The 144,179-nt window shown below is 39.6% G+C and overlaps 4 protein-coding genes and 1 pseudogene across 8 annotated transcripts in view; 2 read left to right on the forward strand and 3 right to left on the reverse strand.

The window, feature by feature from the left end:
* The first annotated feature begins 413 nt into the window (after positions 1-413).
* Positions 414-24,121, forward strand: LOC148351451 (gap junction beta-4 protein-like). The gene is made up of 4 exons (XM_088354326.1): positions 414-766; positions 18,796-19,010; positions 20,835-21,136; positions 23,197-24,121. The coding sequence occupies exons 2-4, from the start codon at positions 18,840-18,842 to the stop codon at positions 23,537-23,539; spliced, it is 816 nt and encodes a 271-aa protein (XP_088210452.1). The 5' UTR covers positions 414-766; positions 18,796-18,839; the 3' UTR covers positions 23,540-24,121.
* A 1,346-nt stretch (positions 24,122-25,467) lies between these two features.
* LOC148351452 (U2 spliceosomal RNA) lies at positions 25,468-25,613 on the reverse strand (annotated as a pseudogene).
* A 4,048-nt stretch (positions 25,614-29,661) lies between these two features.
* LOC148351453 (uncharacterized) lies at positions 29,662-70,960 on the reverse strand. Of its 3 annotated transcripts, none has more exons than XR_015852840.1 (6): positions 70,760-70,960; positions 63,509-67,397; positions 55,242-55,371; positions 52,714-53,544; positions 51,321-51,905; positions 29,662-29,765 (listed from the first exon to the last, which is right to left on the reverse strand). XR_015852840.1 is itself a non-coding variant. In XM_088354100.1 (6 exons), the coding sequence occupies exons 2-6, from the start codon at positions 66,849-66,851 to the stop codon at positions 51,380-51,382; spliced, it is 4,755 nt and encodes a 1,584-aa protein (XP_088210226.1). In that variant the 5' UTR covers positions 66,852-67,397; positions 70,760-70,960; the 3' UTR covers positions 45,558-51,379. The 3 variants fall into 3 exon arrangements, 2 of the variants coding, with proteins under 2 accessions (XP_088210226.1, XP_088210225.1); XM_088354100.1 differs by lacking the exon at positions 29,662-29,765 and having other exon boundaries at positions 45,558-51,470; positions 51,546-51,905; XM_088354099.1 differs by lacking the exon at positions 29,662-29,765 and having other exon boundaries at positions 45,558-51,905.
* Positions 70,961-84,249: 13,289 nt separating this feature from the next.
* On the forward strand, positions 84,250-120,232 carry rin3 (Ras and Rab interactor 3). 2 transcript variants are annotated; one of them, XM_088354483.1, is made up of 14 exons: positions 84,250-84,417; positions 93,909-94,335; positions 97,021-97,132; positions 100,674-100,746; positions 101,822-101,913; positions 104,302-105,196; positions 106,592-106,766; positions 109,148-109,319; positions 109,402-109,523; positions 109,605-109,791; positions 111,838-111,969; positions 112,055-112,221; positions 116,488-116,602; positions 117,666-120,232. In XM_088354483.1, exons 1-14 carry the CDS (start codon positions 84,383-84,385, stop codon positions 117,926-117,928), a joined length of 2,967 nt encoding a protein of 988 aa, XP_088210609.1. In that variant the 5' UTR covers positions 84,250-84,382; the 3' UTR covers positions 117,929-120,232. The 2 variants fall into 2 exon arrangements, with proteins under 2 accessions (XP_088210609.1, XP_088210610.1); XM_088354484.1 differs by lacking the exons at positions 84,250-84,417; positions 97,021-97,132 and having other exon boundaries at positions 94,160-94,335.
* A 4,979-nt stretch (positions 120,233-125,211) lies between these two features.
* Positions 125,212-144,179, reverse strand: part of tedc1 (tubulin epsilon and delta complex 1) — a 20,948-nt gene continuing 1,980 nt past the window's right edge. For both annotated transcript variants that reach the window (XM_088354353.1, XM_088354352.1), the window contains exons 2-8: positions 141,805-141,886; positions 138,762-138,967; positions 137,897-138,034; positions 132,273-132,338; positions 131,938-132,024; positions 127,654-127,791; positions 125,212-125,968 (exon numbers count right to left, since the gene is read on the reverse strand). In XM_088354353.1, coding sequence (XP_088210479.1) covers positions 125,633-125,968; positions 127,654-127,791; positions 131,938-132,024; positions 132,273-132,338; positions 137,897-138,034; positions 138,762-138,967; positions 141,805-141,814 — 981 coding nt within the window. In that variant the 5' untranslated portion in view covers positions 141,815-141,886 and the 3' untranslated portion in view covers positions 125,212-125,632. The remainder of the gene's footprint in view (positions 125,969-127,653; positions 127,792-131,937; positions 132,025-132,272; positions 132,339-137,896; positions 138,035-138,761; positions 138,968-141,804; positions 141,887-144,179) is intronic.

Consider the following 144,179-nt stretch of genomic DNA (forward strand, 5'->3'; position numbering starts at 1 on the left):
GCACTCAGCTTAAATAGGAGGGAAGTCAATCAGGCAACGAACCGCAGCTGGCGCCAAACGGGCGGGGCCAAGTGAGGGCAATGGGCAATCGTGACATTCTTTGTGAAAGGGTGGGTAAAAGTCAAAACAAAATGGGTGCTTTTTGCCCACTTTCAGCCGCTGTAGTCTGTAGTCTTCCTTGGAATCATTTTTGATTGCACTACACATTACAGCGACACCTAGCGGACAAATGTAAAACACTGTCCCTTTAAGAACAGCGGAATGTTTTTAACAGCGCCCAATTTTGCCCAACCTCACCCTAGCTTCAGCAGCCCCCAACTCAATTGAATTTGAGACCTCTGCATATTCGATTCTAATGGGTGTGGCCCTATGTACCAGGCACACACTACATTTCCCAAAAACACACACCCCGGCACACGCGCTTTATACATCCAACTCGTGTAGGTGAAGCACAACTCTGCCTGTTTTTTCCTCCCTCCTTTGTTCTTTTATCACATACTTTCAATCTCTTTGACAAGACGGGGCGTGTGTAAATGTGCGTTTGTGGGCGCATGTAGGTGTAATGACGTTGAATCGGCTGAATCTGGTTTGGCAAGATTTCTGGAAAGAGGGAGCGGGAGCAGACGATCCCAGAAAGGCGGAAAAGAGTAACATAATGACAAGCAGATGTTTTACAGCCTAACTTGTACTGTTTTGAAGAGGTACTAAAGTTTTCTCGTTCGCTTGGAATTTACCTTCTTCATCCTAAGGAAGGTTTCAGCAGCAGGTACGTGTCAATTTGTTTTGTTTTGTATCTTCTCTAAACAGAAAGATGAGTGTATGTGTGTGTGTTTGTGGTCTTCTGGATTCAAACATTACATAGATCACTATTTTTCAAACTTTTGGGAGCCAAGGCACACTTTTTTCATTAAAATGATCTCAAGGCAGACCAGGGGCGTTACCAAGAGGGGGGCAGTGGTGGGAAGCGCCCATCCACAGATACGCTCTGCCCACTTAAAGAAAAGTGGATATAGGGAAAATGAAACAAAAGAAGAAAAAGGAAAAGGGTAAATTAAGAACTAAAGAAGAAACAAAGAATAAAAAAGCTTGAAAAAATAGAAACAAAAGACAAGAAAAAAAGAGAAAAAAAGAAAAGGAAAAAAGCAGAACAAAAGAAGAAAGAAAAGAAAAAATACATTTTTTGTGGTTCCCTTCCATCAGTATATCATCAATAATAATGTAATATGCACAAAATGAATGAAATAATTAAATCTATTATTCTACAAACTATTTATAGCATTTAATTATTTTCACTCCCCAGTCAACTTTTAACTTGTTTGTACTTGGGACCTTGTTATACCAAGCAACTTTAAGGTCAAGAGACTGGAATCCCTGCGTGAAACAACAAAACGTCAATTTGAAATTTGTATCGAATTTTCAATGCAGCATCAAATAAACTACATAATATCACAAAAAACAAAACAGTATTTTTTTAAAAAGCTCATTGTAAAACACATCATTTGAAAAAAAAATATATTTACATATCTGGGGAAAAAGCGAACAAACACAAAACAATTTTAACCTTTTATTTATTTAAAGTCAAGCAATCAGAATCAATGGAAAAAATGCATATTGACCAATCACAAGGGAGGATAAAGCGTATAGAAGGGAGCCGGGTGTCTATTCTTTTAAATAATGAAACCTTATGTAAACTGCTGCTGGATGTGCTGTTGTATATGTTTAATGTGCATCAAAGTTGTGCAAAGATTTTTTGGGGGGTAATAATAGTTTTTACTCACCACTCAAGCCCCCGCAAATTCAACCCAAGCCCCTCCAATGATTACAGGAAAGAATAAGCCTAAAGATAATGGAAAATATTAGATTAAAAAAATGTCAAACAAAACAAAAATGTAAACAACAGTGTCAGAAATACCCCACTGCCTTGAAATGGTTCAGTCCATTTAATTCAACAAAGAAAACAAAAAAGGGAAAAGGAGCAAAAAAAACACAAAATTTTTTGGACCATACCATGGCCAACTCAAATGCCCAAACACCCAAACAAGTTAAGCACCTCGGCACCCAAGTTGGTCATGCTTTCGTCCCTCCATATGAAACTGGACGCAAGATAGCGGCCATGTCACTCGGATCAGAGTGACGCAACACACTCTTCTGTTCAACAGCAGGGCCCGACAGCTTTCACTGGTTTACCCCTGCCGTATCATACAGGTGCCCTGCCCATCGTTTAGAGCTCGTCTAAACATCCCACTATTCTTTTACAACACCTCTCCACTCATTCCGATCACCAACAAATAAAGCATTTACTATTTTAAAAAGTTATGAATTGATACAGATTTTTCTGATACTGAATTCTGATCTTTTAGTTATAAAACAACTTGTGGTAGAACACAGAGGTAAATCGTTTATTTCATTTATTCTTTATTAAATATTACTTATTTAAATTGAACCAAGCAGACAACTACCAAAACTAGGAACCTAAAATGGCCCCTGCCCGGCACTAGTTTCATGTTGCTGTTTAGTAGCTTAAATTATCATATTGCTTGAATTGAGACTTTTGTGGTTACTGCGGCTCAGGAGGTTAAACAGGTTATTATTCATTTTGGTGTAGAATTTTGCTTTCGCTTTGATTTTTGTTTTGTGTTTTTACAAACATAACAAAAAAAAAACATAACAAATATATAAAATGAACAAAAAGTATAATTCTTAGGATTTTTCACTACTATCTTTTTATATATATAAAATAAGAAAACAATTTAAAAATAACTACAAAATAACTTTTTTACATTATTTGATGTATTAAAGTTATTTTTCTGTGAAAACCTCAAAATTTATTCAAAACAAAGGCCTCAGTAGAAGGCCTCTAGATCAGGTTGGACTTCCTTATTTGAAGGCTTCTCCCCCTGTTCTTCTTACAAATTCAAAATCTATTGATATCTTCTCTCCTTATTTTGAGTGTCTACCATAGAAATTGGCATTTATATTTCAAATAAAATAATGTATTTAATATATTTCCCTGTAATACCTCACAAGCATATGATTAGTATATTTAAATGAATGAAAAATAGTAATCTGCTGCCACCTACTGATATAGATGAATGTTACAGTTACTCGGCTAATAACTGGAAGAAAACAAAAATACTGACCAATGGCACTCTTTTTTGCAAAGATCAAATTGGTCAATTTCTCGCAGCACACTAGACCAGTGTTTTTCAACTAGTTTGCCGGGGCACACTAGTGTGCCATGGGACCTTGTCTAGTGTGCCGCTGGAATTTTCCCAATTTCATCTTTCCCAAAAAATCAGGCCATTGTTCAGTATTTTTGCACTCTTCAGACGAGGAACTGTAATAGTCCTCCATATCAGTAGGTAGCAGTAGATTTTTATATACTATTTACGTACCGTATTTTCCGCACTATAAGGCGCACCAAAAAGCCTTTATTTTTTTTAAAAGCTGACCATGCGCCTTATAATACAGTGCGCCTTATTTATGGATCAATTTTAAAATTGCAAAGATTTCCAACTAATTTGCAGCCGCCGACTAGATTTTCCCCCGAACGCCAAGTAGTACGCGGTGTATGCTGGGATTTATTTACCGGCGTTTCATTGGCTAACCAATGTGTCAATCATCATTTGAATCGATCACTATTGGCTAAAGTTATTTGGAGGTCAAGGGGCGGATCCTTTTTATCATTTACAGGCTGGCATTGGCTTAAACGGCAACACAAAGCCTGCAATTGGCCGAAAAAGATGTGTCAATCATCAGTTGAATCAATCACTATTGGCTAAAGTTATTCGGAGGTCAAGGGGCAGATCCTTTTTATCATTTACAGGCTGGCATTGGCTTAAACGGCGAAACAAAGCCTGCAATTGGCCGAAAAAGATGAATGTGTATAGCACGTGGCTGACGGCATAGAGAAAGCATTTTTTTCTATTCTGTATTTGAAAATATTTTATTTTCCTGGATTTACTGCGAGCGTAAAAGAAAATAGATACTAAGGAATGGTTGGCATTTCTTGAATCCCAAGACTTTAACCTTCCGAATGATGGAACAATGCATTTGAGTGACATCGTACGGACACCGCATCCGCACATGTTCTCGACACGTATTTGCGTCTTTGCAAGCTTTCGGAATGTTAAGGGGGTAATAAGTTGGACTGAACTATCTGACTGTTTTGTCGACGTTCCCATTGTAGCGCCTTATAATCCGGTGCGTCTTATGTATGTCAAAAATAGGACCAAAAACTATTTTTTCGGGGTGCGCCCTATAACCCGGTGCGCCTTATAGTGCGGAAAATAAGGTACTAATTATCTGCTCTTGAGGTAGTACAGTGTACAGTACATTTAATAACGTATTTTTTTTTTTTTGAAGTGGTTTAAGATTGCACTGTAAAAAATAAAAACATAAATAAAGCACATCATTCTTTTTTTATATTAAGAATTACTTTCTTCTTTTTATATACTAATTATCTGCTTATTAGGTAGTCCAGTGAAATATTTGACATAACTTAATTTTCAAACATTTTCGACAGACGGTGTGCCTCGGAACTTTTTTTTTAAATAAAAGTGTACCTTGCTTCAAAAAAGGTTGAACAACACTGGACTAGACCAGTGTGACCCGGCACACTGGTTGAAAACACTGACATAGACCTTTAGTAAAGACTTGAAAGGTATAGTCAAGCAAAAAATATGACTTGTTCTAAATTCACACTTTGTCTATTTGGCGATATATTTGTGGTTCATATAGGTTTCATTGTTGTGTATTTTTAGTTTTGTGAATTAAATGAATCATGTTGCTGTTCTTTGATATTCCTTGATGACTCTGCAATGACTACTGTATTAACAGTTTACGCGAGAACGGCAACAAGTTTTTCTGGCTGTTTCCTTGGGTTTGCAGAGGGGTGTGTCTTTGTACATGTCGATCAAGAATCAGTCAAAATCAGGAACAGTGTTCGGCGTTTTACTAAAAAAGAAATTTATTGTAGTTACTAGTTACTTAATTCAAAACGTAATTCAGTTACGCCCAGATTCATGGTTCATCCCTTAATGGCCTGTATTGTCAAGGCACCAATGAGGACGCAAATCTGGACAGCTTTCTCCACTACTAACGGTTCCCAGCCTGTTTTGGGGTTGTGGCAAAGTTAGCACCAGTCCTTTCCTTACTGTTGTTAACCCCTGACATTAAAAAGTAGCACGTTGCTCTAAAAGTAGCTATCTACTGTTCATGTTTGCCCCATTGATTTCACGTTGGTTTGTAGTTCCTGTATTAGCCACGCCTGTCACAGACCAGAAACTGGACCCAATAGAGCTCGTTTACTCAGTTTTATTAATAAAGAGGGAGAGTAGGGCTTGCTTCTACGATCCGATGGTTGACGGACAAGGGTAGCTGGTGGCTGGAAACTTCCGTTTCGAGCCAGGATGATCGTGGATTTGCAGGAATACCGGTTGTTAACCGGGATGGGAGAGCAAGGGTGGTATCGAGTTCGGAAACAAGGTCGGCAACAGGTGTCAGGCCTTTAGCAGGGCAAAACGGGTACGATGTTGGGATGGCAGAACAGGTCAGAATCGGGTCCAAAAACAGGTCGGCAACGGGGATCAGGCAGAGGAAAACAGGGCAGGAAAAATATCTGAAAGTGTGAGCTTGCCAAGCTGGGAGCATGGGGTCGCAACGATCTGACGGTGTTCTCTTGAAAGGCAGGGGTTTAAAAAGAGTCTCTTAGCCAATAAGCTTTCAGGGCTGTTGGCGCCAATTGGGCAGTCACGGGTGCCTTGAATCAGCAATCATGACAATGCCCCCCTCCTACACTCTGCTTACCATTTTCCATTGGCGACACACAATCAAATATGTGCAAATAGACTGATTCCCTGGTTTCAGTATTTTATTTTATAGTTGTAGGTTCAGCTTAGATGCGAGTATATACGGTAGGTAAAATATCTACATGAGGAAAAATTCAGCTTCCTCATACTTTGTCTTGAGATGGTGCCTCCATAACTTTATGTTGTTGTTTTTTGTAGGTAAACATAAACATCTTAAGGCATTAGCATTACCTGATTGAGGGATATACTATATCTTGTTTTACTCTTCGTTTATTGTTGTGCCCTACTCATAGGTACAGCAACCTTGGGTGTCCTGAAAGGCGATATGATATACAATGTATTATTATTATTATTATTATTATTACTATTATTATGATCATCCCCGCGACCCTAATGAGGATAAGCGGTACGGCTAATGAGATGAGATGAGATTATGATCATTATTATTAATGTAAGTGGAGTAAAGGTACTTAACATTTTCAGGACATTATCATTAATGATCTGCTTTTATAAAGTAGCGTAGTACTGGTTCCAGAGAGTTACTTCGTAACGCGTTAGTTCTAATACTGGTCACTAACTAGCAGTGTTTCCCAACATTTTTGAGCCAAGGCGCACTCTTTTTTCATGAAAAAAATCTCGAGGCACATTGTTCAGCAACTAAAGAGTTAAATGATTTATTCATTGCACCAGTTTCATGTCCTTTTTGTTTGTTTGTTTGTTTTTTGAAAAGGAGAGTGCCACAAAGCATAATGAAGGTTACAAACTCTGGAGACTCAAAGTACCAAAACGGACCGTTTTACTTTTCAATATTTTTGCCTAGTCTTTTTGAGGTTCTGGGTACCTGGATAAGTAAGATGCCGGACAATTATGCCAGCTCGCGCTAGATCAGGGGTGTCAAACAGGCGGCCCGCGGGCCTAATCAGGCCCGCTAAGAGATTGATCCGACCCGCGAGACAACGCTGAGGGAAGCGCAAGAAAAAACGAGCTGCAGGTTGAAATATGTCCACTTGATGTTGCTAAAGCCAGGTGCCCCTCACTAACGCTGTACTTGTATTTCTTTCTCTCTCTCTTTCTCACTCTCTCTCTCTTCCTTCCTTTCTTCTCTCACTCTCTCTCTCTCTTTCACTCCCTCTGTCTCTCTTTTTCTCTTTCTTTGTTCCTCTTTGTCTATTTCTCTTTGTGTCTTTTTACCATATTTTGCTCTCTCTCTCTCTCTCGTTCTCCCTCTTTCTCCCTTTTTCTCTTTCTTTGTCCCACCCTCTCTCTTTTTCTTGACCTCTCTTTCTCCTATTTCTTTCTCTCTCTTTTTTTTTCTTTGTAATCTAATAGTCCGGCCCCCGTGAGAATGTTTGTTCTATCGTGTGGCCCCCGAGTTAAAATGAGTTTGACACCCCTGCTCTAGATTAAGCTCGTGTTATGTAAAATAAAAGCTGATTTCTCGACTTATGAGTGTTTTTAAAAATACATGTTTATATAATAGTTGTATTGTGTGTGTTTTTGCTTATATAAATCAATATTTTCTAATGAACAATGTTTTTTTAAGCACAAATAATACACACTGTCCTTTTTTAGCCTAAAATATCAAGATACTTTAATTGACACGTGACAAGTTTTACTTATCATTTGTGGTGACCGTGACCTTGGAGGTAAAACCAGGTTATTCTGGTCGATAATTTTGGTCATTCTGGATAGGAAATTGTTTTATGTGCAACCCCTTCTCAAGGTTTCTTCATTTTCCTTATGCTGAGGTTTTTTAGTTTGTCTTGCCCTCGTGTAGGTTTCAAATTAGGAGATGGTGTAATGGTACCCTTTGAGACTTTTTGCCACTAAGGGCATCTCAAATAAACATGACTTGACTTGCCCTGCTGTAAAATAGGATTTTACTATATATTTTCACAACATTCCTATCTTGTTTCTCCAGAAAAAAACATAAACAATATTTAAAATGAGCAGAAATAATCTTGGAATGGAACCAATTTTTAACTATGTTCTAACTTTTTCAGTTTTTTTTCCCAACTTTAGAAAATAATATTCAAAATTAGTAGACAAATTCTCTGCCAGATTTTTTACTTTATGGGATTAATTGTAATTTGTTTGCAGTTATATATTAAACAGTTTCATTATATAAAATAAGTCATTGAGGATCCCTTGACTACCTCATGACCAGATAATTAGTAAACAGTAATTCAGGAATACGAGCTACAACTTTTATGCTATATTTCAAACACTGCAGCTTTAACTACAGTGTATTTTTCTTTACGACCCGATAATTAGTAAACAGTAATCCCGTAATACAAGCTGCTACTGTTTTTGCTATATTTCAAACACTGCAGCTTTAACTACAGTACAGTATATTACTCTTTATGACCAGACAAGCAGCAAACAGTAATTCAGGTATACAGGCTGCTACTTTTTTGCTATATTTTAAACATTGCAGCTTTAACTACAGTGTATTACTCTTTATGACCAGATACTGTAAGTAGTAAACAGTTATTCAGGAATAGAAGCTCCTACTTTTTTGCTATAGAGTATTTCAAACACTGCAGCTTTAACTACAATGTATTTTTCTTAATGACCAGTTAAGTGGTAAACTGTAATTCAGGAATCCAGGCTGTTACTTTTTTGCTATATTTCAAACACTGCAGCTTTAACTACAGTGTATTATTCTTTATTTTTCTTAGCGGACATTTTGCTGAACAACTGTAGACTAATATAATGAATGAGTACAGTAGTACGCAGAGGTACAATTAAATTGTATGATCAATCACAACTTTCGTTTTTGTTAGTCTTTTTGAAGGAGTAGCAAAGATGTTTGCTGTTTGATCATTTTGGCACTCGGTTGCCAAATTTTTGATGTGTGCGCGGGACAGGAAAACGGCAAAGTCCCATTTTTCACGACAAGAAAAGGCTCTAACTAAAATCACCGTGGTGACTTCCAAACACATTTATGACACCTATCTCGAGGGGAAACATGATTCATTTAATACACAACGGGAAGAATATTGACTATGTACTCATGATATTTCAACTTTTTCAACTACAAATCAAGTTCTTAATTTATACATAGGAATTGAACTGCAGTGGAAGTTATCTCTCAAAAATGCTTCTGTTCTCTTTCTGTATCATTGTGGTTATTTAAGTATTATAAGTCGCTAGAGTTTCCTTTATTTTGGAGGAATGATGATAACTACCAACGACAACAGTGCAAAAAACACATCTGTGTTTCAATCTGGCACTATTCCGCCCCAGTGCTGTCGTCTAAATACAGTATACAGTATATAGCTAATTTACGTGACGTAGCTCTCATATGGGTTTTCTTTTGGCGTAGTAGTAAATATGTGCTCGTTTTGGTAATTGCTCCGGTAGTCTTCAGCTCGTATAGTCATCCAAAAACACGTGACGTAAACAACTTGCAGTACAGCTGAAAACGGCCTAAGGTGTGCAGGGGCACCGTGCCGTTGGCGTTCTTCAGCCAAAAGCTTCAAGTCATGTTTATTTGTATAGCCCTTAATCACAAAGAGTCTCAAAGGACTGCACAGACCACAGATGATTGCAAACCACAGACTATTACTACACCATCCCCTGATCTAAAACCTACATGAGGGCAAGGAAAAACTCAAAAGAGAAGGGACCGCACATGAGGTAATCCTTCAATGCCAAATTCCCCACGGACCGGGCTTAAGCTTAAAGTCTTAAAGGCTTAAAGTCTGGAAAAAAGACAAAAATGAGGAAAAAAGTAACAAAAGTAAAATTACAAAAACAAATGGAAAAAGAGAGATAAAAGAACAAAAAAGAATATACTTTACAGTGGAACCTCGGTTCTCGACCATAATCCGTTCCATTTCTTTGTACGAAAACCGATTTGTACGATCACTGAAGCCGTTTTTTCCCATTAAAAGTAATGTAAAATTGTTTTAATCCGTTCCAACACCCTGAATGTTTATCTTGAATATTTAACATAAAGCTAACCCAGGCTAATTGTACGTTCGCGTTAGCGTAATCTTCCGTACGAAAGATTACGCTAACATGAACGTGTAAAAATGAAAAAATCAGGTCGTTTACACGTCATTTAGCACCCGGGTCTCCACAACAAGTGGTGAGCGGTTAAAGGATAAAGAAAAGAATTATGAATAGGATTTCTTACCGGTCGGCAGAAGCCATGCTGTATTCCTGAAAGAAGGGAAACTCGCACACCTTCTTCATATTTTGCTATTGTTTCTTTCTTAAATGCAATAGTTGTACGCACTACTCCTCTTTTTTCACCTGTAGCAACTTTGCTGCTTGCACCAACCTTCTTCCGAGGCATAATTAGGGGTTAAAACACTTCATTCACCGCTTTTGAAAAACGAAAACAGAAAAGGAGTGTACGTTGCCGTGACAACAGTTCTTTACGAGGGGTGGGGGCAATCTACACTCGTACGCCGCTCAGCGTCGCCCCTAGCGTATCGGCGTTTGAACCCCGATTTTTTGAACGAAAAGCGAAGCAAGAATTTCTCGAAATTTTTGGTCGAGAACCGATTTGTTCGAACTGAAAGGCGTTTGAAAACCGAGGTTCCACTGTAATTCTTTATACCAACACATTTAAACTGAAAACACAGAAAATATAATTAAAATATTCATAAGTTAAAAAAAAACAACCATAGAATACAAAATCAAGTATTAAAAGTCAAAAACACAGATTCCCTTCAAAAATACATAATCATAAGATTAAAAAGGTGTCTCGGAGGGGAACCAGCTCGTAATTGGTGGGAAACCAGCTCCCTTTGTTCCCTTCCAAGAGCCGGCTCATAGACTCGTTTCGTTTGTGAATGTCACGAGGCGGTTGCGACCCAGCCCTCATTTGCCTTTTGTTTTGGCATATTAGTAAATGCTATATTCGTGATTGCTATATAACTATATGGTAGTCACTATTTTGAAGGGTGACACGATCTGAAAATACGTGATACAAACAAGGAGAGCTGAAAACCATTTTATTCAAAGAACCGTTAGTAAAGGCAACGGCGGAAAAAAATAATTAGTTAGATCACCCCTGACTGAAAAATAACGCTGTTATGTAATGTTGTTATTTATAACGGTGTCAAACCCAACACTGATTACGGAACACCAACGTGCCCCGGCAGATTGGTTGAAAAACACTGCTATGGAAAACCCTTCGTTGTTTAGTCAAAGTGGAGTAGATTCGACTGGACCGTTTCCCATCCAAATGCAAACATCCCTTTTCAGAGCTTTATTTGTCCTTCGCCAAATGAGTCATTTATTCAGTGGTGAGCCATGACTAATATAGAAGAAAATGTGGGTCTTTGAGAGCTTTTCAACTGCTAATTACCGTTTATTTCCATCTGAAATTGCATTTTTACAGTTATAGAAAGTTTGAAATTGCGTGACAATGTCCTTTTTGGCCAGGAGCTGCCAGATGCTCAGCTCATTGTAGATAGGTGTGTTGTCATGGTGGCAACCATGACTGATCCTGCCACACCCGTGACCTGTTGTTGCACGCCGATTTAAGCAAACACAGAACGAAGTTTTTGTAAACATTTGAAATTGATTGCATCAAACTTGGAAAATGGCATTTTCACAAGTTGGGATTTGAATTGGGTTCCTTGCGCAACTGTGAGTCATTTTAAATGCCTCTCTTTTTTTGTTGTGGTGATTAGACACTGAGATCAGTTTAAAGTTTAGTAGACACTCAAAATTAGGAAAGGAGACATCATTTGAGTTTGAACTTGCTGGGAGAACAGAGAGAGAAGCTGAAACCTCAGATAAAAGATTTCAACCAATTCTAAATCAATAGTTCAGATTTTGGCAAAAATACAAATGAATAGTTTAGATCAGGGGTCTCCAATGTCGAGCCCGCTTAGGGTGTGCTGTAAGACCAACTCAGTAGTCCACAGGCTCTGGAAATATATAATGGGTCATTGTGATTTTCTAGGAAATTTATTTTTAACATTATGTTTAGTCGTTGATTGAGCCTATTCGAAACCTAAGATAATTACTACCTGGTAATAACATAGTACTACCATGGTCACAAGATAATAACTTTAGATTTGTATATAAAACCGGTTGGCCTTCGTGCTAATCAGTAGAAAAATAGTAGCGTTCAACTTCAAAAAGGTTGGTGACCCCTAGTTTAGATGATGAGTGACAAACAAACAACCCTATATAAATGGTGTTAGTAAATAGTCCAACTGGAAGGCCTTTGGTAGGCGCTACATGTCCCTTTAAACAAGGACCAACAGGCGAAGTGACAGTTTTCTCCCTATGGCCATCACCACCCTAAGCAAGTGTGCAAGACTGGGAAATTAATATCTATGTTGGCGGATGTAAAGTATGTCACAAAAGTGAGTAAACCCCTCACAGTTCTACAGAGATGTCATTATAATGCTTAATAGAAAAACACTGAAGACACATCGCTTTGACACGATGAAAAGAAGGTTGTGTAATGTACAGGCTTAAAATGTCAATCATTAAGTCAGACCGAGCAGGGCTTCTCCCTCGCCGTTTTTTTTCTCCCCTCCTTGGAGGATCTCCACAGCATGCACTTACTCTGACCCAAGTCATTGTTTAGATGACTGCTTTTTACTTTTACTTGTTCAAATAACTATTTTAATGAACATGCTTACCAAACTATAAGGTTAACTCCAATTCACTAAATCCAAAGAACTTTTCACTTCACCGATTCCTCTTTCCGCCTCCACTTGGCTTACGTCAGACGTCATTTCCACTTCTCGCCAATAACTAACAGGCTTTACAAAATGACTTGACTTGACAAACTTTCTTTTTGCTTTTTGGCCTAATATTTCACTATTTGCAGGCTGTAATCTGCAGAATATGATTTTATTTTTGGTGCTATTTCGTTCTGTTTCATTTTGCTACAGTTTAGCGAAATGCTCACTTTGGCACCAAACAGTTCATTTTGGCACTGCACTTCGAAGTGCACACTTGATTTGAGGGACTTGGCCCCAAGAAAACCCAAGCTGCGTACCTCATCCGAGACGCACATTACGAACAGCCGAAGTACGCTTCGGGTTTACCTCGCCAGCAAAGTAAAACTTTGGGTTTACTTTGGGCTCGGTTTATCAAATCAAGTCAATCCGTCGGTTTTTGGTCGGGTTCAAATTTATAAATCTATAACTCTGGTCGAATCAGGCTGGATTTTTTTTTAGGCCCAATCTTACCTCTAGTGTAAAGCCTCTATATCACACAGGGATGTGATTTTTCCGCTAATTCGCGGAATTCCGCTTTTTTTATCTCCAAAAATAAAATTTTAAGATTTCCGATTTTTTAATTGGTAAAAAAACCGATTTCGTCTCTGCAGCATTCCATTTTAGTGTTTCCGTAACTGAAATGAAACGTACTTGTGATTGGTTGAAGTCTCCGTGTTGACCAATAAACGCGCTTGTTATAAAGGCGTAGGAGTATGCCATTGTTCATTTCTCACACGTTTTTGCCGAGTGTTTAAAGAAAGATGTCCGAGATCGAACGCAAAGATGCTCCGCGAGGTAAAGAAATTGATAAGATCGTAAAAAACAAGTTTCAATCGGACTGGTTGGAGAAGGAATTATCTACAAATGTTGGAAAGAAGACTGTGACGAATTTGTTCAGTGACTTTATTCGGAAGATCGATCGTGCCGGGAAAGCGCTTTGCATTTGATGCCATGATACCATTGTCTATGGTGGGAGAGGTTTCAAAGTTCTTGAAAGTCACGCAAAGAGCAAAAAACACGTGAAAGAACTCCAGTCAAGAACAACAAATTATTCCATCGCTGGTAGTTTCGGTGCCCAAACGAAAACTCCAAAACTTTAAGGCCTCCATCCCTTATTGACACCACAAACGGAAACGGTAATAGAGAGACGTGATCCACCCCAAAAACCTGTACCAGTTGCTGATAGAGTCGTGAATTTTGAGGTAGGTGGTAAACTTTTCAAATTTATTTGACAGTTTTCCCCTTTTTTTCGAAAATATTATAACGTAATAAAAATGGCCATAAATATTTAACAATTACAATAATAGATTTTCATGTGTACATTACACTAACACTTTACTGTAGGGCCTATACTTATTGTACTTTCATTTATAGATAACATCTTCTGCTATAACAAAGACATTTGTGGTATGTTCTAATATGAGTTACTTTTCATTTGGTCATGATACAATTATTTCTTCATGAAATTTGAACTCTTCAACATGATTTATGTGTTAACTTAGTAATCACATGAGTTAGATATGATGATATTCTCAGTGATAGTTTTTAAAAGCAAAGGCAGTCCAATGTTTTTTAATGTGACTGATTTTGAGTTGACTTAAACTGTCATTTTATATGGGATAGTTCAAAATACATTGAAAATTGATGCTGTTGTTTTGTCTATTTCTTTGTCATCTGAGTGCATTGAAAGTACTTAAAAAAACGTAAAACCCATGAGCTCCGGGGGGCTTCGCCCCACTTGTCCCGCCACCAGGGCACTGCCCTGGACCTAGCTGGGTGCCCGCGGCCCCCAGACCCCCGCCTAATTTTCAGATAATTTCACTTTGGTCAAATCACATCCCTGATCACAGTAAATTGATTTTCCCCCTTAAAAGACTCAAAATATAGCCATATATAACTAAGCCCCTGGCAACAAGACACTGCTTGTCATGTTCCCTCCAAAATACCTTACTCTTACTTGGACTCAGGTGTGTTTAATTTGAAGTACACTCTGTCATACTGGTCACTGAAACTCCCAAAGAAGCGGAGTGAACGTGCACAGTGTCACAACCAAATTCTATCCAAGAAAGATATGGGCAGAGGTGCCCTCGGCATTGCTTCAGAGATTGAAGAGGTGGGGGGGTCAGCCTTAAAGTACTCACACCATACACTTCAGGAATTTTCACTTTAGGGTTTACACACTTCTGTTGCAGAGCGGTTTAGTTATTGACGGCTATATTTGAGTTTTTTTTTTACTGTTAAGATACATTTACTTAGCTATAATAGCTTTACACAGACTTCTTTTCATTGTGCCAAAGCGATGTTTCTTCAGTGTTGATATACTAAACACCACAATTAAACCTCTCCAGAGATGTTAGATGTGTATCCACTTTTGTGACATCCTGTATTGGAAAATGGGTTTGCTACTAAATGTGATTGCACTACATTTTATTGAACTACTGTTACATGCTTTATTTTTCATTACACGATTATTATGAAAAAAAATTGCACTTATAACTTAGGCCAGTCCCCAAGCACTACCTATTTATTTCTTATTCTTTTATCTAATTTTTCTGTTTCCATTATTTATTATGTGTCTATCTTGGAGCGGCATGTTTGATGTGATTGCAAGCAATGTTTACTATGTTGTCATCACTAACAATAAAAAATATTCTATTCTATTTTCAAATTCTAACTTTTAAAATTTAATACATTTCGTTCTTGTCATTCACCACAATCAGCAAAGTAACGTGCTTGTCCTCTCCTCGCTAAAGTGTGCCTGATTACTGTGTCTCATGTGCTTACATTTTGTGCTTGGCTTGGCAAAAGCATGGCCTTACACTACATGTGCATGGATACAATTGCAGGAAAAGAAAGTTGAGTCATCCCAGCAAAATGAACCAATAAACATAAGGCTTAATGAGAACAGTAGCCGGAGTTGAAAATGAAAGGACAAACCCAACACTTTCTATCTGAATTGTTGCACTCAGATTAAGTGGATAAGAGAACTTGTTTACATGGTTTTACATAGCCGGAATACTGGCAATTGTTCGATTTTGAGATGCAATTTGGTCAAAAGCAAATTGGTAATGTAAATGCGAAAACTTCGTAAAAAAACAAACTTTTAAATATTGCAAAAAGTTAAAATGCTCTAGTAAGGTGATTTTTGAGACATGTGGAACTGAAGTGTAATGGAAACACATTTTTCCAATTCCATTCAGGATATTACCCTATCAATTATGAAAATGTAGCTTCCTTTTTCAATAACATTACACTGCAATTGTGTACTTTAAATGCCATTTGTTTTAAGCACCATATAGACCAATGAAAAAATGCAACAGCTATTTTACTTTACTGCGGCTAATGCTTGCATTTTTAAAAAATAAATACTCTTAATATCTCAAATTTTTTATTTTGTTTACATCACATGAAGCTAGCCTAGAGGGAGCTGACACAATTGTCCGCCAACTAGCTGCTATGGGTACTCCCAAAAAAACCTTGTTAAATGCTGGGCAAAAGAATGAGAAGAGAAATGGTGCGGTTTGGTCGCTTTAAGGTTTTCCTAGTTTGTATTCTCCCTAGTGCTTTGCAGCAGACGTTTTCAGTTGCACTAGACCATTCTGTCAAATTCACGGGCCACGGGCCACATCAGGTCGGCTTATAAATCTTAATAATTTTCTAAATATCTAATATAATGGCCCTGCAGATATCTCTCAAACTACAGGTCTTATCATGCAGCGTTTCAGCTGCCTTGCCGCTGCAAGACTTCCTGAAAATGTTCCCGCATCAATCAAGTTAGCTACTGTCAAACAACACGCCGGCCAGTTGAAAAACAAGACCGACCAGAGCATTACTAGTGAGTCTTTGACTGTCAGGCAAGGGAGATGTAACACCAGTGGAACAACTTCTATTTATCACCATGTAACGGAAGGCTAAACGGAGAACAGCAGGGTGTCGTTTCAGTTGCTGTGATTTATGCGCATGCTAAATCCTCAAATGGCCAAGAGACAAGTTGGTTGCGAAAATTTAGCCTTTCGAAACCAATGAAAAGCTGAATATTTGTTAACTAACATTGCCTGTAAAGCTAATTAAGGAATATAATGTAAAACGGCACTGCGAGACAAAGCATCAGGATAAGCTGAAAAACCTGACCACAGAGCAGAAGATACAGAAAGTTGAAGAGCTAAATAAAAATAAAAAAAGATCCATTAGATGTTTTTCACCAAACAATATACCAAAGTGAGAAGCACAAATTTTAATTCGATTTTTTTTTTCACTTTTTAAAATTGTATAGTTTTTACAGGGGGCTTTTTATGGAGAGGAACGTTTTTTAAGTTACTTAATGTTTAAGTTTCTTTATTCTTAATTCAAATGTATGTTCAAAAAAATGTCAAGTTTTAGTGTTTTCAATAAATATTTATCCTGTTTGGCCCATGACCAAATGTGTGATTTGAGTTTTGGCCCTCTGTACAATTGTGATTGACAGCCCTGCACTGCATAATACAGTAACATCTAATGGTCAAATACTTTAAGACCTGGAAAGATGGGGTTTAACATTGCCATACCTATAAATCATTTTAGTTTACTTTTTATGACGCCGACAGTCAAAATCTCTAGTCAGGTCTGGATATGTTGGGAAGTAATATATACCTTATATACCTTGTCTACATACTAAAGAGCAATGCAAATTAGAGAGAGTTTTGCATTGGTAACATCTGTTTTTTAACTTGCATAAAAAATTCTAAAGAAATATTGTGCATTATTTCGCGTTTCCTGGTAGTAAGGATTTTTTTTGGGGGGGGTGAATAGTAAACTGAAATGCATGAACTATCATCTAAATATGCATTTAAAAAAACATTTGTAGGTCAAGAAATGTATATTACATAACATGAGATTCACAAAGAAGGAGCCGATATGATTGTCCATCGTCTTGCTGCTATGGATACTCCCCAAACCAAAACCCTAAAAGCTGGGCAAAACAATGAAGAAAATGGTGCGGTTTGGCCACATGATTCACCTTAGTTTGTATTTTTCCTTGTGCTTTTCAGCACTCAGTTTTAGTTGTACTACAGCAGGGTTGCGAAACCTTTTTGATCTTAAGAGCTATAAAAGCTGAAAATATTTTAATTTGATGTTTGGGAAAGAGCACCACCGTATATTTTAAGACAAAATTCAATAAAACACCAAACCTGTTCTACAGACAAAAGCTAATGCTTCAGCGCAATTTATTTCACAGTGTGATGTTTGAAGGTTTCATAAAATTGATGAAATAATAATAATGCCAGAGCCTGTGTCCCATATGAATATACCACTCAAAATTTGTCTCCCTCCCACAGTTACTTAAGAGTGTAGAGGCTCATTTTGACTGTCGTTTTTGTCCTAAATAAAAGTTTCAAAATAAGGTGCAAGCAAAGTTCCTTTGTAAAAATATGACAAAATACTGCAAACGAGGATACCAATGAATTTACCTTCAGTGTAGACGGCGCTGGGTGAGTATAAAGTGTGCGTGTGCCCTGTGTATTCCTCCGCTGAAATTCCTCTTGGTGCTTTGCTAGAGCTTTTGGGTAGATAAGAATTGGGGGGGTTAAAATTTGTCTTGTGGCTTTTCATCATAAAGGGCCTCAAAAATTAACGTATACTGTTTAATGAGCTTTAATATAAAGGATTATTTAGCTCTTCACAGCCACAAAGGGGTCTTTTTGTGTAACACCTTGACTGTAAACCGTAAATATTGTGTCCTATAAACACTGGGCTGAACCGTTAAGCATGAGCATGTAACTATAAAATAAATAACTACGTACACATTACAAGTTCTATTTGATCTCCACCCATATGTCCTCATGAAATGAGCCATGTATGGAATAGGTTCCCGACCCCTGGCTTAGTTTGCTTCCCTATATGAATCGGTACTGGTTTCTACGGTAACATATAGCAAGGGAAGCCTCCTGATTTGACTCAGATGCATCACCTTCATCATTTGGTTGCTGTGTTTTTCAGTGCAAGGCGTCATCATTAGCAACGTTTAAAAAAAACACTCACCTGTGTGCCTGCAGAATTCCTAAAACGTACGTTACCAAGGTTACGTAAGCCGGTGGCTCCCAAAAGGTATCTTTTTCTAAGCTGGCTGTCTTTGAAAATCATTTGTATTTTGGTTGCCCCAAAACCAGGGTTTTGGAAATACCCACACTCCCTTCGTCAGAAAGGGCATACGCAAGTCTATACATGCTGTTTGTTTGAGTTTCACACTGAGTGAGATGTGATGTATTTGGCGATGACACTCCTTTGTCTGCTTTCTTCGACAGGAGTACACTTGTTTTGGTGTTCTCGACAAGTTCAGGCCACAGGGATGAACTGGTCAGGACTAGAAAGCCTGTTGAGCGGAGTCAACAAGTACTCCACCGCGTTCGGAAGAATTTGGCTGTCCATGGTGTTTGTCTTCCGTGTGCTTGTGTTTGTGGTGGCAGCGCAAAGAGTTTGGGGCGATGAGAGCAAAGACTTTGTGTGCAATACACGGCAGGTAAGAAAAAGAAGAAATTTGTATTTTTGTATTTCATTCTTTATTTATTTATTGTTTTACAAACCTGTTGCAACAAAAATCACATTAAAAATGAACAAATCACTAGGAAAAGAATGTAAATGTAAACGGTCTGCATTTATATAGCGCTTTACAAGTCAATGACGACCTCCCAAAGCGCTTTACAATGTGCTTCACATTTTTCCCGTTTACACACTAAGTGATAGCAAACATGGGTGACAGCTTGAAGACAAAGGCTTTAAGAGACCCAGCCCCAAAATAACACAACACTTCTTCCATCAATCATGTCAGCATGCCAAACAGCAAAATTACTGTACCTGCAAAGTGTACCAAAGAGTTTGGAAAGTTAAAGTGTATGCATTCTGAGGTTTTGATGGTTAAAAAGGAGCATGAATTGTCAAGTTTAAGAAACACAATTCCACCTAGGGCTGCAACTAATGAGATCATCTATTTGGTGATTCACGTGATTGATGATCTACTAAGTACGTTACATTTATGCAAATAAGAGTGCACACAATTTCGTTGTGATGCTGGGAGTTTTAGTACCAATGTTGTCCAGCAGAGGGCGCCCAGGCCGTTTTTTATAAAAAGTTATCTTACAATTTTTAAAATCTTTTTTATTGAACATTGCATCATTACAAACAAAATTGTCATAAAAGTTTAAACTTGTTAGACTGCTTCATCAAAGTCAACAATTTTCAAGAAAACCGAAAGTGCTGCAGAAGTACAGAGAAATAAAATTCTGAAATTTAGTAAATAAAATCAATAAAAATTACATTTTTAATGCTGCACAAGGGGCAGATTCTAAAGCATATTATATATATTTTTATATTGGGAATGTTGTATTCTAAAATCTGTGTTTTCATACCTCTCTATTGCCTCTTGCTTTGTTTTAATGGCAAGGAAAATTATCTTCCTCTTTTTTCTCCTTTTACACCTTTTTGCATTTTGTATGGGGTCCATTGTGAAAAATAGCGCTTCGTAGAAGTACCATACAGTAAACTGTTTACAAAGCGGGAAGGGGACAGAAGGAGCTTGCCAGGATTGCGGGGTGGAACTCTCGAAGCGGCGAATGGCAGTTGTATTTTTGACTTCGTATCCTGAAAAGCCTTTGTAACTCGATGCAATATATTCCCGTTCAGATACTTTGTAACCTGAAAGCTTTGTATATAGACACATTTGTAAGTAGAGGTACCACAAATAAAATACTTGTAAAATACAAAACAATTTTAACTTTTTGCACACTGAATAGATTTAAAGTCTAAAAATATCAAAATGTAAATCAAGAATATTTACTCTTTGTGCTATAAATAAATAATAAAATCTCCAAAAATGAACTATTTTCAATTCTATTTAATCACTTTAGACACAGATCCTCTGAAAAACATACAAAAATAAATCATTAAAATGAGTAAAACAAAAAGCGAAAGCTGTCAATATTCAAAGATTGAATGCATACTGCTTCGGAGCAATCAATATCATTAAAATGTGTCCAAATTTGGCTCATTTTTCTGCTTTTTATACATACAATTATATCTTTTTTGTCTTCCGTGTTGCACTCCATTATGACCCAACACTTAAGTGTGACGTAGCCAAGCTGCACATGCATTGTTGAGGCAGAATGACAGAATTCAAAAAAATCTTTTGATCAACCCTGGATTTCCTTCTTTGAAATATTGGCCTTGAAAGTGCTTAAAATGTGCTTGAATTTCGTAAATAAGTGTTTGAGCCCTAAACAAAGTGATTTTGATACTTATAATTGCAATAGTTAAATGTATGTTGTGACCCTTCCCACTTGGTTTTCAGCCGGGCTGCACCAACGTCTGCTACGACCATATCTTCCCCATCTCCCACATCCGGCTATGGGCTCTGCAGCTCATCTTTGTCACCTGCCCGTCTCTCATGGTGATGGCTCACGTCAAGTTCCGGGAAGACAAGGACAAGAAATATGTGGAGTTGCACCAAGGCTCCCACCTGTACGCCAACCCTGGCAAGAAAAGAGGCGGCCTTTGGTGGACGTATCTGCTGAGTTTGGTCTTCAAAGCTGGATTCGACATCTCATTCCTCTACATTCTATATCGGATTTACCATGGATATGACCTGCCAAAGTAATTGATGCAATATTTTGATGATATTTTGATCAAATATGAGTTTGACATACAGTAGTCTCAACCCTTTGGAAATACTCAAATTTCTGCATTCAATCGCCATCATAGGTGATCTGATTTTCATCAGAATCCCACAGATGAAAAGACAGTGTCGGCTATAACTAAAACCAACCAAAAATTTGTTGGTATTTAAATTGTAATGAGAATAGCATGCAAATAATGACAGAAGGGGAAAAATAAGTAACAGAGCCCTCTGTTTAAGTCAGGGCCAGATCCAACCCATCGGGGGATTTAACTCGGCCTGCCACAAAATTTTGAGTTCATCAAAAAGAGTCATTCCAATCCAAAGGTATGATTTTTTTAAATGAATGCAAACCAAATCCTCTCTCCGGCTGCTAGAGGGCAGTGTTGAGTTTTTAAAACACGGGGAGTTGGTTTTGTTGGAAAACTGATTTTACTCAACTGTTAAAAAAACAGTTAACACATTCAATGCCATACATGAAAATCTTTTCCCCCCGTTATTTGTGACTAAATGTGTATTTAGAAAAGATCATTTGTCATCTGTGATTGCAATTTGTCGGGTAGGTTACTGATGTAGCCTCAATTATAAAGAATAATACTGAAAAACAAAGCTAAAAATGCAGAATTGGCAATCTTTTACTGACCGGGCCAACCTGAGAGCAGGAAGGCTGGATCTGGTCCCAGAGCCAAACTAAGTCTGACATGCCTGGTCTAAGAAGACTTAAAAGAGTTACAATTTGAACTGAACAATTTATTGTATTTTTTTAGACTACTAACCACTACTTTTTTTGAACATTTTAAACACTGCGGCTTACAATACACTCCCTCTTATTATTCCATCCATCCATCCATTATCTGAACCGTTTATCCTTAGTAGGGTCGCGGGGGTGCTGGAGCCTATCCCAGCTATCTGGGCAGTGGGCAGGGGACACCCTGAACTGCTTGCCAGCTAATCACAGGCACAAGGAGACAGACAACTCACTTGCTCATTCATACCTAGGGACAATTTGGACCGGCCAATTAACTTGACATGCATGTTTTTGGAATATGGGAGTAGCCCAGAGTGCCCAAAGGAAACCCACGCGAGCACGGGAAGAACATGCAAACTCCACACAGGAAGGTTCGATCTCGTGACCTCAGAACTGTGTCACAAACGCTGCCCACCGGCTTATTATTATTTTTATTTATTTTGCGAGGCGTATGGTGGCAGAATTTTTTTTTTATAAATAGTAACAGCAATACTTGGTCTCCTCTCGATCATTTTGCCATGTTTGCAAGGGATGGGAGTTTTTAAGATCAATCGCTTGGCTCTGCATGTGTATGTTGCTGTTGTGATATTAAGGGCTTCTGAATTTTAGTACAGCAGATTCAGTTTTGTTTCAAGAAGGTTTTTATCAAACTCTTGAGTATGCCCATTTAAGTTATATTTACTGCTGCGCTAGTTGGACACAAATAAATGTCATGCCTGTAGTACAATGTGTTACCTTTCTGTACTGGACATCTCCCTGCTGATTTTTGTAAGAACCAAGTTGAGTTTGATGGTAATTTCCTGCAGAAATGTGAGGATTTCCAAATGGTTGGGATACTTTTCTATACCACGGTATAGGGGCTGTATTCCATAAAGGACCCGTGATAGTTACAAACTGCAAAGTAATTACCTTTATTTATTGAATACTCTGTTACACATTGAAACAAAATAAGATACTCCCTTTGCAGGCTCAAAGATTTGTTAAGCAAATAAAAGTTACCAGTACTATCTATTTCATGTGGGGGAGCAAATCCCCTCACTAAAAAAACAGCCTGGATACATATACATATGTGTATATATATATATATATATATATATATATATATATATATATATATATATATATATATATATATATATATATATATTCATTCATTTATTATCTGCACCGCTTATCCTCAGTAGGGTCGCGGGGATATATATATATAATATGTAGATATATACAGCAATGAATTACTGTAAAAGAAACATCTGTCATTCGTATGTAATTCTATTTTTTATCACATCTCAGGTTGTCCAAGTGTTCTCTGGATCCTTGCCCAAACACAGTGGACTGCTTCATCAGTCGTCCGACGGAGAAAAAGATCTTCATGTTGTTCATGGTCATCTCCAGCACACTGTGCATCTTCATGTGCCTTTGCGAGATGGTCTACCTAATCGGCAAGCGCTTGGTCAAAAGGTTCAAGGTCCGGCACGAGAACGAGAGGATCATGTTCGCCGACCAGCACGAACTCACCAACATGGCCCCGCCCAGGTCGCAGTACAGGAGAACCGATCCGACGCTAAATGACAGCCAGCTGAGTTTGAACAAAAGAGCCAAGAGCAAGGATATCGGGGCAACCACGACGCTTTAGATCTGGACCATGTTATCAAATAACTGATATGAGTTGACTGAAAATCTACTTCCTGGATCTTAGGGAAGAAGAGCAATATAAATGCTTTGTTTGGATATTGCATTTATTTGTCTTCTTATAGAAGCTCCTGCAAATGACATTTAACCGAATATAGTAATCTGTGCTAACGTATGCACTATCTCGCTGAAAATGTTCATTTTGGCTGAAGCCAGAGACATGCTGTTGCCATTACAGGTGTTTGCCAGGCTGAGACGTCAAAGATATGTTCTTCTCATGATCGAAAATATGGTCTTATTTAATTGTAATGTAAAGTACAGTGTAAATAAATGCGTTTCCTAAAACTTTTGATCTGTCTCTGTTTAGGTCATCGTTGTCTTCGTATAAAAATAAGCCACTGCACTGTATACGAGTTTCGTTTTTGTTCATATTTTAACTGTAATTTTCATAAAATGTATACAGATATATTCTTACCCCATTGCCAGAAAGGTTTGCTCATTTTAGGTATGTTTTAGTAATAATTTAAAGTTATTCTATTTTGTTTTTAAAAGTAAAATAATTCAAAGAAATAAATATGTACTTATATGGTGTCACGATTCTTTCACTTGCCTGCTAATTGCACTCACCTGCACTCACTCTTTCAGCCACAGCTGCCACTCGTTTCCGAATTACCCCTCTCCCTATTCAAGCACTTCATTCTTGGCCAGTCCGTCAGTGAACCTCAGCACATGCAAGGCAAGCACTTTTGACTCTGGCTCCTGTTTTGATCCCGACCTGTTTCTTGTATGGACCCCCGATCCAGGCTCAGTTGTCCTGTCCCGTCTACCCGTATCCTGCCTGATTCTGTCCCCTGTTTCCTGGATCGATCCACACTGTGTTCTCCATCCTCGGCTACCCGTAACCTGCCTGATTCCGTCCCCTGTTTCCTGTATCGATCCATGCTCTGTTCTCCTGTCTTGGCTACCAGTGTCGTGCCTGATTCAGTCCCCCTGTTCCGAGTCCCCGATCCATGCTCCGTTCTCCTGTCCCAGCTACCCGTAATCTGCCTGATTCTGTCCCCTGTTTCCTGTATCTATCCCCGACCATGCTTCGTTCCCCTATACCGGCCACCCGACTTGTTCCCATCTCCGACCACGCTCCCTTCCCCTGTCCTGGCTGCCCGACTTGCTTCCAACCCCCGACCACGCTTGGTTCACGAGGGGTTCCCACTCCTCCTGCCCAGCAAGCATCAGATTGCTGTCTTTTTGTCTCGCTCTGAATTCCCTGATCCCTTAAATGAGCATTGTGTGAAACGTTACGCATTTGGGTCCACTCCTGGTTCTGGTCATGACATATGGAGCAAAAGTGTCTTATCTGCATTTGGTAGATAGATTTGCTCTGTTTGAATATTTCTGTTTTTCGGGTTTTTGAAGCAAATATTACTTAAAATAAGCAAAATCATATATCTTCTACGAACACAGGACTGTTTCTGAAAACACATAACCAGTAACTAGGATTGTGATAACTAACATGCTGTTTTTGTGGTTGACAAAATTTATTTTAACCTTCTAATAAGTACAACTTGGTAAGAATTCAGTCATAACGGCATTATAATAACATGTTAATATTCAGCAAAGTTGTTATTTTAGAAATACATACCAAAACAGCAGATTTGCACTAATAAGGGAACTTTTTGTCTTTCTCCTCTCTCCCTAACTATACGTGCTGTTCTGGGTGGAGCTGGGGTGCTGAGTATTGATGTGTCGTTCAAGAACGAAACGGCTCTAGGAGACGGGGGTTTTTTAAGGGTTATTGATCTATCTTCGTTATTCATTATCCATTATCCGTTATCGGTCAGTTCATTATACGCTACAAAGCCTAGGAGACGGGACACTTACTCTCAACCAAAAGGCTAAGCTAAGGTCCTAGCCCTAAAGCCTTGTTGCGATCATTGCGAATGCGCCGTTCCCGGAGGTACTGCAATACCGGGCCGATGCGTGGAGTGGACAGAGCAAGCTCTTATTCCATCTCCGGAATGCAAAAATCAAAAGGCCAAGCTAATGCCAATTATTCTCGGCCAAAAGGCCAAGCTAAGGACTTGGCATCAAAGCCAAAGGCCAAGCTAATGGCCAAGCTAAGGACCTAGCATCAAAGCCAATAATACACAATCCTAGAACCACAGACGACTCTTTCTTTCTCTCCGCTCTTTCCCCCCTTTATTTCCCCCTCCCTTTTCCCTCCTCGGAGGCGCTTACGACCGGTCTTTATGAGTGGCGTCATTTCTGTGTCCTTCACTTTGTACAAAGAATTTGAAAAAGAGCTGGAATTCCCATCACTTGTGCTAAGGTAAAAGTTCACTGTACAGACTCTGCCCGGATTACGAACGAGATCGGTTCTGAACGATCGTTCGTAAATTGTATTTGTTCGTACGTTGCTTCAGTGCTATATTTTGTATGTTTAAGGTTTATATAAGTATTTTCAAGACTTGTATAAGTAACCTGTATTGTTTTATACAGAAAAATAAATGTTTCATGAAATAATATGCTTTATAAAGATAAATAAAGTGAAGTTTAACTTACTTGTGGAAGATGGGCTTTAAGAGATAGGCAACTTCCTCCTCCGTGGTAAAAAGTAGGCGAAAAAAAGCGATCCAACCATTTTTTCAACCGTATCAAGCTTTTTTATTCCTTTTTTATTTCAAATGAAGCGTCTCGCCTCTTCTTTACACTTTACACCAACCATATTGAATGGATGCACGAGATATTAAACAATTAAATTGTCAAAGTTCTTAGCGCGCTGGGGATATAGGATGTTTACACACGAACTAGGAAGAGGAAGCGGATTTCTTCTTTGGGGTGTATGCTGGATGAGCTCTCACAGTGCCACCACTGGAAAGAAGAAGCACTACATCAATGTCCTCTACTCGGTAAAAATGACACACAATACATAATCTAATTTACAGCAATGTCCGGATATTTTTTGACATCCAGAAAAAACTGTTCGTATCTACCGTTTTTCGTAACTCGAATGTTCGCAAGTAGGGGAGCGTCTGTAGTGAGATAATAACGGCTATTAAAATATGTTTGTTATGATTACAGATGTGATGCACTTAACTGCCTCGGACTCTGATTGGCTCCCTGTCCCTATTTAAACCCACTCCTTTCTGTCACCTGTTGTCAGTCCGTTTGCGAACCTCAATTTGCTCTAGGCAAGCTTTTTTCAACTCTGACTCACACCTGCTTTTGCTCCCGTCTTTTCCCCGGCTTCGAGCCGTTTTTTTTATCCTGACCACGTCTACTCTCCTCTCCGGGCTTTTGACTCATTTCCGATCCTGACCACGTTTTTTGCTCTGTCCCGGCAACTGACCCGTTTTTATCCGTTCCCGAAACCGCCATCGCTCGCCACGGAAGTCCCACTTCCGCGTTCAGAGTGACCTGCTTCCCGCGCCCAGCGATCACCGGATCGTGGGTGCAACGCTTTCCTTTCTTCCAATAAAACTGAGAGAAACGTAACGCAAGTGGTTCCTGTCTCTGTTCTGGTCCTGACAATATTAGTATAATACATTTCAAAAGTAATCATTTGGTTCAGAATGTTTCTTTTCTTTTTTGGTATTACATCATTTAAAGAAATAAAAAATAAAATCTGGAGACCGTTTGGGAGCTGAAATTGCCTTCGAGAGAGACCAGTCAAAAGAGCCAGTTCTCAAAAAGAACCGGAATTCCCATCACTGGTGCTAAGGGGAGGGGAGGATGATTGTTCTTTATTTTAAGGTGTGACCTTGAATCACAGCTTCGCAGGAGGAGGGGACGTCATGCCATTGTGTCACTTTGCTCACAATTCTCGCTGCTTCATAAGCGCCAACAAACACCAATATACTGCACGTTACTTTAAAAAAGTCATCCATTATAGTTACCCACTACCTCTTCCAAAAAGTAACTGAGTCAGTAACTGAATTACTCTAGAGTCAAAGTGACAAGATAACTATTTCCGTTTAAAAAGAAGTTGTTGTACCTCGAAGAATGTGAATATTTCTGAGCAAATACGAAACACCGCGTTTACTTTTAGAGATGGGAATTCCGACTCCTTTTAGAGACCCCAATTTTTCGTCTCGCTCCCAAGGTTGTTTATGTTGCTTTAATCCCTGCATTGCCAATTATTGTGTGACATTATGCATGGAATGACTTAAGAGGGAGGGGACTAAAAAATAAAATAATGAATAAAACCAAAAGGAAAAATACATTAACAAAAGGAAAAAGAGGGATAAAATAAAAAAGAATAAACTTAGATTTTATATAACATTAAAACTGAAAAAGGAATATAATTATTTATAAATCTATGAATTTATACATTTTTGGGCAATTTCTTTTTTGTCTCATTAACACTTTTTACAATATGACGTTCCGATGTAAAAAAATTGCTGCAGTATATAAGAATGAATAAAAACTAGACAAATCCCGTGACAATTTTGACAGCTGAGGCAGAGCTTGGGATTAAGTCATTAGCATCTACTCAATAGCATGTAGCTGTTAGCCTTTTTTTTCTCTTTTTACTTTATTTTTTATTCTCTATTTCACTTTTCACTTTCTCCATCTTCTTTACTTCTGTCTCTCGATCTCTCTTTCTTTTTTCTCTCGTCGACAATCTCTTTTTTCTTTTCTTGCACTTCATGACTCTCTCTCTCTCTATCTCTTTTTCCCTAACTCTGCATCTCTCCTTTTTGCTCTTTCTTTCTTTCTTTCTTTCTTTCTTTTTCTTTCTTTCTTTCTATCTTTCTTTCTTTCTTTCTGTCTGTCTGTCTGTCTGTCTGTCTGTCTGTCTGTCTTTCTAACTCTCTCGTTTCACTCGTTCTTTCTCTATGTCTCTGTCTCTCTTTTTAATTCTTTCTTTTATTCTCTCTTTTTGCACACACTTTTGTCTTTTCCTCACTTTTCTTCTATATCTCTCTTCTATGTATTTCTCTCACTTTTCTTATTCTCTCTTTCTTTCTTTCTTTCTTTCTTTCATATTTTCAGTCTGTTTTTCTTTCTGTTTTTCTCTCTCTTTCTCTCTCTCTCTCATTTTTTCACTCTCTTTGTCTCTTTATGTCTTTCTATCCTTCAATGTTTATTTTTCTCTCTTTCTCTCTCTCTCTCTCTCCCCCTCGCTCTCTCTCTCACTCATTTTTTTCACCTTCTTTGCCTCTTTCTGTCTTTATATTTTTGTATGTGTCTCTTTCTCCCTTCCTCTACTCTCTCTTTATTTTCATCTTTATCTTTGCATCTATTTTTCTCTTTTTCTTAATCTTGATCTCCCTCTGTCTCTCTGTCTTTTTCTCCTTTTTCTCTTTCTTAATCCCTGTATCTTTATCTTTTATCTTTATCCCTCTCTTTCTCTTTAGCTGCCCTTCTCTCTTTCTGTATGCCTCTCTCTCTCACACTCTCTCCCTCAAACTCTCTTGTTCTCTTTTTTCTCTTTCACTCTTTGATCTACTTGTCCGGTCCCCGTGAGACTTTTTTTCTACCATGTGGCCCCCAAGCTAAAACGAGTTTGACGCCCCTGTATGTAGTAGCAGTCCTAATTATGTAACCTGCCTTGGTACTAGCAGTCTGTGCTGCCATTTCATCCACGGGGGTGGGAGATCTGGGGGGGTTACGCACAATTTACACACAAGTTGGCAAAGCTCGCTTTAATGGCCGATGAGATCAGCCCACATTGCTGCTTTCTCTGAGCTGCAGCCCAGTTTTAAAATAGCTTCTGTTCCTCTCGGGTCTTTAACGTCATATTTGGATTGCTGTTATGCAATCAAATCCTAATGATACTTGGTCATTGTGTTGCAGTTTCACACTCCCAACATATTTTGGAAGCACTTCAGGGTTCTATTTTCTGTTGACTCATTCTTACTATTGGGTGCATTTCAGCATAGTGACCTTCACTTAAAAATGTCAAATATTTAATGTTTTCAACATTTCATCTGAAAGAGGGACTTTTAAACTATCAGAGAAATGTATTGGTCCAGTTCAGGATTTACTGTAATTTTCTTACCGATGACTTCACACATGACACAGGGCCAAATGTCCATTTCTTTCTCTGTGTGTTCTGTCCTTTTTCCCTGAGATCTACCACTTTCTTTTTTCTTTCCTTCCCTTTCTCGACCTCTCTCTCTCTCTCTCTCTCTCTCTTTATTAGGATACGCTTGTCGTCTCTCAGGGTCAGCATCACGGCGTGCCCTGTAGTGCTTCTTCTTTCCAGCTGCAGACAACGGTTCCGTTCCCTGACAAAAGCATGCATACCATTTCAAAATATATTTTTGGAAGTATACAGCAAATTAATACAAGACACTTTGATATGAAATACGTGTTAAAACCGAACATTTAAATCTCACATTTAACCAGTCGCTTTATGTTACAGTGCAGTAACGGTGGGGCAGTTTTAGGGTTGACATTTTATGCTTAAATTAGCCATTACAACTAATGTGATGACAAAGAAGCTAGTACACCATGATTACTGTGAAATATTTCAAAACATTTATTAACTGTATTATCAAAATAACCCCAAAAACGAATTGGTTCCCACTATAAATAAGGATAACAGGGTGGACGTATTAAATGTAAATGTAAATGGTCTGCATTTATATAGCACTTTTCAAGTCAATGAAGACCTCCCAAAGCGCTTTATAATGTGCTTACACTTACCCACTCACACATACTCACATACCGATAGCAGCGTGAACCATGCAAGGCAACTACCTGTTTATCAGGGGCATTGGGGATTCAGTATCTTGCCCAAGGACACTTGGACATATAAGACGGAGAAGCCGGAAATCTTGTTTATGTCCAATCCTTACTCGTGGCAACACAGTCTCTACTTTCCTGCTTTCTTCATCAACACTTGCTGTCCTAATGTCGTGCAGCCCCTTTTAAGTTTTTCCTTGCCATCATGAAGGTTCTACATCAGGGGATGCTTTAATAGTAGTCCGTACAGCCCTTTGAGACGTCTTGTGATTAAGAGTAATCTCGTTTTGCAATATCAGAAAATGATCAAACAATGTCAAAACGTGTGAGGTGAATACTATGCTTGAAGTCAATCATACAGAATATTATCTGACTGATACTTCTGGAATGTGTGGTTGGGGACAGGGGCGTTAGCTTCATTTGCGCATCAAATCTTGCCGTTACAACTCCACCACAGGGGGTCCGTCCCTCCCGAGAGACCGGAACCCAGAGCTGGTGCATGTCTTACCTGACAGGAGGAGCTGGATCAGGGCCCTGGCCGGTCCTGGCCAGGCCCCAGCTCAACGGGCAGCCTTGCTAGGTCAGCAGCCAAGTGTTTTGCTTCTCCTTATCAGTAAAACATAATTAAACCTCGAAAAGAGGTTGATTAAAGAGTGGTACATAGTCTTTTTTCCTTGAATGTTTTCTCTCGCCAAATTTTGATACATCAGAGAATCAGGTGACTAAAATGACAGCCATGAGATGTTTTGATAGAACTTATTAGAGTATCGGGGGGGACAGATCACACTGGGACACAAGATATTTTAAACATGAAAAAATATACTAATAACAGAAGTTGACATTAAGTGAGGAAAAGTATCATTAAGACAATACAGAAATTATGACAAAATATGAATTTATTCGATTTTTCTCACTTTGTAACAGAAGTCAATCAAACATGACTGAGGACATAGCATTTTAGTGTACTTGTACTACAATCAAAGTAATCGATTTGAATTTTTTTGCATGCAGTGTGTTGTATGGTAGAGGGTAGTTAAGAATACAAGAAAATCTTTTGAAAATAAGTGTAAGCCCATTTTTTACACAAAATGTACCATTTTATGTCACTGGGACTCAAATGGCACCGTATAACAGGAATGAGCCATACTGTAAGAGTGACAATTATATGCTGTATTTCCAGTGTGAGTTTGATAAACAAGTCACATGTTGCCAACGAATTATTCTGTTTTTGTGTTTACTATTTGACCAACTTTTAGTGGCAGAGTGGGCAAAGTTTTTAATTCCTGCCAGTAATGTGTAGAAAAAAATTGCAGAAGGAGCCTGTCATAGAGACAAAAGTAAAATGTTTTATGAATAAAATATTAATGGAAAAAAACCTGCTTGATGTTTTCCTTTTTATATTTGTGTCACGATACTGTCAGTGGCCCTATAATTACCCTCACTTGTGTTCACTCCTTCAGCCCCAGCTGCCACTCGTGTCCGAATTATCCCTCTCCCTTTTTAAGTGTTTCCTCTCCAGTCACTCTTGGTCAGTCCATCAGAGTACTGCAGCTCATGCAAGGCAAGCACTTTTGATACCGGTTTGATCCCTACCTGTTCCTGCATCCCGCGACCTGCCTGCCCACCTCGTCTTCCCGCCTGATTCCTTCCCCTGATTCCTGCTATTGGTCCCCTGCCCTTGGCTTCCCGATCGTCTCCAGTTCCCTGACTTGCTTCCGAACCCCGACTACGCTTCGTTCTCCTCTCCCTGCTACCCGACTTGTTTCGATCCACGGCCACGCTCCGTTCTCCTGTCCCGGCTACCTGAATTGCTCCGATCCACGATCACGCTCTGCTCTCCGTCCCCGGGTGTCCGCCTCCCTTAATAAAGTGTTGTGTGAAACGATACGCATGTGGGTCCACTGTTTGTTCCGGCCCTGACAATTTGTTTTGATCAGACAAGTCTCTTCAAATTGCTTTTGAAACAATCACGTTTATAGCAAAATAATATATTAGCTCCCTCTTTTTAGCACTACATTTTATATTTGCTTTTGTAGTATGACTGTAGTATTTTTGTAGTTGCACTGTGGATGTATTTAGTAGTATTTTTGTAATAGTATTTTTGTAGTATTTCTGTAGTAGCATCTTTGTAGATGTTTGGCAGGATCTCCTTAGTACATCTGATAAACTCCTTTTTTAGTATTTCTGGTGTACTTTTGTTTTATAGTACTGTATTAATATTTTTGTAGCATTTCTGTAGTGTTTTTTTCTTTTCAGAATGAAAGCATAATGATTTGTTAGATCTCTGCTTTAAAAAGTAAATGTAATATTTAGTTGTGTAGTAATTTGTATTGTTTTATAGTATTGCTGTTTTAATATTCTGTGGTATTTATACTAGGTCCTTGTTATAATAACTAAATTTGAGATTTACTTTTGTAGTGATTTTGAATATTTTTTAGTAAAGTTTTTGTTGTCTGTTAGTACTATTTTTTTTCTTTTCAGAATGAAAGCAAAATAATATATACTAGGTCCCTGTTTTAAGCATTAAGTTTCATATCTAGTTTTGTATTACTTTTGTAGTATTCCTGTTGTAATATTTATGTAATCTATTGGTACTATTCCCTTGTTTTCTGAATGAAAGCAAAATAATATACTGTATATTGTGTCCCTGTTTTAAGCACTATATTTGATAATTTGATATTTAGTTTTGTAGTAAGTTTGTAGTAATTTCTTAGTGGTATTTTAGGAGTAAACACCCAAAAGGAAACTGGGGAAGAAGATGGCACCCAAAAACTTTACTAATTTACAATTACACACACACACACACATATATATATATATATATATATATATATATATATATATATATATATATATATATATATATATATATTCAAAAGAATGCTGATTATGTGAACTCTTTCACAAATGTTCAATATGCACAATGCCTGAGAAGCAACGTCATCAAGTTGGTAATCCAGCTCCTGCCAAACACGCTGAAGCATATCTTGGGTAACAGATTACTATATTTTACTTTTGATATACAAATGCTCTGCTCAATGGTTAGCAGAGGTTATATACTGTATACCGGAGCCATTTTCCCCTAGTAGTGGGAGGTGGCTAGAGTCATTTCTGACTCTTTCTGGGACATTGATACAGAGGAGGGGATTCCCAGCCCTCTCGCTCAACCAAACTGATGTGTTGGGAGTCATTACGTGACCAAACCCCCCAATTCCAACCCCTAATGCAGAGCGCCAAGCAGGGAGGTACCAATGTTGTAAGTCTTAAGTATTACTCGGTCGAGGCTTGAACCACAACCTCCCAGTCTCGGGGCGGCTGCCCTTACCCCCAAGGCCATCGAACTGGAATTTGTTAGCACAGGTAAATACCTATATTTATTCTCCTAATAAATTATTAATATTCAAAGGATACGACACTTTTTGAAACACCAGTTCTCTTTGTTCAGCGGACCGTATGCAGCCCCACGCGCTGTAGTTTTCCCACCCCTGCTCTAGTAGTTGCTAAATATTCACGGTCAGCGGTGATAATGATAATTCTTTAAATACTGCGGCAGTATTCATCAAAAAAGATGAGATGTAACCTTGAATCGTGCGCATGTAGGATTCTGCAGGGATTCAGAAATTCACATTCAAAGCAACTAGCATAGAAAACATTCGCATCAACAATAAAAAAAAAGCTTGCAAGCACCCACCACCCACATACACCCACAGCTACAAAACAATATGAAGGAAAGCAGTGGCTACAGCAAAACGGGAGAAAGGCAGTGAGCAATACTGAAGGCGTTTTATTTTTTCACTCGTTACATAAATGAATGATAATGATTACAAGCATGAATTGCAAAATAGTGAGATGCTGCGGTGGGATTTTATTCGCCGTAGCTTCAGATCAAGAAAAAGGAACATTTGGTGGGCTGTGTTGAGATGCAATTGCATAATAGAGCTGTGGCATTGAAGCACGTAACTATGATCTTCTTCTTTCTATTGTGTCCTGGATTCTGAGTCATGAGACTCTGTCTCATACACTGAAACCCACTACCTTACCTCTATAATCTTTGAATCATTTTTTCAGGACAAAAGTCAGGTCGTGTCAGGTTTTTTTGTATATCTCTCAATCACAAGAAGTCCCAAATGGCTGTACAGACCACAGACTATTATTACACCATCTTCTGATCTAAAACCTGCATGAGGGCAAGAAAAAACTCAAAACCTCAGCATCAGTAAAATTACCTTGAGAGGGGCTCTGCACATTAGGTAATCCCCCTTCCAGGATGACCCGGCTGCAAAAGATGTGGCAATAACAAATAATACCCAGATATTGCCAACGTGAAATATAGGTCATTGATAAGCTATAGAATAGAAGTGTGTTTTAAGCCTAGATTTGAACAGTTCCACCGAGGTTGCAGATCCAATCTCAGGGGGCAGGGCATTCCACAGCACCGGGGGCCAAAGGGACAGCGCTCTCGGACCTGCGGATTTCTTCTTGGCGCTTGGATCGCCCATAGATCAACATTTTCTGAGCGAAGGTTCCGAGCAGGAACATAGGGGGAAATTAAATCTGAAATTTATGAGGGGGCAAGGCCATGCAGGATATTGTATAATACCAACAAAACCTTAAAATCCCATCTTACGCTATCAGGGAGCCAATGCATGTTAGCTAAAATCAGCGTTAATGTGATCAAACGTTTGTGTCTCAGTAAAAGTCTAGCTGCAGCATTTTGTACCAGCTGCTTGATTTTGGACTTCAGGAGACCAGAGAGTAATGCGTTATAGTAATCGAGACAGGAGGTAACAAACTCAATTCCTGTTCTGAGACTGTCATGATTACCGATTCAGAGCACCCGCTACTGCTTAATTGGCGCCAAAAGCCTGGACAGCTGATTGGCTGACGCTTTCATTTTAAACCCCCGGCTTCCAAGAGGAAGCCGTCAGATCGTTTTGTGAACTGTTGCCACCAGCTCAGTGAGCCTTTTCGTCCGACTCTGTTCCTGCCCTGCTTTTCTCTGCCTGATATTCGTTGCCAACCTGTTTCCGGACCTGACTTCGCCACATTCTGCCTGCCTGTTACCTGGCCTGTTTTGCCCCGTTACCTGCCTGCCTCCTTGTTGCCGACCTCGTTTCCAAACTTCACACCGCCTTTGCTCTCCAGCCCCGGCCAGCGACTTGTAATTCCCGCCAGTCTTCGATCCCCCTCGCTAGACACGGAAGTGTCACCTCCGCATCTCCTGCTCCCCTTGGTCCGTCGATCCTCGGATCGTGGAAGCAAGCCCTTCTCTCCCTCTTATCAATAAAACAGAGTAAACGAACGCTACTGGGTCCTGTCTCCGTTCCTGGGTCATGACAGAGACAGCATCTTGCACTTCATTTGAATACTGATGATGTGACCTAGATTTTTTTGAAATAACGCTGCCCAGTATGTAATACTCCAAATTATTAGTATGCATGAACCAATTACTGAATATCCATCCAAATCTCTTGGTTAGGCAGGGTTAAATTAAGTTAGTGTGCCTCATCTCTCCACACCTAGTTATGATAACCTCAATCCTTTATAAGGACTGGTTGGACAACAAATGGTGTCTGGTCATTATAAATATTACCTTCACACTGATTTTCAGTTCCATCCTGGTTTTTGAGGTTTGGTTTTTGTTTCTAGTGTGCACATTTCTTTGTTTTTTGACCACTTGTCTTTTTGTTACATTATGCCACTTTTGTTGTTAAATACATCAGTCCTTTTTGAGCACACCTGCCTCTGATCATGCATTGCGTTTGGCTCCACCGGTCAAATTGTAACAGAACGACCTGACCCAATTCTTAACAGAATGACCCGACCAAGAAAGGACCTAGCAGAAAGCTACCATGTCTTGTGTCCTTGTCCTGGCGGTGAGAAAATCCCTCAGCGGCTTCGTACCCCCTGCACCGGTTACGAGTAGAGCTCCTGGCCGCTTTTGCTCCAGTGCCGTGGCTGCAAGAATAGCTGCTGGACGCTTTGGTCCCCCTGCAAGGAAAGCAGCCAGCCGCGCTGACTGCCTTGCCTCGGTTGCAAAGAGATCCCCCATCCGCTACAACAGGGGTCGGGAACCTATGGCTCGCGAGCCATATATGGCTCTTTCTATGAGTATTTGTGGCTCAGAGACAAATTTGATAGCGTGCAACATTTCTCCATCTAGTTCAAAACTTGAAGTATCCATCCTATTCAGGTACACGCAAAGCCAAACCAAAACTAATTAACAAGTGATTACTTCGCAGTATATATAGGGCATGTTTTTCACTACAATTTACAGTCAAGATGTCACACAAAAAAAGGGGAAAAAAAAACTCGTTTTGGCTGTAAAACGCTAAAGAATCCTTTATATAAAAGTTCACTATATAATCTGTGTTCAGTGTTCAGATACCTTATGATGAATCCACAGAACTGTAAAAACGCCAAAACACCGGAAGAGAACTTAGTCATTTGATTGGGTGAGTGGGAGGGATGGGTGGAGCTATGCAAAAATTGCAAGCACTCCCTCCCATCTCTCGCCCTACGCCGTCTGCGCCAAAAGTGAGCTCATCAGGCTCCCTATTTGCAGAATGTTGTGACGTTTTTACGCAATAACTGCTTGCATCTGGTTTTGAAACCAATATGTATGAAAAAAAGGGTCAAAAGGAGTTTAACCGATCTTGAGTAATTGCAAGAAAGAGACATGTTTAAAGTGGTATGTTTGTTGATTTTGGGACATGGGCTCTGGCATTATTCTCTTTTCATCATTTTTATCAAATCATCAAAAGTAAATGTGCTGAAGACTAAGCTTTTGTCTGGGCGCGGGTTTAGCAATTTAGTAAATTTGTCTCATAATATATGGTGTGGCTCTTTCCCAAAATAAAATTAATATTTTTTGCTTTTATGGCTCTTTGAGTCAAAAAGGTTCCCGACCCCTGCGCTACAACATCCCCTGCCCTGGTTGTAAGGAGAGCCCTCGGCCACTTCAAGGCTCCCTTTTCCAGCTAGGGATCATGTGCTACAGCCTCTATGATAACTGTTTTTTGTTATTTTTTTCCCCCATTTGGCCTCCGAACCTTGAGGGGGATGTGATGTCAGGATCTTGCAACCTTCCCCCAGAGGGCGCCAACCAGGTCTAGAGGAAGACACACCAGTGCCTAATCTCTCCACACCAAATCATTTGTTCTTGTGTATTGTTACCTCATCCCTTTTTCGACAATCCCATGCTGTGCTCATGCTTCCCTGCATTTGGCTCCATCCAAAATCCTTACAGGTCCCTTTCAAATGCATGTGGGAGAGTATTCACTGTTAGCTGAAATGTTAAGATGCCTGTGTATCACGTGTAGGGTTCTGGGTTCAGTCCCTGCCAAGGCAGTACAAAGTCCATATCACTCCAATATTAGCTAACTTGCACTGGCTACAAGTCCATTTAAGATTACTTGTAGCCATTACAACTAATGTGATGACAAAGAAGCTAGAACACCATGATTACTGTGAAATATTTCAAAACGTTTATTAACTGTATTATCAAAATAACTTTAAGGTTCTCTTTCTAACACACAAATGTGTGCATGGACTTGCCCCCTCTTATCGTTTTGATTTAATTTTCCACCTATGTTCGTAAGTGGAACACCTACTCGAAAAATGCTGGTGTACTTGCGGCTCCAAGAGCCAAGAAGAAATCTGCAGGCCCGATAGCATTCTCCATCCGGGCCCCGGTGCTGTAAAATGCTCTGCCTCGGAGATAAGAAGTGAAACCTCAGTCGAAGTTTTCAAATCTAGACTTAAGACACATTTCTATTCTATATTGTAAGAGTGATGCCGACCTCATTCTTATCTTTTTCTGTCTTTTCCGGCTACCTGGTTGGTGGTGAATTAATGAAGCACCTCTACCTGATGCATGTCAGCATTTGTTGTTGCGGTCATGGCCTTTTTGGACAATGTTACATATTGCCAATGTTTTTTTTTGACTCCTTTTTGTGTATTTTTACCCAATGCAACAGAAACATTGTGAAAGAAAACATCCAATAATTATTCACTCGGAAAGAGCTGTAGTAAATTCAAAATCCCACTAGTGAGAACCACCAGGAAAAGTATATGTGTGTCTGTGCGTGGAGTCAAACTTTGGAACAATTTACAAGACGAGATAAAACAATCTCCAAATATTCACGTGTTCAAATTTAAATACAAAAAAAACGTAACTGGCAGAATACAGAGATGAAGAAAATGGGTATGAGTGATACCAGAGATTGGAAATATTGCGTAGAAAATGGATGCTTTACAACTATAGTTGACCTTGTTGTTATTGTTACTATTACGATATCATAACTGTTACTATTGCTATTATTGTTGTTATTATCATTGGTGGCTCAATGATATTTAGTATCATTATAACAGCATTACAACATGAATAGATGGGTACTACGATGATTAGTATATAACATATGTGACTATTGTTATTATTATAATTGTTGATATCCGACATATGTAATATGTATGTCCGTGAGGTTTTGTTATATTTAGACACAAAAGAGGAGTTATCTGTGAAATGTAATTGATAAGGAAAATGAAGGGGTAGGGAAAATAAGCGTCTACCCCTTTTCGAACATGTTATGGTAACATTCTTTTTGTTGTTGAGTCATTTTTTTGTCCTGTTTTTATTTTCTAATGTTCAAAATAAAGTTTTCATTCATTCATCTGTTGCAGCCTGGTCATCCTGGAAGGGTGGTTATCACTTGTGTGGCCCCTTCTCGAGGTATTTTATTTTCCCTCATATTGAGGTTTTGAGTTTTTCCTTGCCTACATGTCAGTTTCAGATCTGGGGATGGTGTAATTGTGGCCTCTGCAGTCCTTTGAAACGTTTTGTAATTAAGGGCATCTCAAATAAATGTGACTTGACTTGAGTGTGAAAAGTTGCAGGCGGTGTCAAACAAAACGTGCCATGTGGCCCAACAACCCCTTGGCAGCCGCTTAACTGGCACATGAATTAACTATTCATAAAAGTGATCTCCCACTCTCCCTCTCTCTGTGGCCTTATTCAATTGCTCTAAATAATCAGCTTTAAATAGATGGACAGACCTACATTACTGCCATGACTTCCCATACGATTACATGGAGCTCAAACACAAGGATGGTGCCATAAGCTATTACTCTGTGTGTAAGTGTGTATGCGTTTGTTCATGAGTCATATCATGTGTTTCAGTCTCTTTGCAGATCTAGAAACGAACTGCACTATATTAAGCGATACATCCTTGGATTTATCTTGACACTCGTATGATATCTAATTACACAACCACTGTACTCATCAAACATTCAATAAAGCAGTGTTCCCCCAAACCTGTAGAAAAACAAACATCTCTACGTACATCGCCCCACATTGTTCCTTTCCGAACATGTCACATGACATCGTATAATTATACGAAAAGGAACTCCTAATTAAATTACTGTTCCGAATGCGACACAACAATAATAAGAATAATTGCATGCTAGTATGAATATGGTCTGACAAACCCAGGAAAATATAACCATTGTGGCGGAGTAGGGTAAATGGTCATAATTAAAATGTAGAAATATATAATTAGTCTCTTTCCTCAAATCATTGCCGATCACAGATATAAGTGGAATTAATTTTTGCTTAACTCTCAGGTCCCTTAAAACAAGCACTAAAAGGCTCAAAGACAATCACAGTCCTGCAGTCAGGTTTGATTTCCTCATCCACTCCCTCTCACTTGTATTTTTACCTTATTTGATTTCTCTCTACTCTCTCTTCACTATTTAAACTGTTTTGTTTCCTCCGCTCGGTGCTAGTTCGCTGACTCTTTTGACACGTCCTAAGCCTTCTTTTCACAGCCTTGTTTTCTTCCAGTAGTCCCATTTTCCTTTGTGCCTCCACATTCGGTCTCCAGAATATTAAAAAAATACCAAACAATATGTGCTTGTTTACAACTGGAAGTGTCACGGCTGCCCATGGCGAACAATTGACCCCGTCCGTTTGGCGTCAGCTGCGGCTCATTGACTGATTGGCTTCCCTCCTATTTAAGCTCAGTGCTCCCACTCACCCTTTGTCGGTCCGTCAACGAACCTCTGCACCCGCAAGACGTGTTTTTTGACTCAGTCTGGTTTCCTGCTTGTGTTTCCTGTCCCGTATTGTTCCCGTCTATTTTGTCCTGTTTAATATCGATCGCCAGTATCATTCCTGGTTATTTTGTTCTGTTTGATATCGATCTCCAGTGTCTGGTAGCGTTCCCGGCTAGTTTGTCCTGTTTTATTTTGATCTCCAGTGTCTGGTATCGTTTCCGTCTATCTCGTCCTGCTTGTTATTGGACTCCAGTCTCCAGTGCCTGATATCAATCCTGTCTGTCCCGTCCTGTCCAGTATCAACCCCATCTGTCTGATATCTGCTCATGCAATTGGTATCGATCTCGTCTGCCTCTGGCTTCCTGTGGTTCCACGCAAGACTTCTGCCTTACGTCTTCCGCCCAACAATCGCAGAATCACGGGCGTTTGGGCATAACGTGCATGACTGCCCCATTTCCCGTAAAATAAAGCTTGTGTGAGAAACGTCACGCATCTGGGTGCTCCTCTTGTTCCGGTTCTTGTCTTGACAGTACGGACTGACCACAAATGGACCCAGCGAACTCTCACACAAGAGAGCTGGAAACTCCCTCCGTTCTGCAGCAGTTGCACCGGACGGAGGGCGAGGTCTGGCGACTGTCGAATGACGTCACTGCCCTTCAGCTGCTGTTCCAGCAACGTCAACAGCTCATGCTGCGTCAGCAGGAGCAATTAGCTAAACTTACTGAGCTCCTGCCGCGTCGGCTGCTGGCATTGGCCCTGCCTCCCGGGGGCTCTCCTCCTGCCGTGCTGTGGCGTTCCCTGCCCATTCGGCCCACGGACTCGCCCGCCTTGGGAATTGCTGTGCCTCGAATGGGTTTTTCGGAAAAATTTTGCAACGATCTGTCAGAGGTCCCTGTCGGCCTGTCTCCCACGAACGTCTGCCTGTCTGCCGCGCCCGTCGGCCTCTCTGTCGCGCCCAACAGTCTGTCTGCCTCGCCCATCGGTCTGTCTGCAGCGCCCGTTGGCTTGTCTGCCACCCCCCTCGACCTGTCTGCCGCGCCTATCGGCCTGCCTGCCGTACCCGTCGGCCTGTCTGCCACGCCCGTCTGCCTGCCTGCCTCCTCTGTCAGCCTGCCTGCCACGCCCGTCTGCCTGCCCGATTCATCCTTTTGCCTCCCCAGATCGTCCATCTGCCTGCCTGGATCATCCATCTGCCTGCCCGTCTGCCTGCCTGACTCGTCTGTCTCCCTGCCTCACTCGTCCACCTGCCTACCTGACTCGTCCGTCTGCCTTCCTGGAGGGTTTAAAATGATTAAAAAGGAGATTTCATTTTTACATCAGAAGGTGTTTTAGGTGGGGAAAACCAGTAGTCACATGTGTAAAAAGGTAGTGTTACTGAGAATGATATAACAATTATTTCCACTTTTACTTTTTAAAGAAAAGGCATTGCAATTGCAATTGATTCAAAGGAAATATGTAATAATATAATATACAGGGGTCAGGCGGCACGGCGGATGGGTGGTTAGCACACAGCGCCACAGTAAGGGGGTCCAGGGTTCAATTCCAACTACGAGAGTTTGCATGTTCTCCGCGTGGCTGTGTGGGTTTCTTTCTAGCACTCCGGTTTTCTAGTCCACCCTCTGGCATGTCATGATGGGGAAGTACTAAATAGTGCACCACTAACTGAGTGTATAGTAGGAATGGGGCGCTGCTTACCTCGAATCTTGATGTAAGTAATTGGCGGAGACTATTACTTAGAGGGGCAGCACGGCGGCTGGGTTCAAGTCCAGCCACTGCAGCCTCCCGGTGTGGAGTTTGCATGTTCTCTCCGGTTAATTGTCCGGTCCAAATTGTCCCTAGGTGTGAATGAGGGAGTGAGTCGTCTGTCTCTGTGTGCCCTGCGACTGCCTGCCAACCAGTTCGGGGTGTCCCCTGCCCACTGCCCGAAGATGACTGCGATGGGCTCCAGCATCCCCGCTACCCTGGATGGATGGATGTTACTTATAAGATCCCTTGATTTTCACCGACATGTTTTCCTTAAAGGTTAAACTTTTCACGTATTGGTTGATCGTTGTAGTAGCCGATTCATTCAACCCTGATCAAGCAATAGGTTAAAAGTTTAAGCAACTGGGTCGTCTCCTCATTTGAAGAACATTTTGTTGTGACAAGACGAGACAAAATACATGACAAAATAAATGACAAAATACATAAAATACAAGACAAGATACACGACAAGGTACACGAAAAAATACCTGACAAACCACACGACAAGATAAATGTCAAAATACATGACAAAATACCTGACAGTATAAATACTGAAAAACATAAAATATAAAATGCATAAATATATGGATAAATTGCATTGATGTCATATTTTTAGGTATTATGTGATTTTTTTTTGTGTTCTTTTATTTGTAAAGCATACATTTGTAGCAATTTATTTGATCATACAATTAGATCTACATATGTCAGGATATGTCCATACCTGTCAGTTTTCATGCCAATGTCCCAGTCAGTTTGTTCATGTGACTTTAGCTTGACACTTTGGAACTTGATTTTTTCAGCTGAAATGAGTTTTGTTTTGTTCAGTACTTAATGTTTTCCATCCTCATGCTGCACAGAGAACACAGTTTACAAAATAAAATACAAACATTTTGAAAAAAACAATACCCTCACGATGTCATTTACTGAGAACATACTACACGACACTCTTCTGCTTCAATGTTCAGAAGGAACTACATGATAAACTACACCGTGATAAAAGGCAGATTTGTAAAATGTAAAGGTCTAGATCATGGGTCTCAAACCCGCAGCCCTGAGGTCAATCGCGGCCTGGGAGATGATTGTTTGATGGCCCCTCCTTCATAAAAACGAGACTCTGTGTGTTTTAAGTGTTGTAATAATAATTGAAAAAAATAAGCAAATTTACATGAACTATGACTGTAGGTATATATTTCTAGGTACTCGTATTTGAAGAAATTTGCATTTATTTTAGATAAAATAAGCTTCATCTAGAGGGGTCTGACATAATAGTTGGGCATCTTGCTGCTATGAGTACCAGAAAAAAACAAAACTTCAGAAAAGTCTGGGCAAAAAAACTAGAAGGATTTGGTAACAGGAAGTGTTCTTCCTTGAGCTTTGTCGCACTCGTTATCGATTGCACTACAGCGACATCTAGTGGTCAAATAATACACACTGTCCCTTTAATGCAGGTGCAGTCCACGCAAACTATGGATTCATTTGGTACTGATTAATTAGTTTATTTTTATGACTCTTTGAGCTTCTAGTCATGGGTTTTCTCAAGGTCTAAAAAGAAACCGTAAAGTGCCACAGATTACCCCCCCAAAATAATTAAAAACCCAAAACTGAATTATGTTTCACAAAAAAACTTCAAAAAATCAGCCGTGACATTTTAAACCTTTCACACGAAAATACTTTAAAACTCCCGGTCGACTGGCAAACGCTGCAAAACCCCAAATGTGATGTGTATTACAAAAAAAAAGCTTGGAAAAAATAATGTTGTTCCAAAATGTCTTCTGATTGGCTGTAATGACTATAAATTGCTTTTCATTTTCTCTCAGAGAACACGCAAAAATCAGGCCAGGAAAAAAAATAACATTTTGAGTAAACGCGATTGATGATGAGGCCATCCTGAATGCCCTACAGAGTAGCCAAATTGGACCTGAGAACAGCACACACTGTAGGATGCTGGGACAAGATTATATTTTGAGGTTGCACCCTTACGATCGCTGAAAGAGGTCATTGTAATTATCCTTACCCCAGCCTTAGGCAGTGATATAATACATGGTGTTCCAACAGTCTTGGCCACAATTGAAGTCCTCATATCTACTTAACTCCAGTATTTATACCAGACCAGCCTACTCCAAAAAAGACAGGTAGGAAATACATTCAAAGGTTCACAGAAAGTTTGAGCATATTACTCCTGTATTGGCCAACATGCACTGGCTCCCAGTCCACTTAAGATGTGATTTTAAGGTTATCTTATTAACATATAAAGGTTTGCAAGGACTTGCACCCTCTTATCTCTCTGATTTGATTTCCCCCTATGTTCCTGCACGGAGTCTGCGCTCGGAAAATGCCGGTCTACTTGTGACTCCGAGAGTGAAGAAGTCTGCAGGCTTAAGAGCGTTCTCCATCCGGGCCCCGGTGCTATGGAATGCCCAGCCTCCGAAAATAGGATCTGCAACCTCAATGGAAGTTTTTAAATCAAGGCTTAAGACACACTTCTATTCCAAAGCTTATGATTGATGCCCACCTCATATTCTGTATTGTCCTGTCTTTTTCCGACTGCCTGCCTGGTGGTGATACGAAGGAGAAGGACGATTGGAGATGAGTCAGCGGACCAGCGTTTGACCTGAAGCATGTGAACCCCTGCATGGACTAGCTGGCAGAGTTGGGAAGCTGCGTCGTGGCCGTCATAGACTTTCTGGACTAGTTTACAGGCTGGGGCTTCGCTGCTGTCATGCACTTTCCGGAGACATTTTCAACATGTTACCTAGTGTTTACAATATTTGTGTACTGTAATGCTAAATGTAATTCACCCTGGTCATCCTGAAAGGGGGATACCACTTGTGAGGTCCCTTCTCAAGGTTTCTCTTTTTCCTCACGCTGAGGTTTTTGAGTTGTTTCTTGCCCGCATGTTGGTTTAAGATCAGGTAATTGGGCCATTGTAATCCTGTGCAGTCATTTGAGACATTTTTGTGATTAAGGGCTATATAAATAAATTTGACTTGACTTGACTTGACATGTTTTACCCTGGAGAGCTAAGTCCAATCTCGTTGCATCCAACACAATGTTGATATCAATGACAATAAAGACAATTTAATTCAGTTCAATTCAATTTAACTTGGAATGGTAGTAAAATAAAAGTTGTGCCATTAAAAGCTAATTACATTACGTTTTTTGTGAGGGGAACTTTTCATTTTAACCCTTCACCTCTACTGCACACTGTAGTTTGTTGTTATGACAATATGTCGAAGTGTCCTTTGGCAAGACACTAAATCCCTAATGCCCCCGATAGCAGGTATTTGCCATGCATGGCTGACGCTGCTATCGCTGTGTGAGTGTGTGTGATTGGGTAAGTGTGAAGCACATTGTAAAGCACTTTGGGAGGTCTTCGTTGACTTGAAAAGCGCTGTATAAATTCATTTACATGTACATTTACAATTATAACCTTTTAGGTCCAAAGAGCCATCAAGGCAAAATATTTTGATCTATTTTTTTCTCAGAAAAAAGCCACACCACATATTTTCGGACAAACAAAACTGCCAAACCAGACATAGGCAAATTCTTCAGCGCATTTTATTTCACTCTGGTATTTTTGATGATAGGATAACATTCATAAAATAAAAATAATGCCAAAGCCTGTGTCCCATATCAATATAAATGTGTCTCCTCCTGCAGTTACTTAAGAATATTGAGCTTCATCTTGACTGTCATTTTCATCTTAAATGATAGTACAAGGTACAAACAAAGTTCTTGTGTGAAAATGTCACAAAATACTGCAAACAAGAAGGATACCAACGCATTTACCTTTGGCGTAGACGGCACTGGCAAGAGAGTGGAGGGAGTGCGTGCATAGCTCCGCCCATCTCCACCGCTCACCCAATTAAACAGCTCAGGGTGCTTTGAAGGAGTATTTGGGTGTTAAAAAATGTTTTGTGGGTTTTCATCATAAAGTGTCTCAACAGTGAACATTGTTTAATGGTCTTCCATATAAAGTATTTGCAACATACAGCCAAAACAGGGTCTGTTAGTGTAACACCCTGACTGTAAAACTGTAGTTGAGACCATGGCATATATATATATATATATATATATATATATATATATATATATATATATATATATATATATATATACACACACACACACACTCTTCTATATAGAAGTGTTAACTCAGCTTTACATGTTCATAAATTGGCTTTGCAATAATTATATTTGGAATGACTCCGAAAATTCGTATAATTTGAATGTAATTCGAAGCCATATGTACTTGTTAAAAGCCATAGGTTCCCTCCCCCTGCTTCAAATAATTGTCTATATGACCAATCATAGTGCTTTTTGTAACCTATGAAAATTGTTAAAAAGAAAAGGATCATCAAAGGGCCTGTAGAACAGGTTGGAATTTTTTATGAGAGGTATGGACTCCCCTGTTCTCTTTTGATGTTCCAAAGGCATTGATGTTTTCTCTCCTTATTTTGATCATCTACTAAACTATAAACATATCAGCTAGTAAAATATGAAATGTAGAAATGTAACCAAATGGGATTTTTTTATAATTTAGGCCCAAGATTATACCAGACCAGCCTACTCCAAAAAAGACAGGTAGGAAATACATTCAAAGGTTCAAAAATAGACAAATCTGTATCTTTGTGTTGTTCTAAACATAATGATATATATTTTGGGGATATTTTAGTACAACTCAATCCCATTTTGGGTGTTGTTTTAAACAACAAACTTGTTAGTGTCAATATTTGAAAATAAACTGAATCAATTAATAATTTTGAAACAAAAAACGTAAAATTTGGTGGTACAAAAAAAAACAATCCAGTTACTGTATAATTTCTTCAACAAATGCATGAATGTGCTTCAAATTAACCAAAAGAGTGGTCCATTTCTGATGCAAAATTGGGTTATATCTAGAAAAACAATTTTCAGACTGGGATTTCAGGTTTGTCACCCGTAATCTGGTAAAGGACCTCTGGTGTTAAATCCAAAATCAAAGTTCAAACTTCAATTTTCTATTATTCATATATATCCATCTTAACGTAAAATACAGTATAGTACACAAATCACTCAAGATTTATTTCCTACATATAATATCTGTAAAACCTTTAAGCATATTGCTGAATTAATACATTCACATTTTCAAGTCTAATCAAAACATTGAAAATAAATGTTAATAAATCCTTCCTTTATATCACTATCTGCATATTTTCCCCACACTGTGTATATCAAATATTTATCTCAATGCTCAAAATACAATAGTCACTTACGGTTAAATGCACGGCGAGGATGAATGAGTCTAGAAAATACACTGTACACTCAAGCCTGATCTCAGTCAACCCTTAAAAGTAAATACATTCATATATGTTAGCATTTGTGGAACGGAAAATCCACATATTACATTAAAAGGCAAGAATTTAATTTCCAATTATTGCATTCTATGCTATGTCTATGACATTTTTCCAAACAAATCAGAACAGTGGTGGGCTGCGAGGGCCTGCAAAGCCTTCTCTGCTGGCCTAAAAAATATCTGAATCATGTGAAGTTAATTATGTTTTCTGCATCAATACTTAAATAAATCAATATTGTCTTATAGCTTCCTTTCATTGCTCTTCCCCTTTTTGCGCTGCTTCCAGATATTTAAGCATTTAATGAATCACATCTAGGCCATTAGTTGTTGCGAGGCTCAGAAATCTTCACGGAGGCCTACGCAAAAATCCTGAAGGGCATGTCCCGTAACATCTGTCTTTGAGAAAGCAGTTGGTCTAGCCAATCCGATTCCTAGTTGGCGTCTGAGAGCCTGCTCGCGGGCGTTAAAAAACATTCTGGGTTTCACAGACTAATCCAACAAAGTGTTCGAGCCAGCAGCCGTTAAACTTAAAAAGAGAAAGAAAAATATTGTGCCCATTTAAAAGTTAAAGGTCAGACAACTCCGAAGGGAACAAGCCTTTTGCAAGCGGGGAAGGCCACTTTCAGCCAAGAGGTAAGATCATGATTCCGAGCTTCTCTCTCGCTGACTTTTGTTTTTCATCTTTGTCTCTGTTACTATAGTCTTGTTTCATCTATATTTCAATACAAAAGACAGGCTTTACATGGCACGTGAACATTTTACAACTCATTCAGACTAGCGCTGAAGGCATAGGTGTAAAATCCACAGCCCACCACTGTATCTGAAGGATGTTTTGCTTGTGGTTGTGTAGTTACCGTACATTCAATATAATGAATAGGCAAATGGAAAAAATATGTGCAATTGGCCAACCCTGCGTTCTGCAACGTCTAAATCGAAATCCAGTGTATTTATTTCAGTACACTGCTGCATTTCCTCAAAGTCTCTCGAAAATTCATCACATTCGGTTCGAATGTAAGCAGTCAAAAGAAGGCAAAGGCAAAAGCGAGATGCAAATTTAAAAAGTGAAGAAGAGTCTGAGATTGTTCAAGCCGTCAGGTTCTTCAAACAACTTCTGTAATTTTCAAGGGGTTGAAAATCTCCCCTCAGAGCAGGGGTGTCAAACTTACTTTAGCTCAGGGGCCACAATGACGTCTACTGTAGACAATGTCAATGAATGAGTTAATGGCATAAAAAGCATGTCTTAGCTGTAGGGCTGGGGATCTTTTGGAGGCTCTCAATTGAATTCTGAGGATTCCAGGGTGTTCCATTGGATTGTAAAACTATTGTTCAGGTTTTTTTCCTCAATATTTTTTCCCTTCACTAAGATTTAACATCTTCTAGAGTTTATCAACTGTGCATTAAAAAAAATATTGAATACATTTCTACTACAGCAGGAGTAGGCAAACTGTTTGAGTCTTGGGGCGGCAGTAGCTCAGGAGGTGAAGAGAATTCGATTCCCGGCTCCTCCGTGTTAATTGTCGAAGTGTCCTTGGGCAAGACACTGAATCCCAAATGCCCCCGATAAGCAGGTAGTGGCCTTGCAAGGCTGACACTGCTATCGGTGTGTAAGTGTGTGTGAGTGGGTAAGTGTGAAGCACATTGTAAAGCGCTTTGGGAGGCCTTCAGTGACTTGAAAAGCGCTATATAAACGCAGACTATTTACATTTATTTACATTGAGTCACGGGCCGAATTGGATGAGCAAATAAACAATACAGAAGATGAATCAATCTATTGTCTACCGTGTCAATGCATGAGGAAAAAGACTTCTCCGATTGTTCTCATGCATTCTCATACATTTACATTTCTACTTATTCACAGTTCATATATTTTTTTTTAAATAAATCAATTTAATCAAATCGGTTAAGAAACGCTCGAAATTAAAGCAAATGAATACATTTTGTCCCTTTTTCAAATAATAAATCTGAAAATATTAAAAAACTTAATATAAATTAGGACTAGCGGATAAGTTTGTGACAATTTCAGTTAATATCTTAATAAACGACGTAAATACATGGTTAAAAAAGAGAAAGTATAGAAAAATGTTTTATCTTTGTTTTTAAACAGGCAGGCACCAAAAGAACAATTATGTGTTTCTTTAACCAATATAAAAAAAAGAGTTTTGGACTCCCCGGTTCTCCTTGCAAGTTCAAAATCCACTATGGTCTTCTCTCCTCATATGGGGTGTCCACTAAACTTTAAACGAGTAATACAATATATTATTATTATATTTTTACTATTATTATTGGGCAAGCTGACTGGCCCTATGCACCCCATAGACGTTAGTTTGCCTACCCCTGCACTACAGTTTGTTTAACTCAGGGAAACTCCAGCAAACTGTAAACTGACCCAAAAGTTGCACAAAATCCCTAGTTGAAATGGAATTGATTTAATAATTCAGTTGTTTAAACGTCTTTTTCTTCTTTTAATGTATTTATTCTTATAAAAAATGTTTTCCTGATTTTGGGAACTTCACTGTTAGATGTCAGATCTATTATAGTAACAAGCTAAACCTTCTTTGCACTTTTGCAAAGACACCCGGGTGCTATTTTTATATGTTGTATTTTTTAATCCAGGTGCTAACGGTTAGCAACCAGAGCTTAGCAAATCATAATGTTGATAGAGCTTTATTGGACCCAAAAAAACAAAACAAAAAAACTATTCTCTGAAACTATAAAAAAATTAAAAGCCTTATATAAGCCGTATAAGGAAGGAAACAAATACTTTGTACATCTATATTCATTGGAAAATGTTAAGCATGTTTGAGTAATGTTTAACAGAAACCATCTATTTTTCCACTATCAAACAATTCTGAATAGCACCAGGAAGCCACTAGGGAGCGCCAAAGAGCCACATGTGGCTCCAGAGTCACTGGTGCCAACCCCCGTGCTAAGTGCAATCGTGTTACCATAAACTGAGCATCTGTGGTTTCTATTTCAAGTAAAATCACATTGGGAAGGGTGTTTCCTATAACGTTTTCTGGTTGATAATTGGTAGTCAAATGCAGCTACGGTCCGTGGTTTGCTTTGGAAGTGCCTGGCAGTTCATTTTTTGATGTACTGTGGCTCATTTTTCTCTTGTGCTTCCTTCATTAATGTCTTGCGAGCCGGATAAAATTTGTTGCCGGCAAAGGTAAGAATTTAAGACTTATTCACAGTTCATATGTTTTTAAAAATAAATCAATTTAATAAAATCAGTTAAGAAACGCTAAAGCAAATGAATACATTTTGTCCATTTTTCAAATAACAAATCTGAAAATATGCATTGAAAAACTTAATATAAATTAGGACTAGCTTATAAGTCTGTGGCAATTTCAGTTAATATCTTAATAAATGAAGTAAATACATGATTAAAAAAATAGAAAGTATAGAAAAATGCTTTATCTTTTTTTTTTTTTTAAACAGGCAGGTACCAAAAGAACAATTAATCGGGTAGAGCCTAAAATATCAACCATTACGTCCGGGTCAGGCTAGGCTTCTCTGTTTCTGCCTGGTTGTTTTTTTTACGATCCATCGGTTGTTGTTCGTCTTTGTCTCTCTGCCCCACTCTCTCTTACAGTGCCGCGCTAGATTCTTAAGAATGTACAGCTGCTTTTGTTAATGGCCTAATTTCTAACTCTTGAAAATAAAGGACAGCCTTAAAATTTTCCTGGCAACTCACAAAAACTCTCTCAATGATTGATAATATTTAGTGAATGCAGACAAAAAATATAAAAGATGTAAATGTTTATACAGTCTTACTTAAGAATTTGTTAAAAAGCGAGAGGCTCAAACTTGTGATTAATCATCTCTCCTAATCTCGAGTTTTTACTGATAAAATGTGAAATTTTGGGTTTATTTCAGACTCAGTCCTGCAAATCAAGTAAATTGGTCGGTTTCAATACCGACACGCCTGGCTCTGACTAAACTGTTTTAAGCCCAAACTTACCTATAGTTGGTGGGCCGTATGTTTGACACCCCTGCCTCGGAGGCTTAAAAGGATTTGGTTCAACCCGAAGAAGAAGAGGAGGATGGGGATGATGTTAGAGATGAGGAAGGGGAAGGTTGACGGTCCTCTCGTCCGCCAAGTTCACTTTTCCTAGTCGCAAAGGACAAGAACGATGAAGACGCCATCTCTTTCTCCTTTTCTTTCCGGCTTCCGGTGCAAACAGACCTCTGAGCGGGCTTGAACTGCCACGTGACTTTTTTGGTTGTCGATGACGCCTCTACAGGGCTCGGCGTGGTCACGCTTGCTGAGATGGGTTGACTGTCTTTTTGGTTCTGTTGAATAAACGTCTCTTCCGACACCTCGGGTTCTGCGGGTTCTCCGAACGAACCCCAACGCGGTTCTTCTGTCGGTCTTTTAGGCCGAACTAACTCGGCGGATTTCGCTCCAGCGGTCGCAACTCTAGAGGAGCGACCGGGACCCGAGTCTGACATGTCCGAGTCCCAGTCGCTGTCGCCGGCCACTGAATCGCAACCCAACACCGATTCATCAACCGGATCAGAGCCAGAACTTTCAGAGTCTGATTCCCTAGAAAGAAACACATAAGAAAAAAAGTAACAAATAATAATGCTAACATTTGATGAAAAAAACTGAAACTGTTTCTGTTTTTATTACCGGACACCTGCTCAACAGATTTTATAGGTTGCCTGTTCGTAATTCCAACTATTTTTGCGCACTGTTGTTCGTTGTTTTGACGAGTACATCTGTCAGTCATGTTCCTGTTCTTTAATTTCCTTTAGGGCAGGTCTGCTTTAGTAAACTGGGAGATTTTTTTTTTAAAAAGGGAGAGAAGCCTGTAGATAAGAAAGTCCAACTTGTGCTGAAGACCTTAGATTTGTTGGACCAGTTCATGTGTAGTTCATGGGTTGTGACATACGTTTATGAGAGCATTTCCGAACTGTAAGTGAACATGTTTGATCAGTCACATTGTAAGATTTTGCAATAGATTTATGAGAGTATTTCAGGACTGTAAGCGAGAATGTTTGACCTGTGTGTTTGAAAGAGTTTGATCAGTATGTGTGTAAAGCTTTGACAAAGATTTACGAGGCCATTTTAGTACTGGAAGTGAGCATGTTTGACCTGCGTTTATGAACACAAATGTTTGCTCATAGTGTTTTAAAAATGTTTGATCAGTACACATGAAAGCTTTAGACATGGGTTTTTTTCTACTTTCATTCATGAGAGCATTTAAGGTGCCAGTGTGAGAGCCAATCCTGAATTATGACTCGGACAGAACCCTAAAACCCACTGAATGTAGCAACTCAACAAAAGTTTTTTTTTTCTGTTGTTTTTTTTATTCTTGCATGTGACCTGAAAGAAAACCAAATCCACAAACCTGCCACTGTATGATGTTGATCCTTCAGGACCCAAATGTAGGCAAGCTGGGGCAGCTAAATACACAAAACTGTCCGTGCATAAGAAATCTCCTTCCTCCGGTTTGCAAGGGGCAAGGTGAGATAGCCTGGTCTCGGCCTCCAAGTTACGGCGCTCCAACTGTGTTTTCTGATGCTCAAGGAGTTGATGCATGCCCTTTAGCTGTACGTCTGGTGTGTCCGTAATGGTGGTAATATTTCCATGTGGACCTGGTCCGTCTGACACTGCAAGATAAACAAAACTATTTGGGTGGGCAAACGGATCAATATCACCACAGTCAAGTCCAGAGCTTCTTATTGGCTTATGATAAGTATCAACCGGGTTTTTGATTGATTTTTTCAAGGGAGATGGATGGAGCAACTGCTCTTTGGCAACTTGATTTTGCGGCCACATTGCTTCACACTGACTTGTGTCGGATTTTTTGGCTGGAGACTGATACATTGAGGGTATTCCTCCTTTTGTTTTATCTTCCCACTTTTCCTCATCGTTTGCTTTTGCTCGATTGCCGCAAATTTCCTCTGTGTTTTCCTTATCATCTATGGCGACGCTGAGAAGCGAGGGGTAGCACCATTGGAGTTCAGCACTCTCCTCCCTTCCCCATTCCTTCAAGCCTCCATCCTCCCCATCCTTATCCAGCGACGTGTTGCTGCTGCCCAAGTCAGAGCCACTGATAGGTTGATCGCTGTCTGAGCCGGCCCCTTCCTGGCTCTGATTGGACAGGGAGAGGAAGACGCCACTTGAGTCCGATTCCAGTGTTAGGTTGGAGTCTGGAGAGCTGTCCTCTTTACTGGGGCTGCAGAAAAGATTGTGAGATTGCTTAGCATTGCCTTGGCACTGCATTTGTGCACAAATATTTTTAACTATGTTGCTGTGGGTACAAGGTTTGATGAAAAAAAAAACTATTATTTGGCACTCTATATTGTACACTAAAAGTGTATAATACATGATTGGCAACCTTTTCTGTATCAAAGACCGGTTCAATGCCTGGCCCAAATATTAAGTTGGTAATAACAACAATAACATTATAATGAAAATAATAACCCTGAATGAACTGTGTAATCACCAGACCACTAGGAAAAGTGGACCAGTTGTTGCCTTTTGTGCGAGAACAGGAGAAAAGGTCATCGGTGTCCCTCTCATGCCCCTACTTCAACCTACCTCCATCAGGGAAAAGACTGCAGTCTCTCAGAGCTAGAACCAGCAGGCTCAAAGACAGTTTCTTTCATCAGGCTGTCAGGACTCTGAACACTTTCCCTGCCTTACCCACTCCCACCTCTCCTGCTAAATTTTTGCAATATTGTTTCTACTTCCGGCTATACTCTGCACATTTTCTCTGAAATGTATCTGAAATGTGCCTTTTTATTGCACGTTTGCACGCCGGGAATAGAAAGTAATTTAATCCGTGCTGTATGTTGTGCATACAGCATATTTGACAATATTGTATTTCACAATGATGGGTATCATTTTTGTTGTGTACAATGACAGCATTGAGCAAAATAGAAATTAAGGACTGTTAAAAACATTATCCCCCTATGTAGAATCAATATTGAACAATTCACCAACAAAAAAAGACCATGTGTGTGTTTATTTTTTAAATTGCCATTATGTAAAGTCAATTAGCACAGGCTGACAAATAAATAAAGGGGTGATCTCCATATTGGCTAACTCAGAAATAAAATAAAACATCCTGCAATGGATGCAAATGACACAACTCAGGGGTCAGGAACCTTTTTGACCAAATTAGCTATAATAGCAAAAAATCTTTATTATTATTATTATTATCATTATTGTTATTATTATTATTATTATTATTATTATTATTATTATTTATTTTTATTTTTTTAAGAGAGAACACAAATTTCCGCCAAAACCGCCAAACCTTCTCTCTAGAGAAAATCAAACTTTTCTGCGCATTTTGTTTCACCGTGTGATGTGAGATGAAATTCATGAAATAAGAATATTGCCAGAGCCTCTATCTCATATCAACAAATATACCACTTTGAACTTGGCTGGCGTTTCTGGCTGTTTTTCTGTGGGTTTTCATCATAAAGTGTTTCAACAGTTGTTTAATGAGCTTCCATATAAAGGATCCCTTAGTGACATAAGGCCAAAACAGGGTCTGTTGGTGAGACACCTTTACTGTAAACTGTAGTGGGGATAATGCTCTTTGAATACTAGATTGAACCATTCTTGCTAATAGCGCTACATAAGCTATGCGCGCACTTGCCTCGACTCCGCTCTAGATGATATTTGCATGAGTGGGATTTTATCTATGAGCTATATGACTCATGAAAAGAGTCATATATGGGTCGCGAGTCGTAGGTTCCCGACCGCTGACTCGACTAATGTTTGTTTAATAATTAGGTTCCAAGAATGAATTAAGTGAAGTTGGATTGGTCAGTGTGGTTAACTTCACTGGTAATTGTAAGAAATGTAAGCCTCTTGTTAAAAGACATGTAAATCAAGTGATGTACATCAACTGACACTAACCTTGTTCCCAAAGTGGAGGTCCCTGCAGGAGACTTTAATGACCACCCAGTAATATCTTTGTCTCTGTCCTCAGTCACTGGTAGGACAATAGAGCTGAGTTCAAGGTTGACCTGGAACCTAGTCCCAACTCCTAGAAGACAGCACACCGTTTGGAGTACTCATTTATTTATTTATTTATCTATTTATTTATAATTGCAGTCAAACAAAAGCAGCTGACACATTTGTGTGCTTCAAAACTGGAAACGACATACTTAGTAGAAGGAGAGTTAATCGGTGACATCAGTGACATCATTGGCCCAAAATATTAATTCATCGAGTCCGGAGTCCAAAAAAACAGCAACAGTAAAACCAAGATAAATTTATTTATTTATTTATTTATTGTGTTTTGTTTTTAACAGTTTGACTGTTTTTAAAGGGTCAGTGTGTACTACTGAGTGACTGTAAAAAAAATCACAATTTATGAAAATTAAAATAATAAGCCAAAATACACAAAGTATCATATAAAAATGCAGATTTTTAAATACGCAGGGTGAGAAATTATCATTTATATCACATGACCTGACCCTAACCTAAAAGTGCTGACATAATTGTCCGCCATCCTGCTGCTAAAGGTACCCAAAACCCTCAAAACGGCTGGCCCCAAAAAAGAAAAGAAAAGTAGAATGATGTTTTTTGGTCACTTTGAGGTTCCGTAGTTTGTATTCTTGCCTTAGACCTGTATATTAGAATGTTACCCATTTCATTCTTGCTTTATGGCACTCGCTTAATCAGCAACCTGCAGCTTTAGACCCGCCTGTGCTTCTTTAACGCTGCCCAAGGGTTTTTTCAGAAATGTTTGAAAACGGAAAAAGTTTGTTTTTGTGTGTGATGGTTTTATTTGGGAATAAGTATTAAATATTGACTAACTTTCATGTATGAATCACGCTTTATTTATTTTTAAAAAAGGTTTTTATAAGGCTTTTAATGTTTGAATAAATGAATATTTTAAAAATTTTGGGTTGCCAACCTCTGCATTACACCATACATACATACATACATACATACCATACCATGGTCAAATAAGACACACTGTCCCTTTAAGGAAACAGTTTGGAGGATCGGACATGCATGATTGTAGATGGATATGTGAATAACAAACAGAAAATGTTATTTTTTGGAAGCAAATTCATATATTTTTTTAAAAGTTTCCATTTTATATACTGCAATGTGTAAATCATATCTATTATTATTAAACAGACAAATGAAAATGGAATTTGAAATGTGCTATAACCTAGGCACAATACTGAAAATTCAATACCATGATTCTTTGTCATACACATACACAATTTCAAAAACATTGTCCTTATAAAAAGTCTGACTTAAGTTGAGTTTTATTGAGTTTTTTGTATCTTATTTGATTTCAATTTTCATTCTTTTGAGTTAGTTTTTTGGTTTAAAGCATGTATAAAAAAATATCGAAGTGTTTCACTGTCTATTGTTTTGGGGTTCCTTTAAAGTTATTTCCCTTTAAATTTCCCTTTATTTTCACAAGAAATTAAAAGTGAACGTCTTAGCTGTATTTCGACTTTGCGCTGGTATTCCTCGACACCACCATTACCATCCAGAAACAAAACGCAGACTTTTAAAGTGTGCAGGTGGCCGGTGCAGCAAAGATGGGTTGCTTGTTCATACAATGTTTGAATGTATCCTTTCATATCGGTACCTTCCCAGCCATGGTCTTCAACTTAGTCAGTCCTTATCTTATCATACAACCATCAAAATCCAGCTTTGTTCAGTTATAACAAATATGTATTGTGAAGATATGACTTCCTTTTTTTGCCGGTTTAAGTTTCAGTTTCCATTTTGCCAATCCACACCCCTTTCCTATAAAACTGTGATCAACCATTTTACAATGCCTTTTGTGTGAAAACGGTCTCATGATCAACCGGCTCAGTATATACTGTTTTATTTTATTTTGTAACTTTGTAATACAAGTCCTCAACTGAACTGCTTTGCTTTAGCTCTTCTTCTGAGTCAAATTACTTAGTCCGAATCCCTGTAGTTGAACACGGAATGCCAACAACAGTTTATTATTTGCACTCTCTCAATTTGCAAGTAGTTCGTATGCTGAGAAAGTGTGAGCACCCATTGGTCGTTATAAGGCACCTCAAACATACAGCCTGTGGGACCAGTTAGATGACTTAATCTGGCCCGCCATGAATTTCTGAGTATGTAAAAAAATTAAGTGAGTCTCTAGTTCAGTGGTTCTCAACTGGTCTGACTTCAGGACCCACTATTCCACCCCAAGGACAAGCTGCAACCTGAATCAAGAAAAAAATTCCACTTCTCAAATGTATCAAATGAAAGGATTGTTCAATTAAAGCAGAGATAGTAGACAACAATCACCGTTTTTTTTTTTCAATAACAAAATGGCCAGTAAAACCACTTCAAGTACCGTATATACTTGCATGTAAGCCTGCATCGCATATAACCGACCCCCCAAAACTGCTTTGAAAAAGCCACACAGTAAAATAATTTCATATCCAAAATATTAATAAAACATACCTAAAAACAATAACTATTTAATCATGTAGACAATAAAGATAAATAAACTGGTAAAAGGGTAGAAATATTTACCACTTTTAAACCATTTACTTTACCTTTTAGCAGTGTTTCAATGGCAGACACTCATACACAAAATCACAATAAAATGAGATGCAGTCTCAAACACAATTGGGACGGCGTTGATTGACTGAAGACGAAGAAGAGATCGAGCAGGGCATTTTTACCATTTACTGTTATAGGGTGTTATTGACCCTCTGTTTTTCATCTTCATTATTTGGCCAAGGAAAAGGCCCAAGACTCAATTTCAGGTTCAGGTTGAGAAACACTGCTCCAGGTCATTTCTATCAAAAGTCGTGGTAAGTTGGTTTAGGTGTAAAACTGCTTCCACTCAACTTAAAATAAACCAACTAACACATTAAATGCTAAACATAAAGATCTTTGTTTCCCCATTGTTTGTGAGCAAATGTGTTTGGAAAAATCCCTTGTCATCCGTGATCATAATATGTAGGGTTGGTTACTAATGTAGTCTGAATGATAAAGCATCATACTGAAAACAAAGCTAACAATTTGGATTTACATTATTTTCCAGACAGTCTGGATCCATCCCCAGAACCGATCTGAGTTTAACATCCCTGGTCGACATTAACAAAACTCTCACAAAACAGATTGCTGAAATTGCCCAGAAGCACGTCAAATTAAAGGAGATGAATAGACAGCACCGAGATGGCGATTTAAAAACTAACTAACAAAACAAAAGGATGTCTCCCAGATCAAATAAAAAGAGACCTACTCAAAAGGATCGAGAATCAATGCAAATTTGTGAAGAACTGAAAACAGATCTTAAGTTGGATTTTTCCCTATTTTTTCTGCAAATGACAATATAGCAAAACTGCCGGAACACATCAGAAGGACAACAAAGTACAATTAGGATCTATGTCACAAAGGAAGTTTATGGAGAACTATGAGTGTTTTAACCCTGAAATTGGGGAAAAGCTGAGTTTTCGGTTTCATAAGGCAGGGTAACTCAAACCAGAGAAGGATGGGTAACTTAAGGTTTCACAAAGAGAGATCACTTGAAATCATTTCCACCAGTTACCATAGTGACAGTGCTTAAAGGAACCGTAAGTTTGCAATAGCAAAGAAAGTTGAGGGAACAAGATGGAAATATACTCTTGCGAACTGTAGGGTCTATGTGACACCAGATGGAAAAAACTGCAGAGATGCAGTGGGCGGGGGACACCATGAACTAGTTGCCAGCCAGTCGCAGGATCCACAGAGACATACAACTTCTTACTCATTCACACCCAGGAACAAATTGAACCAGCCAATTAACCTGACAGGCATGCTTTTAGAATGTGGGAGGAACTGGAGCGCCTGGAAGAAACCCACGCAAGCACAGGGAGACTGCAGTAGGTGGAATCGAACTCTGGACCTTGGCACCGTGGGACCTTGGCACCGTGGGGCTGCGCACTAACCACCCCCCAAGATGAAGTTACACACACATTATGTCACACTGGATCTGGTTAGCTCGCAATATATTATGTATGATATGAGGAAATATGTGGGTAGTGTGAATGGTTAGGGTGGGTTTTGAAAAAGTAACTGATGCAAACCACTAAATTACAACTGTAACTACTAAACAATGTTTAAATATAAGCCATTTCATATCACATACAGTGGTAAATACAAAAAAACAATTAAAATATAAAAATAATATTAATAGCACGGCGGCGCAGTGGTTAGCGCTTGTGTGGCACAGTTCATGTCATGGGAACCTGTCGTGGGTTCAAATCCAGCTCCAGACTCCCTGTGCGGAGTTTGTATGTTCTCCCCGTGCTTGCGTGGGTTTCCTCCGGGCACTCCGGTTTCCTCCCACGTTCCAAAAACATGCATTTCAGGTGAATTGGCCGGTCCAAATTGTCCCTAGGTGTGAATGAGCGAATGAGTTGTCTGTCCCTGTGTGCCCTGCGATTGGCTGGCAACCAGTTCAGGGTGTCCCCTGCCCACTGCCCGGAGATGGCTGGGATGGGCTCCAGCCCCCCCGCGACCCTAATGAGGATAAGCGGTACGGCTGATGAGATGAGATGAGAAATAATATTAATAATTATTTTGACCTGCCACTCAACCTGCGCTCCGCAACCCTACTTAGGATAAGCACAGCAGATAATGAATTTATGGATGGATGCAGGACCGGCCCAAGCCTTCATGGGGCCCTAAGCAAAATCAGATTTGGGGCCCCCTATTGCTTGATAATTTGCATACCTACTAGAACTCTTTCCATGTTCTACTCAAGGGGTGGGCAACTATTTGGAGTCGGGGGACGCATGTGATATGGTATGCCTCTTTTGAAATAGATTAGTTTCATCAAATTTGTTTTGAAACGACCACAATTTGAGCAAAATAGTATATTAGGTCCTGGTTTTGAGCACTCGATTTTATATTTAGTTTTGAGGTATTACTGTAGGGTTTTTTTTAGTTTTTTTTAGTATTTCTGAAGTCGGATTTTTGGGGAAGTTACGTAGTTTTTTGTAGTTTTATTTTTGTACTATTTTTGTAATATTTCTGAAGTAATTTTTATGTAGTATTTCCATAGTAGAACTTTTTTTGTATTTCTGTAGTACTTTTGTTGTATTTCGAAAATATATTTTGTTGTTGTATATCTTTAGTATTTTCGTAGGATTTTTTTATTATTACAGTAGTTTAATGATTATAGTATTTTTGTAGTATTACTGTAGTATTATTTTTTTGTATTTTTTACTATCTCTGTTGTATTTCGTAGTATTTCCATATGAGAATTTTGTTGTATATTTGAAGTATTTCTGGAGTATTTTTGTTCTACAGTGTTACTGTAGTTTTATTTTTGTAGTATTTTGTGACATTTCCATAGGGAAATTTTTGTAGTATTGCTGTTGGTGTAATTTGCAGTATTTCTGTTGTAAAAATCTCTTGTAGTAGTATTTTTGTAGTAAAATTTCTCTAGTAGGTTTTTATATTATAGTATTATGTATATATATATTTATTTAGTCTTTCAGTAGAAGTAGAATTGATGTATTTCCAAAGCAGTATTTTAGTAGTATTTTTGTAGAATTTTTGTCGTCATTCCATAGTACTATTTTTGTCATATGCCTTCAGTATTTTTGTAATATTACCGTAGTTGTCTTTTTTTGTAGTATTTTTGGAGTAAATCATTATGTAGTAGTACTTTGTAATATAGTATTACTGTAGTAGTATTTTTGTAGTAATTCTATACTATTTTTTTATTTTCAGAATGAATATATGAGGTCCCAGTTTTTAAGCACTAGAATTCATATTTAGTTTTGTAGTTATGTTGTAGGATTTTTGTCTTATTTCTGTAGAAGTATTTTTGAGTGGACACACAAATTGACAATGGGGACAATGTTGGCAGCAAAAAGTTAACCACTGTTGGTAGCCCCCTAGTGGTTGCGGGGCCCTAAGTAGCCGCTTAGCTCGCTTATGCCTTGGGCTGGCTCTGGATGGATGGTTTACTACTTTGAGTCACCAGATGGTCAGAAAGCAAACTCGGTAGATCAGATTTGACCAAGTCCATAACCAAGATGTGACCTATTACATTACAACCAAAAAAACTGAAAATTGAACTCTCAGAGTTCATGATAAACTGAAACTTTGGCCTCCAATTGGTTCATTGACGATCGTTATCAAAGGGACACCACATAATACTTGACCCAATCAATGCTGCAGTATTGTGTACTGCAACAAAGCACAAGGAATAATACAAACTACCGAGAGTCAAAGTTACCAAAATGCACCATTCTTCTTCTTTTTTTTTACCAAGCCTTTTACCGAGGTTTTTGTTTTTGGGGCGTATTCACAGGATGTCTGCTACCTCTAGGCAGCGGCGGGCTGTGCAATTTACACCAATGCCTTCACTCCGGTCTGAATTAATGATGTGTCGTTTGCAGAAAAAGGGGCAATATTAGCCAGTTTGTTTGTGAATGAGAAATTTTTTCCAGGGATTCTGAGTTGCTGAAATCAAATTTGTTGGATATAAAAATGCTTGAATTGGTTTGTATTTTATTATGTTGTACATTTGTAAATATTTTAAATCATGTGTCCTGTGGTTTTCATTCAATGCCTTTTACATAACAAATGTAAATTTTCTTCTTGTATTACATAGTTTATTTGCTGATGGACTGAATAGTCAATATTTTCAGTAACATTTTGTTGTGTAGATTTCAGAGATTCTGAGTTGCTTGAAGTTTAAGTTGAAGTGGCGTAGAATAAAAAAATTCGAAGTTTACATGAAGTACACAAGACTGTGACATCATGTGGTAGAGTGAAGAAATAAATGCCTCTATAATTTAGTAGAGTAATGGATTTTTTTTCAAAACGATTCATTCATTTTGTTCATAATGTTACATTATAATTAGGAACACAGAATGTCCCTACATACAAACGTTTCAGATACCTGAACGTGAAAATATTGCCTCTAGTTACAAAGGCGTTTCAGTATACGAAGTAAAAAATACAATACAAAAGGCGCTGCTGTTAGATGCCCCCAGAGTTTCCTAAATGTAAACAATTTGTCACTGCTTCAAATCTACCCTGCAACCCAGTGTGCATCCGTTATCCCAGCATTCTTTTCGTGTCATCGTCACAGATCAGAGATCAGAGACAAGAAGGAGGAGGGGTTTTGGCAACATGGCAGGGAGGAGGATGCAGCCGAAATTCAAATTAAACGCATTATAGCAAAGTTCCATGAAGTCTCAGAATTTGTGGAAATGAATCACCCAGAAAATGTGATGACAAGTCGGGTTATCGCTACGTCTGCCTCATGCAAGATAGAGCTCAGTGGAGGGCCTTTAGAACAGGTTGGTTATCTGAAGGAGTTTTCCAAACTGGACTTTAAATCAAAGTAGATTAATTAATTAAAGGACAAAGAAAAACAAAAGAAGTTATCCAATGCTTTTATTCAAAAGTAGCTGCACATACTTACTTTTACGTAAAGGTAATACGACAACATTGTAACCCTTACGTTTTCTATGCAACAGTCTGTTTTTTATATGTTTTTGATGCCAATTTAAATGATGAACAAGCTGAACAGTTGGAGAACATGAACTTCACTGCACGTCACTATTTTGTTTATTTCTCAATACTTGACGTAAACATAAATTAAGCCTATTAACTAGAACAAGTTTTTCTTGGAATTTTTGGTTACGATACGTAACAATATGTTCCATCCCAAAAGGCGCTTTTCCACTACATGGTTCCAGCCTGCCTTGCCTTGCCTCACCTCGTCTCTTTTTGGTTTTCAATTATGAAAAAGCACCTGATTCATGGTACCTGACACTACTGTTTTTTGTATCACCTCTGTCGAGGTTCCAAAACACTGCTTCGGGAATAATTTGTGACGTCAGTCACTGCCGACCACTGATTGGTCAGAGAGGATCTTTCCCCTCCAGCTTTAGTTGAAACTAGCTGCCAATGTGTGTCCGCTAGGAAGCTAGGCCACGTAAATAACCGCACAAGCCGGTGTTGTGCCTCATACTCTTTTGCAAAATCAGACTCCCCTTCATGTGAAACTATGCTTCTGACAGAACGTGTGTCGCTAACGTATGATGGAATATTGACCGACGTGATTTAAAAAAAATAAAAAGCTGGAGGCAACCCAATCGCTAATATCCATGATCACGACGAGTTATACATAAGTACATAACTAATAAGACAGCATGGGTTTTTCTCACCTGTCGAAACGGAGCCTTTCTCTCTCTGCTGCCCAGGTTGTGCTTGGCACATGTCAAACTGCTCCTTTTGGGACTCCAGTGATGTTCGGTATAAATCCTGGGTGTCCCCGTGGCTCTGTGACAGATCTAGGTGCTCCAAATCTGAATCCAGCTCTCTCGATCTCTTCTCCAGCTCGATCAAGCTGAGCTCTGAGGCCGCAGAGGAGGAGGGATAGGAGCCGCCGAAACCCACCGGGGGCCGAAGAAGAGGCCAACGTTGCAGAGAGCCAGTTAAAGAATCGTTATCCCCTTCTGAAGTTTCCCCTTTCTCCCAGCCATCGTCCCAAATTGTGTTGACCATCTCTAGCACTGAATCCCAACTCTCAGGCTTGTGGTGTTCCTCAAAGAATCCTCCAGTATCTCCTTGGACCACACCACCTTCATTCTTTAGATGTGGAACCATCTCTGCTGTGTCAGGCTGTTGCTTTTGTTTTCCATCATCAGTTGTTTCACCCGTTACTTCATGATACCTTTCTGTTAATATTTCTTTGACTTTGCCGCCAGTCTTCTGAAATTTTCCTTCAGAACTTATTTTGATCTTGTCCAGTTCTAGTTCATCAATTAGTTGATTCCTATCCGTAGCCTTTGCCTTTACTATAATTTCTTTATTTTTGTCCTCCTCCCCTTTTTGATCTTTTAAATCTTCCTCATCATCGCCTTGTTTCTCTTTGGTCTTACATCTTTGAGGTTCTTCCTGGTCCCTGTAGACCCTCCAGTGCTCCAGGTTCTGCTCTTTCAGGGATGCCCTCCCCACTAAATTAGCTCCTTGCATATTGTCTTGATGGGAAGGCTCTCTAAGTGAGGACCGGCCTGTAAAAATGGTAAAATCAGTCAAAAGTGGGTTTTCTGAATGATGGCCTGGACGGAAATGAAGATGTGAATGAGGGCGGCGCTTCTCTAAGGCGGAGATGACCGACGGAAGCGGTGGAAGGATCGGGAGGTTGTGGATTGCGCCACCTTGTCGAACAGTTCTCTTTCGGACCATGACTCGACGAGGCCAGGTGAACTCAATGCCTTCGGCAGGCGTAGTTGATTGCAAATCTGCAAGACCTTTGCTAAGTCGTGGGCTAAGCACCCCAGGTCTCATACCCGTGGCGGTTCCAGGGCGTGACCTGGAGGTGGACTTTGAGGATTTTGACTTGTGACTTTTGGAACCTTTTCCAGAATGGCTGGTTTTTACTTTTTCAATATCCACATGTGCTCTCGGAGCTTGTTCCAGTGGGATATTTTCAGTTTTCTCTTCTTTCTCTTCATTTGTCTGGGTTTTTGTTTTGCTGTTGTTTTCTCTAACGATGCTTTCAGCATTACTTTCAATTTGTATTTCTTTACCGAGTCCGAAAAATGGCACTGCCTCATCCTCATGCGACGACTTGGCTGTTGTCTCTCTTTCAGGTTCACTTTGTAATATTCCAGTTGTGTCTGCAGTCAACTTGTAAGCAATAGTGGTTTCTTTTTCAGTTGGATTCTCCACTGTTTTCGGACTTTTTCTCATTTTGGACTGTGTTTCGGTATCTAGCTTCGTAGTCAAATCTTTGAAAGTTCCACTATCATTTTTCTTTCCTGGCATAGCTCCATTGTCTACATTATATAAAGCAAATTGTGGAGCATCTGAGATCTGGTCTGGTTTAGTGACGCGTGTTCCTATTTTTTCTTCAACCCTTGTCGCTCCCCTTTGTCCCTCGCTATTTAGATTTTTTTGTACTTGGTTTTGTACTTGTAATCCTGATTCTACTTTTCCTTCCAAATCTCGCCCTCCTACTCTTGTTTTCACCTGTGAGGCCATTCTTTTTTCAGAGCCATTTTTAAAACTAGCCTTGGATCCATGCTCATATTTGTTCCAACTTCCAAGCTGTTTTTTCCCATGCACACCAGTCATAATGTCAGAATCAGCCATGCTTGTACCTCCACTGACCATCCTTGGTCCACTAAGCTTGCTTTCAACTAATCCTGCACTCATATTCACACTATCATTTCTAGAAACCACAGCCCCAGCCTTAGAATCTGAGCCTACTTTTGAACCAGCTCTGTTTCTACCCACTGCGCCAGTGCCCATTCTTGGTGCACCGCTTGGTGACGGTGAAGGCGAAGGCGAAGGCTGGGGAAGTAAAAGTGGGGTTGTGTCCAAGACCTGTTCAGGTTCTAAAAAGACAGAATCTCTATCTGAATGGAGAGGAACTGGTTGGTTATACCCAAACGTCCCAAAACTTGTTTCCATTCTCTCCCTTTCTCTTGCTCTCTCTCTCTCTAGTCTTCCCCTCTCTCTTTCTCTTTCCCACTCTCGCTGTGCCCATCCTCTTTCCATCTCCCGCTCCCTCTCCCTTTCCCACTCACGTTCTCGCTCACCACATCCCCACCCACTTTGATCCCTCAGATCCTGCTCAAGGTCATTAGCAGACAGTTGGACCAGGGGGTTTCTGTAAGGGGAACGCCTAAGTTCGTGAGGTGGTGACATCCTTAGACTTTGGCTTTGCGAGTAATGCCTGGGTTGAATCACATGAGGAGGTGAACATCGCAAACTTTGCGTTTGACTTGGACGAGGCTTGGCAGGTGAGAAAAAGACTGGCGTATGGTAGCCAGATGAAAGAGGAGAGCCCGAAAAAGGGGATATGAGGGGGGATGTAAGGGAAGGAGATGGTCTTCCTTGATGAGAATAATGTGTTGGGTTCAAACACCCCCCTCCTTGGGCCATCATTTCATTTCTTGTGATGTCCAAACACTCCATATGTTTTGTAGGTGTGATAACTTTCCAGGAGTGACGGCCCTCCCGACTCTTTGAACTGTCCCCATGATGGGGATGATAGTGGTGGTGCTGTTTCTTGGATGATGACGAAACCCCTGGTGCTGAGAATGTGGAGACTGCTGGGGAAACTGATCGGTTGAAATGTCCAGGTGAAGGGCAGCCACCCACATCAGTATCCTGAACTCCGATTTTTAGGGAATCATAGACTGCCCTTTCGTCAAGGCGGCGAACAAATGAAGGGTTTGGAGTTAGTGAGCGAGCCTGGGAGTCAAACATTTCAACTGGAGATCGGCTAATACGTAGGGAGTCACTCGGACAGTAGCTGAAGCTCCCTTCCCCTCCAGCATCTCGTCGCGTGGATCCTCCAAGATGGTGATGGTGGCTGTCAATTTGTTGATTGATACACATGGTATCATAAATAGAGCGTTGCGGTACATAGCCGTCAACGTATCCCCCTTCCATCATCACATCTCGACCTCTCACTACCCTTTCCCCGATGGCATGTTTCTCCAGGCAACATGAGCTCTTCCTGAAACAGCCTGGGCGACTGAGTGGTTTTCCCATGTTTCGTTGAGAATGAAAATGTGGGATGGGTGGATGGGAAACACGGGAGAAGTTTGAAGGGTCAATTGTGAAGACTTTTGTTGACTAGGTTCAAAGAATTTTGAGATTATAAATCGCAGTATGCCCAGCAGCAGACAGAAAAGAAGCCAAATGGACACAGTTAAAGGAAATTACTGGTGTGGTAAAAGCAATTGTTTTATCCAGCTTTCTTTACAAAACTTCAGTTGATAAGAAAGGTCCTTCAAAAATATCCCATGACCTGAAATATTAAAAACAAAAATCGGGAATTATTTCGTCATAAATGATTTTAGATTATCCCTTATAGTTAGTTCAGAATATGTAGACTTTGTAAGTCCAAACTTATTATTCTTTGCCAACTTGGGAATCTTAAAAAGGTTCTCTCCCTCTGACGTCTCTTCCAGTTTATCCTGAATGTTTTTTATGGCGCCAGTTGTGTCTAAATCCAGTGAAGAGTTAGGAAGGGAGGATTTCTGCAGTCAAAGCTTCCTTTAAGTCTTGCTCTATTTGTTGACTTGAGTCGTCCATCTGCAGAAAACAAACAAGGAAATGATGCTGCTCAGAATGACAAGTGCACACAGTCAAATATTTTTAACTGATCAGCCTGTGGTTTAAAGTTGAGAAAACCTTTGCTTAAATCAGTGGTTGGGGGCAGGGCTCTGTCAAGGTGGGAGAGGGCGCATTTGATTCCGGTCATTTTTGTTTTAACTTATCCAAGATAAAGTGCAGCTGCACCTCCACTACTTTAGGGCGCAGTGGCGTTCTCATTGGCAGAGTGTTTTGCTTACATTTAGCCTTCACGCATTGCATTAAGCACATATTATAAGAATTGAGTATAAAGTTCAAACATGAAGTGTTGCAGGCCCTCCCAAAAAACAGAAAAAAAATATCAACACAGATGCGGACACAGGCGAAGAGAGATGGGGTAAAGAGAGAAACAAAAGTCTCCTACCGAAAGCTAGGACGAGGAAGTTTGTCGAAGCAAACGTAGCACTTCACTGAGACCATGGAGGAGGACGAGCAAAGACCAGTGTGCTTGCTATGTTAAAAATGTTGGCAGCGGACAGCACAAAGCCATATAAATTAAGCTGTAACTTCAAGACATTACAACCTAATCACTCTGATACGTTTTTTTTTTTAAAAAGAAAATGTGCCGAGTGACGTAGATTTGGCATGGATGCATGTGACGCGTTACCAGAAAGATAGAGCAATCAATGTATTTTCCACACCAATATAATGTGATTACTTTGTAAATGAATGTAAATTTTATTTTACATTTAGTTTGTAAAAAATCTTTGGGGGTGGGGTTCACAAGAGGATTTCTTTATTCGAGCGGGCGTGACAGAAAATAATTTAGAAGCACTGGCTTAAATGAATAAATATTATTGATCTGCTAGCTTTTTAACTTGTAATAGTTACTAAAATTTGAGTAATGGATTTTTTATTTACTGAGAAATAACGTACAAAGGTCTTTGGTGTGGTCTCCAAAACCGATACCCTCATCTGCTAGTTAATGGAGAATGTTAAGACACTACTTCTTTTCCCAGTTGAGTGACAGCAAAAGCCTCCTAGGCAAAATACATTTGTGCAATTAAATACTATAAAAATCCGAGTTCACGGAACCCTTAACCGCCAAGCTCGAGGTGTGTCTTGGGCAAGTACAGCATGGAAGGGCCTATCACTCTCCAGGGCTTTGCTCCCCCACATGAAACATGTTTTCATGGTTACCAGTAGCAGGAGAAGCCCCCTGATCTGACTCAGATACAGCACCTTCATCATCTGGTCGCCATAGTTTTTAGGTGTAAAGCGTCATCCTGCTCTCTAGAAATATTCCGGACCGCAGCAAATGACCGGAGAAAAAGCATTTTGCTCCGCAATGTTGAGTATCACACACAAAAAAAAAGATTTAAACTAAATGTATTTCTGCTTTTAGATAAATTGACTTAACAAGATCAATTCACACAAGCATACATTTTGACTTCATTCATGATGAATAACATTCTAGTGGCTTTTGGTAAAGCGATAATTGCTAAATGTTTTTAAATGTGAAATTTGGTCCTGATGCAATACACATTTATCCAGCGGCCCAGGCTGACCAATTTCCACATTTGCCATTAATAACATTTTAATTGAGCAATTATTAAAACCAGTTGCGTTTTCAGGCACATAAAATATGCAGTATGAATCTAATTTTCTTTCAATTGCTCAATGCCTTTCAAAAGTCCCGTTAGATCAAAATGAGAATATTGGAAAGCAAAAAAATACTTAAAGGGACAGTGTGAATTATTCAACCCCTTGATGTTGCTATACAGTGTAGTGCAACCAAAAACTAGTGCTTCGAAAGCACAATGAAGAATACGAATTGAGGTGACTCAAAGTACGCAAAACACTTCAGTTTACTTTTAATTTTTTTGCCTAGCCTTTTTGATTTATTTGGGGAACCGTAGCAGCAATATGTCAGCTCCCTTTTGGTGAGGCTCATGTCATGTAAAATTGTGTTAGCTTCTCAACCAATTTATTAATTCATACTAATTAATACTATTAATTAATACTAATTAATATTAGTAATTGTTCCTGTGTTTAAATAGACATTCTTTTTTTTAACGAGTAAAGTTTCATTTTACTACTAGCAGGCACTAAATAATACATACTGTTGCTTCAAGTGTGACACATCAATATTTATAAAATGATTTATTCATTCATTTATTTATATGTACAGGTAGTTTATATAAAAAATGCAGTAATTTATATAAAAGGTCATAATGTAATCGCAAAAAGAAAAGTAGTTGTGTTTCTGCCTGGGGGATATTATCTGTTGAAAGTAACAGATAAATAGATAGAGAGAGAGAAAGAGAGAGAGAGAGAGAGGGAGAGAGAGAAAGAGAGAGAGAGAGAACGAAAGAGAGAGGGGGGAGAGAGAGAGAGAAAGCGAGAAAGAGAGAACGAAAGAGAGAGGGGGGAGAGAGAGAGAGAAAGAGAGAAAGAGAGAGAGGGACAGAAAACAAAAGGGATAGATAGATAGATAGATAGATAGATAGATAGAGAGAGAGAGAGAGAGAGAGAGAGAGAGAGAGAGAGAGGGAGAGATAGATAGATAGATAGATAGATAGATAGATAGATAGATAGATAGATAGATAGATAGATAGATAGATAGATAGATAGATAGATAGATAGATAGATAGATAGATAGATAGATAGATAGATAGATAGATAGATAGATAGATAGATAGATAGATAGATAGATAGATAGATAGATAGATAGATAGATAGATAGATAGATAGATAGATAGATAGATAGATAGATAGATAGATAGATAGATAGATAGATAGATAGATAGATAGATAGATAGATAGATAGATAGATAGATAGATAGATAGATAGATAGATAGATGGATAGAGTTTCATCTCTTCATCGCATATTTTCTTTATGTTTTAAAATCTTTATAAATGGTTCCCTTTTCTCTACTTCTGCATCCCTCCCTCTGATATATTCGTTTCGTTTAAAAATTATTCTGCATGGTTCCTATTTCTATCATCCTGCATCACTCCATCACGTACCATCTTTATGTTTAAAAAACTCTTTACATGGTTCCATTTTCTCTCCTCATCATGCATCCCTCTATCAGATGTATTGTAATGTTTACAAATCTTTCTGCATTGTTCGCTTTTCTCTCTTCCTGGATTACTCCATCACGTACCTTCTTTATGTTTAAAAAACTCTGCATGGTTCCCTTTTTTCTCCTCCTGCATCTCTGTCATCACTGCTGCTGCCACCTGCTCAATTTCCTCCCCGTCAGTAGAAAACCTCATCAATGTGCACGGAGTCATTTCGAATCCCGTTGTGCGATTGTATTATTCCCCTCATGCAAGCACAATTGTTTTTCCTTACCAGAAATGCGTCTGTGTCGTGCGTCTTGATGCATCCTACATCTTGATCCGTGCCGTTTATTTTTACCCTTTAACGTAGTTGTACTGTTCTCCTCCTCTCTCTGCTGTGAATCATGCCTTCTGTCGAAGGAAGCGAAGGGCTTTTTTTAATGGGGGGGACAAGCACGCTCTCTGCCAACCAACACACCAACGCAAGCCCTCCTCCTCTTCTCTCTCTCTCATTCTCTCTCTCTCTCTCTCTCTCTCTCTCTCTCTTTCTCTCTCTCTCTCTATCTTCTCTCTGCTGATAGCGGAGATGGCTGATTCTCAAATCAGCATCTCCCCTCCCTCCCATTTACACTCCAGATTAAGGAATGGAAGATCTACAGGCAAACTTTTCGTATTTAGTTTTTCATAATTCATCTTTCAAAATCATTTTTCTCTCCTCAAGTGAACTTTTGTGACGTAATTTCTAATTTACAGTATCTATCTATCTATCTATCTATCTATCTATCTATCTATCTATCTATCTATCTATCTATCTATCTATCTATCTATCTATCTATCTATCTATCTATCTATCTATCTATCTATCTATCTATCTATCTATCTACCTATCTATCTATTTGTCTGTCTGTCTGTCTGTCTGTCTGTCTGTCTGTCTGTCTGTCTGTCTGTCTGTCTATCTATCTATCTATCTATCTATCTATCTATCCACTCTCACTGATGTCTGATCTCTCCTCTCTCTACTTATCCATAACACAATGTATATCTCTCTTTCTGTCCCTTTGTTCTCTCTGATCTCTATCTATAACTCTATTTTCCATCCACCAATATATTTCTTCTCTATCAATATATTTCTTCTCTGTCTATAGCTCTCTTCCAGCTATCTATATTTATCTACTTTCAATTTATCCATATCTCTATCCAACGTATATCTCTATTCTCTCTGTCTGTTTATATCTCTCGAACGATCTCTTTTCATTTCTGTCTCTCTATCCATATCTCTCTATCTGTCTCTCTATCTATACCTCTATTTCTGTCTCTATCTATACATCTATTTCTGTCTCCCAAACTACAACTCTCTGTCACTCTACACAGTATATCTTTCTTTCTTTCTGTCTCACTATCTATATTTCTACTTCCGTCCCTCTAACTATTTCTTTCTTTCTTTCTCTCTATCTATATCTCCACTTCCTAACCCTCTTTCTATCCCGTTATCTACCAATCCAATGGTTCTCTCGTTCCTACTTGCATAGCCCTCTCAGCTTGCCCTCTTCCTCCCACTCACCACCCTAGCATTAATGCAACACGCATCACTGTGGAGGCGGCAAGTGAGAGAGCAGCAGCAGCAGCAACATCATTCACACGGAAACGGTCGACACCACCGGTCTCATTTGATTGGCAATGATAACTGATACAGATTTGACTGCATACCAGGCGCTTAATGATAAACTAGTCATTTGGGATGAATGCTCAGGGACAAACTACAAAAAAATGGCATTGTAAGAATATAAACATAATATTAAAGTTAGCATAAGGGTAACTTGGCAAACAAATACGAGAATTATGTAATGTTATGCTGACATTGATCTATTCCTATTGGTTATCGTGGTGGATTATTACAAGTCGGACCTAAGAACCTGTCCCCTTTATAAACAACATCCAGCTAATGCTGCCTGCCCGTGTGGGGTTTGCATGTTCTCCCAGTGGCTCCGTGGGTTTCCTCCAAGCACTCCGGTTTCCTCCCACATTCCAAAAACATGCATGTCAGGTTGATTGGCTGGTCCAAATTGAGCGAGGGAGTGAGTTGTTTGTCCCAGTGTGCCCTGCAACTGGCTGGCAACCAGTACAGGGTGTCCCCCGCCCACTGCCTGAGGATAGCTGAGATGGGTTCCAGCCCCCCAGCGACCCTAACGAGGATAAGCTGTGCAGATAATGGATGGGATACTGAAGTTTCAAACTTCAGACAAAACAATCAATTAATCAATCTTTTTTTTCCATCCTGGTCCGGCCCCTCTGCTAATTTTTTTCAACCCAACGCTACCTGCATCTCACAAAGTTTGCCCACCCCTGCTCTCCGGAAACTATCTCGTAAGGTATCAGAGAATGTGAATTACTTAAAGTTGCAAAAAACAAATGTTATCCATTTTCAAGATCAACTGAAATATTGCGAGTGTTTTGTATTGATAGTTATGGTGAAAACTCTAATATCTTATCTCCTAATATTAAAATATCATGGAAAAGTATACGAGTAGGCTGTAAGCTGCAATCGGCAATGCTAAAGTAATAAAAGGTTTGCTGTTCAGGAGGCTTTTACCCATGTTCAGTGGCCCATTTTCGATCTCTTGGGTATTTAACCCTTTTGCAGTCCGTCTCAGTCTACCTGAGGGGATGCGCATACCACCCACATTTCATGTTGGTCAGAGCAAGCCAGCTAGATGTAGCCCAGGGGTCTCCTACCAACTGCATATGATATATCTTATATATATATATATATATATATATATATATATATATATATATATATATATATATATATATATATAATTAACATATTAATCTTTTCTCCATCATGTCATAATGGGGTGTTGCGTGGTGATGCAGCACCCTCAACAAACCGACCCGGTTGCCAGTGACTGACCAATTCATAAAGATGTACTTATCCAAAGTCACAGCTGAATACTCTCAAGCAATTCTGCTGTTTGTTTTGTGCCTTTACTCCATCCTGTGGCAGTTTGCGGCGAGTGAACCTACATCAGGGTTAAATGGTAAATGGTCTGCATTAATATAGCGCTTTTTCAAGTCACTGAAGACCTCCCAAAGCGCTTTACAATGTGCTTCACACTTACCCATTCACACACACACTCACATACCGATAGCAAAAGTCAGCAACTTAAAGTGTGATGATACAGCCATTGACTTCCAACCACTCAAAATGTTCAATGGCATCAGACCTATCCATAAAATCTTTTTCATTTGGTTTCCAACCTTTTTCAAGCTGAGAGCTTATTTTTGTTATTTTTTTAGCGCAAAGGGTACACAGTTTGATATGTATTTGAAAAATGACTTATCACAATATTACTATGTTGTTACTGTGTTATAACTAGCTTAATAAATGGAAGTAGAGTTAAATACAGACAGTCCCCTACTTACGACTTACGAAAAATGGTAGATACGAAAAATAAATTCGGGATGTCGAAAAACATCTGGACACTGCTGTAAATTGGATTTTGTATTGTGTGCACATTTTTACAAGTAGAGACATTACTGTAGTGCTTCTTTCACCCGCTACTGAAGTCCCCAGCACCTCGAAGAAGAAATCCGGCTTCCTCTTCCTCGTTCATGTGTAAACATACTATACTGTATCTCCAGCGCGCTAAGAACTTTGACATTTTTATTGTTTAATATCTCGTGCATCAATTCGATATGGTTGGTGTAAAGTGTAAAGAAGAAGCGAGCCGTTTCTTTTGAAATTAAAGTGAAATATGAAAGCTTGATGCGGTTAAGAAAATGGTTGGATCACTTTCTTTCATTTACTCTCTACTATGAAGGAGCCTCTTGAAACCCATCTTCCAAAAGTAAGTTAAACTCAACTTTATTTATCTTTATAGAGCATTTTATTTTATGAAATGTTTGTCTTTTAGTACAAAACAATACAGGTGACTTATACAAGCCTTAAACATACTTATATAAACCTTACACATACATTCCAAAATATAGTACTGAAGCAACTTACGAAAAAATTAAACTTACTAACGATCGTCCAGGACCTATCCCGTTCTTAAGTAGGCCAGCGAGCCGATAGGAAAATCTGTTTGATCGATTTAAATGAAAATGTAGCTACTAGCTTACTAGTACCAAGCTAAATGTAGCTTCTCTCCACTAATAGTGGAGATTGCTGATTCTCAATTTAGATGGATAGGCCTCTACTACTAGCTATCAGAATTGACTTATATAGCTTTATATAGTAAACTAACTAACCAAGTTTTTAGTTTATATTGTGAGTTAGCTAGATAAATACAGTGGGCAGGCAAGTAGGTGGATCTGTTTCTACTATTTGAGATGAAAATGTAGCCAATAGCTAGCTGTTAGCTAGTTATATTTAGCTTCTATCTAAATCTCTCTCCAATCATAAAAATTGAGTTAAATATATACAGTATATGGCTTTATATCAGAGATGTCTAATCTTTTTCGAGCTGAGAGATACTTTTTGTTACTCATTAGCCCAAAGGGCACTCCATTTTATATGCATTTGTAAAATAACAACTTATCATGTTATTACTATGTTATTACCAGGTTACTTATTGGAGGTATAGTCTGTTTAGACAAAAATAATCATTTTACTGCAAAAACAAAACTGGTAAGCTGTTTTCAGGACAGATCTGCGGCCACCTCAGCTGTCATTGGTGGGCACCCAGGGGAGTCTGTGGGCACCACGTTAGAGATCCCCGCCTTAACGCATGACTGTAAGAATTTTTTTTTTAATCTTTGCATAGGACATTATACTTGAAACAAATAAGCTAAAAGTTCAATACTAGTCTTGAATCAGGATTTGTTTTTGTTGTTTAAATTGAAAAAAAAGAGAAAAAGCAAACCCCTATTAGATTTTTTTTTTAATTTGTATGTGTTTTCAAAGGCATAGTGTCTTATATAATTGACCAATAAATGTCACTGTATTGTGTAGTGCAACCGAAAACAAGTGCTAACCCTAACCCTAAAGGAGATTCCTAACTACTGATACTAAAAAAAAGCCCAACATTTTTGTTTTCATTTTTTGTCCAGTCTTTGCCAAGAAAAAAAAGGGAAAAAATATAAGAGAAAAGGGAAAGAAAATGGGAAAAAATGAAAGGGAAAAAAAGGGGAAAAGGATAAAAGAGGAAAAAGGGAAAAAATAAAAAGAGATAAAAAAGAATAAAATAGCAAGAAAAAATTAAAAGGAAAATATTAAGAAAAAATGAAACAAACGACAGGTTTTTGAGGGTACCCGTAGCAGCAAGACGTATGACAATAATGTCAGCTCCCTCCAGGCGAGCTTCGTGCCATGTCGAATTAATGCAAATTTCTGGACCTACCAGTATTTTACAAATACATAAACTGTTATTCAAATAAGTTGTTTAATTTAAGGTGGGTGGACCCAACAGAGGGGAAGAATACGAGGAAAACGTGCTCAAAATAAGGATGGTATTCATTAATAAAACCAGGAACAAAGAGACAAACAAAGTAATGAAATGTCCCCAAAAAATTAAACCTGAAAAAGTCCAAACTAGAAACAAAGACTGAAACCCGAAATGGAAAATAAAAGGAAAAAAGTAACAAACTAACAAGTGCGCACTAAACTACTGACAAACTGTGCAAATCAGAAATAGGGGGGAAAAAAACAAATGAGATAAAGCATTGGCAGTGGAAATTAAATGAACAGATTAGACAAGCTGTCCAAAATGTTATTACTTTAAACCTATTTGTTTAGTTTCTCCTCTGATTGCATCCGCTGTTGAACTACACACAGTATTTTGCATGCATGTGTGGTCAAACCCACCCACATGAAACAAGTGTTTAGACTGTACAATTGCTTCCTGTTTAAACATCATACCTGTCAACCTGTACGTTTTTGCCGTACAAAGTACGTTTATCATGCATTTTAAGACTTGTACGACGTACAAGAAAATCTGTACGGAAAAACACAAATTTGTCAATTATGGGTACCATCCGGTATACACCCACTATCACGAAACGGCAAATCAATCAAGTCATACCAGTTCGCTGCGGTAGCCTCTATCTCGGTAAAGTTTTTTTTTTTCCCTTGCAAACGAAGCGAGCGGTTTGATGCTACTGTGCGCATGCATCTGCCGCCTCGGATTTCATGTGGTAGTTATGTAGTGAAAGGAAGTCCGTCTCTTTTTAGAGAACCGGCTTTTTCGCCTCAACTCATTAAAGAAAGCCGGCTCTTATACGGCTCACTTGTTTTGATGCTGTCAGGGGACCGGACCAGATCGGAGGCAGGAGGCAGGAAGGGGGAACTCATTCGCGTTAACGATCAGATACTTGTATTAAGGAAATAAAAGTCGTCCAACACTCAGGGACAAAACAAAACAAAAACAGGCTTACAGGCAAACAGGAACTAAGACTAGGGATACTCACAAAACAGGCTTTTACTCAAAACGTGCAAACACAGGTTTCCTCCGAATCAAACAAAACAGGACAGAGCAAAACAGAACAGAAAATGCAATGAACCAGCAACCCGCAATACCCAAAACCCACCCTTAAGAAGCCCACACGCAAATTAGACGATCTGCTCCAGCCGGTGCCCAGGAGGCGGGGCCAGCCGGTCGCCACGGCGACCATGCTGGACATGACAGATGCATTATACTACAAATCATTATTGTTGTATAAAGAAGTTAGTATAAAAGGATCAAATGAAAAAAGACAGGTTTGTGGTTATCCCTTTAATCAGTATATTACCAACAATAATTTAATCCAGAAAATGAATTAATAATTTGAATAAGAAAATTCCACTTAATTATATTTGCATGTGTAACCGCGGTGTACTTGTCCCACCAAAGATCCACATTCACGCTGGACTGGATGATGAGGTTTTTATTACAGTTACTGCAAATGGATGAGTCACAACATTAGCTTTTTCTGCTGGGTTTGATCTCTTTGATCTCTTTGTAGTTCTCTCTAGTAAGACTAACAACAAAGCATATCAAAGAGCTTTCTTTTCACTTTACAGAAAATACATTTTAGAATATCACAATACATTTTTTCATCTTTACATTTTAACAAGATACTTTTAACAAGAGATCGTATAGTGGATTTTTAACGTTTACAATGAATTCAACATGTTTTTCTTTAGTCTGAATTTTAACCAACATCATCCTTTTTTAATGTATATAAGAAAATAGAAATAAAAACAGTAATGAGTATAAAAATGGGTACAATTTACCTGCAAATGGATGAGTCACAACATTAGCTTTTTCTGCTGGGTTTGATCTCTTTGATCTCTACAAGGGGAATTCATATTTAGTAAAACAGAAACAAAACAAAAATAAACCTAAACAGCTTGACAATATCAATCACATTACTATGCATGGTGAGAGATTTGTCAGCTGGGGTTATAATGTTTAAAATTAACTTCTTTTGTGGAGCACCAAAAGATATGTCTTACCTTTGTAGTTCTCTCTAGTAAGACAAACAACAAACCCCGCCTCCTGGTCACATGTTAGAAGCCAAAACCAAACCCCACCCCATACCAGCAGATGGCACTGTTGGACTCAGCATTGCAGGACATTTACCAAAAACTATACACATATTTCAGCCGGAATTTCAATAAAACAAAAGTTATTATTACACCCGTTACACATGTATTTTTTCCTTCTACAGTGAACGTCCAAGCTACTTCATACATGATTCAAATTGAATCTTTTCTTCCGGCGCCGTCACGAATGGCAGCCACTCCAGCAGCTCCCGTGTTATTTTCGATTGTTCTCGATTGTTCTCAGCTCAGGGATGCTGCTGGAAATGTGAATTTCCCTTCGGGGATGAACAAAGTATCTATCTATCTATCTATCTATCTATCTATCTATCTATTTTTGAACTTTTTTTATAATAAACCTCATTCATGTCGAGCAAGTATCTTACAACACAATGTTGATAAACAATTTATATGATATAACGAAACACATGTACAATATAATATGTTAAACAACATAAATAAACACATTTGAAAAAAAAATATGGTGTAAGATTATTATGTATTTTGTAAGGGAAAAGACAACATTTTGTAAGGGCATGGAGCCCTGGAGCTTGACAGGTATGAAACACCGACTAGCACTAGTGCTTGCTAGATAGCTACAATGCCCAGATTTAATTTAGGTAGGTTAGGAGTCTTCAATGTGGTGCCTTCTGCCTTCTGGTCATTGTGATGTTCAAATAAAATATTTTTTCTAGTGACTGACTCTATTTAACCCTTTTTCCCAAAATTAATCTGGCAATAACATCATTACAACATACCATATTTTACAGATTATAAATAGCCGAATTATAAATCGCACAAACTAAAAAATGCATAGTTAAGAAGGAAAAACATATATAAATTGTACCCCAGGCCAAATTATGGGAAAAAAATGTAATAACACGGTAAAGTGTTATTCTAGAAATACATATCAAAGTGGGTGCCCTTTGAGCTAAATTAGTTACAAAAAGTAGCTTTCATCTTGAAGGAGATTGCAGACCCCTGCGTTTAGTTGCCCCACACATGAGGAGCTACCCACCGCAGCAGGTTTATTTATGTTATTTGCTCTTTTTGGGTATGTCGAGGTACTTTTTTTATTTCTGTTGTCTCAGTTTATTTTGTTGTTGTTGTGCGTATATCGGTTTAGTTTGTTTTTGTTTCATTGTTACCTTGGAAGCTGTAATATTAATGTGCAAACCAGGGGTGATTTTAGGTTCAAATCAAGGGTGGGCAAACGGCTCGCCAAACAAAAATGGTCAAAATATAATGGAGATATAGATATTAGTAAATATAGTTCTTGTAATAAAAAACTTTTTGGTGCTAACTTAGTCCCCATTGTTCTTTTGTTTATCTGCAAAGAAAATACTACAAAATTACGACAGAATTGAAAATCAAATGTAGGGCTTTAAAACAAGGTCTAACAAATGTTTTTGTCTTCGTTCTGATTAGAAAAAAATACTATACAAATAACACAAAAACACTTCTGCGGTAATCTATGATACAAAAGAACTTTTACAGAAATATTACACCGGAAATACTACAAAAATACAACCACAGCAATATCAAAAAATAACAAAATACTAAAAACATACTACAACGGAAATACTTCAAAAAATATGACAAAAATACCACTACATTAACACTAAATACAAAAAGACTGCACATAAATATTACAACAGAAATACTAAAAGAAATACTTATACAGAAATATTACGACAGATATATTACAAAATACAACTACAGAAACTACAAAATACTGCAAAACTACTACTGTAAAATTAAAACAAAATTAGAACAGTAATGCAAGAAATATACTTCAGAAATACTACAAAAATCTGACTGTGGAAATACAACAAAAATACAACAAAAATGCAACGCAATTAATACTACAAACATACTACAGATATACGAAAAAGATTCTCTAATGGAAATACTACAAAATACAACTCAAGTAATACTATAAAAAATACTAAAAAAATAAAAATACAGTAATACTAAAGCTATGCTATAACATGATGACGATAGAAATAGCACAAAAAATTGGTTTGCATTATTTAAAATATGATAACTATTTATAGAAACGACTCGCTTTTTTTTACATTCTCAGAAATTTAGGGCGGATTAAATCATACAGCGGACTGGATCTGTCCCACGGGCCGTATGTTTCATATTCATGCACTACACGATACAGTGAAATTTAGTGGTAAAAGGGACACACTGTCCCTTTAAAAACGTCCACAATTTTAAAAATCTACAGTTATTTTTTAAGCTTTAACAACCACCAGAAATCTTAACTCCAGACAAGTATTTTAATCTACTACTGCTGCTTTTTCCTGAAGCAAGACCAAAGTCTTTGTGCATGAATAAACCAATTTCCACTTTGGTAAATGTTTGGCATTTTGGGTTTTAAACAACAAAATGTTAATTTTTTTTTGTACGGTTGTCTAAAATCTTTTAATTTTAATTTTGTGTTTTCAAGGTCAGGAAAATGCTTGAATTTTGAGTGAAGTGCTGGAAAAAAGCTTGAAATTGTTGCTATTGCCATGTTTCTTTGCAGTATAGACTACACAATAAATGAAGGAAAAAAATGTAAAAGTGCGGGAAAATGATGCCGGCACACCTGCTCTGGTGGATTGTCATTATGGTATTTTCATGTGAAGCATCACTGGCTCCTACTGTTTGCACCTAAGAGGACAGCTCCATTTAGAAAACCGAGTCTTTTGGCTCAGCTCACTGAGAAATGGTTCATCAGATTTTTTTGTTTCTTTCATAAAATATCATCGATAATAATAAAACATTACGCACCACACTATTTAGTAATTAGTAATTCATCCTTTTTTTAGGGGATCCCTGAAAAACGTGAAATATAGTTTAAAATATTCACAGATTACAAAAACAATTGTAAAATACAAAACAAATTTACACACACAAAACAGACTTAATGTCATGATTACTAACTCTGATCACCTGAAGCAATCATGTGGGTGCCTTCTGATTGGCTGGCACTTCGCTCTTAAGCACGCTGCGCCCAGACCTCCTCGTCAGAGTGTACTTTGGTAACTCTGTGTGTCTCTCCTGATTTCCTGTTCGTCAAAGAGCTCTGCTTACCTGTTTCTGCCTGCCTCCGATCCGACCTGTTTCCGTCCCACACTTCGATCTCCTCTCCAGCCCCGGTAAACTTGACCTGCCCGACTTCCGCACTTCGATTGGCCACTTGATCCGAAGCTATCTCTCCGGCTCCGCTGCTGACATCTGACGGCCATCACGTCTCCCGCAAGCCCTGAACGCTTCCTTAAAAAAAGCACTGAAACGAATGCTCTGGGGTTTCCTGATCTGTTCTGGTCTCCTGATACTTAATAGGGTTGAACAAAGACACTAAATTGCTTAAAAATGCAAAACAATAAAATTAAACATAAAAATATTTACTCTTGGTGCTATAAATGTAATATCACCCAGAGTGACTCAGTCAAAAATTTAGGTGTCATATTTGACCCCAATCGGTCCTTTCAAACACACGTTAAGAATATTACTAGAACAGCTTTTTTTCCATGCTGTCTCAGTCGGATGCGGAGATTATAATTCATGCGTTTGTTACCTCCTGTCTCGGTTACTGTAATGCACTACTCTCCGGTCTCCCGAAGTCCAAAATCAGGAGCCTTCAACTGGTACAAAATGCAGCAGCGAGGCTATTAACTAAGAAGGGAAAGTTTAATCACATTACCCCGTTTTTAGCTAACCAGCATTGGCTCCCTGTTAGCTTAAGATGTGATTTTAAGGTTCTGTTGGTAGTATACAAAATCATCCATGGACTTGCTCCCTCATATCTTTCAGATTTAATTTCCCCCTATGTTCCGGTCGAGAGCCTTCGCTCTAAAAATGCTGGTCTACTAGTGAGCCCAAGAGCCAAGAAGAGGTCCGCAGGTTCGAGAGCGTTCTCCATTCGAGCCCCGGTGCTGTGGAATGCTCTTCCCAGTGAGATTCGATCTGCAACCTCAGTCGAAATGTTTAAATCTAGGCTTAGATCACACTTCTATTCTATAGCATATAAATAACCTATATTTTATGTTGACAATATCTGTGTATTATTTGTTATTGGAACATCCGTTGCAGCCTGGTCACACTGAAAGGGGATCACCTGTGCGGTCCCTTCTCAAGGTTTCTTCATCTCCCTCATGTTGAGGTTTTTGAGTTTTTCCTTGCCCTCATGCAGGTTTTAGATCAGGGGATGGTGTAATAATTAATAATAGTCTGTGGTTTGCAATAAACTGTGGTCTGTGCAGCCCTTTAAGACTCCTTGTGATTAAGGGCTTTACAAATAAACATGACTTGACATGAATGAATTAGAAAATGCCCCAACTAATAACTAGTTACAATTCTATTTTCACCAATTCAGACCTCCTCTGAAAATCCCGCAAAAAATATATATTAAAATGAGTCAAATAAAAAGCAAATGATTAGCAGTCGATTGAAAGATTAAACGTAGTCTGCTTACGACCAATTGATATCATTAAAATGAGTTCAAATTTGGCTAATTTTTCTATTACAATACATATAATACTTTCGTTCTTTTTTTGTCTTCTGTTTTGATATCATTTATAGACCCCTATATGTCAGGACCAGAACGGAGACAGGACCCACTTGCATTGCGTTTCTCAAAAGTTTTATTGGAAGAAAGAGAAAGGGTTGCGCCCTTGATCCGGTGATTGCTGGATGTGGGAAGCAGGTCGCTCTGAACGCGGAATTGGATCTTCTGTGGCGAGCGATGGCGGTGTCGGGAACCGAAAAACGGATCAGTAGCCGGGACAGGAGAGCAAAAACGTGGTTGGGGTCGGAAAGCGAGTCGTAAGCCAGGAAAGAGAGTAGACGTGGTCGAGGAAAAAAAGAGGTCAAAAGCCGGGACGGGAGAGTAGACGTGGTCAGGATCAAAAACGGGTCGGAGCCGGGGCACAGACAGGAGCAAAAAACAGGTGGGAGTCAGGGTCGAAATAGGCTTGCCTAGTGTTAACTGAAGTTCGCAGACGGACTGACAAACGGAGAGTGACAGGACTAGGTATGAAAAGGGACAGGGAGCCAATCAGAGTCCAAGGCAGTTGGCGCCAAAGGAGCAGGCCCAGGTGATTCACATTGGTAATTATGACACTATAGACCTCTTTCCTTGTTTGTAAACAAGTGTAATGTAGAAATACATTGGCAGACTTCATGTCCATTTATAGAAGCACCATCATCCGTCCATCCATTATCTGCACCGCTTATCCTCAGTAGGGTCGTGGGGGTGCTGGAGCCCATCCCAGATATCTTCGGGCAGTGGGCAGGGGACACCCTGAACTGGTTGCCAGCCAGTCGCAGGGCACACAGGGACCGACAATTCGCTTGCTCATTCACACATAAGGACAATTTGGACCAGCCAATTAATCTGACATGTTTTTTGGAATGTGGGAGGAAACCAGAGAGCCCGGAGGAAACCCACGCAAGCACAGGGAGAACATGCAAACTCCACACAGGAGGTTCTATCTCATGACCTCAGAACTGTGCTGCACACACACTAACCACTGCGACGCCATGCTGCCCTTTATGGAGGCACATTGACATAAAAATATCCAAGATATAGATACGAACAGCGCAAAATAACACAAACTATACGTTAGCAGCAAGATAGCCTCTTAATTTTAATCATCAGAGTTCACAACAAAAAACGTTCTTTTGATTGGCGCTGGGATTTCTTCCTTTGTAGAAATTGGAAATTTAAAAAAAATTGTCTTTGAAAGCGTTTTATTTTAGCCATGAAAAGGTCAATGAACCCTGTTGTTTGTTTTTATATTCTGGAGATTGTGTATCACTCGAAAATATAACATGCAATACCCACTTCTGCTTTTTATAGTCAAAGAGTTGACATGTGTACGTAAATGATTAGGGTGCGTCGGAGGAGTTGAAGTGAGAGAAACATGAAGTTTGACATTCCACAGATTGAGTTTGAACCCATCTGGAAAGCTTTAAAAAAGAGGGAGGAGGCAGAGGAGGAGCTTGGTTCTGCTGAGTATGACTAGAAACATACACCATCATCACATGCAATGAGAAAAGAACGCAATAAGAGGAGGGAAAATATCACAATATGTGCCACTAATAAAAGTAAAGCGTTAACAGAAAAGCCAAAAGCGCAGAGGAAACTCGACCACAATCCTCAGCCACTTCCTGTCTATCGGCCCAGGAAGTTGAGGCCAGACTTGACACATACATCTATTTTCCACTGGTTTTGCCTTACTCAGTCCTGTCCGACTAAAGAGGAGGAAGAAGCAGGGAGGGTGTAGAGCACGGAGAGGGCGGGATTTTGTCAAAACTGAAAGCAACAGAGGAAAAAAAAAAGAGAGAAGCTGACGGATCAGTCCAAGAAATCAACAGTCAACTGGAGCGCTTATGATGGAAGTCAGTCTGGACCTGCAGGAATCGGGGTAAGTTTGGGAGAACTGACCTAAGGGTTGAAAAACATCTGGGGAAGACGATTCGTTTAGTCTTTAAGAAGTGGAAAGGAAGAAGCAGTCAGGGGGAGGGGATTGTTGGAGTCTGCGAGCCACAGCAGGAAAAACAGTCTCACTCACTAACAGTCTTGGGCACGACACTTTAAAACAGTAATTGAATAGAGTTACTCACTACTTCCCCAAAAAGTAACTGAGTTAGTAACTGAGTTACTCTATATTAAAAGTAACTAGTTCCCAGGGAAAGTAATTAGTTCTGTTACTTGACAAATAAGTTGCATTTCAAAGAATTTTAAATGTTCTGAGTCAGTTGAACAAAGAACAAACATACTTTGTAATATTCATTGCACCTTACCAGTAACAGTTCTGTCCTACACTTGAAGTGCAACAAAAATAAAAAAATAACAATAAAATGAAAACATTATTAGAAGTAAACAATACAAATTGAGTTTAATAAATCAAATCTAAATATCACAATTTAAGGCAACTGGTCAAGTAGACATATGGTACTGTACTTCAAGTATTTTCACACAACAAAAGTAAACTGTTCAATGATAATAATTGCATTTAACACTGCAGTGTAAAATATATTTAGTCAAACTCTCACAACCTAAGACAACTGGTCAAGTAGAAATAGGCAACTGCATCTGAAATATTTTGTTCACAACAAAAGTCAACAGTAAATCTCTCAACCTCTCTCACTCCCTACCCTCTCTCCCTGTCTCTGTCCTCCCACTCTCTTTCTCTGTCTATGAAAGCTGACAAGACTTCTCTCAGTGAGAAGAGAGCAGCAGTTTTGTAACAATTAGTGTTAAAAGACGCAGGAACCATCGAGAAAGAATCCCACCCTAGTTTCCCCCGAGCTAGATGTTAAGTATTGTGAATTTAATAGTGCTCTTAAAGTAGGACCTTCTCTATTGTGTGATGTCATTACGCTCGCACCACAATGTTTTGTGTTTTTATAGATGGCTGCCTTGTTCGTTAAAAGAGAGCCATGTTCACGTTCGCGTGTTGTTGGTTCATAAATATGCCAAAAGACTGAACAAAGATGTCCCGCTTATTTCCCTTATGCACAAGAAGTCTGCACACTCTGACGTAGCCTTAACATGAGACAGCATGCTGACGAAACAAAGTATCACAACATTTGACCATCAGTAACAGCAGAAAAAGTAATAAGTTAGATTTAACCGTTATTGAAGAAAATAACCCTATAACGTAATATAGCAGTATACCCAACACTGCTAATGAATAGGTGAATTGCTTCACATCCATGATACTGCTTTCCATTGATCAGGTTTGTAACGTTGACTAGCGTCATCAACTTTTTCTAATGGAAATCCTGCAGTGCTCGGCGCGTTACTGAAAAAAAGTCAAGTCAAGTAGGGTCATATTTGTTTGTATAGCTCTTAATCACAAAAAAAGTCTCAAAGGCTGCACAGACCACCTTTATAACATACGCTGATCTGAAACCTACACAAGGGTGAGGAAAAACAGGGGGATGGTGTAATAATAGTCTGTGGTTTGCAATAATCTGTGGTCTGTGCAGCCCTTTGAGACTCTTTCTGATTAAGGGCTGTACAAATAAACATGACTTGACTTGACTTGTTTTTGACGAATGAAGCGTTTTACCACTAGTAGGCGCCAAATAATACAGAATGTCTTTTTTTTTTAAACGCAACAACAACAAATCCAGTATGGCAGCATAACAAATTATATATGAGAGATCATTCCTACCACAATTTCTAACAAACAAAACTCAATAGTATTCTTTTTGTTATTCTTGAAAACTCCAACAGTGACGTCAACGTAAATTCTCAAAAATATATTTTGAACGTATTTAACAAAGCATAATATCAATAACAAAATAAAATCCTGATTCAAGAGGAGTATTGGACTTTTAGCTAAATTGTTTCAAGTATAATATGCTGTGCAAGGACATTTTTTAATTTCTGTTCTTACACCAATGCAAGGCAGGGGTCTCTAACATGATGCCCACGGGCAGCCCGGGTGCCCACTAAGAACAGCTGAGGTGGCCACAGACCTGTTCTGAAAATAGTTCACCAGCGTCGTTGTGATTTTCAAATCAAATGATTTTTAACCTGGTAATAACATAGTAACATAGTAACATATACGGTATCTATCTATCTATCTATATATATATATATATATATATATATATATATATATATATATATATATATATATATATATATATATATATATATATATATATATATATATATATATATATAGATAGATAGATAGATAGATAGATATATACATACATGTAATTGGTTAAAAAAGAATTGCAAACAGTTTTTTTTTTGCATTTTATAATTTCTTTATAGACTGAATAGTTAATTTATTTATTTTTTGTAATCGTTTTTCGGGGATTTTGTGTTGTTGTTCAACTTTAAATCTGTGCCGTGTGTATAAAAATAAGATTGTTTTTTGTTTTTCTTTTTTGTAGATCAGTGAATATTTCAATTCATATTTCAAGTACTTTCACAGCCCCCCCTACAAAATATATGAAACACTAATTATTAAATAATTTGTTGCATAATATATTATTATTATTGATAATATATCATTTTAATTAAAAAAAAAATCAGAGGAGCTGTTTGGGTGCCAAAAGAACCGGCTTTCTAAATAGAGTTGTCCCCTTTGGGTGCAACCAGTAGGGGGCTTTTCACAAGACAACGCCAAAATGACAGAGAACAGGCGTGTTGGCGCCATAAGCAATGGCAACAATTTGAAGCATATTCAAGCACTTCACCCAAAATTCAAGCATCTTCCTGATCTTGAAAACACAACATTAAAATTCAAGCAATTTCAAGGATTTCAAGCACCCGTACGAACTCTGAACTTCATTGTGTGTATTCGGGAGTTGGAAACCACTACAATTTATCATTTGCACAAAATAAGTAGATAAAATAACAAAGTAGCACACTATGTAGTAACAGCAATTGAGTTACTTTTTTTTTTGATAGAGTACACAATACCGAGATAAGTGATAAGATTTTTTCTTTTTCTACTTTTTTGGTTTGCTATTTTTCTTTTTTCACTTAGATCTATACGTGCTTGTGCGCATTTGTCATTTCCGCCTTTTTAAATGCTTTTGCTTTTGATTCTGTCAATACACATAAGTGCAAGGAGACGGAAAAATCTATCACGTGTCTTGTGAAAAGTCTAAGCAGTGAGTCATTTGTTACTCATGTGGTCAGATGATGTTTCCTAGCATAAATAAAAAACAGTGCAGTTTTCTGTTTTTTTTTTTTTACCAGAATGGGAATGTTTGGAAGTTTTTGTTTATCATACTGCTATGGGATGGAAAGTTATCCTGAAACTATGCAAAAATGGAAAAGTATTTTATTGAATTGATAATTTGGCAATGGCATAACCTGTGTTGCGTGTTTTACTGAAAAACAGTAGTTACATTTACATATTACTAATAGTGATTCAGATCTCTGCCAGTTTACTGACACCAAAATGTTGCACGTGACTCTGACTCTAACTACCTAGTAACAAATTACCTATATACTCGCACAGAAGCCGAACCTCTATATGTCAGAACCAGAACAGATGGTAGACCCAAACGCGTAAGGTTTCACAACAAACATTATTGCGGAAGCTGAGAAGTCAGGTACGGGAAAGCAAATGCCAGCAATCCGGCCATCGCTGGGCAGGAGGAGCAGGAAGCTCACAGGATTGGAGCGTGGTCGGAAGGCGGAAATGAGTTGATTAGTCGGGACGGGCATTCGGAGCGTGGTCGATGGGCAAACATGGGTGGAGTGGCCAGGACGGGAGATCGGAGCATGGTCGAAGGAAGGAAAAAGTCAGTGGTAGTAGACGAGTAGAATACAGGTAACGATGGGACAGACAGGAGCCTGAGTGAAATATTTGTAATATATCTGAAGTATTTTTGTAGTATTGAAGTACTTGTGCTTTTGTCCTATTTCTGTTGTAATATTTATGTAGCAGTATTTTTGTATTATGAAGTTACTGTAGTGGTATTTTTCTAGTACTTCTGTGGAAGTATTTTCATACTAGTATCTTTGTAGTATTAAAGTATTGGGATGTTTGGCGGTGTTCTAAGGGATGGGCAGGGTACCTGTATGATGCGAGAGGGGTAAACCAGTGAAAGCTGTCGGGGCCAGCTGTTGAACAGAAGAGTGTGTTGGGTCACCCTGACCCGAGTGACATGGCCGATTTCTTGTGTCCCGTTTTATATGGAGGGATGAAAGCATGACCAAATGAGGTTGGTTTGGCCATGGTCCAAAAATGTGTGTGTTGTTTTTTTTTTTTTTTGCTACTTTTTCCTTTTTTATTTTCTTTGTTTTCATATGTGTTTGTCTTGCTGTCGGTCACCCTTCTTGACAAGGGTAGATAGATAGCTAGATAGCTTGATAGCTTGATAGCTTGCTAGATAGCTAGATAGCTAGATAGATAGCTAGATAGCTAGATAGCTAGATAGCTAGACAGACAGACAGACAGACAGACAGACAGACAGACAGACAGACAGACAGACAGACAGACAGACAGATAGATAGATAGATAGATAGATAGATAGATAGATAGATAGATAGATAGATAGATAGATAGATAGATAGATAGATAGATAGATAGATAGATAGATAGATAGATAGATAGATAGATAGATAGATAGACAGACAGACAGACAGACAGACAGACAGACAGACAGACAGACAGACAGACAGACAGACAGACAGACAGACAGACAGACAGACAGACAGACAGACAGACAGACAGACAGACAGACAGACAGCTTGCTTGCTTGGGGTTGTCCATCGATACGATGATGACCATCTTCTTTTAATTGTGAGTCTGCTGATGTTTGAAGAGTCCGATCCTGGATCCACAGATGCGGTTACAGACAGAGCATGTGAAGGGGGTGCTGGGGGGAGCAGGGGTGGCCTGGCGAGCATGTCTCTTTGCACGCTTTGCTGCACGGTGTTGCATGCGCTGTTCCTCCATGTAATCCACTCCATGTGAGCAGTGGGAGCGCCAGAGGTCTCGGCAGGAAGCAAGTTCCTCCAGTGAGGAGGGGTTTATCCGACATCTCTTCAGGATGTTCTTCATTTGGTCTTTGAACCGCTTCTTCTGCCCACCAGCACTGCGTTGGCCTAGATGTAACTGACCATAGAGGATACGGCGTGGCAGTCTGTGGCTGGGCATTCGAACAACATGCCCCAGCCACCTAAGTTGGCGTTGGGCCATAATGGATTCCATGCTGCAGCTGCCTGCCCTCTCCAACACCTCTGTGTGCGGCACTCTGTCCCTCCATGTGATGCCAAGGATCTTCTGAAGACATCTTACATGGAAGGTCTCGAGGCTCTTCAGATGGCGGCTGTAGATAGTCCATGCCTCACATCCATACAGTAATGTCGTGATACATACAGCTCTGTAGACCAGCATTTTGGTGTGGAGTCTAAGGTTGTTGTTTTGAAAGACCCTTATCCTTAGTCGACCGAAAGATGCTGATGCTTGCTTGAGGCGGCTCTGGATCTCATCATCCAATGAGCAGGTGTCAGACACTATGCTCCCCAGATATTTGAAGGTGGGCACCATGAGCAGGTGTTGCCCTGCTGCTGTGAGGGTTATTGGGTTTGGTAAGAGGTCAGCACTGGACTGACAGAGTACCTCTGTCTTCTGGGTGTTGATCGTCAGTCCCATTCTGGTGTATGCAGTTACAGCTGCCGAGAGAATGTTTTGCAGAGCCTCCGGTGTATGGGCAACCAGGGCACAGTCATCAGCATACTGTAGCTCAATGATGGTCTCTGAAGTCAGTTTGGTAGTTGCCTGTAGCCTCCTGATGTTAAACAGGTTACCATCAGCCCTGAAGTTGATGGTAACTCCAGCCTGCTCCTCCATCCTTCTACGTAGCAGTGTTGTAACACAGACGAGGAAGATGTTGAAGAGAACTGGAGCCAGCACACAGCCTTGCCTCACTCCAGTTTCGACGCCAAAGGGCTCTGAGCTGTGTCTTCCAACTACCACTCTGGCCGTCATCCCTGAATGGAACTGTGCAAGAATGGTGAGAAACTTGGGTGGACACCCAAATCTCTTCAGGACTTGCCACAGTAGGTCCCTGTTCACTGTGTCAAATGCCTTTGAAAGATCGACAAAGGCGATGAACAAGTCCTTGTGCTGCTCCCGGCATTTCTCTTGGAGCTGACGTGTCACAAAGATCATGTCGACTGTTCCCCTGTCCTTTCGAAAACCACATTGTGACTCTGGGATGACGCGTTCCGATATTTTGGAGATGAGTCTGCGGAGCATGACCTTGGCAAGGACCTTTCCAGCAGTGGCCAACAAAGAGATACCCCTACTGTTGGAGCAGATGGATTTATCTCCTTTATTCTTAAAGATGGTCACAATGTTCGCATCTTTCCACAGTTGCGGGACACACTCTCGTCTCCACACCTCTGAAATATATTGAAACAGTGTCCGTGTACAGAGGTAGCCTCCTACCTTGAGAAGTTCAGCTGGGATGTTGTCAGGTCCAGGGGATTTATTGTTTTTCAGGGTTTTGACTGCATGCAGGATTTCATTGAAAGTTGGCGGGAGGTCGAGGTCTGGCAATGTAGGATGTTCAGGGAGCTCTGAAAGGACAGTTGGGTCCACTAGGGTGGGCTGGTTGAGCAGGGTGTTGAAATGCTCAGCCCACCGCTCCACTATCATAGCCTGATCCTTGATTAGAGATGTTCCATCAGCAGATCTAACAGGTGCCAGTGAGCAGTGTCTGGGGCCATAGATGGTTTTTACTGCATCATAGAAACTGTGCATATCGCTTCTATCAGCGTGAGACTGGATTTCATTGGCTTTTGAGATCCACCACTCATTTTGCAGTTTTCTGAGAGTTCTCTGGGCCTCGGAACGAAGGGCTTGCCATAGCTTTTTATGGAATTGAGATTGTGGGTTGTTCAGGGTGGCTCTGTGTGCCTTGTGCATTCTGTCCAGGAGGGTTGAGATCTCTCCGGCATTCTGGTCAAACCAGTCCTGGTGTTTTTTAGTTTTAAAACCAACGGTTTGGGCTGCAGTGTCAAAGAGGGTGGTAGATATATAGGTCCACTTCTCATCCATCCCAGCCTCTGACATGACCAGCTGCTCAATGTTTGCCAGCCTCTCAGCTAGAGAGCAACGGAAGTTGTCAAGGGTGTCGCTACTGGAGAGTTTGGCACAGTTGAGTGTCTTCCTCTTTGAACCACCATGACGTGCTAGGGGCCGGACATGCATTCTGACCTTTGTCAGAATCATGCGGTGGTCGGTCCAACAGTCTGCCCCACGCATAGCTCTTGTAATGAGCACGTCCTTCAGGTCAGCCCTCCTCACGATCGCGTAGTCAATCAGATGCCAGTGTTTGGACCTGGGATGCATCCAGGATGCCTTATATTTATTCTTTTGTTGGAAGATGGTGTTTGTGATGGTAAGGTTATGTTCCGCGCACAGACTAAGAAGTCTCATGCCATTGGAATTAACTTTTCCAATGCCATGGGCACCAATCACACCATCCCAGTTTTGCAAGTTCTTTCCGACTCTTGCATTGAAATCACCAAGCAGCATGATTTTGTCATTCCTCGGGATGTGACTGAGGATGTCATCGAGTGCCTGGTAGAAGCGATCCTTCTCTTCATCATTCGATGGCAGTGTTGGTGCATAGGCACTAACTAATGTGACATGTCTGCATTTTGCAAGTGGGATGCGAAGAGTCATTAGTCTTTCACTGACACCCACTGGTGACTCTGTGAGCTTCAGCAGTAGAGTGTTCTTAATTGCAAAACCAACTCCGTGAAGATGGTGTCCGCCCATGGGGTATCCCTTCCAAAAGAATGTATAACCCTCCCCCTCTTCATTGAGTGAGCCTTCCTCAAGGAGTCTGGTCTCGCTGAGCGCTGCCACATCCACATTATATCGCTTCAGCTCGTTGGCAATGAGTGCTGTTCTGCGCTGTGGTCTGTCCAGACTGGTATCCAGGAGTGTCCTTATGTTCCATGCTGCAATTCTAAATGCTATTGTTTTTCGACCGCATAGTGGAATGTCCCGACAGGCGCGGTTTCCTGTCCGGGTACTGTGCTGAGTGGGCAATCTTTAGGCCACCTTTTCTAGGCCTTTCCCCAATTGGGGTGAGCAGTGCGGCCACTAAATAGTGCTGCTCAGACGCACAGGGGTCTGCCGGAAACAGCTGCCACTCAATCCCAGCTGCTAACGACCCTTGCCCTGTGCCGCTGACGTGCAGAGGTCCAGCTAAGAGCTTCCAGCTCATTCAAACCTGCTCCCGTCACTGGTTACTCCATCGCCGCCAGACTTTTGTGGTCGGGGACTCAGGTAAAAGAAGATACCTGCGCAATGATGGTTTTTAAAGTGGCGTAAGGGGTGCGCTTTCCCCAACGCCACTATCTTGATTGTAGAGAAGATGGATCCAGTGGCAAGGGAGACCCTAGACGACCGGCATCTTCCCACAACTGCAGGCGGCTGCCGGAATCCAGGTCTGTGGGAAACCGCCTCAAAGCGTGCCGCCACCAGCTTTTGGGATCACTCTTAGTCTGGACTCTACCCTTCGACCTGTTCGGCTTGGGTAACCCTGCCAGGAGTACGAGACTCCCGCCGACATAGCTCTAGGGGTCATTGAGACGCACAAAGTGCCCCACCACGATAAGGTGGTGATCCGTCGGGGCACGCAGACAGACAGACAGACAGACAGACAGACAGACAGACAGACAGACAGACAGACAGACAGACAGACAGACAGACAGACAGACAGATAGATAGATAGATAGATAGATAGATAGATAGATAGATAGATAGATAGATAGATAGATAGATAGATGGATAGATGGATCTTATATATTCTTGTATTTTTGTAGTATTTCGGTTTGATAATTATGTAGTAGTAGTTTTGTATTATGAAGTTACCGTATTGGGTTTTTTTCTAGTATTTCTGCGAACGTATTTCCATACTAGTATCTTTGAAGCATTCCTTTAGTATCTTTTATAAATCATTGTAGTTGCATTTTTGTAGTATTTCTGTAGCATTTTTTCTTATCATGAAAACAAAATGATATGTTTGGCCCCTGTTGTTAAGCACTAAATTTGATATTTAGTTTTGTAGTTATTTTATTGTATTTTTGTAATATTTCTGTTGCAGACACACAAAAGTACAATAGGGACAAAGTTATCACACACAAAAAAACTTTTGTTATTACTAGTACTACATTTACGATTGTGTATACAGTATATTCATTATATTTTGACAATCTTTGTTTGGCGGGCTGGATGAAGAAGGCTTACATGCCGAATGTGGCCCACGAGCTGTAGTTTGCCCACCCCAGACTCTTAACCGAAAATGACTCCTTGTCGAGACTGAAAAAAACAAAGTCAGATGTTGTAAAAATGCAAACAACCCATTTGAGGCATGGAATTGTTAACTTTGTCCTTGTCCTTCGCAGACACATCAACAGTCTGACGGGAGTGCAAGACCCCTCCACCACCGCTCCCGCGCCAAGGCTATCCCGACCCAAGGGGCCTCCTCCAAACACAAAGTCGTCCCAGATCCCTTCTCGACCACCCCTTCCCTCGATGACTCCCCCGTCGCCCAATTTGATCTCCAGACCTGCCAACCAACCGCCGGCATCTCTGCCACCGCCTCTCTCCCCGATTCCTACACTTCACTTGCAGAGTTCTACAACCGCAGAGCATCTTCCTCCGTCCCAGGCCGTGTCCTCCTGCTCACCTTCTCCCCATATTGACCCGCCGGTTCCTCCCTCAACGGCGCTGAGCCTCGTTGATCACCTGGTGGGGAGCAGTTCTGTGTGGCTTGTTAAAGGACTCAGCCAAGATCAAATCACATGCATCCTGGAGAAGGAGGCCACTGGGGTGAGATGGTCGCAAATATGTTATTTATTACCGCCTCCAGAAAGTCCAAGAGACAACTTAACACGGGGGTGTCAAACATATGGCCAACGGGCCGGATAATCAGGGCCTGCGAGACCAATGTTGAGAGAAGCATAAAAGATATATGAGACAAAACTAGGGTTCGTACAGGTGCTTGAAATTATTTCAAATGATTGAATTTTAATGTGTTTTTAAGGTCAGGAAAATGTTTGAATTTGGGGTGAAGTGCTTAAAAATGCTTGAAATTGTTGCCATTGCCATGTTTCTCCGCAGTCCGACTATAGACACAGAATACATGACAGTGTGTGAAAATGACGCCGACTTGCCTGCTCTCGTGGCTTGTCATTATGGCGTTGTCATCTGATGCATAACCGCCTCCTACTGGTCAAACTCAAGAGGACAGCTCTATTTAGAAAAGCGGCACTTTTGTCTCAATTTACTAAAAATAGACAGCTATTATGGCTCCCAAACGGCTCCACAATTTATTTATTTGAAATGATATATTAGCAATAATAATAAAACAGTTTACAGCAATTTCTTTTAGTAACTAGTAAGTTTATGTTTGCAGGTGATCCCTAAAAAACACATGAAATATAATTTAAAACATTCACAGGTCTACAAAACATATTCGTAAAATACAAAACAATTTTAGCTTTTTACATACAGAACATATTTAAAGTTGAACAACAACAGAAAATATTCAAAATGTAAAACAATAAAATAAAAATTACAAATATTAACTCTTCATTGCTATACATGAATGATAAAAGTCAGAAAAACAAATCATTTACGTTTCTATATTAATCGGTTTGAACCAATGTTCCCTCTGATTTTCCACGGGTCTGAGCGTTCACACAAAGTCGGTGAGCAACGCTTGAAACAACAGTGAGCAACCATAATCCTAAGTGTGGCAACTAAATCATTATCAAACATGTCCAAAACTTGACATCAAGTTACATTTTGCTGAGTTTCCGGCAATGCAAAATATTTATTTTCTTTTGAATTAATTGACTAATGTACTATTGCAAAGGTTGTACGGCCTGCAAATGTCATTTGTTTTTACAACAATTCTTTCACAAGATTTCCATTTCTTTTTTTTCCTGGTATCTTTTGTTGCATAATACTAACATCTTTGGGGGCTTATTTAGTCGGTTGCGCAATACAGAACTGTATTTGATGACATTTTTTTTAGTGGAAGTTCAATGTTGGCAACAAGATTCACTTGATATAATTGGAAATTATTTGAATGCAACACAAACTTTTTCTTCTTTTCCGTGTTTTTCGACTTTTTTTTTTAAATCCTTTAAAAAAATCTCTTTGTGTTTATTTTTTCCGAGTTGTTACTTTTTTCTTTTTGTTCTCGATTTACTTTTTTCCTTTGTTTCTTTCTTTTCATTCTTTCTGGCTTTTTTCTAAATTTTTCCTTCTTTTTTTTTCTTCCTTTTGTTTCTGTTTTTCTCAGCTTTTCACAATTTTTTTATTTTGTTTTTTTCTTTTTTGTTCTATTCCCCCTCCCTTTAAGTCATTTTGTGCATAATTTTACATAATGTTTGGTCATGTTGGGATTAAAGAAGCAAAAACAACCTGAAGAGCCGTTTAGGACCCTTAAGAGCCGGTTCTCGAAAAACTCTACTGACTTTACTCAACTTCGTTCTACTTCGACATTGACTTCAAAATACCGCATTTAGAACACAGCGTCAGGGGAAGCCGTGTATTTTTACCTTCATGCACTGTAACTTTGACTTAATTCGCTTCTTAATTAGCAATTTTGAGCCCTGATTTTTGTGAGCTGGCTTGATTTTCTTGTGCGCTGAGAATGTGCGGGCAGTGCGCGTTTCTAGTTTATATCAATACAGCACTTTTTTTTCCTTTTGTATTGAGCTCTGTTATTACCCAACACTTAAAGTGTGACATAACCAAGCTGTGGATGCATTGTTGAAGCAGAATGGCAGAATTCATGTCAGTTTAAAGCAGCCCATTGACGCAAAAAGATCATAGATCACAGTTAGGAACAGCTCAAAATAGCACAAAGTGTGTGCTAGCAGCAAAATTTATTTCAGTCTTCAAAGTCGACAAAAAGATAGTGGGAAAAAAATTACAAAATAGCCTTGAAAGTGCTTGAAAAGTGCTTGAATTTGTCCATGAAACAGGTGTACAAACCCTGAAAATAAATTTGACACCCCTGACTTAAAGTCTCCTGCTTTTTATACATACGATACTTTTCTTTCTTTTTTACCTTTCCGTATTGAACTCAATTATTAGTCAATACCTATAGAGCCCTTTCCATGTTTGTAAACAAGTATGACCTAAATGGTAAGTGGTCTGCATCTATATGGCGCTTTCCAAGCAGAATGGCAGCATTAATGTCAGTTTATAGCAGTCTATTGACACTAAAAAGGATCGTAAATCATTGATAGGTACATCTCAAAATAGCATGAAGTATGTGCTAGAAGCAAGATGGCAACTTTATTTCAGCTGTCAAAGTCGACAAAAAATAGTGGAAAAATTGAAAAAATAGCCTTGATAATGCTTGAAAAGTGCTTGAATTTGGCCATATAAAAGGTGTACGAACCCTGAAAATTAGTCTGACACCCCAGACTTAAAGTCTCCTCACCTAGTTATCGTAAGTGAAGTTCGTATCATGTAAAATCTGATTGACTCTTGCAGGTCTTCCTGGTTCAAAGCACAGAAGAGCAAGGCATGACGTTGACAGTACGATTGCCTGAAGAGCAGAAAGCAACACCAGTGCACAATGTGGAGGTCAAACAACACAAAACATGTACGTGTATCTTGATTTTAAAGGGACACTGTGTAATATTTCACCACTACCATCCACTGTATTGTGAAAACGAATGCTATAAGGTATAAGGAAGAAACTACGAAGACTTAAAATGACCAAATCACACAATTTTGCTTCTTGCTTTCTTGCCCAGCCTTTTTGAGGTTTTTGGGTACCCGTAGCAACAAGATCTTGGACAATCATGTCAGCTTCCTTATGTAAGACTCATGTTTTGGAAAATAATTTCTCAACATGTGCTTATTAAAAAATGGCATCTATACTATATATATTTTTTTAAATGGAAGTTTTTCTTCCCACTGGGAGGCGCTAATTGATGATACACACTGTCCCTTTAAAGCACTAGTTAATAAAAAAAATTGGGGTCAAGAAGTCAAGAAAGACTACTTGGGTCAGGTTGACTCATTTTTGGGGGGTTGTATTACAAAAATACCGCCGAATAAATTAAAAAAAAAAAGTTTTTGTTAACAGTAACTCTAAAAGGTTTGGTGATTGTGGTGAAGAAGTTACATAAAATTGGTTAGTTTTTTTTTTTTTTAAATGACCCATCTTGCTCCTACCAGTACCCAAAAACTCAAAAAGGCTCAAGAAGTAAAATGATGCATTTTGGTCCCTTTAAGTCTCTGTCGTTTATATTCTACCTTGTGACTTTAAGAACTCGTTTTCGGTTGCACAAGGCTCTACAGCGACATCTGGTGGTGGAAAAGTCCACACTGTCCCTTTGATGTTTTATTTTAAACAACATACAAAATTATTTTTGAGGGACAGTAATCCTTTGCTTTATCACAGTTTCACTACTGCACAGATTTTCATTGTGCATTGTGTTTTGCATTTTGATTGGCTAAACGACTTGCTAAACTTGTCTGTAGCCACATGCATGTCTTTGGCGCCCCCTAGTGGCTCCGGGGCACTTTTCAAAAATGTTTGATCATGGTAAAATACATGGTTTCTGTAGGACTGAACCAGAACGTGAATGCCGTTTTCCATAATGTCCACATGATGGCGGCAAAGCATCATGTAAAGTGGATTGTGTCCTTAGTCCGAATAGTTGTCTAATAAAACTGCAAGATTATTTTTAGGATCATAATTTCACATTAGAGAAGTTGTTTGTAGAAAAAAAAACAAATACTTGAGCCTCTGAACCGGGTTTCTTCTTGAGATAAATAAAGAAATAAATAAGGGCATCACGGCAGCGCAGTGGTTAGCGAGTGTGCGACACAGTTCTGAGGTCATGGGATCGAATCCTTCTGTGCTGAGTTTGCATGTTCTCCCAGTGCCTGCGTGGGTTTCCTCCAGGCACTCCGGCTTCCTCCCAAATTCAAAAAACATGAATGTCAGGTTCAAACAGTCCTTAGGTGTGAATGAGCAAGTGAATGGTTGTATGTCTCTGTGGCAACCAGTTCAGGGTGTCCCCTGCCCACTGCCCGAAGATAGCTGGAATGGGCTTATTATTATTATTGATAATAGATAGATAGATAGATAGATAGATAGATAGATAGATAGATAGATAGATAGATAGATAGATAGATAGATAGATAGATAGATAGATAGATAGATAGATAGATAGATAGATAGATAGATAGATAGATAGATAGATAGATAGATAGATAGATAGATAGATAGATGGATGGATGGATGGATGGATGGATGGATGGATGGATGGATGGATGGATGGATGGATGGATGGATGGATGGATGGATGGATGGATGGATGGATGGATGGGTAGGTAGGTAGGTAGGTAGGTAGGTAGGTAGGTAGGTAGGTAGGTAGATGGATAGATACTTTATTCATCCCCGTAGGGAAATTCACACTTCCAGCAGTCTACCCCGTTGTTTATTAACAGATTAACATGATGCCCTAGGGGTGCTTGTAGCGGAGTGGATGACGTCACACCAGTCCAAAAGTTCGACATCCCTGCGGCAGACGGAAAACTTTTCTTTGTGAAAATCCAGGGGATACACCACCTCGTGTTAGCAAGTCCGCCTCGTCTCCGATTCCCCCCGGCTTTCGTGTCTCTGTTTAGCGGCGTTGAAGCCGAATAGCTCCGGGTGGCTACACGTTAGCGTCCGGAATGCTAAACGTGAGCCACGTTCCCGCAAAACACAGCAACTGCGCTCCATGTGCGCTTCGATGTTTTCCACCAGCACTCGATGATCTTATTTGGTCGTGAGTTCGCATTTACCATGATTACGGATGGTACCGAAGACTTATAACGCCGCTAGCCGCTTCACTAGCTCCGGCTCTTCTTCCACGATAGGCCCCTTCATCACGCCGGCATGAGAAATTCTTCAGAGCAAGGAGTTGAAATTCCTTGAATACACGCATTTTTTGTGTGCTAAAACCCATGTCCCATAGGATAGAAGTAATCCATAGTGTAGTTGTCAAAACGGGAAGAAAAAACACCGAAGATAGGAGCAGACAATAAAACAATAGGGCAGCTGCTGGAAAAGGCAGCCGCTCGTGGCAGCGCTGCTTTGATCAATAATATATCATTTTAAAAAAAACAATAATCTGGTGGCCAAATGAGCCGAGCCAAAAGAGCTGTTTTTCTAAATAGAGCTGTCACGCTTCACATGACAACGCCATAATGTCAATTCACCCGAATAGGCGTGCTGGCGTAAATTTCACCTTTTTCTTTCTAAAGTCAGACTCCCAAGAAACGTGGCAAGGGCAACAATTCCATGCATTTTCAAGCATTTCACTCAAGTCAAGTCAAGTCAAGTCAAATTTATTTATATAGCCCTTAATCACAAAAATGTCTCAAAGGACTGCACAGGATTACAGTTACAAAATTACACAATTACCTGATCTTAAACCAGCAAACCAGCAAACCAGCATGCGGGCAAGGAAAAACTCAAAAACCTCAGTGTGAGGAGAAAAGAGAAACCTTGAGAAAGGACCTCACATGTGGTAATCCCCCTTCCAGGATTGAACAGGGTGAATTACAATTAGCATTACTGTACACAGAATAGTAAACACTAGGTAAGATGTTGAAAATGTCCGGAAAGAGCATGACATCAACGACGACGCCAGCTGGTAAATGCAGGGGTTGACATGCTGCAGGTCAGACCCCGGTCCGTTGACCCATCCCAGATCATCCTTCTCCTTCGTATCAGCCAGGCAGGCCTCAGAAAAAGACAGGACAAAACAGAATACAAGGTGGGCATCAATCATATGCTTTGGAATAGAAGTGTGTCTTAAACCTCAATTTAAAAACTTCCGTTGAGGTTGCAGATCTTATCTCCAGAGGCAGGGCGTTCCACAACACCGGGGCCCGGATGGAGAACGCTCTCGAGCCCGCAGACTTCTTGGCTCTCGGAGTCACAAGTAGACCGGCATTTTCCGAGCGCAGACTCCGTGCAGGAACACTCAAAATTCAAGCATTTTCCTGACCCTAAAAACGCAACGTTAAATTTCAATCCTACTTTAATGTTGCGTTGCGTACTTTCAAGCACCCGTCCCAACCTTGCATAAAAGCCCCACTACTATGTCTAATCAAGTGCCTGTGGTTGTTTTCTGCAGTTCTTCACTTGGATGGCTCGGCTCTGGTTTTTGACGACATCTACAAACTGATTTCTTTCTACTGTGTCAGCAGGTTAAACACACACTCACACAAATGCAAGCGAAGGTGCACGGAAGAGGGAGAAGGGTGTAATTATTAAGTAGCACCATCACAATTAGACAATCAAGCAATTAATGGTTTAAGAAAAAGCGGCTTTTGATCCACTGACGGAGGTGAACTTTTGTCCTATTAAGCACACGGCAATGTTTTACAAATTCATACAAAGTCCAAAATTACTATTGCCTATTTTGATGTCTGCTGATACTACATACCTGGTAACCTCAGCCAATCGCTCCCCTCATTAAAGATTTCAATACCACTTACTAAGTAATAAACTTTACAAACACAATGCATTTACTCACAGCAAGATAGACTATGTAGATGGCCGTGACAATAATGTGACGTTGCTGTCTGCTGACAGTAATCGAGACAACACAGATTAGTAGTAGTTTTCTTTTATACAGGGCTCGAAAAAAAAGTTTCATGGTCAAATTCAAGCACTTTTCAAGCACTCTAGACCAATTTTTCAATTTTCCAGTGTCTTCTTAGGGAAAAGTCCAAGGCCGATCAAAAATAAGTTTTTTTTTTCCTTTGGTGACTAAAATAAAGTAGCCGTCTTGCTGTCTTAATCCATCCATCCATTGTCTGCACCGCTTATCCTCAGTAGGGTCGCAGGGATACTGGAACCCATCCCAGCCACCCTTGGGCAGTGGGCAGGGGACACCCTGAACTGGTGGCCAGCCAGTCGCAGGGCACACAGGGACAGACAATTCGCTCACTCATTCACACCTAGGGACAATTTGGACCGGCCAATTAACCTGACATGCATGTTTTTGGAATGTGGGAGTAAACCCATCCAAGCACGGGGAGAACATGAAAACTCCACACAGGAAGGTTTGATAACATGAGCTCAGAACTGTGCCGCACACGCGCTAACCACTGCTCCGCTGTGCTGCTCTTGCTGTCTAGCAGGCCGTAGTTTGCCCAACCCTGCTCCGACCTTAATATCACCCCGCTTTTAGCTATGAATACTGTTTGTGCAGAGTTCAATTCCTGGGCTTTTACTCGTCAAATTGCACCAAAGTGTCTTATGATGACTTCATTTTAGGGATGTCCTGGCTGTACCACTGAAATTACCGCAAGCCGTCTCCATGGTGACGCAGAAAGAGGATATGGATGCTATCTCTGCCTTGGGCGCAGGTACTATACAAATGGACTCGACAGGGTTTGCACAATTTAACTTGGACTTGAACGGGAGTGACTTCAACAACGTACTTAACTCAAAAAAATTAATGGACAATCGGAGGCACAAACACTATACATCAGGGGTCGAGAATGTTTTTGACCCAAAGAGCCATAAAAGCAGAAATATTTTGATTTTTTTTGTATCTTTTAAGACAAAATTTAACATAACCACCAAACCCGCTTACAGGCAAATGCTAATTCCTCAGCATATTTTAAGTCAGTGTGTGATGTTTCATAAAATCTATGAAATAATAATAATACCATCTAGATATACCACTTAAATTTTGTCTCCCTCCCTCGGTTACTTAAGTTGTTGAGGCTCATTTCAACTCTCATTTTGTTTTACTTGTTAGCATTTAGTTATAAGCATCCATCTATTAGCATCTACTTGTTAGCATCTACTCCTTAGCATGTAGTCCTTAGCATGTAGTCACTAGCATGTAGTCGTTAGCAGGTAGTTGTTAGCTGGGAGTCATTTTCATCAACTCATTAGCATCTTTCCATTAGCATCAACACGTTAGCATCTACTTATTAGCATATAGGTGTTAGCATTTAATCATAAGCATCTACTTGTTAGCATCTACTCATTATTATGTAGTCTTTAGCATTTAATTATAAGCATCTACTTGTCAGCATCTACTCATTATTTTGTAGTAGTTAGCATGTAGTCGTTAGGATGTGATCGTTAGCATCTACTTGTTTACATCTACTTTTTGGCATGCAGTCATCACCTTTTACTTTTTAGCATCCACACATTAGCATGTAGTGGTTGGTATGTAGTCATTAGCATGTAGTCTTTAGCATGTGGTCGTTAGCAGGTAGTCGTTAGCTGGGAGTCATTCGCATCTACGCATTACTATCAACATGTTAGCATCTACTTATTAGCATATAGTCGTTAGCATTTAATCATTACCATCTACTTATTAGCATCTACTCATTATTATGTAGTCGTTAGCATGTAGTCGTTAGGATGTGGTCGTTGACATCTACTTGTTCTTATCTACTTGTTGGCATGCAGTCATTACCATCTACTTGTTAGCATCTCTGCATTAGCATGAGGTCGTTGGCATGTAGTCATTAGCATGTATTCATTAGCACCTTGTCGTTAACTTCCCTGTTTACCATGATGACCAAGATTCCCTATTTAAAACGAATGTGCCTATTCATTCCAGGTGGGACAAATTTTCGGTTATTTGAGGGTTTATGTCGCGGTAGTAATGGTTATCGCAAGCAAAAATCATAACACACAATTCCGGAGCTAGCGGGAAATAATAATCTGTATATCGTTGGGGTACTATGAAAGCCCTAGGGGAGGGGTCGGGAACCTTTTTGACTCAAAGAGCCATAAAAGCAAAAAATATTAATTTTATTTTGGGAAAGAGCCACACCATATATTATGAGACAAATTTACTAAATTGCTAAACCGGCGCCCCAGACAAAAGCTTAGTCTTCAGCACATTTATTTTTGATGATTTGATAAAAATTATGAAAAGAGAATAATGCCAGAGCCCCTGTCCCAAATTCAACAAACAGACCACTTTAAACTTGTCTCTTTCTTGCAATTACTCAAGATCGGTTAAACTCCTTTTGACCCTTTTTTTCATACATATTGGTTTCAAAACCAGATGCAAGCATTTATTTTGTAAAAACGTCACAACATTCTGAGAATAGGGAGCCTTATGTGCTTACCTTTGGCGAGAGATGGGAGGGAATGCTTGTACTTTTTGCATAGCTCCACCCATCCCTCCCACTCACCCAATCAAATGACTAAGTTCTCTTCCGGTGTTTTGGCGTATTTACAGTTCTGTGGATTCATCATAAAGTATCTGAACACTGAACACAGATTATATAGTGAACTTTTAAATAAAGGATTCTTTAGCGTTGTACAGCCAAAACGAGTTTTTTTTCCCCCTTTTTTATGTGTGACACCTTGACTGTAAATTGTAGTGAAAAACGTGCCCTATATATACTGCAAAGTGTTTCCATCGAATTTAGCTTTGGTTTGGCTTTACGTGTACCTGAATATGATAGACATCTCTGGTTTTGAACAAGATGGAGAAATTTTGCATGCAATCAAATTGGTCTCTGAGCCACAGATACTCATAGAAAGAGCCATATATGGCTCGCGAGCCATAGGTTCCCGACCCCTGCCCTAGGGAGAGAAGCGAGCAAAACTTTGGTAATTTAATAAATTTTTACAATTTAATACCCACGGGCCTGGGTTGGTTCAAGCTGGATTTTTTAGGCCTGGTCTTACCTTCCGTTGATTTCCAGTCGACTCTTAAAATAGTCGTGAATTGCAGCCCTGTAACAACCATGCATTTTGTTGTGAATGTGTTGCAGATTTTTGGATGTCAGATTTCAATAAGAAGACGAACACTCTAAACATGTTGGATCTGAATCCCAACACATATTTGTATATCAACCCCATCACATTGGCAGAGACGGCTACCAAGCAGCCCAAAGAGTCCAAACTACAAATCAACACCCCCGAAAGCATCGTTTCCTACTTGCTCAATGGAAGCTCCAACCAGAACCACAACAGAGAGGTCAAACATAATCTGAAAATGAACTCTAATCCAAACTCGGATCCAAAATTTAAGCGGCCTCCCCCAAGGCCCCCTAGCCTAGGAACTGGATCTGGATCTGGTCTGCTATTCTCGACTCCACTTTTGGAAAAAAGCGCATGTTTGACTCCTGACAGAAAAGAGGAAGGAAAAGTAGCAGAAGAGAAGAAGATGACGTTGACGTCACCTCCTCCGTCACGGCCTCCTGCTCCCCCACAGAATCGAGCCGTCCCCTCGCCTCGCCCGGTTCCCCCGCGTCCCATTTCCTCAAGGTACAGTACAAATGGTGGCCAAAAGGAAACTGAAAAGGAAGGTGGAGAACTTGGAGAGGAAGACAAAACATATCCGTTGTCTGAGAGTGAGGAACAAATTGTGACCAAGAATAAAGACCAGGATAAACTGCAGTTTGGGGTTCAACCTTTTGGGAAAAGACTCAGTCGACCTGTACCTCAGCCAAGGAAGAAACCGGCCTCGCTGGACAGGGCTGAAAACGTCTCGGCTAATCACGAAGTTGGGTCAAAACGGGTCTCTCCCTCCCCAGCACAAAGGCGAGACGTGTCCTTGTACTCGCCTCAAGGGGGCGGTGGCCTCAGCACAGATCCTGACTCCTGCTCCAACAGCAGCACCGAAGAAGAAGGGGAAACGAACCTGGAGCAAGAACAAAACTATAAGTAGGTCTGGCAAAGTGGAATGTTTGGAGATCGTATAGTAATCTTTTGCTGTATCACGGTTTACCTTTCGCAGTCTATGCTACTTTGCGGATTTTCCTCGTGCATTGTCTTCTGTATTGGCTAAACAGCCGCCCCGCCCCTTTTCTGCCTGTGTCTGTCTGTGCGTTAATAACCTTGCAGTGTACGTTTTTCACGTACATAAAACAGCTTGACAAACCTATTGACAAGCCATTATGTCAACAGAAAATTCTGCATGGACACACAAAAGCACCAAACGACAGAGAAATATGCATTCTATCGCCAGAAAAGTTGGACTTCTTGACATGCTTAAGTAGCTGTCTCCAACCTTTTTCAAGCATCAAGCTACTTTCTGTTACTAATTTGCGCAAAGGACACCCATTTTGATATGAATGTCAACTTAGCTAGATGGCTCGCTTAATAGCTGAAAAGGTAGCTTGATAGTTAGGTAGAAAGGAAAACAGGTAAAAGAGAGCTAGATAGCTAGCTAAAAGAGTAAATCGCCAACTAAATAGCCGGATAGAAAGTAAAAAAATATTTTTTAAAAGCTTGATCACTGGCTAAAATGATCAAATGATAGTTAGATAGCATGCAAAAAATATAAAAACATAGCTAAATAGCTTTCTAAATTACCTATAAAGGCAGGAAGATAGCTAGCGACAAAGTTTAAAAGATAGCCAGATAGCTATCTTAAAAAAACTGCACATTTTTGCTCATTTGCATTATAAAACCCGAAACATTGGAATTGAGTTTGTTTTATTACCTGTAAAATAGATTTTTTTAAAAGATGAGTAAATACATTTGATTAACACACAGATACATTTTACTCTCTAAATAATTGCTTAAAGATAATTATCAATTCTTTATTTATTTGCTCATGTAGCCCATGAACTTTAAATGTTTAAATATTTATTTGAATTTCTAAAATATCAACTCATGGGTCAATTATTAAAAATAGAGTTGAATCGAATCAGCCAAAAAAATCACAATGATTTTGGGGGGTGCTTGGTTTTAATTTGGGGGTTACGCCCATGCTAAATACTACTGCATATTGGTAATCGCTATCGAACCGTATGGTAGTCGCTTTTTGGCGACATGATCCGAAAAGACGTGACATAAACAAATCGGGGAGAGCAGAAAATCCCGTCGCTGAAAGAAGTTACACACCGTTTTTGACCGGTAACAGTAACAGGGAAAAAAAACATTGAGTTATATTACCCCGTTCCTGAAAAAAATAGGGCTGTTAAGTAACAGCGTTATCTTTCATGGCAATATTCCAAACACCGGTATTGAGCGATGTGCTCGTGTGCGCTATAAAAAGCTGGAAAGTAGCACAAGGACAAGGTTTACTGTCCTTTACTGTTCCCCTTTTTTCAGTCACTCTTCTGGGAATCGCAGCAGCAAAATGAAGCGGACCCCAACCACCGTCATGTTGGGCAAAGCTCGTTCGCGCTTGTCCACCGTCATCACCGGCCTCATCAGTCACGACCGCCGCCTCTCGAAACGCATTGTGGAGCTGGCTCGAGACCCCATGAGTTATTTCGGCAACCTGGTAAACATTTTAACTTCAAATGCCACTATGCTTTGATTTGAAGTAGGGCTGCAACTAACGATTATTTTCAGAATCGAGGAATCGGTCGATTATTTGTTTTCGATTTGTCGATGAATCGGATTTCTTCAAGACATTTTTAATTTCTTCATTTTTGTTTAAATATTCAAGTTTTGGACTGATAGAAAAGTAGTCTATAAAACAATGGAATGCTCTATAATACAAGTCAAGTCAAGTCATTTTTATTTGTATAGCCCTAAATCACAAAGAGTCTCAAATGGCTTCACAGATCATTACACTATATTACACAGACTTTTTCAGAATATTATCATACATTCCCCTGCTCTGGAGCCGACGAAAAGGGTAGGTTATTCATATGCTATAGAGTAGAAGTGAGTTTTAAGCTTAGATTTAAACATTTCCACTGAGGTTGCAGATCGGATCTCAGGGGGAAGAGCATTCCACAGCACCGGTGCCCGGATGGAGAACGCTCTCGAACCAGCAGAACACTGAAAATAAAAATAAAATAAAATCCAAGTGTTAATAAATTAACTCGACAATAAACAGAAATACTTCCTAATGTTTGTTGGAGATAGGAATGAGTGAAGAGGTGTTGTAAAAGGATAGTGGGATGTTTAGACGTTTTCTAAGGGATGGGCAGGGCACCTGTATGATGTGGCAGGGGTAAATCAGTGAAAGCTGTCGGGCCATGCTGTTGAACAGAAGAGTGTGTTGTGTCACCCTCACCCGAGTGACATGGCTTTCTCGTGTCCCGTTTCATTTGGAGGGACGAAAGTATGACAAACTTGGGTGCCGAGGTGCTTAATTTGTTTGGGTATAGATAGATAGATAGATAGATAGATAAATAGCTAGCTAGCTTTTGCCTCACCTTCAGAGGCTGAAGAGGGGCCACCCTTCTCGGGGGCATCAGCCCATTCTGGGGTTTAAAGTATTTTGTTTTTGTTGGGACTTCTGGAGCCGTCCCCTGAGAGGGCGGGGTTCTGTCACGGTTGCCATGGCGCCCAATTGGCCCCGCCCACTGACACCAGCTGAAACGCGTTGACAGATTGCTGCCGGACTACTTAAACGCGGTCTTGCGAGTTGCCTGGTGTCAGAGCGTCTGTGAAACTCCTGATAGACACTGTGTGATGTGCCAAGTCCTGTGAATTTGCCTGTGTTTTGATCCTGTTTTACTTTCGGCCCGATCTGTTTGATTTTTGCCTACTCCTTAGTTCTGATTTCAATCCACTTCCGCGACCATCGATCGCTGGATCAAGTGTGCGCGCAATTCTCCTCTCCCCAATAAATTGTGAGTAACGTTACGCGTTTGGGTTCTCATTCCTGTTTCCTGTCCTGGTTCGTGACAGGCTGGGGTTTAATGTAGGCTTTTACATCCCAGGGTGGAGTTAAAGAGCCTCATGGCATGAGGGAGGTGGTGTTCTTCTGATGCAATTCAGTATTATTTGTCCTCTTAACACCAGAACCTGTGTTTATACAAAAAAGTTCTATTTTGGTTTCATCTGACCATAACAAATTCTCCCAATCCTCTTCTGGATCATCCAAATGCTCACGATCAAACCCCAGACGGGCCTCGGCGTGTACCAGCTTCAGCAGGTGGACAGTGCATTGTGTTACTGATAGTATCGTTTGTTACTTTTTGTAGGTAATTCACTAGGTCCCCCTGTGCAATCCTGGAACTTTTGCTAACCGTTCTTGACATATTTTAGGTGCCACGGGTTGAAATCTTGCATGGAACCCTAGATCGAGGGAGATTATCAGTGGTCTTGTATGTCTTTCATTTTATAATAATTGCTCCTACAGTTGATTTCTTTACTCTAAGCAGTTAAGGTATTGTGGATTGAGTCTTCCCAGCATGGTGCAGGTCTACAATTTTGTCTTTAGTGTCCTTCGACAGCTCTTTGGTCTCGGCCATAGTGGAGTTTCGAGTGTGACTGACTGAGGTTATACCGATAATGAGTTAAATCTGGTGCCATCAATACAGGTAACAAGTGGAGCCTCGTAAAACCTCGTTAGACCTTGTTGGAAGAAGTTAGACCTCTTTGACGGACAGAAATATTGCTTCTTTGTAGGTGAACAAATACTTTTTTCCCCCTTCATTTGGGGGAGGGGGGACACACTAATTGTGTGATTATCACCTCGATGGCAGAAAAAGGAAATTTGCAATAAAACATCCCGACGTACAACATGCACCATAGTGATGGAGCAAAACAACACGTTGACTGTGTTTTTGTTGGGAATTGGCATTTTAAAATGGCCAAAAGCTCAAAAAACGTAATTCCTCTGATCGTGTTTCCTTTAAAAGAGATTATATTTCAAAAAGACAAGACAAAAAAACGAGTTTTGTTATTATGCGTGCCTGATAGGTGAAAGACCATCGGGCATTCACCCTTGAGACGATGTCCAAGCACTCCACCACCACTGAGCTCTTACAGGAGATCAGGCAGATGATGACCCAGTTGAAGAATTACCTGCTGCAGAGCTCGGAACTGCAGGGTATGGTGGAGCCGCAGCATCAATACTCTCAAGAAAAACTGGGTATGCCTCATTTAGCTTCATTGATTTAGATCAAAAGGCAAACGAAAAGTTCAAATTCCAAAGTCTGTATATGACCTTGCAGGAAGCATCGTGGAAGCAGCCCTGTGTAAGAGCGTACTGAAGCCGCTTAGGGATCCTATATACCGCAACTTGGAGAAACTGCACACCAACAACGGTAACCTGAAGCAACTAGCACAGAACCAAGTACGCCGACATATTTTTATCTCACTATTATGGTCAACTGTTACCCCTCAATGTGCTTTGCAAAACTGTGGTCTCAATTAGTCCGTAGTTCTGGGCAGCACCACCACAGCTCTGGGAGTCACCACCGCCGTCCCTGAAGCTTCAGCCATGGAGAAGATTAGCATTAAACTCAGTAATCTGCATCTTGAGTACTCTCCCCCCAAGAAGATTGAACTACTGCTCAAAGCCTGTAAAATCATCTATGATTCCATGTCTGTCAGCTGTCCTGGTAAGGGTCTTTAAATCTTCTAAAAATGCGTTTTCGATTGGCACAAAGAATAGTCCAATTTTAAATACAGTAATCCCTTGTTTATGGTGGGATTACCTTCTAGGAAAAAAAACCGTGATAGTCAAAATCTGTGAAGTAGAAACTTTGATTATTTCATAATTACTCTAAACTTCGGACTTCAACCCGTTCCCTTTTTGCCACGTTTCAAGTACTGCAGCTTGTTTTATTTTTTTTATTTTTCGCAGCTGGCCTGAGGCAAGATGCTCATTTCTTCATTCGCTGTAAGATACAAAACATGGCAGCGACGTTTGGAAATATTTAGGATGCAGTTCGATAGAAATGAGTCCATGTTTTAACCAACATCATTCATATAATTTATAAAAGGTACAAAATGGGCGTTTTGACACTACTTCAATCAATATTTACATGGTGTTCGCGATATTTCAACTTTATCACCCACAAATCGAGTCCTTGATATATACATCCAAAAGCAGTGAAAATCATCTATCTTAAACACTTCTCTTTCTGTATCATCGACGTCAATTGTCTCTCCTCCCCAGTAATGGGAATAACGCCGTTACAAATAACGCCATTAAGTAACGTTATTATTTTCAGTAACAGGGTAATCTAACTATTTCCGTATTTCTGCCTCTACAATGCTGTAATCGTTACTGACGGTCAAAAGTCGTGCGTTACTTCGAATAAAGCGTTTTTTCGCACTATTCCGAGTTGTTTACATCACGTCTTTTTGGACGATGTCACCATTTAAAAGAGCGACTTTTATAGAGTTGGATAGAAACTACGAATCTAATATTTGGTGAATGTGGCGACAAATGACTCCCACCAATCGAGAGCCGGTGTTATGCCGAGAAATGCATCCCTGCCGAGATTTGCATCCCTACTATAACCACTTTTACCTCGTTTTATTTCACTTTTATATCACTTTTCTGGACTGTAATGGCGAACATATAACCAAAACCACTTCGTCTTGCATTTGTTGGGAATGTAATGTAACTTTTGAGCAGGTAACATGTTTATTTTGCCTTTTTCTACTCAAATTGCTCGTATTGAAACTGTTATGCACTCTACCATAAAGCTTAAATGAACTGTCAAATCGTCAACAGATAAACAGGAGACGTTTATGTTACCTGCTCAAAAGTGATTTATATACGGTGTGCATTACCGTTCGATTACATTCACAACAAATACAAATACAAAGACGGAATGGTTTGAGTTGTATTACATTCCCAACAAATGCAAGACGAAGTGGTTTTGGTTATAGTATTACCCAGCGACTGTCCGCTGCACACTGCCTGAAGACAGCTGGGATAGGTTCCAGCACCCCCGCAGCCCTCCTGGGGATAATTGGTGCAGATAATTAATGGATGGATTGATAATAATACAGCTAAAATAATTAAACTCCAAAAACAGCCTGAAGAGCCATCTGGGAGCCTAAAGAGACGGCTCCTTACAGTGAGCCCAGCCGAAAACGCCAGTTTTCTATTAAGAGAATATCCATCTCTACAACAGACCATTCGAGTTAGATTTAATTTAATAAACTCTCTTAATATTGTTTACTGTTAATTTTTGTTGCACTTCAAGTGAAGGATAAATTTGAGGTGCAATAAATATGACGAGGTTCTATAACACATTTGTTTGTCGAAAACTGCTCAGGATGTTTAAAATTATTTGACATACAACAATTCATTTTTAGAGTAACTGAAATAGGTACTTTCCCTGGTAACTAGTGACTTTTACGATACAGTAACTCAGTTACTAACTCAGTTTCTTTTTGAAAGAACTAGTCAGTAAGTATAACTAATTGATTTTTAAAGCAATGTGCCCAACATTGCTCCTCCCCAGACGTTGGGTCTGTACTCCAAAGAAGAAGACTTTTGGCTCTGTTGTATTAAGATTGATCTGATCCAAATACATGCTTTGTATTGATAGTATTAATATTTGGATCCATCCACCCTCTCCTAGTAACAATACTACTATAAAGTCCATGTGATGAAAACAACCAGGGCAAAAACTGTGTGTTTACAGGGCGGGCCCACGGAGCTGATGATTTCCTGCCTGTAATGATGTACGTCCTGGCTAGATCTAATCTCTCCGATTTGCTGCTGGATGTGGAATACATGATGGAGTTGATGGACCCTGCACTAACAATAGGAGAAGGTACGAGTTGCAGTTTTTACAGCCAAACTACTTGTCCCTTAATTAACCTCTGATTATGATTTAATCAAATGGGTATTCTAAACAGGTTCATATTATTTGATGACCACGTTCGGCGCTCTTGAACACATCAAGTTGTTCGATCAGGAGAAGTCTGCTCCGAATCAGCTGAGTCGAGAAATTCAAGATTCTATCCAACTTTGGGAGCGACGACGCACGTTCAACCAGGAATGTTTGGATCAGAAATGTGTTCAGGTATGCACGCCCACTTATTTAAAAGGAGACCACAGTAGCCTCTCTACATATGAGCTACGAGAACTTTCAGGCGCTGCCACTGGAGACCGCTTAAGACTGCTTACTGCTAGCATTTGTTTGTCCTTGTTAGCATGTGTATTTACCACTGTGCAGAGCTGTGCAGAGTTGTTTTGTTTTTTTAACCGTGCTCCCTCACTCCTCCACCACTACGCATACACTTGGTGTAGCATACCTGTCAACCTCCACGGCTCCATGCCCTTACAAACTGTCGTATTTTCCCTTACAAAATACAAAATAAATATACACCATATTTTTTTTTCAAACGTGTTTATTTATCTAGTTTAACATGTTATATTGTACATGTGTTTCGTTATATCATGTATATTGTTAATTAACATTTTGTTGTGAGTTGCTTGATATGAATAAAATGTATTATAAAAGAAGTTCAAAAATTAAGTAGCTTGGACGTTCACTGTAGAAGGAAAAATACATGCAAGTATAATTAAGTAGAATAATACATTTTCTTATTCAAATTATTAATTCATTTTGTGCATTGAATTATTGTTGGTGATATACTGATTAAAGAGATAACCAATCCTGTTTTTTTTTTTCATTTTCTCCTTTTGTACTTCCTTTTTTTCTTAACTTCTTTATACAACATAATAATTTGTAATAGAATGCATCAAAGCAAGTGAGCCGTTTGAGAGCCGGCTCTCTTTAATGAGTTGAGCCGAAAAAGCCGGTTCTCTAAAAAGAGACTGACTTCGTTTTACTACACAACTACCACATGAAATCCGATGTTGAATGATGCATGATGGGAAATCCCTGGGCGGCAGACGCATGCGCACAGTAGCATCAAACCGCTCGCTCCGTTTGCAACGGAAAAAACGATACCGAGATAGAGGCGACCGCTGCAAACTCGTTTGACTTAATTGATTTGCCGTTTCGTGATAGTATACTGGATGGTACCCATAACTGACAAATTTGCGTTTTTCCGTACAGATTTTCTTGTACGTCTTAAAATGCATAATAAACGTGCATTGTATGGCAAAAACGTACAGGTTGACAAGTATGGGGTAGCAACAGCCGATTTCTTCTGTGATAAGTTTTCATAAGAAACTCGCATTTTAGTTCATTAGTATCATCTAATTTATCTTGGTACTGTATTTTTATTTCTCATTTACTATTTGAAGGTGTTTATTGTGATCGGGAAGAAGTGTTTTATAGTTGTTTGGGGTTAATTGGTTTTCAGTTATTTCTTAAGGGAGAAAATTAATTCGAAATACAAAGAATTTGACATACGAGTTTGATATAGAGACAACTGTATCTTTTATGTAGAGAGGCCACTGTTCTATAAACACAGCAAAGTTGTTTTAAAACATATACTTTTATAAATCATATATTTTTAAATGTCCCCAACTAAAAGACGTATGCTGTAGTTTAGTGTACTGATTTTTTTTTTCAAGACGTTAAACTTTATCAATGTTCTATTTACATCGTCTATATGACTAAGAATTATGAGAGGAGAGTATATTTTTATGCTGCTTTAATCATACATCTAAGCTCATTGGCATCTCCCAACACTGTCTCTTGCAATAGGCATCACTCTTAATGTCAACTCCTAACACAGGCACTATAGTTTCACCTATTGGTTCCTACCAATATTCCCACATTTCATCTTTTAAGTGAGTTACACACATTTCTTTTACATTATTGATAAGAGTTCTTTTAAAATCAGTCAAATTATAACAAGTCCATTCTAACTGGTCTTCTGATCAAGCGCCCCGATCGACTAAGTAGGAGTCTCTGGATTGACCCTGATGTGGGATTGGTTTCTCCTGAGACTTCCTAAGATGTTGTAGGAACAGGGTTTTTGAGCTGGGCCTACGATAAACCTAGGTTCACTCTGTCCTGGTCGCAGCTCCCGTCTCTGCTGTGGGCGGTGTCTTTTGTTAAAACTGGATTCTTGCTTCTCCCCGATTTGTTGATTTTTCTTTTCGAAAGTTTGTAGGTCAACCCACATCGGGTCCAAGTTCTTTTGACCGACAGGCATGGGTGCTCTGATGTTTTGGCCCATTAAGAGTTGAGCAGGCGAAGCGCTTTGCGCCAAAGGTCTGGCCCTGTAAGCTATGAGGGCCTTGAGTGGATGTACTCCTTTCCTCGGGAGGGATTTGACTGTTCCCACAGTTCTTTCAGCTTCTCAATTTCCCTGAGGATAGCGGTGACATGTTTGAAGTCACACTCTTTGGAGAAGTTTGCAAACTCCAATGATGCGAACTGAGGACCACCGTCTGCGATCAGGACTTTCGCGAAACTGTGATGTGTGAAGATAGCCTTGGGCGTCTCAATTACAGACACTGATGTAGTAGAAGTGAGGTTAGCTACTTCTTTGTAGCTCGGGAAGTAGTCGACTACCACATGGTATCACATTGATTTCCACTTGAACAGATAGGCTCTCACCCATTTCCTTGGCCTGGCTGTAAACAGTGTCATCATCAGTGATTCCGGGAAGTTATGCGCCTCCTTGGCACCTGTTGGACAGTATTCCACGTTTAGTTTTATCTGCTTTGATAGACCTTGTCCCATACAGACTGTTGTGCCATGGCGATGCAATTTGTAATGCTTTGGTGACCTTCATGAACCTTGTTCAGCATTTCCACTCGTAAGGGGAGAGGGATGACGAGTCAGCATCCTTTCATCAGCTGTCCATCTGCAAGTAGCAGGTCTTGACAATACTACCAAAAAAGCTCTGGTGGAAGAGTCTCCTTTTGGTCAGGCCATCCAGTTTGCACCAGTCTGTTGCTGACACTGTTTGCGTTTTGTGTGGCTCTGATTTGAGCCAGCCTCCCTTCTGTCACAGATAGAAACTCCACCACCTGGTTGACGTAGGCACCAAAATCTTTCTTCATTTGTCTTTCTTCTATCATCGGTGAATCTCGGATTGGAACCCTGAATAGTACGTCCTCTGTGAGCAGGTTCTTCCCTGGCATGTCGTCAAGGGCTCTGCTGCCCTGAAGGGAAATGAGAAGCTTGTGGTCTGTCTGTATGAGAAAGTGCATTCCTTTCAAATAGTATTAGAAGCACTCACACGCCCAGGTTAGTGCTAGAGCCTCTTTCTCAATTTGTGCATATCTGTACTTCGCTTCTGTCAAGCTGCGGGATATGAAAGTAACTGGGCCGGATCACCTGATGGTTCCTTCTTAGAGAGAACTTCTCCAAGTCCAAATTAAGGAGCAACCGCTGCAACTTTTGTTGCACCCTCCGGACTTTACTGAGCCAGGACAGTATGGGCGCTCAGCTCCCGACGAAGCTCGTCAAATGCTCACTATTGCATGCCCCCCTATGCCCACTCACTGTCAGTTTTGAGCAGCTCTCTCAAGGTCTGTGAGAAGTCTGAAATCTGTGGCGAGAATTTTCCCACGTTGTAAACCATGCCCAGAAATCATCTCGCGCCTGTGACATCTGTTGGTGTGGGAATTTCGGTGATTGCCTTGATGTTGCTTGGGTCTGGTTAGCGGCCATGGCCACTGACAATGTGACCCAGGAACTTGACACGGTTCATAGCAAATTCACATTTGTCAAAATTAAGTGTCATTCTTTCTTGTTGAAGTCTCTGCAACACCTTGCTCAGCTTTAAGTGGTGTTGTCCAAGAGATGTCCAAAAGACAAGAATGTCATTTGCATGACATACGGTTCCCTCGATTCCTGTGCATGTGTGGACAACTGACAAAGATAGACTCCAACATTTTTGTATATATTTATAACAGTTCATATTTCCAGTTTATGTTGTCTTGCATGTTTAGTTCCAGTCTCTACTTCATTATAATCCTGAAAAATCCAAGTCCGTATTTTGTTTTGTTTTTCATTTTCAACTGTTAGTACATTGTCTTAACATATAAATATGTGTTGATATTGCCAGGTATTAAAAATATGGGTTGTTGTGAAAAAGGGCCAAAAGCAATTGCTCAAAACATGAGTTCTGACTCTTTCGTGGCCAAAATAACCAGAAAAAATTCTAAGCAGCGTGTGATACTTGCTCAATACAGGGTTAAAGATGGTAGAAAAGGATGGTAAAACTAAAAGGGAAGATATAGAATCAGAATAAAATCAAATCACAGACGAAGATGCTTGGTAAAAGGAAGTTTAAGGTTGTTGTTTGTTCTTCCAAAATACATGTCTTGCACTAAGATGGTATACTCATTCTATCATATTATTTTTAATGTTTACAGCAAATGTGCAAAACTTTTGTTCATGGGTTTTGTGCAGGAATTCTTGACAGTGTGCTGCCCTGACATGGGATGTAATCCCAAAACTCTGGGCGTCCTTTCCACCACCACAATCCAAGAGTTGACTGAACAATGTGCAACTCGCTTTGAACAAGGTGAACACTGCATGAGTAATTTGACGATTATAGAAGTACTGTATAACATATCTCAGGTGTAAAATACTCTGTAACAGTGGTTCCTGATACAGTTAGAGTGTAGTAGACACTCAAATTTTTAGCCAGCCTTTCTCAAAGAAAGACAAAAAGAAAACATTTTTTGTTAAAAATAAATAGAAAATAGGAAATGGAAAAAAAAGAAAGAAAAGAAAGCAATTAAAAAGAAAAAATACAAAACGGGAAAAAAAACATTTTCTTTTCTTTTTTTATTCATTTTTTTTCTCGAGTTTTACTTTTTTGTCTCTTTATTTTTATTGTTCTCTTTTCTTTTTTGTCCTTTTTCTTTTCTTTTTTCTTTTCTTTATTTTCTTAGAGAACATAAGAATAGGGGAAAATTTGAAAAGAGATATAAGGACAAAGAGAGAAAGAGGGAAAGTGAGAAAGGGACAGACAGAGAAAGAAATTAAGCAAGAAATAGAAGGAAAAGACAGAGAGAGAATATAAGTGCAAAAGAACTATTTGAGAGAAAGAGAACGAGAAAGACAAACAGAGAGAGAAAGAGAAAAAAATAAAGAAAAAAAAATAGAAAGAAACAAAAAAGAGAGGGATAAAAAGAGATAATGGAGAAAGAGAACATAAGAGAAAAAAAGAAAAAAGAAAGAGAATAGGAGACAGAGATGGAGAAAGATAAAAATAAAGGAGCAAGAAAAAAGGACAGAGAGAAAGTGAGAAAAAAAGAGAGAGAGAGAAGGGATACAGAGGGAGAAAGAATCGAGGCAGAGAGGGAGAGAGAAAAAGAGAGAGGACAAAAAGAGAGAGAAAACATAGAAAAATACATAGAATAAGAGAGACGAAAATGAGAGAGTGCAAAAAGAAAAGAGAGAAATGAATACAGCTCCGGGTGAGAGGCGCCCGATTTTGGCGACGTACAGCCGACATATTTAGAAACACTTAACTCAGTGTTGTCTTGCGGGCCGGATTAAAACACTGGGCGGCTCCGATCCGGCCCGCGGGTCACACGCTTCACACCGGCGGTCTCTGTTCATTTCTTTGTGTTTTACAGATTCTTTCATTTTAAGCATCTACGAGGATGATGTCGTTCGGAGACTGAGCCCCAAGGAGTTTGCGCTGAGCGTGAAGAAAAAATGTCGACCGGGAACCTATTGCTTCATCTACCACCCAGAGGACTCGGCCCAGAAATCTCGACCCGTTCGCAGCTGCCCGACCGCTCCGCCCCCTCGACCGCCTCCGCAGAGCTCTTTGCGCGATATTTCAGCTGCCAATCCCGAAGAGCTGGAAGAAGAAGGATGTCTGATTAGCTGGTGATGACTTCACTGCCGAGGCAACTCGTGTGAAATGGAACACTGGGCTTCAGCTGTTGCTTTAACAAAGCTTAGAAGGATTTCTCCAAGAACATATTCCTTTCATCTCGCAGAATGAGTCTGAGACGTGGTCGAGTTTTGTGTATCCGTGCAGTCCGACATTCCCGGATCATGAATCCCTTTACCACCTAAGTCGTAGGAGAATCCCTACCTGTACTCTCACCAGGGGTCGGGAACTTTTTTGACCAAAAGAGTCAGAAAAGAAGAAATATTTTGATTCGGACCCAAACACAGTTTTGGGCACGTGCGAGTCCGGCAGCCGCATGGGGTGGCATTTATAGAATAGAATAGAATATACCTTTATGATCATTGTTACACAATGGGTTAAACATATTGTGACAATGAAATTGGACGTCGCACTCCAGTTTCACATTTTACAGTGAGGATAAAAGAAAACAAAGAAGATAAAGGAACAAAGAAGATGTTTGTATTGTCCTTGTTGCAGGCTTTGTATTTCTCCGGAGGGGGGTGAGGGACAGACAGAGATGGCCGGATCCAACTAGGTGGGGGGAGGGGGGGAGCTCTGTACGCATTTTTGATGTTGCTGTACACACGGTCCAGTGTTTTTCCCCTGGTTGCTCAGTCCATGTATTGAATGAATTTGGGAAGTACAGTCCTTAAGCATGCCTGATTTAAGTCGATAAAAGCTCCGTCGGGGTGTGCAAGCTGCTGTTTACTGATAGCAGCGGGCAGGAGATTTAGTGCTATGCTAACGTTAGCATCCGGTGGAACATAAAAAGCAATCACAATGACCACAGTTAGCTCTCTCGGTAGATAGAAGGGTCTACACGATACTGCTAGAAACTCTATATCGGGTGAGCAGTGTGTGACAATGATTTGGCTGTTATTGCAGCGCATCTTCTCTCACCCCTGTTTTGACCAGAGTCTCCGTCTCGGTCGTCCCGGTGTAGCGTGCGTCCTGCTAGTTGGACTGCGGCGTCGGGGAAACCAAGGCTCCGTGATGACAGAAATACTGCAATTTCGGACGAAGCTGTTGGTGGCGATGCGCTGCTCAAATTCACTAATTTTGTGGACGATGGATCTTGGTCAGGAACATGCTCGGAAGCTCTGGTCTGTTGTGGTAGCCTTTTTAGCCTAGGCCCGACCGGCAGCCTCGCTTTTACTTTTGCTCCCTCCGCCGTCTCCGTCGTTGTCAGCAGGCAGATCACCCAGGAGGTGGAAATTCAACAAAACCTTCAAACTGGCTCTCCAGACAAAAGCTAATTCTTCGGCATATTTTATTTTACTGTGTGATGTTTGAAATAATAATACCAGGCAGCACAGCTGCTGAGTTGTTGGCGCGTTGTCTGCACAGTTCTGAGGTCATAGGGTCAAATCCAGCGACCAGCCTTCCTGTGAGAGGTTTGCATGTTCTCCCCGTGCTTGCATGGGTTTCCTCCGGGAACTTCGGTTTCCTCCCACATTCCAATAACACGCATGTCAGGTTAATTGGCCGGTCCAAATTCTCCCTAGGTGTGACTGAGGAAATGAGTAGTATGTCTCTGTGTGTCCTGCTACTGGCTGGCAACCAGTTTAGGGTGGCCCCTGCCCACTGCCCCAAGATAGCTGGGAAGGGCTCCACCACTCCCGCGACCCTACTGAGGATGAGGGGTGCAGATAATGGATGGATAAATAGATGTTTTTGTAGGTGGCATGGCAGTGGTGAGCACATCTGCAGCATAGTTCTGGGTTCAAACTACACTACCAACCTTCCTGTGTGGAGTTTGCATGTTCTCCCTGTGCTTACGTGGGTTTCCTCTGGGCACTCCGGTTTCTTCCGAATTGACCAACAGTAGGTCTTATGTGAATGTTCCTACCGTGTAAATGTGTATACCGCCTGTTAATTTGTTAGCAAATTGGCGTCGAGCCTTAATCAGCGACTGAGTGCATCATTGAAGGGCATTACAGTATTTACCTTCAGTGCAGACGGTGCTACCGCTCACCCAATCAATTTGCTTTAGGAACTTTCCTAGATCTTCTGGGTAAAACATTAGTTTTGTGTAAAGGTTTGTTCTGTGGGTTTTCATCATAAAGTGTTTCAACAATGAACGAAATTAGATTGTTTAATGAGCTTCCATACAAAGAATTCTCGAGTGATGTACACCTGTTTGTGTGACACATTGACTGTAAACTGTAGACGAGATTGTTTCCTTTTTATACTCGACCAAAACATTTTACTTCAGTATTAACTACATGTTACAGTCAGCTTCACATAAAGAAATAATTCTATTATTTTTTCATCTCTCCAGCTCTGTTGTTTTCTTTGTCCGAATTTTCAGTCTGTTGTTAAAAACAACACGCAGCGATTATTTTAACGCGTTATCAAGCTAAATTTTGGCCTCATTTTTAGTTAGCAAACTAGTTTTATTTTCTAACTTTCTGTGTGGCTATTTCGTTGGAGTTTTAACCTTTTAGCTAACTTATTTAGTTCCCTTTTAGTTTTCCCTCCTTTCCTTTCTAACTATCAAGCTACCTTTAGCTATTGAAGGATTTTATTTTGTACGATTGAATACAAGTTACATTTACTGAGTTTAATGCTGTAGTTATTTACTGACTGTGCCTTTATTCAATGAGCAGTGAAAGTTCAGGGCACCCTGGTAGGAAATATTGTTGACAGGAACGACGGGAACGGGACGAAGGGATGATAAAATAATCAGCACATCCAGAGGCAGAGGGGCCCTGATGACGTAGAAATGCTCGGTGTTGTTTTGAACATTCCAGACATCGCGGCAAGGTGGTGGAGCCCACGTTGGGCTTCCTTGGCACGCCCATGGGAGGAGCCGGCACACCATCTTGCGGGGAGACATGGGCCAATAAGGAGAGAGCTAAAGGAATTCAGAAGAGAGGCTTTCCATAGACTCCAACTACACCAATTCGGCTGTTTTCGATGGAGTACATTTAGTTAAATTGTTAATGACGTTAAATCTGCCCCTGTGTGAAAATGTCAGCTTTCTTGCTCATCTTTTCCATCAAGAAACGAGAGTGCATAAATTGTTGGGTAGATGTAGGTTGTGTTTGGTTAATGGAGTCAGATAACTAACTTGAATAATTTGGTAATCAGTATATTTTGATATTTAATTTCCAACACCACTTAGCAAGCCTTCTAGCTAAGTTGCTGTTTTTGAAATTCAAATCAAACTTGGTTCCCTTTAAGCTAATTACCAACAAAAGGTATCTTGACACTTGGAAAAGGTTGGAGATCCCTGACTAGAACATATAGTTGTTTAGGGTATTAACTGAACTTGGGACAAGCTAAACCCTGCCTGAGTCCAGGAGACACGAATAGGGAAGGTTACAAATTTCTTATTCTCAAAGTGACCATAAAGCACCATTTTCTCAATTTTTTAAACAGGAACCTTCACTTCTGTTTGTCCTTAGGTAATGTCCTGTTAGCCTAATGTTGAAATATTGGGGGGAGAATGAGAGGAGAGAGGAAGAGAGAGGGGTCTTTGTTATACATTGCCTAAACATGGGGTCTGGTACTCCATATTTAAAAAAAAAAAAAAATCTTCTGCAATGCCAAACTAATAATCTTGTTCTTGTACTTCATGATACATATGGCTGGGATTGACTCATTCGAGTTCAAACCAATAGAACATGGTGGGTTTTAACATTCAATTTTAATGTACTTAAATTAATGATTCGACTATCAACAAGCTTCCAACTTCATTTCTAGTATCACTCGGACTCTGCCACAGAAGCAACCAAACAAAGGCTCTAGGGACATTTCTGGGATTTCTGGCATGCAACTTTTACGTTGTGCGTACAATTTACAAAACGTCTTTGCCCGGGTGGCCGACAACTTTTTCAGGGAAAAAAAAACAAAATAGGTTTTTTCTTATCAAACGTTTGCTTTATTCCGATTTCGAAATGTTCATTCGGTTTGGAAATATCGAAATTTCGGTTTGTTTCGCAATTTGCATACTGTGCAGCCGATCAGAAGCCTGCATCGAATAACTTTGTGCACCCGGACTTTCTAGAGTGTTATAAGGTCGTGCATTTGCATATCATTTTCCAAAGTAGACGCACAGAGAACACAAGAAAAATGAATAAGTGGTTAGGAATCAAGGCAAAACCTCAGCCCCAGAAAAAATATTCAAAAGAAGCTAACAACATTTATGACGCTACAAAACGTAAACATACATTAAAAGCATGGTGAAAAGAGGAGTTCACGTGGCTTGGAGCAGACGACACAATGCAAACATTGCATGAATGAAGATGAGTAAATACAGCTACATACTGATGGGAGATGAAAAACAGCGATGTCATATACAAGCAATGAATGTTATAAGTAGATTTATAAAACATTTAATTTTAAAGTCTTGTTCTGTTCTGTATTCTGATTATCAATCCTTAATACTTTGCAACAACGGGTTTTTTAGTCGTCTTATTGTGTTTCAAGTTGTGAAAAATCCGCAAACTTTTTGTCACGAGTTTCAGACACTGCACCTAGCACCTTTCTGCCCTCCGTCCTACTTGCATCGTATCATTCGCGCTGTTCTGTGTTAATTTTACCGTGACAGAAAATAGGGGTGGTGGTGGCTCAAACCAACTTAAAATTTGGGAGGGGAGATTTCCCCAAGATCCACTGGTTCCGAGCAAAGTAATCAACATCAATCCCAAGTGTGACAATCAAATCATTAGCAAACATGGTAAATGCTAAATTATTTTTTACATTTGAACGAATTGACTAATGCACTTTTGGAAAGGCTGTGCAGCCCACACACCTGTCAGTTGTTTTTACAACAACCTTTGCTTGAGATTTCCATTTTTTTTTAAAGTGAAATGAAATGAAATGATCTGCATTTATATAGCGCTTTTCAAGTCAATGACTTCCCAAAGCGCTTTACAGTGTGCTTCACATTTCCCAATAGCGGCCGTGATCTGTGCAGCCATGTAAGGCGCTAACCTGCTTATTGGGGGTAATTGGGGGTTCAATGTCTTACCCAAGGACACTTCGACATGTAACACGGACAAGCCGGGATTCGAACTGGGATCCCTTAATCCTAAAACGATCGCTCTACCTCCTGAGCTACTAAGTATCTTTTGTTACATAATACTATAATTTGGGGGGTTTATTTAGTCGGTTGCACTATACCGAACTGTATTCAATGACACTTTTTAGTGGAAGAGCCGCGTTAAAATCCGATTTATGATCCAGGCTGTCTACGATGTATAACCGAGCTCATACATCCTGTTCAGCTGGGGGATTGTGGAATCACCAGACTGCAACCTCTGCTCAAAGAACAGAGCCTGGAGCATATCCTCAGCTGCTGTGCAAAGGCCCGAGTCGAGGGGCGCTACCGTTGGCGCCAGGTCCTGAAGGCAGACACCCTCAGCTGTGGGATTTGCCAATGCAAGCGACCCTGCCCAATGAAGAACTCGATTGCTTTCGTCTGGGCTGGGGAGAAGCCACCATCACCTGCCAGAGCTTCATGACCAAACTTGCTAGCAACATTACAAGACTGGGAGATGAAGGTTGACTAGGGATGGCAACTGAAACTCAGAGAATCAAATGCCACCATAATCAGGGTTGGGTAGGGTTTCTTTAACTTGATTACTTTCAATTACTTTTGGATTACTCCAATACCAAATATGCTAATAAAAGACAAAAGAAACTAAAAATGAATAAGCTTTCTCTCTTGGCTTTGATCTCTTTGATCTCCGGCAAAACTAACATAAAATGCGACAAACAAAATGAAAATAAATCCAAACAGCTTGCCAACATCATTTTTGCCGTTCCATGTATTCCGTTACTCCCCAAGCCTGCACAAAATTTAGTAATTTTATTCATATTTAGTTTCTTTTGTCTTTTATTAGCATATTTGGTATTGGAGTAATCCAAAAGTAATTGAAAGTAATCAAGTTAAAGTAACCCTACCCAACCCTGACCATAACACTGCGGCCCGACGTGCTGCTCATCTCTCAGGCCTCCAAGCAGATCTTACACCTGGAACTCACGGTACCATGGGAGGACCGTATTGAGGAAGCCAATGAGAGAAAGACAGCAAAATAAACTGAGCTATTTGAAGAGTGCCGGAGAAAAGGGTAGAAAGCATGATGTCAGCCTATCGAGGTGGAACACAGAGGTTTCACTGGCCCGTCTCTCTGCAGGGCTTACAACATCTTAGGCATCCCGGGGCCAACAAGTGAAGGGCCATGAAGGAGTTCACAGAGACAGCAGAGGTTTCCTCAAGTTGGCTCTGGTTGAGAAGTCCACCGTGGATGAGGTAGCGCTACCTGGACACAAGTTGGGGTCTGATCAACCCCAGCTGGGTCGTCTGGGTGAGGGTGTATGATGATTGAAAGACCCTAAAAACCCTTTGACCCCAGGTAACATCACTGATGATGTGTCCAGGTTGCATCAGTCGACGTATGTTAGAAGCTTGGTATATTTGGAAATTAAGTGAATGCAACACAAGATCAAAGAGACCCCCAAAACACATATTTTTTTCTTGTTTTCCAGAATCTTTCCTCTTTTTCCCTCCTCTAAATGTATATTTTTAATTATTTTTTTCCCTAGCTTTTCACTTTTTTCTTGCTATTTACTTCCTATGACCTCTATTTTCTTCTTTTCTTTTTCCATTTGTTTCTTCCTTTTATTTTATTTGTATCTTTGTACTCGTTTTTTCTTTTTTTCATGTGATTTTTCTGCTTCATTTTTCCTTTCTCCCTTTTTCCTTATTTTTTCTTTCTTTTTTTCATAGATTTTTACTTTATCCATTTTGTTATTTTTTTCCCTTTGTCGCTTTATTCCCCTACCCCCTTCTTAAGTCAGGTCGTGCAAATTTTACATCATAGATGTTAATTTATGAAACCAAAAAAACAATTTGAAGAGCCGTTTGGGAGCGCAAAGAGCCGTCTCTTTTAGTAAGCCAAAAAGCAAGTTCTCGAAAAACGGACTTTACTCAACTCCGTGCAACTTTGACATTGACCTCAAAATATCACATTTAAAACACATCCCTAAAGGAAACCGTGTTGCTTTAACATGAATGCCCTGTAATTTTTGATTAATTTGCTACTGAATTCGGAATTAGAGCCCTGATTTTTAAGCGCTGTATAGATCGTCTTGTGCACGGAAGTCTGGGCAGTATGCAATCGCGCAATAGAAATGAGGAAACATTGGTTGAGGTTGGCTGAATGGGGTCAAATAGCTGATTAGAGAAAAAATGCACGAGTAAGGTCAGATAGTAAAAGTAACAGATACAATTACTAATGACCAAATAATTTGGTGCATAAGTTTTTATTATTATTAGTATTATGACATTAAGAAAAACAAAAAATCTGAGGAACCGTTTGGGAGCCAAAAGAGCTGGTTCTTCTCACCCGTATATCAAAATAAAGCTGTCCTCCAGAGTGCGACCAGTAGGTGGCGGTGACGCTTCACATGACTATGCCATAATGAAATCAACAGAGCGGGCGTGTCAGCGTCATTCTTACGCACTTTTTTACCTTCGTCGACTACATGGTCTATCGAGTCAGAACGCCAGGAAACCTGGCAATGACAACAAATCCCATTTTCAAGCAGTTCACCCAAAACAGGCCTTTTCCTTGAAAACACAACATTAAAATTCAAGCATTTCAAGCACCCATACCGACCCTGTTTGTTACTTGACGATCACTAACTAATTAAAAGCAAAGAGAATGTTTATGGTGGTATCAAGACCAGTTGGTTGAGCCTGCCAATCAAGTCTTGCAGCTTCATCTTGTTGTCCAGTCTTTGTGCGTCCCTCCGTTCTAGCAGCTGTCTCTCAGTTTGAGTGAGCAGCCGCACAACTCGAAACGCAGAAAGCTCTTTCGTCTCCCCAACTGTACCATTGACACTCTTGACCGAGCAGCTGTTGTTTTTTTTCCCGGCCTGAAATCTGGCTCTGTAAGTCTGAGAGACAGAAAACAGAGATGGTGTGTCGTGCCAAATGTCCGAACCGTCCTCAAGTGTCTGTCTTCTGTCCATCACGTCCCCTCTCTCAGTCTGCTGTTTTTTCTGTGAGGAGTGGGAAGAAAGGTAAAGGGTTAGAAAGGCTTAGAAAATCGGAATTGATCCAAAAATGTGTCATGACAGCCCTTCATGCAAAGAGCATGAGCCACTAAAGCATGCGGCACTTGTTGTTCAAACCAGTGGTCGGCAAGCTTCAATGTAACCAGGGTTTGTACACTTATGAGCAAATTCAAGCACTTTTTGAGGACTTTCAAAGCCAATTTCCCCATTTTTCCAGTACTATTAAAAAAGATCCAGTGTCGACCAAAAGAACATCAGCCTAAACCTTAGTTTCAAACACTAACCCTATCCCCTACGTTATTTTTGAACCCTAAAATCAGTTAAAAAAACCCTAACTTGAAGCTCAAACCTAAGCTCTTAAACACATTTTGTAACCCTAAACCTACACCTAACCCTGGCGGTAAGCCCTAACCCTGTTTACAATCGTAACCCTAGATCTAAGCCCATTTTGGAACCCTACATTCAGTTGAGAAACCTAATATGGAGCTCAAACTCTAACCCTAAACCTAACTCTAGCTGTTACACTAGCACCAATCCTATTCCAGACCCTGAATTCAGTATAATACTCTAATAAGGAGCCTAAACCTTTCCAACTCTAGACCTAATCCTTTTTTGGAGCCATTAAAATGAGTTTAAAACCCGTATTTAAACACCTAACCTAAGAAACATAGCAACAATTTCAAACTTTTACAAGCACTTTATCCAAAATTCTAACACTTTGTAAACCTTGAAAACACAACATTAAAATTCAAGCATTTTAAAGTATTTCAAGCACCCATACGAACCCCGTGTACCACAAACTAATTTAATGTCTGACTATATTATAGCCGCCTGGCCCATCAATAACATTGGAAATAATAACAACAATATTAATCATCATCCCAAATCCACTGTGTAAACACTAGGCCACTAGAGATTTGGACAACATAGGAATATACATTGTATTCTATCTTATCCTCACACCATTTTTACTCACGGCTCCACGTTGCACAACGTTGTTTTGGTTGAACTTCCTCCCATAATGCTCCATTATAGCATTGAGGCACCGTAATGATAAAATAGTTTGATGATAAGATGAAGTGTAATGCTTTTTTCTTTCTTATCTACAATTCTATTGTCCTAGTTATTAGGATACGACGTGATCCAGGTTTTGCTTGGTGATTTGTTGTGGGCTGTGCCAACCGGCAAGGTTCTAAGCCCAATTTGGAATTTTATAATTGATAAAGACAGAAGATGGCAATGTTTATCTGCATATCAAACAAAGGGACTCACAGCAGTCGAATTATTCCTGGCTTTGCAGCGAGCATTTTTTATAAGGTATTTATTGTATTTCCAAAAACATTTCCGAATAATTTTTTGTTAAGTAGGTACGAGTGTTGTGGTTAGCTTAGACTCGCCTTATCAAATCATCTCACGTCACACATTGAATTAAAATGTGGTGAAAATTTTGACTTTGTCTGGAGGGTGGGTTTGGCGGTTTTGCTGAAATTTGTCTTAAAGTATATGGCTCTTTCGAAAAAAATATTTTGCTATTGTAGCCCTTTGGGTCAAAAAGGTTTCCGGCCCCTGTTTTATAGTCACAGAATGTTTTATGAAGATGTTTTTTCAAGTGACAATAAAGCCTTTAGTGTCTCTTGCATAAAAACTGCTATTCCTGTGTTAGTCAGCACCTGGATGGTTTCCAGTCTCAGTAGAATATCATCCAGTTTTTCAACAGCCACTTGTCCAGGATGGCAAGCAACTGCTTCTCTCATAAGTGAAGGTTTCTTGGTTCGTGCATCCTTTTCGTGGATTTCCACAACACTGTCCTACAAGTAAAAAAACAGACATTCTCAGTGTATCGTGAGATTTCGAGGAGTGAGTATTCGGGCTCGTAACGACCCCCTTCAAACACGGGTTAGAATCCAATACCCCAGAGCGACAGCTTGGCATATTGTGTTTGTGGATTTTTGTTTAAGCACAGCACAAAAACAAACAACATCAACTACTAATTAACAAAATGAAACGGCAAAATATTTGCACAAAGTCGTAGAATTCAATCATAAAACACAAAAACGTGCCGAAAGGGAGTAGGCTGAAACTGAGGCTTTTGAGTGCCTCCCCCGGTTTCTTTATTCATTCCAGGGCAGACAGACACAGAATCAAAACAATAAAACATCTCTTTTTTCAATGTTCTACGAGAATATCGAACCTTGAAGTTATGGATTTTGCTGAGATCATGCGTGTTACACCCGTCTAGCTCAGGGGCCACAGGGTAGAAAAATCATTCTCACGGGAGGCAGACTAGTAAATTAGTGGCATAAAAGTGTAGCTAAGGGGTTGGTCTATTCAGAAGCTCAAAATGAAATTATAATCCAGGGATGTAAGATCTGTTAATATAAACGATGTTGAGGGTTTTTCCTCAATATTGTTTGCCTTCACTAGGCTTTAATATTTTGTAGTGTTTATCAACTGTGCATTAAAAAAAATTGAATTCATTTACACTACAGTTTACTTAACTTGGGGAAACTCATTCAGGCTGAAAAGTGACTAACATGTATTACAAACAATAATTTAAATGATTCATTTTATGATTTAAAACACTTCCTTTTCATTAACCTTATGTTAATTTTTTATTATGGTTTACTGATAAGAAAAAGCATAACATGCCCACCCAGTTATGCTTATTTATAGAGGGAACCAATATTTTTTCCCAATTTTGATAATATGTCCAATAAACATGTTAAAATATATCACAGTAAACATCGTATATGAGCTTCTTTTTTTATCACATTAGTAGTAATGGGCAGCACGGCAGCGCAGTGGTTAGCGCGTGTGCGGCACCGTTCTGAGATCATGGGATCAAACCTTCCTGTGTGGAGTTTGCATGTTCTCCCCGTGCTTGCATGGGTTTCCTCCAGGCACTCTGGTTTCCTCCCAAAAAACATGCATGTTAGGTTGATTGGCCGGTCCAAATTGTCCCTAGGTGTGACTGAGTGAGTTATCCGCCTCTGTGTGGCCTTTGACTGGCTGGCAACCAGTTCAGGGTGTCCCCTGCCAATTGCCCAAAGACGGCTGGGATGGGCTCCAGCACCCCCCCGACCCTATTGAGGATGAGCGGTGAAATGAAATGAAATGATCTGAAATTATCTGCATTTCTATAGCGCTTTTCAAGTCAATGACTTCCCAAAGCGCTTTACATTGTGCTTCACATTTCCCAATAGCGGCCGTGATCTGTGCAACCATGTAAGGCGCTAACCTGCTTATTGGGGGTAATAGGGGGTTCAATGTCTTACCCAAGGACACTTCGACATGTAACACGGACAAGCCGGGATTCGAACTGGGATCCCTTAATCCTAAAACGATCGCTCTACCTCCTGAGCTACTGCCGCCCCGGTGCTGATAATGGCTGGATAGTAGTAATGGCTAACTTGAGCATAAAATATTACCGTGACTGCTATTTGGCTTATGTCATGTGTTAAGTAATAATATCCCAAGCTGGACCAAGGCATTTTTCTTATACAGTGGAACCTCGGTTTTCAAACAAATCGGTGTCCGACCAAAAGTTGAGAAATTCTTGCTTCGCTGTTTGGTCAAAAAAATCGTTCGAGTTCGAGCGCCGGTAATGCGTGAGTGTGTACGCTAGGGTGCGATGCTGAGCGGCTTACGGGTATTTTAGCCCCTTATTATGCCTCCGAAGAAAGTCAGTGCAAGCAGCAAAGTTGCTACAGGTGAAAAAAGAAAAGTAGCGCGTACAACTATTGCATTTAAGAAAGAAATAATAGCCAAATATGAAGGAGGTGTGCGAGCGCCTTCTGCTGACCACCACAAAGGTAAGAAAAGCCTATTCATAAGATTACGATAACGCAAACGTACCATTAGCTTGGGTTAGCTTTAAGTTTACGTTAAACATTCAGGGTGTTGGAACGGAGCCTAACATTGAGGGTGTTGCAACGGAGCCCCCTTTCCAATGAACTGCTCACCACTTGTTGTGGAGACCCGGGTGCTAAATGACGTGTAAACGACCTGATTTTTTTATTTTCACACGTTCATGTTAGGGGAATCTTTTGTACGGAAGATTCCGATAACGCGAACGTACGATTAGCCTGGGTTAGCTTTATGTTTACATTAAACATTCAGGGTAAACATTCAGGGTGTTGGAACGGATTAAAACGATTTACATTATTTTTAATGGGAAAAATGATTTTGGTGATCGAACAAATCGGTTTTCGAACAGGGTTCTGGAACGGATTATGGTCGAGAACCGAGGTTCCACTGTAGTTTTAAAATCCCTCTTTCAAAGGAAACCTTGAAAACATCAAATATTTTACATTTTTTAAGTGAAGGTTACCATGCTGAAATTGCACCAAAAAGTAAGAATGACCCATTAGTATATCCAACTCTTTACAATAACTTAGATAAGGCAACAATACTAAAATGTGTGTATATATATATTATATATATATAGGGGTTTTCAGTTAAATGTCTTTTTTTTTACTTATTCATTGCGCGGTCTATAATCAGACTGCCAAGAAACATGACAATGGCCACGATTTCAAGCATTGTCAAGCACTTCACACAAAATTCCAGCATTTTCAAGGATTTCAGGCACGCGTACAAACTCTGTGCACTCAACGCAGATATATAATTCTTTGAATATGCTGACAGACTTTGGCAACGGATGCACCCAGCTGTCAACATTGTTTTTTTTTTCACACCAAGTGACAACAGAAATACAACAATATCATGAAGCTTCGAAAAGTGGTGAAAAGAAAGTAAAAATCAAGCTTTTTAGCAGGTTGTATTTAAATGCTCACATGGGTACAAAACGGGCGACACATGTGCCGATGAACGCCCGGGCCACCTCGGCAGCTGAGGTGGAAGTCAGCGGAACTGCTTCAGGCCAACGGGTCGTCCTGTCCACCATCGTCAGGAGGTAAGTGAAACCGTGTGAAGGGGGCAGTGGGCCCACCAGGTCAATGTTAACGTGGTCAAACTTCCGTTCGGGGATGGGGCCTTGATGTGATGGTGTTCACATTTCAAAGGAGAATGTGTAGAATTTGTCCAGACCTACAAATACCTGGGGGTGCAGCTGGACAACAAACTGGACTGGACTGCCAACACAGAAGCTCTATGTAGGAAAGGGCAAAGCCGACTTTACTTCCTCAGAAGGCTGGCCTCCTTCAAAATCTGCAAAAACCTCCTGAAAATATTCTATGAGACAGTTGTGGCAAGCGCCCTCTTCTATGCGGCAGCGTGTTGGGGAGGCAGCGTCATGAAGAAGGATGCCTCTCGTCTCAATAAACTGGTGAGGAAAGCGAGCTCTGTTGTGGGCACAGAGCTGGACAGCCTGATAACAGTAGCTGAGAGACGGGCACTGGAAGAGCTGCGGTCAATCATGGACAATCCATCGCATCCACTACACAGCATTATCTCCAGACAGAAGAGCAGTTTCAGCGACAGACTGCTGTCACGGTCTTGTACCACGGACAGACTGAAGAGATCTTTTCTTCCTCATGCCATGAGGCTCTTTAACTCTACCCGGCAGAGTAAAAGCCCACATTAAACCACACCCCCTACATAGCATATTACCGAATTTTATTGCAATATGTATTCTGTGTAGCACTAATTAGATATTCTATATAACACGCTACAGTGGCCATTTGCACGTCACATTGGGTATTTGTATATTGTATTCTCTTTGCTTTATTAGTGTATTGTTCTCAGCTCAGGGATGCTGCTGGAAATGTGAATTTCCCTGCGGGGATGAATAAAGAATCTATCTATCCATCTATCTATATATGTTTAAACAATGAATTTTCATACAAGACTGAACTTGCACTTTAACTGCGACCAATTCATTACAACCACTTCTGCTGGCCTTTTTATCGGCAATGCAGGAAAGTCAAACAAGACCAAATCGGAATATTTACATTATAGGTTTATCCGAAATGTGGCGCATATTTCAAACTCACCATCCATGACCAGAAAGCATTCTCCACTTGCTTCCAATTCAAGTACAATTGAAACAGCTCACAAAGTTCCTGCACAGCAATGCATGCCTGGAAACACAATAAGGAAAAAAAATTGCAAAGCCGGTTTTGATTTAGGGTTCCCAACAACGAGGTTAAAAATGTTCATAACAAGAGTGATTGGGTTTTATTTTTTTAAAGGGAAAAAATAATCATAACAACAATAATTAAAAAACATCATCATAGGAGAAGTTTCCCCTCCATGTATAACATGGAGGTAGAGAAATCGCTCAATAATTATCCTACTCTTGGACATTTTCTGTTTTAATAACACACACCTCATTCAGCACCGAACCTATTTGACCAGGGGAAGATGATCGAGAAGGTTGGCTTGCTTTAAAAACCTAAAAGAAAAAAACACAGTGTTTTATTTGTATACACACAAACATATACATATATATATATATATATATATATATATATATATATATATATATATATATATATTTGATATGGTTGCCATTTAAGAGAGGTGAATATGCAAGTGTCGCTTGTTGCATTAGACTACTACCACATCATTGCAATCATCAGTTCCCTCCAACCGTCGTTTTCATGTCACTGTTCAATGTCCTGTCAATTAAAATCTAAAATGCCCTAGAATAAGTACTCATAAAAAGGGAGAAATACACCATTTTTGCATCATAGCTAGCCCCTTGACTGAAGTACAAAAAGTAGAACTTGCCTGTGTTATTTGCAATTTATTTTATATTTCTTTCATCTATTTCAGCAGTTTTTCTTAATCTGTTACACTTTGTTGTCAAGTCGGGTTTTTCTTTCTTTAATGAGAATTTAATAAAAGTATTTAAGATCAGCAGCTAGCAAGGCCAGTTTTGTTATTTATCATTTTATCATTGTATTTTATAAATACATATACAGTAATCAGGGTTCATATACCATTTTCATGGGTAAATTCAAGCACTTTTTAAGGACTTCCATAGCCAATTTTCCAATTTCTCTTGTACAATTAAAAGATAAATAAGTACACTATTATATTGTCAACAATAAGAAAATATGATTGTTAATATTAGTTTTGATCCAACCATCATTGACAATAAATACCTCTTTAAGACGACCGATTTTCGCACCTTCAAGTTGCCTGCCGTTTGACAAAAATCTGAAGCAGGCATATTATAAAAAAATTGTGAATATGCTTGATGGCTGTGTTTTGCTGCTGTTGGTGTCGGTGGATTTGTTCAGACCGAGGACAATCGACTTTGGCCTGGACGGATCTATTGACACTAACAAAGATGTTATATAATGAAATTGTGAATATGTTTGATTTTCGAGAAGGTTTGTTCAAACCTCACTTTGTGTTTGCTGTTAAAAACGTAATATTGGAATATTGTGAATGTGCTTAATTGCTGTTGAGATTGTCATGATTGTTTTCTGTTCTTAGTGTCAATAAATTTGTTCAAACCAAAAAATATTGGCGTCATTTTTAAGCAGACTTGTTTTATTTTTCTTCATTTAACATGAGGTGTATCGAGTCAGACTGCCAAGAAACATGGCAAAAATTTCAAGCATTTACAAGCAGTAAACACAAAAATTCGAGCACTCAACAAACCTTTAAAAAAAAACAACTTTAAATTGAAGCATTTTTAATGATTTTGAGCACCCGTACAAACCCTTAGTAGTCCTTCACAGTATTACTTTTTAAAGTTTCACAAATTTGTGGGTTTTCAGCGTGCATCGTGTTCTGCATTCTAATTGGGTAAACAGCCGCCCTTCACCTTTTCTGCTAGTGCATCATTTACATTGTGGTTTAAGTTGTACACGTATGTAAAATAGCTTGAAGAACCTACATAAAGTACGGACAAAACTTTTTTTAATTTCGATTTTCTTTAAAAACCATCAAGGTATGGAGCCCTAAAAGCACTAAAAGGCAAAGGAAAGTGCTTTCTATCACCAACAAAGTTGGAATTCTTCACCCGCTAAGGGAAGGTCAAAACCTTTTTTGAGTCAAAATTTTGTTTCTCAATAACATCAACAGAATATTATCTGCGGTTAAAAAAAAGGTTTCCCCTGTAATAATCAACCCCGCCCCACCTTTCAGAATCGTTAGTGTAACATAGCCGCAATAAAAAAAATGTTAATTATAATTTGGCAGTTACAGAAGGTATCTATTAAATAATAACAAAAATAAAGTACAGGACTTTTATTCATTTAAAAAATGCTTGCGCCTGTAAATAGGGCTTATTCTTTAGTTTCATTCAGATTCAGTTTCAGATTCAGATCTACTTTATTGTCATTCTAGTACACGTGTATACAGAACAAAATGTCTATACATCTGACCCGCACAGTTTCCTTGTATTGTATATTAAAGTATAAAGTAAAGAAAAGTTTCTACTTGGCCAGTTTTTTACTATCTTGGGTCCTTGTTGGATCTGAACCCCTGCGAAAAACAAGGGATTGCTGCATACATGTACAACTACATATGTATACAAATACAGGGAGTGCAGAATTATTAGGCAAATGAGTATTTTGACCACATCATCCTCTTTATGCATGTTGTCTTACTCCAAGCTGTATAGGCTCGAAAGCCTACTACCAATTAAGCATATCAGGTGATGTGCATCTCTGTAATGAGAAGGGGTGTGGTCTAATGACATCAACACCCTATATCAGGTGTGCATTATTATTAGGCAACTTCCTTTCCTTTGGCAAAATGGGTCAGAAGAGGGACTTGACAGGCTCTGAAAAGTCAAAAATAGTGAGATATCTTGCAGAGGGATGCAGCACTCTTAAAATTGCCAAACTTCTGAAGCGTGATCATCGAACAATCAAGCGTTACATTCAAAATAGTCAACAGGGTCGCAAGAAGCGTGTAGAAAAACCAAGGCGCAAAATAACTGCCCGTGAACTGAGAAAAGTCAAGCGTACAGCTGCCAAGATGCCACTTGCCACCAGTTTTGCCATATTTCAGAGCTGCAACATTACTGGAGTGCCCAAAAGCACAAGAAGTGCAATACTCAGAGACATGGCCAAGGTAAGAAAGGCTGAAAAACGACCACCACTGAACAAGACACACAAGCTGAAACGTCAAGACTGGGCCAAGAAAAATCTCAAGACGGATTTTTCTAAGGTTTTATGGACTGATGAAATGAGAGTGAGTCTTGATGGGCCAGATGGATGGGCCCGTGGCTGGATCGGTAAAGGGCAGAGAGCTCCAGTCCGCCTCAGACGCCAGCAAGGTGGAGGTGGGGTACTGGTATGGGCTGGTATCATCAAAGATGAGCTTGTGGGGCCTTTTCGGGTTGAGGATGGACTCAAGCTCAACTCCCAGTCCTACTGCCAGTTTCTGGAAGACACCTTCTTCAAGCAGTGGTACAGGAAGAAGTCCGCATCCTTCAAGAAAAACATGATTTTCATGCAGGACAACGCTCCATCACACGCATCCAAGTACTCCACAGCGTGGCTGGCAAGAAAGGGTCTAAAAGAAGAAAAACTAATGACATGGCCTCCTTGTTCACCTGATCTGAACCCCATAGAGAACCTGTGGTCCCTCATCAAATGTGAGATTTACAAGGAGGGAAAACAGTACACCTCTCTGAACAGTGTCTGGGAGGCTGTGGTTGCTGCTGCACGCAATGTTGATCGTGAACAGATCAAAGCACTGACAGAATCCATGGATGGCAGGCTTTTGAGTGTCCTTGCAAAGAAAGGTGGCTATATTGGTCACTGATTTGTTTTTGTTTTGTTTTTAAATGTCAGAAATGTATATTTGTGAATGTTGAGCTGTTATATTGGTTTCCCTGATGAAAATAAATAATTGAAATGGGTATACATTTGTTTTTTGTTAAGTTGCCTAATAATTATGCACAGTAATAGTCACCTGCACACACAGATATCCTCCAAAATAGCTAAAACTAAAAAAGCCCCACTCCAAATTCCAAAATATTCAGCTTTGATATTAATGAGACTTTTGGGTTAATTAAGAACATGGTTGTTGTTCAATAATAAAATTAATCCTCAAAAATACAACTTGCCTAATAATTCTGCACTCCCTGTACATGCATATATATATATATATATATATATATATATAGTGATTGATTGATTGATTGATTGATTATTGCTCGAGCGAAGGTCGGGGGGTCCCGTCCCTGTGCGTTGAGCCGACCAGATGAACCAGGTTTTTCCAATGCTGGCGGTCTTGTGCCAGCTGTTCTGCATCCTCTACAGCAACTCCGTGTTGTTGGAGGTCGCCCGCAACGACGTCGAGCCATCGAGTGCAGGGTTTCCCTCGTGGTCGTCTCCAGCCTGCGGCCTTTGGGTCAAACTGGAGAATGGCTCGTGTCGGATGGTCTGGTGGTAGACGAAGGACATGGCCAAACCAGCGGGTGCGGCGTTGTGCGACCAAGGAAGATGCTTGGGGCTGGCACGTGCGGGCTCTGAGCTCTTTATTGGAGACTCGCTGGGGCCACCTGATGTTCTCGATGGTTCTAAGAGCCCTGCTATCAAAACCGTCGATTCTTGTGGCCAGGGTGTCATTCAGGGGCCATGTTTCTGAGCCATAAAGCAGGATAGAGAGTATGACAGGCTTGTCTGTGGAAACCACAGAGGTATGACCTTACTCTCCATCCCGGGCAAGGTCTTTACCAGGATCTTGCTCAGCCGTGCCGTTCCAGCAATCAGAAGCTGCCGCCGTCCCCAGCAGGCTGGCTTTATGCCCAACCGCTCCACAACGGACCACATCTCTGCCGTCCGTTTGCTGATAGAGAAGACCCGTGAATTCCGTAAAGATCGCCATCTATATATCGGATTCATTGATCTGAAGGCCGCCTTTGACACCGTCTGCCACTCTTCACTGTGGAACATCCTCCAAGCTCTCGGAGCACCACCCAAGATCATAGCCCTGTTCAAGCTGCTCTACAGCAACGCAGAGAGCTGTGTCCGTATCAACGGCATTGACTCAGACTGGTTTACTATCTCCAGTGGCGTTCGTCAAGGCTGCGTGGCTGCTCTCGACCTTATATATATCCAATCAATTATCTGTAAATACGATATATATTTTACTTCATGAACACTAAACTTCAAGAATTCAACTCCTTTTTATCAATTTGAAATGTACACAGGATGAGCATAAAATAAACAAAACTTTAATACAGGGTTGCTACACCTTTTTAATGGCCAAATTCAAGCACTTTATAAGGGGCTTTCCAACCAGTGTTTCAATTTCCCGAGTACCATTAAAAGAAGAAATCTGGAGTGAATCGTCTATTTTGCAGATCCACAAATATAACAACGATTTACTGTTTCGATATTTAATCTTGCGTGGGCATTGACCAAGACTATATTTTATGATCTTGAGTAAATCCCGAATATATTTGTGGATCTGAACTTAACATGTGCAAATACTAACTGACTAATTTCCCCCCATATAGGTATTGGGTAAAATGATGGCAATATGTAGCTAACATTTTTAGTTGCAGGAAGTTCTTTCCATTACAAACTTTGAAACGCTTCCTTAATTTTTTGCATGGTCAATAATAAATGTTCATATTTGATATGTAACCCTTGCACTAATACAAATTTCATAGTGCCCTGTTTGGGTGTATCATGCACCTGTCCGCTTGGGCATGACGCTTTATAGGATAACCCCATATTAACTTATGCCAGCTGCCGTTAATCACAAGGCAAGAAATGCAAAAGCAAAGTGAAGCCACCAAAGAGCAGCGTCGGCATCATATTTAAGCAGACTTGTGAAACATGGCAACACTTTTAAGCATTTACAACACTTCACCGAAATATCAAGCACTTTTCAAACTTTGACAACTCAACAATAAAATTCAATAATTTTCAAGGATTTTAGACACCTGTGCGTAACCCCATATTAATTGTCCAACTTCACCCATCGCCCGAGATATTTACTTGTTGTTTTCAGTAAGATGAACTTCCTCACCGCATGCAACAAAGAGGCTCGCTCATCCAGCATCGACAGCAGCATCCGTCCTTGGTGTCTTAGGCTGCCCATGAGCCACTGGAGTCTTTTCAAAGAGTCGCAATTGATTATGGGCTCTTTGCCAATGTCAGGTTTTGTCTACAAAACAGAAAAGAGATCTCAAAACAAACACACTTGCACCACTCAATACATTTAGAAGCATGTGCTTTATGAATCAGGGTTTGTACACCTTTTTCATGGCCAATTTCAAGCACTGTCAAGGCCATTTTTAAAATTTTCCAGTACCTTCAAAAGAAGAAATTCAGCACCATTAAAATAATGTTTTTATGGTCGACTTTGATGACTAAAAAAATGTCTAAAATCTTGATGCTAGCACATACTTTGTGCTGTTTTGAGATGTTCCTATTTAATGATATTTTTGTGTCAATGGGCTGCTACAAAGTGACATGAATTCTGCCATTTTGCTTCAACAATGCATGCGCAGGCTACGTCTCACTTGTTTACAAACAAGGGAAGGGATTTATAGTTGCTCGGTAATAATTGAGTTCAATACATAAAACAAAATAGAAAGTACAGTATAAAAGCAGAAAAATGAGCCACATTTGGACTATCTCTAATGATATTGATTTCTCCGAAGCAGAATGCATTTAATTTTTCGATCTTAAGGATTGCTGATCTTTTGTTTTCGGTTTGAATTACAAATTTAAACTTGCACAAGTATGACTAAAGATTGTGTGTAAGAAAAAAGAAAAGGAAATAGGTTTTTATACGCTGGATAGCTTGCTCTGAGAAGGTCTGCCCAGTGCGCAATTGCCCATGCGCACAGCTTAGAGAGAGCATTGGTGGATGGGGTAGGTAAACTCACAACTGCAGGTGTGACAAGTGTTTTGTCAAGTTGTTGAACTCGTAGGGTGAAACGTTTATCAAGCGTTCCAGCTGCCAGAAGCCAGCCGAGTGCCAGGAGAAGTTCCCTGCTGGAGGCTCCTTCCACTTCGTCTTCGTACATCCAACGAGCGTAATAACCACACTGAAACAAGCCTGTGCTCACCAGCAACTTGTGCTCGGAGGAGACTGCAGGACAAACACCATTAAGGAAATGGTTCAGCTAGGGCTGCAACTAATTTTTTTTTCCATAATCGATGAATCGGTCGATCATTTTTTCGATGAATCCGATATCTTTAAGAACTCTTTAATTCATCAAAAATGTAAACCTACTTTCAAAGTTTTGTAAACAAATATTTTATGGGTTAAATCTTTAATAAAATAACCATTCCCAATATGAAAATGATATATAATATTCATAAGAATCTGTTCATTGTGTAGAGTTAAACATGTCATTATCCTTATTTTTCCTTTTACTTTATATTATATACTTATTTTCTGATTTATTTTCTCTGTACCTCCGCAGCACTTTCTGCTTCCTTGAAAAGTGTTAACTTTGACGGTCAAACAAAACACAGTTGAACTTTCATGCCAATTTTGTTAGTAATGCTGCAATGTTCAATAACAAAGATTTACAAGATTATGAAATAACTTTTAGAAAAACGGTGTTGGCGCCCTCTCGCTAAGTGGTACGACAACTCTCAGCGTCACATTAGAAATGTGTGCATTGCATTGATTTAACGTATTTAGTGGCTCATAAAACGTGTGATACAATGAACCAATTATCAAATTAGTTGCCACGCTTTTAATAATCAATTTTATCTTTAAGTGGTTGCAGCCCTAGTTTCAGCAACCCTGCTTGAACTGCAGTAGGATTCTTACTAGAGCTGCAAAAACGAATCAATAAAACCGATTAAAAATCAACTATTCAAGTCAAGTCAAGTCATTTTTATTTGTATAGCCCTAAATCATGAAGAGTCTCAAAGGACTTCACAGATTATTACACTATATTACACAGACTATTTTTCAGCCGACGAGGAGAGTAGGTTATTCATATGCTATGGAGTAGAAGTGAGTTTTAAGCTTAGATTTAAACATTTCCACTGAGGTTGCTTATCGGATCTCAGGTGGAAGAGCATTCCACAGCACCGGGGCCCGGATGGAGAACGCTCTCGAACCAGCAGAACACTTCTTTGCTCTTGGGATCACCAGAAGACCGGCACTCTCAGATCGTAGGCTTCGGACCGGGACATAGGGGGACTATTAAAACCGTTGCGAACAAACTTCATCATCAATTCGTTGTGTCGCCCGATTTATGCGCACCTCAGCACGCTAATTCAATGCACATTTGAGCGTATTGAATTTCATTGTGACGTTGCGGAGACATGCTTGTAGTACAACTTTGATCCAGCAGAGTGCAACTCGAAACCACAATTCGTTGCGCGATCCACTCTTGGTCCGCCTACTTACTCGTGGTAGCACTTTGGTCTGGCAGAGGGTGCTTCGAGACTGTAGACCTAAGAATTTTATCTTATTCAACAATAAATGTGAACTAACGTAAATCTTCTCTTTCCAGATCAGTAGCCTAGATGGTAGTGTGCCCGCTTTGAGACTGGGAGGTCGCTGGTTCGTGCCTCGGCCGAGTCATACCTAATTGGTAAAATGGCGGCGCCCTCTGTTGGCTGCGGCTGCATCGGCTCGCTACAACGGGTCAGGTGTATCGACATTTCGTTCTGTGTACATTGTTACAAAGAATGACAATACAAAGGAAATTATTATTATTATTATTATTATTATTCTCTGATGTGGCTACAAAAAATAAGTTGGTAAAAAAAATGTATGCTGTTTAGACAAACCCTAACTTCAACTATCATTTTTTACAAATCATTGCTTGTTTATAGGAGTGTTAAAATAGATAATCTTGAAAGTGAATGCTCTGTCTGATGCCAGCAATTTACTATGGAAAATAAAAACACATCTTACGATTTTCTTACAAAGAAAGAACTGGTACCCATTAAATGACAACACATTTGTATTTTGTAAAATGAAACAATGAATTATTGTGTTTTGAAGTAAATACATTGAAACCCTTGCCAGACCTTTACCAGAACACTCTAGAATGTCAATGAGGCAACTTATCGTGTCCGCGGTTGAATTCAAGCTCACATGGAAACTTTCCACTACACACAGAGTCATCTTTCAAACAACGCTCATGTCTTATAAAACACTGCTCTGCGAGTTTCTTGCTTTTTCTGGTAGACATGCCCTCCTTAACCAGCTCAAAATATATTCTTACTGTTTTGGTTTTGATAGTTGTATTTCTTATATTTATTTTTGTTGTAATTTAGTTTATTGTAATAAAAGATCTTAACAAAAATACTGCTTCAACATCAGTTTAAAAACAAATAAATGGGGGACGTGCGGTGGAGAAGGGCACATTTGTTACTTCTATTTAATGTCAAAAGTTAAATGCAGAAGAGACAACGAGTTGCACAGTGATGTTGCTCTGGCTTCCGTTTTAATCTCTATGAATACACGGTTATTTATCAGTCACTAGTCATGATCAAATGAGTGTGGCCCAACTGGATAACTTAAAGGTGGGCATTTTCAAAACTTAAGGCTGCAATTATGAGATTAAGCCAGGAGATAGCAGCAGAGTAATACATAATGTATGTGTATTTTTTGACATGCTTGAATAAACTCTTCCTTCTAAATCTTTTTGGGGGTTTGTTCCACCCCTAACAGGCCTGAAAAACGTTAGATAAAAGCAGATAGGGGCAGTGGATATTAAAGCATAAGGGCTCTTTGAACTATATTTCTATTTAACTTTCATTTTTTAAAGAACACCTCCAACAAAGCACCCCACCTTTAATTTTTGGCCCCATAAAATAAATAGGTGACCAACCCCCTGTGCTTTGCCTGCAATGCAAATTTCACCTCTGAGTGTAAATGTTTTTATGCATGGGAATATTTGTAGAACTTGCACAAGTATGACTAAAGCTTGTGTGTAAAAACTTGAAACTGACCATTCTTCATTTCTGTGCAGCCAGCAGGTGACAGATCTCCTGTTTGAAGGATACTGGCTAGCAGATGCCAGAAATGTTCCTCCTGGAAGGCAAGAGGACAACAGAAGGATTTGCAAAAGTATACAGTAGAACAGGGGTCTCCAACCTTTTTCATGCTTAGAGCTACTTTGTGTTACAAGTTAGCACAAAGGGCACCCAGTTTGATATTTTCTAAATAAAATATACTTAGCTAGAAAGCTCGTTAAATAGCTAAGAAGGTAGCTTAATAATTAGTTAGAAAGTCAAAGAGTCAAGAAAATAAACTATAGGAGAGCTTGATAGTTAAAAGAGTAAGAATCCAACTAAATTGCTGGCTAGAACGCTAAAAAGAAAAAACAACAAAAAAAGATAGATATCTAGCTAGAAAGGGGGGCAGATTTTAGCTTAATAACTATCAAAAACAGCTAAAATGTCACCTAGATAGCATGCAAAAATATAAAAAGATTGCTAGATAGCTAAAACAGTAGGAATACAAAGCTAAAAAGGTAGCCAGATAGCTAGCTAGAAAAAATAGCACATTTTTGCTTATTCGTTTTATAAAACCTGTAAATTGGAATTTAGTTTGTTGTATTTCTTGTAAAATACATCAATAAAAAGATGAACAAATAAATGTGTTTAATAAATAGATTCTCATTCTATTCCTAAAATGTATTGCTTGAAAATATTTATCAATACATAGTTTTGTCCATGAAACTTACAAAGTTGAATTTATATATTTTAATTTGTAAAATAACTTATGGTAGTACCAGGTTAATTATTAAAAAACAGGGTTGAATAGTCAAAAAAATAATTTAGAAAGAAAATAAATAAAAATAAAGAATTCACAATGACCCAGCACTGTGAGCCATTTACAGAACATGTCCGCGGGGACCACAACTGTCCTTAGTGGCCACCCTGGTGCATACGGGCACCACGTTGGAGAACCCTGCATCAACATTATTTCCTTTTTAATATTACATTGTTCCTTTATCTTAAACAAAATGTAGTAATGGTATTTATAATTAGTATATTTTGTCTCTTATCAGCATGTTTGATATTGGAATAGTCCAATGTTATCCCATTACTTTAATATTATAGTATTCGGATTACAATTTTCAACAGGTAATTAGTAACTGTATCATATTACATTTTGAAGTTTCAAATGTTTTAAGTGTTTCAAAACTATTGAAAAAAGTAATATTTGCAGACGACACTAACATTTTCTATTCGAATGATAACTATATTGATTTGGTAACCTGTATTAATCGTGAATTAATTGACCTAAAAGTATGGATGGATATAAATAAATTATCTTTAAATTTAAATAAAACCAGAGTAATATTCTTTGGTAATCGCAAGGCAAATCAAGATTTAGAAGTAAAAATGGATGGTGCTGCAATAGACGCTGTATCAGAAATTAATTTTTCATAGTAGACAATACATTAAGCTGAGAAACACACATCGGACACATACAAAGTATCTAAAAGCATTTCAATAATTAATAAAGCCAAATTCACTTTAAACTATAATGCATTGTATTTATTATATTGTTCTCTAGTTTTGCCATACTTTCACTACTAGTTCACTACAGCCCCTTTTTATCCTCCAAAAACGTGCAATTAGAACTATACACAGGGTAGGATATCGAGATCATACTAATATTTTATTCCTGCAGTCCAAATTCTTAAAATTGGATGATTTAGTACAATTTTTCACTGCACAACTGCTATTTAAGGTCAACAAAAACATAGTGCCAGAAAACATCAGTAAATTATTCATTCGGAAAGAGGGAAATTATAATTTACGGGGCTGTAGTGAATTCATAATCCCAAAGGTGAGAACCACCAGGAAAAGTATGTGTGTGTCTGGGTGTGGAGTCAAGCTTCGGAGCCGATTGCAAGACGAGATCAAACGGTGTCCAGCTATTCACTTGTTCAGGTTTAGATACAAAGGAACATTCCTGGTGGAATACAAAGATGAGGAGGGTGGGGTATATGAGTGGTGCGAGAGATTGGGAATAGTGCGTCTAGTTAACTTTGCGTTATTGTTGCTATTCTTAGATTAAAACTGTTATTATTAATATAATTACAATTGTTGTTATATCATTGGTATATTTGGTAGAGAGGATGAAGGGGTAGGTAATATAAGCATTTGCTTCTTACTACCCCTTTTCAAACATATTATGTAACGTTATTTTGTTGTTGAGTTAATGTTTTTGTTCTGTTTTTATTTTGAAGTTCCAATAAAGTTTTCTTTTATTCATTCATTCATTGAAAGTAGTCCCCCCAACCCCTATATTTCATGTTGACAATATCTGTGTATTATTTGTTATTACAGCATCCATTGCAGCTTGGTCA

Source organism: Urocampus carinirostris, chromosome 15 (genome assembly GCF_059441175.1).
Source record: "Urocampus carinirostris isolate Australia breed hairy pipefish chromosome 15, RoL_Ucar_1.0, whole genome shotgun sequence".
In the NCBI taxonomy this organism is placed as follows: Eukaryota; Metazoa; Chordata; class Actinopteri; order Syngnathiformes; family Syngnathidae; genus Urocampus; species Urocampus carinirostris.

Bases quoted from the DNA above. Each gene is read 5' to 3' on its own strand.
- LOC148351451 (XM_088354326.1), top strand. From the start codon at position 18,840: ATGAACTGGTCAGGACTAGAAAGCCTGTTGAGCGGAGTCAACAAGTAC. The intron at 19,011-20,834 runs GTAAGAAAAAGA...CTTGGTTTTCAG, and splicing joins TTGTGTGCAATACACGGCAG to CCGGGCTGCACCAACGTCTG. The intron at 21,137-23,196 runs GTAATTGATGCA...ATCACATCTCAG, and splicing joins CATGGATATGACCTGCCAAA to GTTGTCCAAGTGTTCTCTGG.
- LOC148351453 (XM_088354099.1), bottom strand. From the start codon at position 66,851: ATGGGAAAACCACTCAGTCGCCCAGGCTGTTTCAGGAAGAGCTCATGT. The intron at 55,372-63,508 runs GTGAGAAAAACC...GCTGTCTTCTAG, and splicing joins GAAAGGCTCCGTTTCGACAG to GAGTTGGGACTAGGTTCCAG. The intron at 51,906-52,713 runs GTTTGTGGATTT...GTTTCTTTCTAG, and splicing joins TCAACATCATACAGTGGCAG to GGAATCAGACTCTGAAAGTT.
- rin3 (XM_088354483.1), top strand. From the start codon at position 84,383: ATGATGGAAGTCAGTCTGGACCTGCAGGAATCGGG. The intron at 106,767-109,147 runs GTAAACATTTTA...CGTGCCTGATAG, and splicing joins TGAGTTATTTCGGCAACCTG to GTGAAAGACCATCGGGCATT. The intron at 109,320-109,401 runs GTATGCCTCATT...ATGACCTTGCAG, and splicing joins ATACTCTCAAGAAAAACTGG to GAAGCATCGTGGAAGCAGCC.